Raw genomic sequence first — 121896 nt, 5'->3', positions numbered from 1 at the left:
AGATATATCATTTGCAAACATTTTCTCTCATTCTGTGGGTTGTCTCTTCACTTTGCTGATTGTATCCTTTCCTGTGTGGAAGCTTTTTAACTTGATGTGATCCCATTTGTCCATATTTGCTTTGGTTGCCTGTGCTTGTGGGATATTGCTCAAGAAATTTTTGCTCAGACCAATGTCCTGAACATTTTCCCCAATATTTTCTTGAGGTCTTAGATTTAAGTCTTTAATCCATTTTGATTTGATATTTGTATATGGTGAGAAATAGGGGTCTAGTTTCATTCTTCTGTGTCTTCAATTGGTAATTTGTTGTTGTTGTTGTAGTATCTTTTGATTCCTTACTTTTTTCATTTTTTGCATTTACTATAGGTTTCTGTTTTGCAGTTACCATGAAGCTTACTTAAAACATTCTGTAGTTATAACAAGCTATTTTTAGCTGATAACAACTTAAGTTCAGTTACATAAAAAAACTACACTTTCAAGCTCCTGCCCCTTCCATTTTATGTTTCAGATGTCACAATTTACATCTTTTATTTTTTATTGTGTATCCTTTAACAAATTATTGTAGCTGTTATTATTTTTAATAGTTTTGTCTTTAAACATTTATACTAAAGTTATGACTGGTTTATGCAAACATTACAGAATTAGACTATTCTGAATTTGACAAATGTACTTACTTTTACCTGTGAGTTTTATATTTTCATGTTTTTATGTTACTATTTAGTGTCATTTTTTCCAGCTTGGAGAGCTCTTCTTAGCATTTCTTTTAGGCAGCTCTGGGGATGCTTAACTCCATTATCTTTTACCTTTCTGGGAAAGTATTTATATCTTCTTCGTTCTAAAATATAGCTTTGCTGGTCACAATATTCTTAGTTGACAGTTTTTTTTTTTTAAATCACTTTGAGTATGTCATCCCACTCTCTCAGTCTGCAAATTTTCTGCTGTGAAGTGTGCTTGCTAACCTCATGGGAAATCAGTTAAATGTGATATGCTTCTTTTTCCTTGCTGCTTTCAGGATCCTCTCTTTATTGTTTTGTTTTATAATTTGATTTCATGCCTTGTGGTAGTCTTATTTGGATTGAATCTGATTAAAGATCTTGCATATTTATATCTTTTCCCAGATTTGGAAGTTTTAAGCTATTATTCTTTATATAACCTTTCTATCCCCTTCTCTTTCTCTACACATTATTTAAATTCTATAATGCAGATGAAAGCTATCATTATGTTGTCCTATAAATCCCATACACTTTCTTCATTTCTTTTCATTTCTTTTCTCCTCTGAGTGTATATTTTCAAATAACCTGTTCTCAATTTTACAGGTTTTTATGCTGTTTGATTAATTCTGTGATTGACACTATTTCATTTTTATTCCATTTACTGTATTCTCCATTGTATTTTTATTTCATTCATGTATTCTTCAGCTCTAGAATATCTTATTGTTTAGGATTTCAGTCTGTGGCTTTTTCATTTTCTATTTATTGTTTTCCTGATTTTGTCGAAAATTTTTTTCTCTGTCTTCTTTTGAACTTTGCTGGGATTCCTTAAATACAATTATTTTGAATTCTCTGGCAGTTCAGAAATTTCTATTTCTTTGGGGTCAGCTACTGGGAAATTATTATATTCTTTTTGTGATGATATGTTTCCCTTGTTTTTCATGTTTCTTGTGGCCTTCTGTTAATGCTTGAATTTGCTTGCAACCCAGACTATACACTCAAAGTTTTCAAGGCTGTGAAATAATCCTCTCTGTCTGTCTGATTTCTGGGATGCTTTTGGTGGGGAAGGATCTTCTTCTATGGGAACATGCAAAGGTGCTGGCTATGTAGGGTGCAGCAATTCTGACTCTGGTGAGGGTGCAGCAGCATAGTCTCTGTACAGCTATGTCAGCTGCAGTCAGCGCTGGTAAAATTTACAGGGCAGTGATCAATGATGTGAGTGCCTGCAGCTGCAGTCAGTGTTGGTAAAATTTACAGGGCAGTGATCAATGATGTGAGTGCCTGCAGCAGCAGCGAGGGCTTTTTGATGTGTTTGGTGTTTATGGCTGCTAAAATTTCTCCTGAGATCTTTTTCTTCCACTTGGGAAACCACGACCAAAGGGATGTCTTTTGCCACTGGATTTGACTCATGGGCCTGCTCACACTGGCAGCAATACTGGTATCTGATGAGCAGTACCTGTGGAGTAGCCAGTGAGCCAAGGCTTAGAGCACAGGCATGTGTGGAAAGACCATGGCTCTGAGGTATAGGGCAGCAAACGCACTGGTGCCCAGGGTGCAGGTACCCCTGCTGTTGTGTTGGTAATGATGTACAAGGCATGGGTGCTTATGAAGCAGGCAGGGAGCCATGGACCTGTGCAGAGCTATAGCAGATCCAGGCTCCAGGTCACGTGCTAGCTCTCTATGGTGGCTGGGCTGATATCTGGTGTGTGAAGACATGCAGACAGACCTTAATTCTGGGGTGCAGAGTGTAAACTAACTTGCTATGGTGTTGGCTCTGATATCTGAGGCATGGATAGATGTAGTACAGCCACAGAGCCAAGGTCTGGAATGCAGGCATTCATGGAGAAGCTGCAGTTCTGTGGTCAGGAACGTATGTCGGGTTGAGAGGAGTGGTGGCTCTGGTTCTGGAATGGCACAACGCTGGCTACTTCTTGAGGGTGTGTATGTGTGAAGCCAAGTCTTCCTCTCTGGGATTCCCTGGCAGGAATGGCTTTTGGTTACCTTAGTGACAAAAATGCCAAAGTTTTCTGCAGAGCAGGTCACTAGGGACCATAGTGTCTCCCTCAACGTGCCTGATACCAATGACCTTGGCTTTTATCTTTGTACCTAGCCATCTCTAGGTATTTCAGGTACACTGATCTCACGTCATCCTTTATGTGTGTACATTCCTCTTCTTCTTTTTATTCTTCTTCTTGCACCACTGTGTTGCTGTGGATTCTTAAATGAGCCCTTGAGCACTCTCTGGGTTATTTTGGTTTGTGTATTGCTGTCTATATTTGTTTTTTGGGTGGTGGGGTTGGGAGATAAAGGCTGGTATCTCCTATTTGGCCATATTGATTATGTCATAGCTGGGAAAGTCTTTTAAATCCTCTGAAACTTGGCTACCTCATCTGTGAAGTGGCCATGATTATAGTGTTACTATCAGATGATAATATTATATCATAGTATTATTCTATAATTAAAATATGTTTTAATTCTGGCACGTAAAAACTCTCAACAGATACAGCTATCATTGAGGGATTTTTCTGCCCCTTGAGGTCTAAGGAAATGTGACTCAATGTTCCCATTTCACAACATGCAGAAGTTCAACTTATTATGGAGAATTTTACACAGTTTTAGGAAGTTTATGTCCTTGTGGTCATCTGTGCCTCTGGGTTTCTGCTTTTAAGAATGAAAATAAAGTTCCACCTCACTGACCTAGACTCGTTTTTTTTTTTTTTTTTTAAAGAAAATAGTAAGTTGAAGAAATTTGTCTTTATGGACACATAGGTACCTTTAGGCAGGTAGGGTAGGGGTTAAGAGCCAAAAATATGATTTTCAGAACAAGTTTAAGTTCTCAGATCTGATGTTAAGAGTAGTTTGATATTCAACAAGTTATTTGTACTTTCTGATTCTCATTTATCACATCTGTTATATGGACATAATAAATTCGTACTTTCATAAAAAAGTTAGTAGAAAGTTAGTATGATAATGTATGTAAAGTGCTGCATTGGAGTGCCTTTTACAGCTCAATGCTCGGTGGCTGTTATTACATAGTGTAAAGATCAGTAGCATCCCTCTGCTGAACATTCAAGTAAGATTGAATTCAGGAACCTATCAATTGCCTGGTTGGTGGAAGTTTAAGTTCTTTGCCAATGTTTCTGCAAATCCCAGAGGCTCATAATCTTTTGTGATCAATGTCTGCAAGCTTTTGCTTCTGTTATTCTTCACATTGACCCAGATGTGCAACTGAGTCCTTCTCCAGTTACTTACATAAGGCAGTCCCCGTGTGGTGTATGGTTTACTAAGGATGTTTGGAGTATGTTTGGCTATTTTGGGGGGAGTTTATACTTGCATGAAGGGCATATTTGTAACTGTTGTAAATATCCTCTTGACAAACATGTCTCTGGGAAGTTTCCATGTTTAATTTATCACCATGTAATCTCCAATTCGCTCTAGCTGATTGACTCTTCTCTCCCATACATCCTCATTAGAGGGTATTGGAGAGGGTATTGGAGACAAGCTTCTTATCTTTTGTGTGATTCTCATGACCATGGCCTTCTTGTTTGAACTTAACGTGGAAGGGCATCAAAATGACATGTTCATGAATCTTGCATTTTCCCCTGAGTAGCCTTCCAGAGCCTGAATTACCTTCCAACTCTGTGGGGCCCAACTATGCTTTGGTTCTTATTCCTGTGTGAGATCTGGCTGTGCAGCTGAGATTTATGTCTTCTTTTTACCTCGTGAATTCTTACAGCAAATCCCTGTGCCAATGTTGAATTTTACCTGAGCCCTGTGCTCCTGGAAAACAGTGACAGTTAAAGAAATCCCTCCACTCTTTTGTGTTCTGGAAAAGAATGAACTTTGTCCCACCCTCAATCTGAGTTAACATATAACCCCTCCTTAATGACCCCTCTGGAACATCAACTGATAAAATACATTCGTTGATCAACTCTTCAGTCCTGCTACTGTTACTAGCTCATCCCACTTCTGCATATCTGTTTCTTTCTAGCCTCATTCATGTTCACTTCTCTTTATGAAAGAAAATTCCTTTTCTGTCTGACATTTGACACTTTTGTTGGTCTCACAATTGAGACATTCTCCCTAGTGTAATAGTCTCCCTTGCATTATTGCTGTAGACCATTTCCCTCCTTTTGCAGTAATATCTCTCCTTACCTAAGACCAGATTGGATTTTTATTTGACACCTGTTACTTAAAAGTATGTGTGTTTCTCTGTACCTTGCAAACCTTAAACAATCCAATTAACAGGAAATTGCCCTCCAAATACTTGTATGGCCTGTGTTATTTTGTTTCCTTAGACCCTGCTGATCTTTGGCCTTCAGATTATTGACTTAAATCATGTAGCATATTATCTTTGTTTTTAAGTCCAGTAGGCTGGTGCATGGTGTATCAGAAGTAGAAATTTGTTGAAAGAGCAAATGAATTCACAAATCTCTGAGTGGCAAGATAATTCACGGACTAGCAGTGACTAATTCTCAGAACTCACAAATGAGCAAAAGTGTTTCTTTCCTACCCAATTGGTTTTTCTGGTTAGAAGACTCTCTTAAGTCTGTTAAGGAAGACAACTGCCCCAGCAGTTGGAGGCATCTGCTACTAAGGTTACTGGGACCTAACACACACCTCCTGGGAAAACGGTGTGGTTGAGTTTGGGTCAATTGAAATTAATGAGAGATTTAAGGGACAGTCATCTTTGCCAGGTGGGAAGCAGGAAGAATACTGAGATGCCATACTCTTAGGAACCTGACCTGACACTGATTCACTAAGAATTATCTAGTGGGATGATTTTATTTGTTGAGACTATGACAACTATAGAAGCCAGGTTTTAATCTTTGAGGAAATGCAGAGGAAGGAGTCACAGTTCTGACATTTATAATGGGAGAAAGAGAGAGACCTCGTTATTGAGGAGCCCCTGGGCTAATACGATGAAGTGACACACACACACACACACACACACACACACACACACACACACACACACAGTAGCTCAAAGACATTCAAGCAGCTTTACATTACTATACAAGAAAACCCAGCTGCATGAATAGGGATACTCAGGAGATTACAGTGATCCAACTTAGTTTGTAGGCATTATATTCAGAAGTAGCTTCAATACATGCAATAAACATTCTTCTATAAGGAATGAAACACCATCATTGAAGGTACTATCCTTTCAGAATCTAATAATCATTTCAGAATTACATAGCCATTAATAACCTATAGTCCAGGGCAAGAGATCTGTGGTATTCTCTTAAGACTTTAGGTCTTTTACTGACATTTCATCCCGTGCATCAACTTTGCCAAACCCTGCTTCATGTCTTTGTTCCTCAGACTATAGATAAATGGATTTAGCATAGGAGTCAGTATGGTGTAGATAATTGTTGCTATTCGATCCTTGACAGTATAGTTGGAGAGGGGCTGAAAATAGACATAGCTAATGCTTCCATAAAACAGGGTCACCACTGTGAGATGAGAGCCACAGGTAGAAAATGCTTTACGCTTTCCAGCAGCTGAAGGAATCTTTAGAACAGTGATGAGGATTCTTAAATAAGAGATGACGATGCATGAAAACGAGGTCATTATGACAGCCAAGCCTTCTGTCATTACTGTGATTTCTTTGACAAAATGGGAGGAACAGGACAATTTTAGCACTGGTTGATCATCACAGAAAAAGTGATGGATGACATTGGAGGCACAGAAGATGAGTTGATTAGTCAGAAGAATGTGCAGGAGGGAGTGAAAATGTGGAATGCAGAAGGAGAGAACCAGAAGCAGGACACAGCATCTGTGACTCATAATGGTGATGTAGTGGAAGGGATTACATACGGCCACGTAGCGGTCAATGGCCATGGCTGCTAGCAGGTAACCGTCTGTGTTTCCAAAGGCTAAGAAAAAGTACATCTGGGTCAGACACTCACCATAAGAGATGGTCTTTGTCTCTGATAAGAAGTTCACCAGCATCTTAGGGATAATGACTGTCACATAGCAAATGTCAACAAAAGAAAGGATGCTTAGAAAGAAGTACATGGGTGTCTGGAGACGAGTGTCTGAGTGGATGGCCAGGATGACAAGCAGGTTTCCTATCACTGTGATAAGGTAGATGGGGAGAAACACAGCAAAGAGTGGCTTCTGATCCTCAGGTCGAGAGGAGAGTCCAAGGAGGATGAATTCAGAGGGTCTTGTTAGGTTATTTCTTCCCATAGTTGTGGGTTCACTTAAAGGAAAACTAACACTGTAACAGATTCTTCCAACATCTAATACAATCTGTCCAAAATTTCTCCTTTTATTCTTCTTATCAGCAATTAAAAAATTTAAAACATTACAGTTACCTGGATTGTGGTTTCTTTCCATTAATATGGGGTATTTAGAAATTAATACATATTTTAATCTCCTTTCAGTTGCCTGCTATAAAGAAAAAAATTACAGGGAAACAGAAATGGGAAAAGGAGAAAAAAAGAGATACAGGGCAAGAGGAAGGACTGAGTGCAAGAGAATTTCCCAGAAGGAGAGGAGGGGAATCCTGGATAAATTATTCTCTTCTTTTTCTATATATATTTATTGTATTCGGGGTTTTCAGTAATTAATTTATGACAGGTTAAAAAAAGTTTCATCTCTCAATTTCCAGCTGATTGAATAATGATTTCCCTTAGTTTGAATATTTCTGTCTGCATCAATTATTCTGGAGGCTGGCAATCATGTAAAAAGACATTGAAATATGAGATTACCCAACAGTTACTCCATTTCCCTCATTTTTTAGTGAAACCTTATTCGAGTAAAAGGATAGGTATGAAGAGGCAAAAGATAGACAGAAATAACAGGATAGTAAAAACATTTCTTTTCCTTTTTTTTTTTTTTTTTTGAGACAAGGTCTTGCTTTGTCGCCCAGGCTGGAGTGCAGTGGCACAATCTTAGCTCACTGCAACCTCTGCCTCCTGGGTTCAAGTGATTCTCCCACCTCAGCCTCCTGAGTAGCTGGGATTACAGGCTTGTGCCACCACGCCCAGCTAATTTTTGTATTTTTAGTAGAGACAGGTTTCTCCATGTTGGCCAGGCTGGTCACGAACTCCTGATCTCAAGTGATCCGCCCACCTTGGCCTTCCAAAGTGCGGGGATTACAGGCATTAGTCACTGCGCCCAGCCAACATTTCTTTTAATATAACATAAATCTCATTTTTGTTACCCAGCCCCTAAATGCTAAAATTGTCATTGTTGGTGCATGCTTGTCTGTTTTGGTGTAATTCTTTTCCCAATTCCAGTCTCAGTTATATATGTGCTTCCCCAAAAAACCACACAGAGAAGGCACCTGATTCTAGACAAGCTTTCAACCCTCATGAAGCTGAAGATTTTCCTCTCTTCCTCCTCTGGGCCTCCCACATGCTGAGGCGATTAAAGACACTCATAGACCCCACCGTCTCTGTCAAGGGAGCATCCTTTGAGATCATCAAGAAGTCCCTGGAGTTCAGATGGAGAAGACAGCAGAAAACAAGCCAAGAACTATTACGGTTTTGGAGTTTCTTCCCCAGGGAGCCTGGGGAGTGTCAGTGCCTTCTCTCTCTTTTGGAAATCACCCTCCTGACCTAACTGCTTTTGGTGAGAAAGACCCCACCTGTGTGAGGCTGGCTCAAGTGACAGACTTCCTGAGCCTCACGGCCGTGCTGCTTATATTGAAAGACAGCATGTGGGGTTGGATAACGTTTTCTCGGAATTCATTGGTCATCAAGCTAAAACAACTAGAACATCTTATGCCACCAGTCACTTTCCCATCTCCCAGTGTTAGAAGCAGTCCCTTGCTAGACACTGTTCTTAGAACTTTAAAATATAATAAGCAATAGGGTTAAGACTTTAGATCCCAGGCCTTGAAACTTTACTCTTCTGTCTGGAGCATCCTTAAGTCTACTTGTGTATGACCCTCGCTTCTCACTCAGGAAAGCCACCAGGGCATATATATATAGAGTTAGCTATTAATTTTCTTACAGTTGTAACACACAAACATTAAGCAAACCAGATCGATATTTTTATTGTTAAAGCAACTTTCTATTTTTATTTTTTATTTTATTATTATACTTTAGGTTTTAGGGTACATGTGCACAATGTGCAGGTTTGTTACATATGTATCCATGTGCCGTGTTGGTTTGCTGCACCCATTAACTCGTCATTTAGCATTTGGTATATCTCCTAATGCTGTCCCTCCCCCCTACCCCACACCCCACAACAGTCCCCGGAGTGTGATGTTCCCCTTCCTGTGTCCATGAGTTCTCACTGTTCAATTCCCACCTGTGAGTGAGAACATGTGGTGTTTGGTTTTTTGTCCTTGTGATAGTTTACTGAGAATGATGTTTTCCAGTTTCATCCATGTCCCTACAAAGGACATGAACTCATCATTTTTTATGGCTGCATAGTATTCCATGGTGTATATGTGCCACATTTTCTTAATCCAGTCTATTGTTGTTGGACATTTGGGTTGGTTCCACGTCTTTGCTATTGTGAATAGTGCCGCAATAAACATACCTGTGCATGTGTCTTTATAGCAGCATGATTTATAGTCCTTTGGGTATATACCCAGTAATAGGATGGCTGGGTCAAATGGTATTTCTAGTTCTAGATCCCTGAGGAATCACCACACTGATTTCCACAATGGTTGAACTAGTTTACAGTCCCACCAACAGTGTAAAATGGTTCCTATTTAGCCACATCCTCTCCAGCACCTGTTGTTTCCTGACTTTTTAATGATGGCCATTCTAATTGGTATGAGATGGTATCTCATTGTGGTTTTGATTTGCATTTCTCTGATGGCCAGTGATGATGAGCATTTTTTCATGTTTCTTTTGGCTGCATAAATGTCTTCTTTTGAGAAGTGTCTGTTCATGTCCTTTGCCCACTTTTTGATGGGGTTGTTTGTTTTTTTCTTGTAAATTTGTTTGAGTTTATTGTAGATTCTGAATATTAGCCCTTTGTCAGATGAGTAGATTGCAAAAATTTTCTCCTATTCTATAGGTTGCCTCTTCACTCTGATGGTAGTTTCTTTTGCTGCAGAAGCTCTTGAGTTTAATTAGATCCCATTTGTCAATTTTGGCTTTTGTTGCCATTGCTTTTGGTGTTTTAGACATGAAGTCCTTGCCCATGCCTATGTCCTGAATGGTAATGCCTAGGTTTTCTTCTAGGGTTTTTATGGTTTTAGGTCTAACATGTAAGTCTTTAATCCATCTTGAATTAATTTTCGTATAAGGTGTAAGGAAGGGATCCAGTTTCAGCTTTCTACATATGGCTAGCCAGTTTTCCCAGCACCATTTATTAAATAGGGAATCCTTTCCCCATTTCTTGTTTTTGTCAGGATTGTCAAAGATCAGATAGTTGTAGATATGCGGCATCATTTCTGAGGGCTCTGTTCTGTTCCATTGATCTATATCTTTGTTTTGGTACCAGTACCATGCTGTTTTGGTTACTGTAGCCTTGTAGTATAGTTTGAAGTCAGGTAGCATGATGCCTCCAGCTTTGTTCTTTTGGCTTAGGATTGACTTGACAATGTGGGCTCTTTTTTGGTTCCATATGAACTTTAAAGTAGTTTTTTCCAATTCTGTGAAGAAAGTCTTTGGTAGCTTGATGGGGATGGCATTGAATCTATAAATTACCTTGGGCAGTATGGCCATTTTCAGGATGTCGATTCTTCCTACCCATGAGCATGGAATTTTCTTCCATTTGTTTGTATCCTCTTTTATTTCATTGAGCAGTGGTTGTAGTTCTCCTTGAAGAGGTCCTTCACGTCTCTTGTAAGTTGGATTCCTAGGTATTTTATTCTCTTTGAAACAATTGTGAATGGGAGTTCACTCGTGATTTGGCTCTCTGTTTATCTGTTATTGGTGTATAAGAATGCTTGTGATTTTTGTACATTTATTTTGTATCCTGAGACTTTGCTGAAGTTGCTTATCAGCTTAAGGAGATTTTGGGCTGAGACAGTGGGGTTTTCTAGATATACAATCATGTCATCTGCAAACAGGGACTATTTGATTTCCTCTTTTCCTAATTGAATACCCTTTATTTCCTTCTCCTGCCTAATTGCCCTGGCCAGAACTTCCAACATTATGTTGAATAGGAGTGGTGAGAGAGGGCATCCCTGTCTTGTGCCAGTTTTCAAAGGGAATGCTTCCAGTTTTTGTCCATTCAGTATGATATTGGCTTTGGGTTTGTCATAGATAGCTCTTATTATTTTGAGATACGTCCCATCAATACCTAATTTATTGAGAGTTTTTAGCAAGAAGCGTTGTTGAATTTTGTCAAAGGCCCTTTCTGCATCTATTGAGATAATGATGTGGTTTTTGTCGTTGGTTCGGTTTATATGCTGGATTATGTTTATTGATTTGCATATGTTGAACCAGCCTTGCATCCCAGGGATGAAGCCTACTTGATCATGGTGGATAAGCTTTTTGATGTGCTGCTGGATTCGGTTTGCCAGTATTTTATTGAGGAGGTTCATCAGGGATATTGGTCTAAAATTCTCTTTTTTTGTCGTGTCTCTGCCAGGCTTTGGTATCAGGATGATGCTGGCCTCATAAAATGAGTTAGGGAGGATTCCCTCTATTTCTATTCATTGGAACAATTTCAGAAGGAATGGTACCAGATCCTCCTTATACCTCTGGTAGAATTTGGCTGTGAATCCATCTGGTCCTGAACTTTTTTTGGTTGGTAAGCTATTAATTCTTGCCTCAATTTCAGAGCCTGTTACTGGTCTATTCAGAGATTCAACTTCTTCCTGGTTTAGTCTTGGGAGGGTGTACGTGTCGAGGAATTTATCCAGTTCTTCTAGATTTTCTAGTTTATTTGCATAGAGGTGTTTATAGTATTCTCTGATGGTAGTTTGTATTTCTGTGGGATCAGTGGTGATATCCCCTTTATCATTTTGTATTGCGTCTATTTGATTCTTCTCTCTTTTCTTCTTTATTAGTCTTGCTAGTGGTCTATCAATTTTGTTGATCTTTTCAAAAAACCAGCTCCTGGATTCATTGATTTTTTGAAGGGTTTTTTGTGTCTCTATTTCCTTCAGTTCTGCTCCAATCTTAGTTATTTCTTGCCTTCTGCTAGCTTTTGAATGTGTTTGCTCTTGCTTGTCTAGTTCTTTTAATTGTGATGTTAGGGTGTCAATTTTAGATCTTTCCTGCTTTGTCTTGTGGGCATTTAGTGCTATAAATTTCCCTCTACGCACTGCTTTAAATGCGTCCCAGAGATTCTGGTATGTTGTGTCTTTGTTTTCGTTGGTTTCAAAGAACATCTTTATTTCTGCCTTCATTTCATTATGTACCCAGTAGTCATTCAGGAGCAGGTTGTTCAGTTTCCATGTAGTTGAGTGGTTTTGAGTGAGTTTCTTAATCCTGAGTTCTAATTTGGTTGCACTGTGGTCTGAGAGACAGTTTGTTATAATTTCTGTTCTTTTACATTTGCTGAGGAATGCTTTACTTCCAACTACGTGGTCACTTTTGGAATAGTTGTGGTGTGGTGCTGAAAAGAATGTATATTCTGTTGATTTGGGGTGGAGAGTTCTGTAGATGTCTATTAGGTCTGCTTGGTGCAGAGCTGAGTTCAATTCCTGCATATCCTTGTTGACTTTCTGTCTCATTGATCTGTCTAATGTTGACAGTGGGGTGTTAAAGTCTCCCATTATTATTGTGTGGGAGTCTAAGTCTCTTTGTAGGTCTTTAAGGCCTTGCTTTATGAATCTGGGTGCTCCTGTATTGGGTGCATATATACTTAGGATAGTTAGCTCTTCTTGTTGAAATGATCCCTTTACCATTATGTAATGGCCTTCTTTGTCTCTTTTGATCTGTGTTGGTTTAACGTCCATTTTATCAGAGACTAGGATTGCAACACCTGCCTTTTTGTGTTTTCCATTTGCTTGGTAGATCTTCCTCCATCCCTTTATTTTGAGCCTATGTGTGTCTCTGCACATGAGATGGGTTTCCTGAATACAGCACACTGATGGGTCTTGACTCTTTATCCAATTTGCCAGTCTGTGTCTTTTAATCGGAGCATTTAGCCCATTTACATTTAAGGTTAATATTGTTATGTGTGAATTTGATCCTGTCATTATGATGTTAGCTGGTTATTTTGCTCATTAGTTGATACATTTCTTCCTAGCCTCCATGGTCTTTACAATTTGGCATGTTTTTGCAGTGGCTGGTACCGGTTGTTCCTTTCCATGTTTAGTGCTTCCTTCAGGAGCTCTTTTAGGGCAGGCCTGGTGGTGACAAAATCTCTCAGCATTTGTTTGTCTGTAAAGTATTTTATTTCTCCTTCACTTATGAAGCTTAGTTTGGCTGGATGTGAAATTCTGGGTTGAAAATTCTTTTCTTCAAGAATGTTGCATATTGGCCCCCACTCTCTTCTGGCTTGTAGTGTTTCTGCCAAGAGATCAGCTGTTAGTCTGATGGGCTTCCCTTTGTGGGTAACCCAACCTTTCTCTCTGGCTGCCCTTAACATTTTTTCCTTCATTTCAACTTTGGTGAATCTGACAATTATGTGTCTTGGAGTTGCTCTTCTCGAGGAGTATCTTTGTGGCGTTCTCTGTATTTCCTGAATCTGAGTGTTGGCCTGCCTTGCTAGATTGGGAAAGTTCTCCTGGATAATATCCTGCAGAGTGTTTTCCAACTTGGTTCCATTATCCCCATCACTTGTCACTTTCAGGTACACCAATCAGACATAGATTTGGTCTTTTCACATAGTCCCATATTTCTTGGAGGTGTTATTCATTTCTTTTTATTCTTTTTTCTCTGAACTTCTCCTCTCACTTCATTTCATTCATTTGATCTTCCATCACTGATACCCTTTCTTCCACTTGATCAAATTGGCTACTGAGTCTTGTGCATTCATCACGTAGTTCTCATGCATGGTTTTCAGCTCCATCAGGTCCTTTAAGGACTCCTCTGCATTGGTTATTCTAGTTAGCCATTCGTCTAATCTTTTTTCAAGGTTTTTAACTTCTTTGCCATGGGTTCGAACTTCCTCCTTTAACTCGGAGTAGTTTGATCGTCTGAAGCCTTCTTCTCTCAACTCGTCAAAGTCATTCTCCGTCCAGCTTTGTTCCATTGCTTGTGAGGAGCTGCGTTCCTTTGGAGGAGGAGAGGCACTCTGATTTTTAGAATTTTCAGTTTTTCATCTCTGTTTTTCCCCATCTTTGTGGTTTTATCTACCTTTGGTTTTTGGTGATGGTGACATACAGATGGGGTTTTGGTGTGGGTGTCCTTTCTGTTTGTTAGTTTTCCTTGTAACAGTCAGGACCCTCAGTTGCAGGTCTATTGGAGTTTCCTGGAGGTCCACTCCAGACCCTGTTTGCCTGGGTATCAGCAGTGGAGGCTGCAGAACAGCGGATATTGGTGAACAGCAAATGTTGCTTCCTGATCATTCTTCTGGAAGTTTTGTCTGAGAGGAGTACCTGTCCATGTGAGGTGTCAGTCTGCCCCTACTGGGGGATGCCTCCCAGTTAGGCTACTCAGGGGTCAGGGGCCCACTTGAGGGGGCCGTCTGTCCATTCTCAGATCTCAAGCTGCATGCTGGGAGAACCACTATTCTCTTCAAAGCTGTCAGACAGGGACGTTTTAGTCTGCAGAGGTTTCTGCTGCCTTTTGTTTGGCTATGCCCTGTCCCCACAGGTGGAGTCTACTGAGGCAGGCAGGCCTCCTTGAGCTGTGGTGGGCTCCACCAAGTTCAAGGTTCCCGGCTGCTTTGTTTCCCTACTCAAGCCTCGGCAATGGTGGGCGCCCCTCCCCCAGCCTCACTGCTGCCTTGCAGTTTGATCTTAGACTGCTGTGCTAGCAATGAGTGAGGCTCCATGGGTGTAGGACCCTCTGAGCCAGGCACGGGATATAATCTGCTGGTGTGCCATTTGCTAAGACCATTGGAAAAGTGCAGTATTAGAGTGGGAGTGACCCAATTTTCCGGGTGCCATCTGTCACCCATTTCCTTGGCTAGGACAGGGAAGTCCCTGACCCCTTGTGCTTCCCGGGTGAGGTGATGCCTCGCCCTGCTTTGGCTCATGCTCAGTGCGCTGCACCCACTGTCCTGCACCCAGTGTCCAACAATCCCCAGTGAGATGAACCTGGTACCTCAGTTGGAAATGCAGTAATCATTCATCTTCTGCATTGCTCATGCTGGGAGCTGTAAACTGGAGCTGTTCCTATTCTGAAATTTTCTTTTTTTGTTGTGTCTCTGCCAGAATACAATACATTGATCCTTATTTTTTTTAAGGAATAATAGATATTTAATTAGCCTAGTACAGAGCTGGGGGAATGCATTAGCTAACTGATTGTGAAAACAAAGGACATAAGGAAGAAAAAAATGGATTTATTTCATACATATTTACTCTTGATATATAAACACTGTTGGAGAATGATAGGAAAAATAGAGCATTTCATTTTCTTAGGGAATTAGGGTTAATGAAATAAAGGTTGTCACCCACTGTCCGTTTATTCAGCCATTCTTTCTTGAGTGCTTGCTTTGGGCACCATGCTAGTCAGTGGGTACAGATGTGAATTTATCACAGCCTCTTCTCTCCTGTAGCACAGAATCAAATATGGGGATTGAGTTACACACAGTGCATCGTAGCAACAGCTGAAAAACCTGGATTCGCTTTGACTGTATGATATCTACAATTACTGTATCAGTAACAGTGGCAGCAACAAAAACAATTATTTGTTTCATTGATCTTTTGTATTATTTTCTTTATTTCAAGTTCATTTATTTCTGCTCTTATCTTTATTATTTATTTTCCTCTACTAATTTTGGGTTCAGTTTGCTCTTGCTTTTCTAGTTCTTTAAGATGCATCATTAGGTTATTTATTTAAAGTTTTTCCTCTTTTTTGATGTATGCACATATAGCCATAAAGTTCCCTCTTAGTAATGCTTTCACTATATTCCACAGGTTTTGGTATGTTTTGTTTCCATTATCATTGACCCACTGGTCATTCAGGAGCATATTGTTTAATTTCCATGTGTTTGTATAGTTTCCAAAATTCCTCTGGTTATTGATTTCTAGTTTTACTCCACTGTGGCCAGAGAAGATGCTTGATATTATTTCAATTTTTTGAATGTTTTAAGACTTGTTTTGCGACCTAACATATGGTCTACCCTTGAGAATGATCCATGTGCTGAAGAGAAGAATGTGTCTTCTGCAGCCATTGGATGAAATGTTTTGTAAATATCTATTAGGTCAATTAGTTTTATAGTGCAGATTAAGTCCAGTGTTTCTTTGTTAATTTTCTGTCTGGGAGATCTATCCAATAACCCATCATTTTAAACTTATGATAACCTAACACTGATTGCATAAACAAACAAACATGCAAAAAGAAAATGAATAAAAACTCTACACTTTAACTTTGTCCTCTTGCTTTTAACTTTTTGTTTGTCTCCTTATGTCTTATTGTGCTATGTCCTGAAAAGTTGTTGTAGTTATTATTTTTGATTGGTTCATCATTTAGTCTTTCTACTTAGGAGAAGTTTACACACCACAATTATAGCAGTGTGCTGAAAATAGAGTGTTGAATTCTCCAGCTGTTATTGCAGTGGAATCTCTCTCTTTAGCTCTAATAATATTTGCTTTATATATCTGGGTACTCCAGTTTTGGGTGCATATGTATTTATAATTGTTATATCCTCTTGCTGGATTGATCCTTTTATCATTATATAATGACATTCTTTGTCTCTTCTTACAGTTTTTGTCTTGAAGGCTATTTTGTCTGATGTAAGTACAGCTACTCCTGCTCTTTTTTTTTTTTGGTCTTCATTGACATGGAATATCTTTTTCCATCCCATTATCTTCAGCCTAGGTGTGTCTTTTAGGTGAAGTATACTTCTTATAGGCAGAAGATTATTGGGTCTTGTGTTTTTTTTCATCCATCCAGCCACTTTATGTCTTTTGATTGGAGAGTTTAATCCGTTTACATTCAGTGTTATTATTGATATGTGGGGACTTATTTCATTTTAAAATTTGTTTTCTGGTTGTTTTGTGGTCTTCTCTTTCTTTTTTCCTTCCTCTGTGTCTTCCTTTCAGTGAATGTGGTTTTCTCTGGTGGTATGCTTTTATTTTTTGCTCTTCATTTTTTGTATATCCATTGTATGTTTTTTTGATTTGAGGTTACCGTGAGGCTTGCAAATACTATCTTATAACCCATCATTTTAAACTGATGACAACTTAATGCTGATTGCACAAACACACAAAAAGAAAATGAATAAAAACTCTACACTTTAACTTTTCCCCTTGCTTTTTAACTTTTTGTTGTTTCTCTTTATGTCTTATTGTACTGCCTATTTCCTGAAAAGTTGTTGTTGTTATTATTTTTGATGGGTTCATCAGTCTTTCTACTTAAGAGAAGTTTACATACCACAGTTATAGTGTTATACTAATCTGTGTTTTTTCCTCGGTGCTTACTATTACCAGTGAGTTTTGTACCTTCAGATGATTCCTTCTCACTCACTAATATTCTTTTCTTTCAGATTGAAGAACTCCCTTTAGCACTTCTTGTAGGACAGGTCTAGTGTTGATGAAATCTCTCGGCTTTTGTTTGTCTGGGAATATCTTTATTTCTCCTTCATGCTTAATGGATATTTTCACTGGGTATACTATTCTGTACTATTCTAGGGTAAATTTTTTTCCTTCAGCACTTTAAAAATATCATGCCACTCTCTTCTGGCCTGTGAGGTTTCCACTGAAAAGTCTTCTGCCAGTTGCATTGGAGCTTCATTTTATGATTTTTTTTTCTCTTGTTGCTTTTAGGATCCTTTCTTTATCCTTGACCTTTGGAAGTTTGATTATTAAATGCCTTGGGGGTAGTCTTCTTTGGGTTAAATCTGCTTAGTGTTCTATAACCTTCTCGTACTTCGATGTTGATATTTTTCTCTAGGTTTGTGAAGTTCTCTGTTATTTTCCTTTTGAATAAACTTACTATCTCTTTCTGTCTTTCTACCTCCTCTTTAAGAGCAAAACTTTTAAACTGGCCCTCCTGAGGCTATTTTCTAGATCTTATAGTGCGCTTTATTCTGTTTTTTTTCTTTTATCTCCTCTGACTGTATTTTCAAATAGCATATCTTCAAGCTCACCAGTTCTTTCTTCTGCTTGATCAATTCTGCTATTAAGACACTCTGATACATTCTTCAGCATGTGAAGAAGCATTCTTCAACTCTAGAATTTCTAGAATCTTCAGCATTCTTCAACTCTAGAATTTCTGCTTGATTCTTTTAAATTATTTCAATCTCTTTGTGAAAATTATCTTACATGATTCTGAATTCCTTTTCTGTGTTTTCTTGAATTTCTTTGAGTTTCTTCAAAACAGCTATTTTGAATTCTTTGTCTGAAAGTTCATATATCTCTGTGTCTCTGTGATTGGTCCCTGGTGCCTTATTTATTTGGTGAGGTCATGCTTTCTTGGATGACGTTGATGCTTATAGATGTTCATTGGTGTCTGGGCACTGAAGAATCAGGTAGTCATTGTAGTTTTCACATTCTGGGCTTGCGTGTGTCTGTCCTTGGGAAAGCTCTCCAGGGAAGGGACTTGAGCCCTAAGGCCAATCATGGTATGGTTTTTACAGACTCATAAAGATATCACCTTGGTGGTCTTGGAAAATATCTGCAAGAATTCTCTGGATTACCAGGCAGAGACTCTTATTCTTTTCTCTTACTTTTCCCCAAACATATGGACTATCTCTCTTTCTTGCTGAGCCACTTGGAACTGGGGATGTGGTGATGCAAACACCACTGTGGTCGTCACCACTGGGACTATGCTGGCTCAGACCTGAAGCCAGCACAGCACTGGGCCTTGCCCAAGGGCCTTCCCTTCAGGGTGACAAGTTTACCCAGGCCCATGCATGTCTAGATATGCTATCTGGAAGCCAAGGATTAGAGTTCAAAAGCTTAGCAGTTTACCTAATGTTCTATTCTACTGTGGCTAAGCTGGCACTCAAACCACAATACAAAGTCCTTTCTGCCCCTTCCTCCCCTTATGGCAAGCAGAGGAATTTCTTCCTGTGGCCACCACTACCACTGGTCCATGGGGCCTCTGCCAGGCCACTGCCAAGTTTTGCTTAAAGCCCAAGGGCTCTTCTATCAGCTTGTGGTGAACGCTGCTAAGCCTGAGACTCACCATTCAAGGCTGTGAACTCCCCACTGGCCCAGAGCAGGTCCAGAAATGCTATCCAAGAACCTAGGCCTGGACTCAGTGACCCCAAGAGCCTGCTTATTCCTCTACCCCACTGTGGCCAAACTGGTACCTAGAGCGCAAGACAAAGGCCCATTTAGTTTTCCTCTCTGATTTTCTCAAACAGGTGGGGCCTTTTATCACAGCCACCACAGTTGGGAATGTGCTGGATCTCCTCTGAAGCCAGCATGTCTCAGACCCCAAGGCCCACAGTGTCCTCCCTGGGTATTGCTGGTGCTTATTCATGACCCAAGGGCTCTTTAGTCAGCAGATGATGAATCCTGCCAGGACTAGGTTCTTCCCGTCAAGACAGTGGGTTCCCTTTTGGCCAAGGGTATGTCATCCCGGAGCTAGGGCCTGGAATGGGGGCCTTACAATTCTGCCCAATGCCCTATCCTGCTGTGGCTGAGTTGGTATCCAAGATGCAAGACAAAGTCCTCTTTACTCTTCATTCTCCTCTCCGTAAGCAGAAGGAAGGAGTCACTCTCATTACTACAAACTGCACTGCCTGGGTTTGGAAGAGGTATGGCGCCAGCCTTCCCTTAGCTGTGCCAGCTAATCTCTCCCTGGGTCATGTGCCACCCTAGTTCATTGGCTTTAAGCCCAGGCTAGCACTAGGAATTGCCTAGGAATTACAGTCCTTGTGTCCTAAACTGCCTTTCAAGTTTACCTAGAACCCAAGAACACTTCAGCCCACAGTGGCGAGGCTTGCCGAGTAACTCAGGTTCTCACCACTGGGATGAGTGATTCCCCTCCAGCAAGGGCTGGTCCAAATACTCCATTCCTGTGCAGGTACTAGCTGAGTCCAGCATGGCTTTATTCTCTGCTGTGACAGGGCAGCACTGAGTTCAGTGTAAAGTCCCTCAGTTGCTGTGCTCTCCCTCCCCACAGTGCACTTATTCTCTCTCCTTGCAGCATGACCACTGCTGGGGGATCAGGGAGGGGTGGCATCAGGGATTCAAGACTGTCTCTCCTGCCCTTCTAAATAGCCTTCTGTGATATGGAGTTAAAACCAGGTACTGTGCTTACTCACCTGATTTTTGGTTCTTGTATCAGTGCTTTTCTCTGTGCAGATAGTTGTTAAAATTAGGTGTTCCAGTGAGGATGGTGGGGGAGGAACAAATGGTGGAGGCTTCTATTCTGCCATCTTGCCACACATCCCCATTCTTTTATCAACAAAAACAATTATTATCTGAGCCTTTTACTACATGCCAGGCACTATACCCACACTTCAGGTAAAATATTCTAGTCCTTACAAAAATCTTTTATAAAACATCAGATGTTGTTAGCACTTTACATATAAGTAGACTAGAGGTCAGAGATGTTAAGTAATTGCCAGATTCACAGAATGTATAAGTGTTATAGCCTAGAATTATATTCAATTTTGTTTGTCTTCAAAGCCCTGCTTTAGGCGATTACATCATGACTTACTTATTATATCATAGGAAGAAGATAAAGTGATGACTGTGTGAGTGATTAGGGTAATGATACACAAGCGTTTGTCATCTGGGGTACCTGGGCATTAAGTTGTCTTCTCTACCCCAATAGGATCAGTGGCATGGAGACATTGGCAGAGACTCGTGGTACTTTTAACCTTCCCTTGAGAGTATGGCAATGCTTGCCTGATCTATGAGGTGGCAGGCATTGTACCTGACCTCCACCCAGGTGGCTCTAGAGGAAAAATCTCTGGGGCCCCACAACTCCTAAATCTCACCTAGCCTCACCAGCCCTGATTTCCTGCTCTGTCTGCTGAGTATCTGTCCTTCAGCACCATGGCCAGATCTCTGAGGTTTAAGAGGAGGCTGGAGTCACACAATCCAGAGTCACAGAGTCCTTTCTTGCCAGGTGAATGTGTGGGTGGGGAACTAGCCTTCATTCTCCATCCTGTTTTTCCCTGACAAATTATTGTCTTTCTCTATCAATAACCTGTCTCTCACTCTGGATCTATTCCTGTTTAACACTATCTTTTCTCCTTTATGCCTTCATAGCCATTCCCTTCTCTCTCCTCACTCTACCCTCTCTTTTTCTATCCTTTCTTCTTTCTGTTCGCATTCTTGATGTTCTATTTTTCATACCTGCCTTCATTACTCTTTCCTTTACACCACTCCCAACCTTCTTTTCTGCTTTCCTTCTACTCTGTCCACATTCCTACCCTTCTCTCACTCATCATCTGTGCGCCCTTCTTCTTTTCCTGAAAATCTTTATTTCTGCTCATTATCTCTGCCCTAATCATTTTCTTTATTCTAATCCCCAATTATGCTCTTCTCTCTTCTCATTTCAAAGATCTTTCTTTTTTAAAAAATTATATTTTTCATTGACAATTACAATTTGTATAGATTTATAATATACAACATGATGTTGGAATTTGCATACATTGTGAAATGGCTAAATTGAGCTAATTAACATGTGTATTATCTCACGTACTTATTTTTTTGTGGTGAGACTACAAAATATACTGTCAGTGATTTTCAAGGATACATTGTTGCTAACTATAGTCACGATGTTCTATAAAAGGTCTCTAGAACTTATTCTTCTTATTTAAGTGAAATTTTGTATGTTTTGATGACCTCTTCCCAACCCCACCCCCTGGGAACCAGCATTCTATTCTTTGCTTCCATGGGTCCTTATGCTCTTTCAATTCTCACATTCAGTGTGCATTCTCCTTCCATCCTGCATTTCCATTCTTACTCTTTCTCCACCACTTTGACTTCTTTGTTCGCTACTGCGTTTGTTCTTTCCTCCATTGTGTCTTCATTTCTATGTCTGTAACCCTTGCCGTGACTTTCAGTTATCTCTTGAAGAAAGTCACAAAATTATTTTTGGAAACTTGGAACTTTAGAAAGGAAGGTTTAGGAGAAACACTCAATTAACAGTAAATTCTACCTTTCAATAATTATTTTTTGAAAATTTGTCACATATATAGAGCTTATTCACACATATACACATATATGCACACACACACACATTATGTCATATTCACCATTATTATCCAGAAAGCCAACTGTTTTTTGAGTAACATGGAGGGAGGTTTTGATATTGGCCCAAAGTGCTTTGATGTATTATACCCTGTTATGATTTTGTTACCTGCTGAGGAATATTTTCATGCCCTCATCCCAGCCCGGACCTCACCTAAGGCTGAAATGGGACCAACTCCAAATAAGATTCACAAGCCCCTTTGCTTATATTTATTATATCACTTATTGTTCTGTTTTGCATCTAATGTTTATTCTTCTTTCTCTCCATGCTACGACTTCTTTATGGCAGGGTCTTTGTATGATGTGTCTTAATGTCCCATCACAGGTAAGACATAAATATTAGTAGGACATATTAATCAATAAATGTATGGATAAATACATGAATTATCTTCTGGATCATGTGACTACCTAATGTACTTAATCTAGCCAAAATTAGTTTCTGGGAACCATAGGCAAATTCAGGTATTCAGAACAATTCTCTCCATGCCTTCTTTTCTCTCTTCTCTTGTCTATCCAGAGGCATAGATTCCTGTTGCCAAGCACTATTTAAAATAACAATTGTGCTTTGTGAGGAAATAGTTATTGGCAATTGCTCTTATAAATTGTTTGAAATCCACAATACGATTGATTCATGGTGACTAAATCTTCATTTCCCGCCCACTCCATACCCCTTCACCAACTTTCTTGCTTTTCCTCTGACTTTTCTTCTGTCTCCTTTTATTTTCCAGTCCCTGTTATTCTCTCTGGATCCTTCAACTATATTATTAGCCTTCCATTATTTACTTAGCTTCATTAGGTATTGTATTTTCAACAAGAACTGTAGAATAATCGGCATTAAGTTGATCAACGAGGATCTAGAACTGGACATGTTCTTCTGGTTGGCTCTTGGGGAGGCTTCATGGTGAAGGCAATGGGAGAGGAAGTAAGGAAAATATATAGAAGAGAGATAACCACTTGGAGGGAGGAGGATAAAATTAATAATTTTATAGTATTGTAGAGATTAGACAAAAGCAAATATCTAGAAGGTGGGGGATAGTGGGTAATAATAGTAAAGAAGGAAAATGAAGAAGGGTTGAGAGAAGTAGTGATCAAGATTTCCAATTCTTTGTGTTAAAATTCCAGTTCTGCCACTGACTAGTTCTACAATAGTAAGCAAGTTGCTTAATTTCTGTATGCTTCAGTTTCCCCATTTGTAAAATCAGAAATGGTACCTGCCTCACAGAACTGCAGGTTTCACGAAATCATGCACGTGGAGTGCTTCGTACAGTGTGTGGCACAGTAAAAGGGCTCAAAAAATGTTAGCTTCTTATTCTACTACTCCTGTTGTTATAGATCATTGTGTATGGGTGAAGACTGTTCATTTATAACCTTGGAAGCAAAAATATACTGAAACTGTACTGAATTTGTTGATAGATTACAAAGTATAAATTATAATTTTTAAACAATAATAGGCATTTTATTTAATTCTTCCAACAACTTTGTGAAAGTAGTTCCCATGTCCACTTTATGGTTGAGGAATCAGAGATTCAAAGACAAGTCAAAAAACGTACTCACATATGCAAGTTAGCAACTTAAAGCACAGAAACATACACTTATATAAGCTTAGACCCATGTTTTGTATAATGGAAATCAGTAAACAACCCAAATACATATCACAGAGAATGTATAAATACATTGTGATATGTTCATGCAGAGGGCTATTATATAGCAGTGAAAAATAAATGAACCAAAGCTATATCCAATAATATCAGTGAAGTAATATGATGCTGAGATCTAAAGACATGTCCACCTCAAGTTACTTAAAGCTTGTTATCCTTTAATGCATTTAAGATCATCTCAAACTTGACAATATTCTTTTTGGAATATCTATAGATGTATCAAAATAATAGATGTATATAATATATAAACATATTAAGAAGAGTAAGAGGATGATTAAATCAAGATTCTAGAGGTTGGTTACCTTAAGCAGGAGGTAACAGGGTGAGGTGATGAAAAAGGTCTATCTAAGTAGATATGAATTATCATCAATGTTCTTGTTTCTTTGTTGGACAATAAGTTGATGTGTGTTTGAAACCAAGTGAGTAAGCAGGCAAGCAGGTTATAATCGAACCAGTGTAGTGTAGCATAAACCAAAGCTTATGATTAGTTAAATTTTGGGCTTCTGAGGCTGGGGAAATAAAGTCAGTTATGAGCCTTCCATCTCTTAGTCTTGCTGAAGATTTCTCCCTTCTATTCCAGAGCTCTGTGTAAACTTTTCTCCTGCTCTAGATCCCTTCAATCAGCTCAAACTAAAAGCTGCCATGAGAAGCTCTCTGTAGAACTTGCTATAGTGAGACAAAGAACCAGAAATGATAATTGGAAATATGGGTCCTACCTGGGGTCAGGGAAAGACCATCTAGGGGAAAGTGCACAGGCCTGATGATTATAATTCACAAGTATTGTGACCTTTTCTTTTTTCATAAGGTCTTGGCAAATTGTTTTGGAGATAAATCTCTGATTATCTTAGTTCTCGGTTAGATATTACCTAATTCTGGGTTCTCCATAATGTACTAGCTTGAGTATCCTGGTGCTGAATGTGTGATGTGGATGTTATTTTGAGTTAGAAAGGTATGCTTAATCTTAGAAGGCATCGATAATAAAAACTACTAGAAAATAAAAGGTCTTATATCTTCATTGCTATCCTTGACTTTATTGTTTATATTTTTAATAGGAAAAGCTTCACAGTGTAGAAAAATGCATAGGAACCGAAACAATGAACTACATATACTAAACTCCCAACTTCAACAAAACTTAAATTTTGCCTTTTTTGTTTCAGCTCTCACCTTGAAAAAATTGACTGCTATAGATACAATTAAAGCCCAAACTTCTTCTCTTTCCTATTTTCCTAAAGAAACCTATATCCCAAATAAGCTATTCATTATTTTCATGCATGTTTCTAGAATTTCACTATATGTGTTTTATAAAAATGATGTAATTCTCTTGCATGTTTTACAACTTTATATCTGTTGTTATACTTTTCTATCATTTTGCAACTGGCCTTTCCCAGTTAACATTATGTCTTGGAGTTTTACACTCCGTGCATGTTGTTTTGATTTCAAATGCTGTATAGTGTGAATAAAACAGAAGTTAAAATATGTATGTACAGTTATAGCACAATATTTAACTGAATTACCTATTCTTCATCACTGAAGAATGCCATCACTGTTATATACCACAATTTCTATAAATTGTGAGTTTGTTTTTGGGATTGTCCATTTCTGTATCTGTATATCCATTTTTTAGCTACATATTAGGCCACAAAATGAATCTTAAAAAACTTCAAAGAACTAACCTCACAGAGATTAACTTCTCTGGCCAGAATGCTATTAAATATAGAAACTGGTAACAAAAAGATAGTTTAAGAAAACGTTTGCAAACTAAGAATGCAGTACAAAATATTACTTAAGGCCTTAAAGAAAGCTTGAGGGAAGGGCCAAGTGCAACTCCTGCCAGTTCATGGAGAAAGAGAAGACTGACTTTACCAAATTTGTTGGGAAAAAAATGTATGAGTTTTCCTTAGACTAACTTTCCTTGGACCCAAGGATATGGTACACGAGCTGTGTCATCTTGCAAATCATTCCACCTAAGAGAATTTCTTGCTAGAGTAAGGCAATCCTAGAAGAAGCTTAGAAGGGTGCAGTCAGATGTCCAATGTAAGGGAGGGGGCTCTAAGGGATCAGACAGGGTTCGAATTAGTCTTATCTGGGAAGAATGCAGTAATAGTTACCTATAGGTGGTCTCAAATGGGCCAATATGATGCTCCACAAGAGAAAAGAGTCAGTATTTGTAACTTCTACCAGCTCTATCATTCAAAGAGACCTTACCTTTCCGTTTCCCTTCTTCAAATCAACACTGCAATAGCCAGAGACAGAAAAGGATGTATAAGATGGTGCAATGATGAAGACAGTCACATCCCTCTTTCCCTAATGCAGGTTTCTGGATGAAAATATAAACCCTGCTGGGGAAGAAAGCACAGTTTAAATTGCTTGATAATTGAAGTTTTTATGTTCTAATGTGTTGGAATTTTAGTACCTAAAAATGAGACTTTTCAAAAAGCAGTCGTGTGAAAAAAGTTACCTCTTGCTTTGCCTCTGTTAAGTTCAGCTTCTTCCAAAAATACTCGCTTAACAGAAGATGTTCTCTTTTAATCTTCTCTACCTTATGAGAAATTTTGTCACTATTTGACAGATGAGAAAGCATAACTTGCTTAAGGTCACATAGTTAATAAATGGCAGATATGGAGTGAAGCTCCAGGTAAGTCTGACTCCAAAACCTTTGTATTAACTTCTAGACCACGGCCCTTTAGTAGAAAATCTCTTTTGTTTAGTTAACAAATGTTTAACGAGCACCCACTCATTCCCCAGCTCTGTGTTAGGTATTAGGAAGTCAGTGACGAATGTACATTGTTTGTTTGTTTATTTATTTATTTATTTATTTATTTATTTATTTTTGAGACAGAGTTTCATTCTTGTTGCCCAGGCTGGAGTGCAATGGCATGATCTCAGATCACTGCAACCTCTGCCTTCTGGGTTCAAGTAATTCTCTTGCCTCAGCCTCCCAAGTAGCTGGGATTACAGGCACCTGCCACCATGCTCGGCTAATTTTTTGTAGTTTTTGTAGAGACTGTGTTTCACCGTGTTGGCCAGGCGGGTCTTGAACTCCTGACCTCAGGTGATCCACCCGCCTTGGCCTCCCAAATTGTTGGGATTACAGGTGTGAACCACTGCTCCTGGCCAGTATATATGTGTACATATATATAGTGTGTGTATCTACATAGGTTCATATGTATATATGTGTGTGTATACACACATATTAACAGTGTACATTGGGAGATAGGCAAGTCAATATTTACGAAGTTACTCGAAAAGCGAAAAGTGCTCTACTAAAATGACTGTGCAGGGACTTGGTGAAGTCTCCAAGTAGAAATGAAGCCTGACTGAGACCTTCAACATGAGTAGCTTTTCACTTGTTGGCATGTGGCCCTAAGTTTGGGCCCTAAGAGGATGGGAGGATGTTCCATGAAAGAGAAAATAGCATGTGTAAAAATGTTTTTTATTTTTTCAATAGTTTAAAGGGATATAAAATTTGAGTTTGGTCATTATTTTCTCTCAGCACTTTGGAAATATTATTTCCTAATTTTCTGGAATCTCTTGTTGCTGATAAATCTTTTGTCAGTCTATTTGTCTTTCTTTCTTGTTGCTTTTAATATAACCTCTTTGAATTTTCTATTCACTGGTTTCCCTAACATAGTGTCTATGTATGGAATTTAAAAAATTTATTTTGTTTGGAAGTTACTGTGATTCTTCAATCTGAGGATTCATTTCCTTCATTAAGTCTGGCAAATTCTTAGTTTGTGTCTCTTCAATATTGCCTCTCCTCTATTTTCTCGTATACTTAATCTTGGACTTATTTTTTATTTTTATTTTTTTTATTTTTTTGAGACGGAGTCTTGCTCTGTCGCCCAGGCTGGGGTGCAGTGGCGCAATCTCGGCTCACTGCAAGCTCCGCCTCCTGGGTTCACGCCATTCTCCTGCCTCAGCCTCTCCCAGTAGCTGGGACTACAGGCGCCCGCCACCACGCCCGGCTAATTTTTTGTATTTTTAGTAGAGACGGGGTTTCACCGTGGTCTTGATCTGGACTTATCTTTTATTGTGTATATTTAATGTGTACAACATAATGTTTTAATGTACACATACATAGTGGAATGGTTACAACAGTCAAGCAAATTAACATATCCATTATCTCACATAGTTACCTATTTTTTTTGTGGTAAGAACACCTTAAATCTACTCTCGGCAAATTTCCATGATAGAAGTATACAGTGCAATATTATTAATATGTCCTCTTGCTGTACAGTATACCTCTAGACATCCATCCTACAAAACTGTAACTTTGTATCTTTTGACCTCTAACTATTCATTTTTTCCCCTCCCTGACTCCTGCTAATCACCCTTCTAGTCACTGTTTCTATGTATTTAGTTTTTAAAACGTAAGATTCTACATAAAAGTAAGATTATGCAGTATTTTTTTCTGTGCCTGGCTTATTTCACTTAACATAATATCCTCCAGGCTCATTTATGTTATCACAAAAAAGAGCAGAACCTCTTCCTTTTAAAAGGCTAAATAATATTCCACAATTTCTTTAGCCATTCATTCATTAAAAGACACTTAAGTTGTTTCCATATTTTAGCTATTGTGAATAATGCTGCAGTGAACATGGGAGTACAGATATCTCTATGAGGTGCTGATTTATTTTCCTTTGGGTATATACCCAGGAGGGGGATTGTTGGGTCGCCTGGTCGTTCTATTTTTAGGTTTTTAAAGACCCTCTGTACTGTTTTCCATAATGGATGCACCAATTTACATTCCTACTAACAATGTGCAAGTGTTCCCTTTCCTTCACTTCCTTGCCAACACTTGTTATTTCTTCTTGTTATTCCACATAATAACCATCCTAGCAGGTGTGAGGTGCTATCTCATTGTGATTTTGATTTTCATTTCCCTGATGATTAGTGATGTTAAGCACACTTTCATCTACCTATGGCCATTTGTATATCTTTGGAGGAATATTATTCAGGTTCTGGTATGGTTTGGCCCTGTGTCCCCACCCAAATCTCATCTCCAATTGTAATCACCACATTTCAAGGGAGGGACCTGGTGGGAGGTGATTGGATCATGGGGGTGGTTTCCCCCATGCTGTTCTCGTGATAGTACATTCTCACGAGATCTTATGGTTTTATAAGGGGCAGTTCCCCCTGCATTTTCTCTCTCCTGTTGCCTTGTGAAGAAGGTACTTGCTTCTCCTTTGCCCTCTGCCATGATTGCAAGCTTCCTGAGGGCTCCCCAGCTGTGTGGAACTGTGAGTCAATTAAACCTCTTTCCTTTATAAATTACCCAGTCTCAGGTATTTCTTTTCTCTCTTTTTTTTTTTTTTTTTTTTGAGATGGAGTTCACTCTTGTTGCCTAGGCTGGAGTGCAATGGCACGATCTCTGCTCACCACAACATCCGCATCCCGAGTTCAAGTGATTCTCCTGCCTCAGCCTCCTGAGTAACTGGTATTACAGGTATGTGCCACCACGCCTGGCTAATTTTGTACTTTTAGTAAGGACGGGGTTTCTCCATGTTGGTCAGTTTGGTCTCAAACTCCCGACTTGAGGTGATTCACCTGCCTCGGCCTCCCAGCTACTCTGGAGGCTGAGGCAGGAGAATGGCGTGAACTCAGAAGGCAGAGCTTGTAGTGAGCTGAGATTGCGCCACTGCACTCCAGCCTGGGTGACAGAGCGAGACTCTGTCTCAAAAAAAAAAAGTATGATTATTATATTTTCTCTAAATTTCTATCTGTGTTGAGTGGGTGTGTGTGGATGGTTGTATTAAGTACCTCATATTTCAGAAAGCCCAAATTCTCAAAATAATGGGAAGATGTACAGGGGTGTGAGAGCTTACCATGTTTGAGAATTAAGAAAAAATGTCTAGTTTAAAACATTGGGGCTGGGCACGGTGGCTCATGCCTGTAATCCCAGGACTTTGGGAGGCCAAGATGGTTGGATCACGAGGTCAGGAGTTCGAGACCAGCCTGGCCAACATGGTGAAACCCTGTCTCTCCTAAAAATACAAAAATGAGCCTAGTGTGGTGATGTATGCCTGCAGTCTCAGCTACTTGGGAGGCTGAGGCAGGAAAATCACTTGACCCCGGGAAGCGGAGGTTGCAGTGAGCCAAGATCAAGCCACTGCACTCCAGCCTGGGTGACAGAGTGAGACTCTGTCTAAAAAAAAACAAAAAAAAACAAACCAAAACACTGGATAGGTGACTCAGTATAATTTGAAGAGAAGTTAGGTACTAATAATGAAAGTTCCATACAAGACAGATTAAGCCATTTGGATTTTATTCTGAAGTCCCTGACTATTTAAACATGGAGTCACATATTGAAAGTTTTATTCCAGTATCAGTATGGAAGACCTATCAGGAGAGATAAGTAGAGAAACCATTAATGAGGTTGTAGAAATTAGTATTGGTTAGAGATGCTAAAACTTAAATAGTCATAGTGGACTAACAGCAAAGAATGGACATAAGGGAAAACATAGAAGTTAAGGAGTGATTGGATGTGGGAGATGATGCAGTAATTCCTTCAGTTTTTTGTTTGTGCATCAGGCAGATGGTAATGATAATGCCATTAACTAACACAGGGAATAAAGAGAAAGAACAAGTAATTTCATGACATTCTAAAGCAGTATCTCATCTAAGAGTTTATTGGTGGGGTTTTTAGGTTTTTCTAAATATAAGATCATGTTATCGGCAAACATGGATAATTTGGCTTCCTCTTTTCCAATTTGGGTGGCTTTTATTTCTTTCATTGTTCTAATTGCTCTGGCTAGAACTTCTATTACTATGTTGAAGAGGAGTAGTAAAAGTGGACATCTTTGTCTTGTTCCAGATCTTAGAGGAAATGTAAAAAAGTCACTATGTCGAAAGAATTGTTTCTTTGTATGTTGTGTGTTTTAATGGTATGTTATTTTCCATACAGGTTCAGAGAGAAGAAATCATGAGGATTGCAGTTGGGTGAGATGTGAATGGAAGGTAAGGAACTAGAGACAGTGAATATGGATAATTCTTTCATGAAGTTGGCCACTGGAGAAAGACAAGAATGAATGAGTTTTTCACTGTGGGAGGGACTTTAGTAGGGCTTGTGGATTAAATGGAACAAGTCACTAGGTGGGTGAAAAGGAAGAAATAAAGGAGAAAATAAATACATATTAAGGAAGCAAAATCCTAGACCTTAGGGAGGGAGTGTAGATGGTCAAAGTTGAATCTAGGTCTTTAACGATCTTCAGTAACGTATTAGAATTAAATAGAAATGTTATGTTCCCTGACATCAGACCCATGACTTTCTTTTTGACCTAAACTGTCTTTCAGGCAGGCTGACTGTCACTTATCATGAGCTGTGCCCCTAATGCTTCACACTCTCCGGTTTTCTTGCTCCTCGGGTTCTCGAGAGCCAGCATCTCCCACACTCTCCTCTTCTTCCTGTTCCTGGCTATTTACCTGACTACCATATTGGGGAATGTGACACTGGTGCTGCTCATCTCCTGGGACTCCAGACTCCACTCACCCATGTATTATCTGTTTCGTGGCCTCTCTGTGATAGACATGGGGCTATCCACAGTTACACTGCCCCAGTTGCTGGCCCATCTGGTCTCTGATTACCCAACCATTCCTGCTGCCCGCTGCTTGGCTCAGTTCTTTTTCTTCTATGCATTTGGGGTTACAGATAAACTTGTCATTGCTGTCATGGCTCTGGATCGCTATGTGGCCATCTGTGACCCCCTGCGCTATGCTTTGGTAATGAATCACCAACGTTGTGCCTGCTTACTAGCCTTGAGCTGAGTGGTGTCCATACTGCACACCATGTTGCACGTGGGACTCATCCTGCCTCTTTGCTGGACTGGGGATGCTGGGGGCAACGTTAACCTTCCTCACTTCTTTTGTGACCACTGGCCATTTCTGCAAGCCTCTTGTTCTGACACACATTCTAATGAGCTGGCCATATTCTTTGAGGGTGGCTTCCTTATGCTGGGCCCCTATGCCCTTATTGTACTCTCTTATGTCTGAATTGGGGCCACTGTTCTACGTTTGCCTTCAGCTGCTGGTCGCTGCCGAGCAGTCTCCACCTGTGGATCCCACCTCACCATGGTTGGTTTCCTCTACAGCACCATCATTTGGGTCTACTTCCAGCCTCCCTCCCAGAACTCTCGGCATCAGGACATGGTGGCTTCAGTAATGTATACTGCCATTACACCTTTGGCCAACCCATTTGTGTATAGCCTCCACAATAAGGATGTCAAGGGTGGACTCCGCAGGCTGCTTGAATGGGGGAAGGTAGACCCCTGATTAGCCTGCTGTGGGCCATATTGAATAGGTGAGAGAAGTCATGGGCATATTCTGAGCAGAGTTGGTTTTGGGGAGATCAGAGGGAGGGAGATCAGAGCTGGCGCGAGGGCCTAGATAAGGAACTCCAGATTTGGCTCTTGCCAATGTTGTGCTTTGATAGAGCCCTGAACATTCCAAGGCAAGGCAGCTTATTGGGTGAATCAAATGACCGATAAACGTCTTACCTGTGTTTCACAATATTGATTCTTCCTACGCATGAGCATGGAATGTTTTTCCATTTGTTTGTATCCTCTTTTATTTCATAACTTTGTAATAATTTTGGAAATAGGAAAGTGTAGGTTCTACAAATTTGTTCATTTTTTTTCCGGGTAGTTTTGGCTACTCATTGTTTCTGGCAATTTCATCTGAATTTCAGGATTGGCTCTTCCATTTCTACAAAATAGTCAATAAAAATTTTATAGGAATTGCATTGAATCTGTAGATCAATTTATGGATTATTGCCTTTTTAAGAATATTAAGTCTTCCAGTCCGTTATATGGATGTCTTTCTATTTATTTAGGTCTTTTAAATTTCTTTCAGCAATGTTTTGTAGTTTTCAGTGTACAAGTATTGCATATCCACGGCTAAATTTTTTCCTGTTTCATTCTTTTTGATACTATTATAAATTAAATTTTATCTCTTTTGAAGGTTATTCATTGCTAGTATATAGAAATACAGTTGATTATTGATGTTCATGTTGTATGCTGAAACTTTGCCGGTTTATTAGCTCTATTCATTTATTAATTGCAAGAGGTTATTTGTTTTATTTTGTGTGGGTGCATTTTTGAAGATTTCCATTTGGTTCCTTTTTATAATTTCTATCTCTTTATATATATTTTCTCTTTGATGAGACATTCTTTTTTGGTTTCCTTTTGTTGTTGTTTTTTTAAAATAATATAGACGTTTATTTACATTTAATGTTCAAAAAGTTTGCAATTGGTCAGTCCAGGGCCACAGAGGCACTCCATGGCATCAGGGATCCAGGCATCTTTAATCTTTTTTCTGTGTTTATGTTTGTTTTATTTTAAAAATTATTATTTTGATTGACACATAATAGTTGTACATATATATGGAGTATAGTGTGATATGTTGATACATGTATACAATATATAATGATCAAATCAGGATAAATAACATATTCATCATGACAAACATTCATCATTTCTTGGTGTTGGAGATATTCAAAATCCTCTCTTCCAGCTTTTGAATATATACAATAAAGAGCAGTGCTTCTCCCCGGGTGGTGTTCAAGCTCTGAGACCAGACAGACTGCCTCCTCAAGAGGGTCCCCGACCTCCATGTAGCCTGACTGGGAGACAGCTCATACAGGCCAGTGCCCCTCTGGGACAAAGGATCAGGCAGCAATATTTGCTGTTCTGCAGCTTCCAGTGGTGAGACCCAGGAAAACAGGGTCTGGAGTGCACCTCCAGCAAATTCCAACAGACCTGAAGCTGAGGGGTATGAGTGGTAGAAGGAAAACTAACAAACAGAAAATAATAGCATCAACATCAACAAAAAGGACATCACACCAAAACCCCATCTGTAGGTCACCAACATCAAAGACCAAAGGTAGAAGAAAACACAAAGATGGGGAGAAACCAGAGCAGAAAAGCTGAAAATTCCAAAAACCAGAGCACTTCTCCTCCTCCAAAGGATCACAGCTCCTCGCCAGCAAGAGAACAAAACTGAATGAGTTTGACATGTTGACAGAAGTAGGCTTCAGAAGGTTGGTAATAACAAACTTCTCCAAGCTAAAGGAGCATGTTCTAACCCATCAAAAGGAAGCTAAAAACCTTGAAAAAAGGTTAGGTGAATGGTTAACTAGAATAAACAGTGTAGAGAAGAGTAGAGAAGACCTTAAATGACCTGATGGAGCTGAAAACCATGGCACGAGAACTTCGTGATGCATGCACAAGCTTCAATAGCTGATTCGATCAAGTGGAAGAAAGGACATAAGTGATTGAAGATCAAATTAATGAAATAAAGTGAGAAGACAAGATTAGAGTAAAAAGAAATGAACAAAGCCTCCAAGAAATATGGGACTATGTGAAAAGACCAAATCTACATTGGATTGGTGTACCTAAAAGTGATGGGGAGAATGGATCCAAGTTGGAAAACACTCTTCAGGATATTATCCAGGAGAACTTCCCCAACCTAGCAAGGCAGGCCAACCTTCAAATTCAGGAAATACAGAGAATACCACAAAGATACTCCTCGAGAAGAGCAATCCCAAGACACATAATTGTCAAATTCACCAAGGTTGAAATGAAGGAAAAAATGTTAAGGGCGGCCAGAGAGAAAGCTCGAGTTACCCACAAAGGGAAGCCCATCAGACTAACAGTGGATCTCTCTGCAGAAACCCTACAAGCCAGAAGAGAGTGGGGGCCAATATTCAACATTCTTAAAGAAAAGAATTTTCAACATAGAATTCCATATCTAGCCAAACTAAGCTTCATAAATGAAGGGGAAATAAAATCCTTTATAGACATGCAAATGCTGAGAGATTTTATTACCACCAGGCCTGCCTTACAAGAGCTCCTGAAGGAAGCACTAAACATAGAAGGTAACAACCGGTACCAGCCACTGAAAAAACATGCCAAATTTTAAAGGTCATCGATGCATGAAGAAACTGCATCAATTAATGGGCAACATAACCAGCTAACATGTAGTTGTTTACTTCTGGGTTCTCTATTCTGTTCCATTGCTCTATGTGTCTGTTTTGGTACCAGTACCAAGCTGTTTTGGTTGCTGTAGCCTTGTAGTATAGTTTGAATTTGGATAGTGTGATGCTTCTGGCTTTGTCCCTGTTGCTTAGGATTGCTTTGGCTATTTGGGCTCTTTTTTGGTTCCATGTGGATTTTAGAATAGTTTTTTCTAATTATGTGACAAATGTCATTGGTAGTTTCATAGGAATAGCATTGAATCTATAAATTTCTTTGGGCAGTATGGTCTTTTAATAATATTGAAGAATCAACGTTTTAACAGACTCTTGATGCTTGAACCTGTTCTTCATGCCCAGTATTGATTGGTCAGAAGACAAATCGGTTTTCACCCACTATTAGACCAGTTCCACATACCAACTACAGAAGAGATCAGGAACATTCTAGGCAAAAGGAGTTTGATTTATCCCTGAGTAGTGCAGGTAAAGCAGGTTAAGAAAAATGCAAATTGGTAAGCATGACAGTGCTTCATTCTGGAGCATATATAACTTCTGACTCCAAACAGTAGACATTATCATTATGTTCCTCTTCTTATATTGGAGTAGTTACCCCATTTCACCTGACTTCTATAAACTTATAGAAAATAAAAGCATCAATATTGCTCTCCCAGTTTTCCTGGCAGCTAGGGGATGTGTTGGTGACCAAATTCTTGACCAGTCAGATGCACCACCTTATTTTGAATCTAGACATAGTAGTGAAAAGAATAAGAAGGGGACAATTCTTTCTGAAGTGGTAATAACCAGTTTATAGACCTCCAAGAACTATGCCCAGTGACTACTGCTGGTAGTATAGGAGGAGATACAAGCTGCAGTGAATAGAGTTTGGTGGCTACAATAGTGTCCTCATTAGATTAGTTCTTAGATATGATTTTCACTGCGGTTCTGATGATATGACCTTTATTATTCCTGTCCATTTGTCTTGAGTCTAGTTTCCTAGCCTTGGAAATGCATGAGCTCCACATATCTTTTCAAGAAACTCATTTCCTCCATGCATAAGCCAGAATCAGTTTCTATTGCCTATATCTAAGAACTCTGAGAGTTACAACCCTAGTGTTTAATTGCAGAGAACACTGTTAATTATAGTTAAAGAAATGCTAGTGTTTTACACTAAGTACATGGTGGTTCCTTTTTGTTTTATGTACTTTGGATTTAATAGATTTCTCTGTGCAATATCCAGTGAGAAAATACATGATATATAGCTAATTTAGATATTTCTGGAAAGTTCTAAAGAAAGCAGATCTGTGAGGCACAACATTATTTCTCCAGAATCATAGACAAACCTCTGAACTGTGTTTGGGTTTTTTTTTATTTTATTATTATTATACTTCAAGTTTTAGGGTACATGTGTGGTTTTATCTAAAGAAAAAAGTCTGCATTCTGCTCATCCATTTCATGAAGGCTCCTTTGACATCCCCATTCCTCAGGCTGTAGATGAAGGGGTTTAGCATGGGAGTCACCACTGCGTACACAACTGTTACAATGCGACCCTTGGTCACTGAATAGTTGGAAAGGGGCCGGAAGTAGACCCAACTGAGGGTGCCATAGAATATGGCCACCACAGTGAGGTGGGAGCCGCAGGTAGAAAAGGCTTCCCACCTGCCCTTGTCTGAGGGGATCCGGAGGACCACCAAGATGATGCAGGCATAGGAGGCAGTAATGAAGGCCAGAGCTCCACTGATTACAACAGCACCTTCTGTGTGAATCATAAGGGTGTTGAGGTAGGTGCTGGTGCAGGAGATCTTCATCAGAGCGTAGAGGTCACAGAAGAAGTGGGGGATTCTGTTATCTGCACAGAAGATTAGTTGGCCCATGAGAAAGGCATGCAGCAGGGCATGAAGGTGGGAGAGGGCATGGCACATGACCACCATCTTCACACACAGCATTCTAGTCACGATCATAGTGTAGTGGAAAGGGTGGCAGATGGCGATGTACCTGTCATAGGCCATCACAGCCAGGATGAAGTTTTCCATGACGGCGAAGCAAATGAAGAAATAAGTTTGGGCTAAACAGCCTGCATAGTAAATTACCTTTGTAGGGGAGAAAATAATCTGCAGCATCTTGGGGACTGTGGTGGAGGTGAAGCAGATGTCTGTCAAGGCCAAGTTACTGAGGAAGATGTACATGGGGATGCGGAGGCGTGGAGCAGAGAGAATCAGTATGATGATGGCCAAGTTGCCAGAAATGTTGATTGTGTACATGAGTGAAAAAACAAGGAAGAGTGGGATTCGCTCTTCTGGGTGGGTGGAAATGCCCAAGAGAACAAAATGGGACACACTGGTGCAGTTGCTATTGTCCATCTGTTGCCATAAGAACAAAAAGAATTAGTTCTATAGACTTGGACATATAGTCACTGTTGTGCCCCCGTGTAAACTACACACTGCTGATAAAGGGATTAAGTGCTTATGGCTTTTCCAAAATAATACGGATTTTTCATTAACATCATCATTATTAAAAGTACTGCTAAAAACTGCAATTACTTTTGCAGCAAACTAATAGCCCCATAGCTAACATTTACGGAACATTTACCTTAAACCGGGGACTTTTCTGTGTTATCACATTTAAATCAATAACTCTATGAGGCTATTACTACTACTACTACTATTATTATTATTATTATTTCGCTTTTACAAATTTGAAAACAGGCATGGAAAGTATAAGTTCATAAAGAGCAAAATATCAATTTAAGTCACATTTATCTGGTGCCAAAGATTATACTATTAGCCACTATATAACATGATTCCCCAGATTAAAACCAAGCCATCTTATTCATGGTAATAAGACCTGTTGATGAGCTATATAACCAAGGAATCTGCCTGCTGAAAGGGAGGTCAGAGGTCATTTGGTTCAGCAATTTTCACTTTGGGGGACACATACTCTTGCTGATCTCCAGAGACTTCTCAGTTCCTAGATAATGGTTTTAGGAAAATAATTGTCTAGATCCTCAATTTCCACATTTCTCTTTTCTAAACTCTTCTTATCTTTAAGATGTCACCTAGTGCATAATCTTGTTTCCCATGTAACATATGAAAACTAAATGGCAATATAATTGATGTTGATTTTGACTTACTTTAGTAATAAGTAATACTCATTTCTAGATATATGAACTAAAAAAAAGTCCTACAAGATGCCTTTAATTAAAATCTTATTATTTAGAAATAACAATTATTTTCAAAGTTTGTGATATATTACCATATGAAATTACCATTTTTGTAGATCAAAATAGGTGAATGTTGGCAACTTAATATAATTGAAGCTAACAATTACATAGTTTTGGTCAGTTGTTTAAACTAGTAATAATTGTGATAATAACTCAATGTAGATGATTTTTCATAATTATCTTAACACAAAATTTTGTGGTCATAAGAAATCAAAAAACTTTTTTATTGTGAAAAGTAATATAGGTAATTATAAGAGACTTTCCAGCATAAACATTTATTACAACAGGATAAAATTTGTATGGGAGAAGAATGGAAATACATGTTTAAATGGAGAAGGAATGATGTAAAACTTACACCTTTTCAGGATGACTTTGTTCTTGCATTTTAAAAATGAATGATGTGATTATCAAATCACTCTGTGTTTAGATGTCATTGGGTACATTTTAAGAACTAATGTAAAGTTTTGTTTTAAAAGTACAATACTCCATGTATTATATACTTATAGCTATTTAAACATCAAATGAATAATTTTATATGCCTCTTTTTAAAAGTGCATGAGTCTTAAAGCATATATGGGCAAAAACTATAAACTCATTGAAAACTATAAACTCATTGATTGAGAACTTGACCCAACTTCTCAATCAATGTTCTGTCTCTTTTTATAGGATCCTGGGGAAATAATCATCCTTTCTCCTTTTGAATGCTTTTAGTGGCAGGAAGCTCTAGTTGTCAGATTTTTTTTTACAGGAGAAGCTAAAGTATAATTGCCTCTCATTTCTGCCTCACAGAATGAGGTTGGTCCTCTGGGATCTCACACAACAAGCCTGTTATTCTTTACCATGACAGCCCTTGAGAAATCTAAGCGTGCAATGGTTAAAAGCCCAGCCTTCATTTTCTCATCTGTCAAATGGGGATTTTTATAGTTTATTACACTTAAAGTTGTTACAAGGATTAGACAAAAGTTCCTGGTTTCTGGAAACTATTCAGTAAATGCTGGTGATTTTTTCTTTCATTTTTTTCAGTCTTGTTAAACATAGCGTCTCCAGGATTTTCTGCCATCCAGGTCTCTCTACTGTGAAGCTGTTCACTTTGCCTCTGTCCTTAAAATGTCATTTCCAGAACTAAGCAATATTCTATGAGTCTGGTTTTTCATCACAGGCTAGTCATAATGATTTCATCTGGTCATAAATAATAAACCAAATAATCTTTTTGAGGTGGAGATCAGAGTTGGCAGTCCACAAATAAAATGTGTTTATGGCTATAAGAATTCTTAGACTGTGCAATTGGTTGTTGGGAGGAAAAAGTGCCAGCAGTTAAGAACTGTTCCTATGTAAGGCACTTTTACACATATCTCAGATAATCCTTACAGCAATCTCAGTATGTGTCTAGCTGAGTGTCCTAGCCACAATCACTTATTATCCTTATTTCACATATGAGAATACCAAGGCTTAGGGAGGTGAAGTGATTTGCTCAGTATAACTTAGTAGTAAGTGGTAACGACTTCACACTTATGTCTGGATACCTCTAGTGCTCATACGTGCCTGATGGCCCATTTCACTTATTTAGCTGCTTCTTCACAGAATAGAATTTATTTATCATTCCTGGTCTGTCTGCTTTCATGCCTCAAATTAAAGGATGCCACCATGGTACAGCTCAAGGGAACAAACAGTAGGTTTTTCAACTATAAAAGTGTGGCAATTCCTAATATGATATTGAATATCCTGAATTGATTTCAGTGTGGCATGATGATGAATGTGAAATAAAAGTGCACATTTACTGCGCACTTACTATATTCCAGGAATTGTTCTAAGAGCTGTATATATGTTTTTCATGTGATCACAGCAATTCTATGATATAGGTATCAGCTGCACTTTATCAATGAGGAAATTGGAGCTTGGAAGGGTCCTGTGACATGCTCAAGGTCACAGATTTAATAAGTGATAGAAATGAAATTTAGATTCAGCTCTGCCTGACCTCAAAGCCTATGCTTTCAACCATTGGGCTATGCTACTTCTCAAGTTTTCTCTCACTATTCTAGTTTCTATTTTCCTCTTTGTTTCCTTCTTTTCTACTGTGCTATCCTATGCATTGGACAATGATAAGTGCCTTTTTTTAGTTTAATCCTCATTATAAAACTAAGCATAGATATTATTATTCCCATACTGAGATCATGAAACCGAGGACCAGGGAGACGAATTAACTTTCTCAAGGTCAAAGAGAATAGAGTTGGATCCAGCTTGATCATCAATCTGTCTAACTGAGAAGCAATGCTCTTCCTCTCTGACCTCACCGATTTAACACCCACACTCCATTCCTTCCCTGTGCTGGTTTTCTCTTATCAATGTGGCATTGTAACTGGATTCTTCAAATGATTCACATCTCTAGCCTGCAGGGCTGGGCATCAGGTGGCCCTGGGTTTACGGTTTGGGAAACGTTAAGATTTATCCTTCTTTCCAGATCTTGGGAAAGGCCTATGAGTGCACTGAGCTCTACTTGACAGTCAGTAGCCTGTGCCCAGATGCTACCCGGGCAATATCTATGCAGCTCTTGTGACACAGCTACCCAAGAGGCTAGAGAGAGTCCCAGAAGTGGATGGCGGGGAGCTGCCTGGAAACTTAGAGTCCTCATTGTCTTCCTCATGGCTGGCAGAAATCATCCTGCCTGACCTATAGTGCAGCGTATCAGCCCCTTATGGCGGAGGGGAGGAGTGTGGTGTGGACAAGGAGGCAGGAGACTAAGAATAGGGAACTCCTAGAGGAGAGCATTACTTTATAAATGGATGTGGATTTAAAAATAAAACAGTAGTGTAGTGTGTAGGAATGGAGCTTGACCCAGGAAATTTCCATTTTCTATCTACGCTTTGGTCCTGGGTCTGCCATGAAAATGTTCTGAAACACTGGGAAAACCACTTCCTTTCTCGGGAGCCTCAGTTTCTTCATCTGAGGAATGGGAAGAATAATAACTGCTTTCAATGCAGAAGCTTGATACAAAAGAACATCAGAAGAGACTATAGACATGAAGGCCCTTTAAATGTCCCATGAAACAGTGAGAAGTTGTTTACTTTAAATTTCTGTGGGAACTTGGGTTTCCTATCCTTTGCTATCCCAGAATAGCTTTCTATAACTGCCAGCAATCGGATCCATAAACTGCCCTTTGTAAATAGAGGAGACACTGGGACAACACGACTTAATAAATTCTCTGGGTTTCTCTGATGCTTAATTCCCAGAAATGGGAAGAAAATCTGGGTCAGCTGAGAGAAGATGCAGTGAAAAACCATGTCCAGCAGATGATTTCTGGGTCACCTAACTGATTATTCTCAATACCTCCCTGACGAATTGGAAATCTCTGGAATCTATTAGCTATTTTCTCTGACTCAGGGAAAATTTTACTCTTCACTATGTATTAGTGAATAATTTCCAATTATTTCCATTGAAAATAATGGCAAAGACCACAATTACTCTTGCACCAACCTATAAATCGTTCATACTCTTTTGTGGATAGGTTTTGATAAGGGGAAATGGGAGAGTCCATAAAGACATAGAATGTCTGAGGATGGTGTGAGGAGGAGGCATGACGAAGGGGGGAAAAACACAAGAAGATTAGGAAGTCAAAGACAAACTTCGCAATACTCAATAGTATTGTACAAAGGATCAGTTTTGAGAAAGATGGTCCTCCCTCCAGAAATTACTGAAAGCTTACACAGGAATTGTCTGAGGTGTCCAGAAACTTCTGTGCTCTGGTGTGCAGGCTCCTAAGTGCAGATGTTTACCTTTCAGCTGTACTGGCCCTGGCTCTCCCAATCCACCTCAGGCAGCATCTGTCATTGTGTCTTGTTTTGACAGCAGCGTGGAGCTGACCACTCAGGGAAGACAGAGGAAATTTCCAAGCACAGAAGAAAGAAAAGCATCTGGGAGGGGCTGTAGGGGTAGAGCCGCCAGACTCCTGGTGGTGCTTCTGCTCTTCAGGGGCAGGAGGACCTGGCTGGGGAAGGTGCTGGGAGCTGATGTTTTATCACATGCTTCTGCATGGATTCCATGGTTCTCACTAGCATGGAGTCCCAAATGTGTCATTGTCCAACCTCACTGACTTCTCTGGGGAGTGAGGCCCATGAGACAGTGCTCCTGGTGTCAGTATTAGTGACCGTGGCTTGGCAGCTCAGCTGATCCCAGGAAAGCAGCCAGGGCCTGGGAGATCAGTCTGGACATGGGGTTGACTACATGTGCTCCAAAATCTGGCTTTGAGAAGGAAGCCCACAGAAACTTCGATATGGTCAAGGCAGGGAGGGACTGTCTCCCTGCCCTTAGTTCTTTCTTAGAGATGCAGCGTCTTACTTGCTTTTTTTAGTGGTACATACATTTTTTAAAAATTAGCAGTAAGACATATGTTGAATAAAAACTGAGAATGTTTCTCACCACTCCCTACCTGATTTCTCCCTAGGAGCAATTGCTATTATTGTGACATGTACCCATTTAGACAATTTCTATGTGCATATGAACATGCACACATAAAATTTTGTTTTTATAAAAATAGGATCATTTGTTCTGGAGCTTTCTTTGTTTCTCTCATCAATGTATCGTGGACCTCCTACAGCACTCTGGGACCTACATCATTATTTTTAAGGCATTTCAGAGGATATTAGATGTACCACAAGTTCTAAACATTTCCACGTTTCCCCCTCATGCCACTTACTGGAATTCCTTTATAACTTGAGCTAAATAAAAATTTAGACTTTTGTTTTCATTTTATATGCATACAAGTCCCCCACATGCAGACTTCTCTTAGGCATTTGGTAAAAACAACAATTCTGAGAGTGGATAATGAACTAGTCAGGGCATAAACATTTTGTCAGGATGATTAAAGATGACTGATATCACAGGTTCTCTCTTCATCTATTTCAAAATGTAAACATGGCAACAATGAAGTCTTGGGCTGAGAGACGCTACAGTGGTTGGGCTCTCAGGAGACTGATCCACTCTCAGCTCTGAGTCTTGGAGTCAGGAATCTAAGGTCTTGAGAAAGGGTGTTAGGATGTTTTTATTCCAAGCAGTTTTCCCAGTGCCCCCTTCATATCCCTGTTCCTCAGGCTGTAGATGAAGGGGTTCAACATGGGAGTCACCACGTGTACATGACCGAGAAGACTCTGTCCTTTCCATCTGAGTGGGATGATGGAGGACACAAATAGACACCGATGGCTGTGCTGTAGAACAGAGAGACCACAGAGAGGTGGGAAGTGCAGCTGGAGAAGGCCCTTTGCTTACCCCTTGGGGAATCAATTCTCAGGATGGCCAATGCAATGTAAAAGTAGGACATAAGGATGCAGACAAAGGGTGCAATCAGCAGTGTTCCTGCCACAAGGATGAGCACCAGATCATTGACATAAGTACTGGAGCAGGCCAGCTTCAGGAGTGGGACCAGATCACAGAAAAAGTGAGGGATAATATTTGGACCACAGAAGGAAAGCCTGGTCACTAGGAGGGTATGCACTAGGGCATGTAAAATAGTGATCACCCACGACACAGCCACCAACAGGACACAACATTGGGAGTTCATGGTTAGGGCATAATGGAGAGGATGGCTGATGGCCACATAGCGGTCAAGGGCCATCACAGCCAGGAGAAAGTTGTCCAGATCTGCAAATAGGCCAAAGAAATAGAGTTGTGTGAGATACTCCCCATAAGAAATCAGCTTAATTCCTGAGCTAATATGATCTAGCATCTCGGGAATTATTGTAGAGATAAAGCCAATATCCGAAAAGGACAGGTTGGCCAGGAAGAGGTACATAGGGGTGTGGAGGTGCAGGTCAGAGCCAATGGCCAGGATGATTAGCAGGTTCCCCAACACAGTGATCAAGTACATGACCAGGAAAAGCCCAAACAAAAGAGCCTGCTGCTCCAGGTGTTCAGAGAAGCCCACGAGAAGACATTCATAGATGCAGGTCTGGTTTCTTCTGTCCATGTCTCAAATTCTGTGTGAAATAAATTTTGTTATAAGTAGCAAAAGAGTAAAATAATGCTGTGTTAAAAGTACTTCAAACTCCTGTTTAAAAAAATTCTGTGGTTAAATAATTCTGTTTTGAGTAAGCTTGGATTATTATTGTGCAGTTAAAAAGTTTGGGTCAGACCATTTGTCAAGTTATCGATTGGTGTCAGTATTTGATAAGATATCTAAGGCTTCTTTGAACTATTTCAGCTGTCCGTATGATACATATCAGCCACGACGTAAAAGTGTGCCTTGGATTGTACATATCCTATCTGTTTACACTAGTACTTTTCTCTTAGTAATAATATAATTAAGTAAAAATGTAAAATACCAGAACTGTGTATATGCATAGTTCCACTTTAGTAAAAATGAAACAGAAATGTTTGCATATGAATAAGAACACAGTCTAAAAGAATACATGCAAAAGATGGATAATGTTTGCTTCTGGGGAGTGAGTGTGGGGGGAAGAATGGTGGGTGTCAACTTCTGTAGGACTCAAATTTTTTACTAGCATGCGTTATTTTTGAAAGTAAAAGATTTTTAAGTGTGATGGATGTGATGGGTTGAGTTAATTTAAATGGTGGTCCAGAAGCCCATATGGAGATTTTGGGGACCCAGAATTCTGACAAGTTAACCAGGGTGTCATCTCTAAAAAGCAGCTCTGGCAAGTAAGTAGAACAAAAATCAAATCATTTGACTTTGTGCAAAGAAAAATATTTGAAGTTACAGAGCAAGAATTTTTCATCATAGTCACGTCACTTAGAGTAATATTTCAGCTTTCCCTAAGAAAAGCTACAGGAAATGCATTGAATTCTGCTCCAGTATCCCCCAGCATGCCTGGGAATGACACATGCTTTCCCTAACACCTCTGATACACCTCACTCACAGGTGCTTCTCACTCATGAGATAGGTGCTCCTCACTCATGGGATAGGTGCTCCTCACAGGTGCTCCTCACTCACAGGTGCTCCTCACTCACAGGTGCTCCTCACTCATGGATAGGTGCTCCTCACAGGTGCTCCTTACTCAGAGCTGCTCATCACTCATAAGATAGGTGCTCCTCACTCATAGGATAGGTGCATCTCACTCACAGGTGCTTCTCATTCACAGATGCTCCTCACTCAGATGCTCCTCACTCATAGGACAGGTGCTCCTCACTCACAGGTGCTCCTCACTCACAGGTACTCCTCATAGGATAGGTGGTCCTCACTCATAGGACAGGTGCTCCTCACTCACAGGTGCTCCTCACTCACAGGTACTCCTCATAGGATAGGTGGTCCTCACTCATAGGTGCTCCTCACTCACAGGTGCTCCTCACAGGTTCTCCTCCCTCATAGGATAGGTGCTCCTCACTCACAGGTGCTCCTCACTCACAGGTGCTTCTCCACTCAGTTTGGCTTTTCTTCTGGCCCCTTGGATTTAAAAACCTAAACTTTAGATAGTCTATCCCAGCTCCTGAACCCTTCTTTGCCTTATTTCATTTATCTATGAGAGTTAGATTTATTTTAAATCTAAATAGAAGGTGTCAAATCCTTCACTTGCCCTCAAAGCCGCACCTTAATTTGTCTCTAGCGCTGCTCAGAGAAAATAATACCTTGATTTGGGACTTGAATTTCCTTTTTTCCCATAGGAGCCATAGTGAGGATATATCAGGATCTCTTAAATAGATAATACTGGACATTAATTTTATCCAATCCATAGCCCTGGTTCTGACACTGTGAAAAAAGTTGGAGTAATAATCATAGCTAATACTGGCTGAGCACTAGCCATTGCCTGGTTCTCAATTCACTGAAGTGATAGCCCTGTGCACCAGCACTGTGAATATCTTTATTTAAAAATGTAGAAACTGAAGTTCAGGGTGGCGATGCAATTGCTGAAGTCCACAGTACTAGGTATTGAAGTGAAGTCTGTCTGAGTCAAAAGCTTAAGTTCTAAACCACTGTGCTACACTGCCATTCAATATTCACCAAATCATTTTCTGACTCTAGTTCAGACTCATGCATATTTTCTATAAGAAGCGAATGCACCATCAGGGAATTTAAATATCCATTGAATTTGACAGTTGCAGTTCTCATAGCAAATGAAGATGTGGATATTTTTGGCTTATGCCTCAATCTTTTGTGAACGTGATTGACATGAGTTAGTCTACTTTGGTCCAATCCAATGTCTGGACAAGATCCAGTGTTTACAGTTGATTGGTACTCTGAGATGGAGCTATCCTGAATGCAACAGACTCCTTCCTTCCTGGTATCTCTAGCTCCTCTCCCCCTAATTGCAACCAAGTCCAGATTCAGAAGCTAAGCAGATAGCAGATGTACAGTGATAATTTTTGTCATATTCATTTATTTATATCATCTTTACAGTAAGAATTAGAAACAAGTAACATTTATTCCAGTTTACACTTTTTTTCCCAAGGGATATGCACTTTCAGGTTGCATGTTTTTATTAAATAATGAAATGCAAGTTTTTATTAAATAATGAATAAAGGAATTTCATTATTTAATAAAAACATGCAGCCCAATTACATTGACTCCAAATAAAATTTTATTAACATGAATTAATGTTCTCAGAATTATCCAGATATTCTAAGCAAGTAAACTAATAAAACTTAAAACAATTGACTTTGGGGAAAAGGTATGTCATTTGGTTTCAATTTTAACCCTTAACTTCCAACTATGTGGTCAATTTTGGAATAGGTGTGGTGTGGTGCTTAAAAAAATGTATATTCTGTTGATTTGGGGTGGAGAGTTCTGTAGATGTCTATTAGGTCTGCTTGGTGCAGAGCTGAGTTCAATTCCTGGGTATCTTTGTCAACTTTCTGTCTTGTTGATCTGTCTAATGTTGACAGTGGGGTGTTCAAATCTCCCATTATTATTGTGTGGGAGTTTAAGTCCCTTTGTAGGTCACTGAGGACTTGCTTTATGAATCTGGGTGCTCATGTATTGGGTGCATATATATTTAGGATAGTTAGCTCTTCTTGTTGAATTGATCCCTTTACCATTATGTAATGGCCCTCTTTGTCTCTTTTAATCTTTGTTGGTTTAAAGTCTGTTTTATCAGAGACTAGGATCATAACCCCTGCCTTTTTTTGTTTTCCATTTGCTTGATAGATCTTCCTCCATCCCTTTATTTTGAGTCTATATGTGTCTCTGCATGTGAGATGGGTTTCCTGAATACAGCACACTGATGGGTCTTGACTCCTTATCCAATTTGCCAGTCTGTGTCTTTTAATTGGAGCATTTAGCCCATTTACATTTAAAGTTAATATTGTTATGCGTGAATTTGATCTTGTCATTATGATGTTAGTTGGTTATTTTGCTCATTAGTTGATGCAGTTTCTTCCTAGCCTCGATGGTCTTTACAATTTGGCATGTTTTTGCAGTGGCTGGTCCCGGTTGTTCCTTTCCATGTTTAGTGCATCCTTCAGGAGCTCTTTTAGGGCAGGCGTGGTGGTGACAAAATAACTCAGCATTTGCTTGTCTGTAAAGTATTTTATTTCTCCTTCACTTGTGAAGCTTAGTTTGGCTGGATATGAAATTCTGGGTTGAAAATTCTTTTCTTTAAGAATGTTGAATATTGGCCTCACTCTCCTCTGGCTTGTAGAGTTTCTGCTGAGAGATCAGCTGTTAGTCTGATGGGCTTCCTTTTGTTGATAAAATCTGACCTTTCTCTCTGGCTGCCCTTAACATTTTTTCCTTCATTTCAACTTTGGTGAATCTGACAATTATGTGTCTTGGAGTTGCTCTTCTCGAGGAGTATCTTTGTGGCATTCTCTGTATTTCCTGAATCTGAATGTTGGCCTGCCTTGCTAGATTGGGGAAGTTCTCCTGGATAATATCTTGCAGAGTGTTTTCCAACTTGGTTCCATTTTCCCCGTCACTTTCAGGTACACCAATCAGACGTAGGTTTGGTCTTTTCACATAGTCCCATATTTCTTGGAGGCTTTGTTCGTTTCTTTTTATTCTTTTTTCTCTAAACTTCTCTTCTCACTTCATTTCATTCATTTCATCTTCCATCACTGATACCCTTTCTTCCAGTTGATCGCATCGGCTACCGAGGCTTCTGCAATCTTCACGTAGTTCTTGAAACTTGGCTTTCAGCTCCATCAGCTCCTTTAAGCATTTCTCTGCATTGGTTATCTTAGTTATACATTCATCTATTTTTTTTTTCAAAGTTTTTAACTTCTTTGCCATTGGTTTGTATTTCCTCCTGTAGCTTGGAGTAGTTTGATCGTCTGAAGCCTTCTTCTCTCAACTCATCAAAGTCATTCTCCATCCAGCTTTGTTCCATTGCTGGTGAGGAACTGCATTCCTTTGGAGGAGGAAAGGTGCTCTGCTTTTTAGAATTTCCAGTTTTTCTGCTCTGTTTTTTCCCCATCTTTGTGGTTTTATCTACTTTTGGTCTTTGATGATGGTGATGTACAGATGGGTTTTTGGTGTGGGTGTCCTTTCTGTTTGTTAGTTTTCCTTCTACCAGACAGGACCCTCAGCTGCAAATCTGTTGGAGTTTGCTAGAGGTCCACTCCAGATGCTGTTTTGCTGGGTGTCAGCAGCGGTGGCTGCAGAACAGCGTATTTTCATGGGCCACAAATTCAGCTGTCTGATTGTTCCTCTGGAAGTTTTGTCTCAGAGGAGTACCTGGCCGAGTGAGGTGTCAGTCTGTCCCTACTGGGGGGTGCCTCCCAGTTAGGCTGCTTGGGGGTCAGGGACCCACTTTAGGAGGCAGTCTGCCCATTCTTAGATCTCCAGCTGTGTGCTGGGAGAACCACTACTCTCTTCAAAGCTGTCAGACAGGGACATTTAAGACTGCAGAGGTTCCTGATGTCTTTTTGTTTGTCTGTGCCCTGCCCCCAGAGGTGGAGCCTACAGAGGCAGGCAGGCCTTCTTGAGTTGTGGTGGGCTCTACCCAGTTCGAGCTTCCCGGCTGCTTTGTTTACCTAAGCAAGCCTGGGCAATGGCGGGCGCCCCTTCCCCAGCCTCGCTGCCGCCTTGCAGTTTGATCTCAGACTGCTGTGCCAGCAATCAATGAGACTCCGTGGGCATAGGACCCTCTGAGCCAGGTGCGGGACACAATCTCCTGGTGTGCTGTTTTCCAAGCCCGTTGGAAAAGAACAGTATTAGGGTGGGAGTGACCCGATTTTCCAGGTGCCATCTGTTACCCCTTTCTTTGACTAGGAAAGGGAACTCCCTGACCCCTTGCACTTCCCGAGTGAGGCAATGCCTCGCCCTGCTTCGCCTCACGCACGGTGCACTGCACCGACTGTCCTGCACCCACTGTTTGGCACTCCCTAGTGAGATGAACCCAGTACCTCAGATGGAAATGCAGAAATCACCCGTCTTCTGTGTCGCTCACGCTGGGAGCTGTAGACCGGAGCTGTTCCTATTCAGCCATCTTGGCTCCACCCTCCAGAATTACTCTTGCCCTTTGTTGTTTTATGTGCTAGAGCTATGACAGAATTAGGTGCTTCCCCTTCTACCTCTACTTATTTCCAATCTACTACTAAGGAGAGTCTTAGTAATTGTGATAGTACACACAGCTGATGTTAATAATTGCCCCACTCATCCCCAGCAACATGGTCCTTGCTGCCATCTGTACAACAGGGAGTCCAATTTCAGAACCTTATACTGAAGATCTGTTTCTCTAAGGGCCAATTTGGTTATCCAGTGCCTTAGTTTGAGTTTCTTTAAAGTAGATATTAAGATAAAGAATTGGATACAGGTAGTTTCTTTCAGAGATGATTCCAGGAAACATAAATTAGAGAGTATACAAAATGAGACAGGGAAGGAAGAAAGCCTATGAAGGATGCAAACGTGTGGGTTATGTTCTGAGCAACTGTATACAGTCTTTCTAGAGATGCTCTGAGAAACCATACTGAATATAAAACTCACAGTAGCTCCACCAGAGGTCAGGATGTGGTGATATTTATACTGCAACTTCTACCAGCTCTCAGTTTTGTTTTTGCTACTTTCACACTGGTTTCCATGTGACTGTTTTTTATTAAATTTTATTTTAAGTTCATGGGTACATGGGCAGGTTTGTTAATATAGGTAAATTTGTGTCATGGAGGTTTGTTGTACTGATTATTTTGTCACCCAGATATTAAGCCTAAGTACTCATTGGTTATTTTTCCTGATCATCTCCCTCCTCCCAACCTCCACCCTCTGATAGGTTCCATTGTGTACTGTTCCCCTCTATGTGCCCATGTGTTCTCATCATTTGGCTCCCTCTTCTAAGTAAGAACATGCAGTATTTGGTTTTCTGTTCCTGCATTAGTTTGCTAAGGATAATGGCTTCCAGCTCCACCCATGTTCCTTAAAAGAACATGATCTCATTCCTTTTGGTAGCTGCATAGTATTCCATGGTGTATATGTACCACATTTTCTTTATCTAGTCTATCACTGAGGGGCATTTAGGTTGATTCCATGTCTTTGCTATTGTGAATAGTGCTGCAATGAACATACACGTGCATGTGTCTTTACAACAGAACGATTTATACTCCTTTGGGTATATACCCAGTAATGGGATTGCTGAGTCAAAGGGTATTTCTATCTTTAGGTCTTTGAGGAATCTCCACACTGTCTTTCACGATGGTTGAACTAATTTACACTCCCACCAACAGTGTATGAGCATTCCTTTTTCTTACCAGCATTTGTTATTTTTTGACTTTTATATAATAGCCATTCTGACTGGTGTGAGATGGTATCTCATTGTGGTTTTGATTTGCATTTCTCTAATGATTAGTGATGTTGAGCATTTTTTCATATGCTTATTGGCTGCCTGTATGTCTTCTTTTGAGAAGTGTCTGTACATGTCCTTTGCCCACTTTTTTTTTTTATTGCTCTTTTTTTATTATTATACTTTAGGTTTTAGGGTACATGTGCACAATGTGCAGGTTTGTTACATATGTATCCATGTGCCATATTGTTTTGCTGCACCCATTAACTCGTCATTTAGCATTAGGTATATCTCCTAATGCTGTCCCTCCCCCCTCCCCCCACCCCACAACAGTCCCTGGAGTGTGATGTTCCCCTTCCTGTGTCCATGAGTTCTCATTGTTCAATTCCCACCTATGAGTGAGAACATGTGGTGTTTGGTTTTTTGTCCTTGTGATAGTTTACTGAGAATGATGTTTTCCAGTTTCATCCATGTCCCTACAAAGGACATGAACTCATCATTTTTTATGGCTGCATAGTATTCCATGGTGTATATGTGCCACATTTTCATGGAGTTTGCTTGTTCCTTTGTTTAAGTTCCTTATAGATTCTGGATATTAGACTTTTGTCATATATATGGTTTGAAAATATTTTCTCCCATTTTGTGGGTTGTCTATTTACTCTGTTGATAGTGTCTTTGCTGTACAGAAACTTTTTAGTTTGATTAGGTCCTATTTGTCAATTTTTCTTTTTGTTGCAATTGCTTTTGGCATATCATAAAATCTTTGCCAGGGCCTATATCTAGAATGGTGTTTCCTAGGTTAACTCTTGAATCTATCTTGAGTTGATTTGTGTATGTGGTTTAAGGAAGAGGTCCATCCATTTTTCTGCATACGGCTAGCCAGTTTTTCCAGCACCATTTATTGCATAGGAAATTATTCCCCCATTGCTTGTTATTGTCGACTTGGTCAAAGATCAGATTGTTTTAGTTGTGTGTCTTTATTTCTGGGGTCTCTATTCTGTTCCATTGGTTTATGTGTCTGTTTTTGTACCAGTACCATGCTGTTTTGGTTACAGTAGTCTTGTAGTATTGCTGACTTCAGTGTAAGACTTACTTTTATTTTAAAAATTATTTTAAAAATCTGAGTTCAGCAGTGACCTCTCAGTAGACTGGCAATCATATAGGAAAAAATTGACAGACTGTGGTGCAAGTTTCCACCTTTCTCTTATGGGTTATTGAAAAATCCTCTGGAGGTTGTTAGAATATATCCTTAGCAGCATCTCTAGGGAAGATGAAATAATACAATGGATAGTTACGTTTTAAAAGACGTCTAAACATACGCTGTTAATATGTAGTTGAAGAATGGTTCAGTACAAGAAACTCAGTGGGAGCCCAGAATAACGTGGTTCAAGTACTCTTATCTCTGATCATGTGGCTTGACTCATAAGTCATTTCAGAATATCTAACTAGAAATTTATGCTGAAGCAGAGGACATTCTCCCTTGAGGCAGTATCAGAATATTTGAGGGGTTTTACACTTCTGTCCTCTAGCTTCTTATTTGCTTTGTCTCATCTTCAAATCATTTGTTAATATTGAGAGAAATCATTGATTAGAGTGATATATGTAAACAATGTGAGGGAAACAAGAAAGAAAACCAATAATTTATAAAAATACGTAGATTTCCTGTACACTTAGGCACACTGTAATCATTAAGAGTATGCACACTGGAATAGGTATCTGGGTTCCATCTCTGGCTCTGCCACCTACCAGCTGTGTAACTTTAGGCAACTAATTTAACCTCTCTGAGCCTTGGTTTTCTTTTCAGTATAATGAAAAAGATGAAAATATTTTGCCTCAAAGGAACATGTTGAATATTGCTGTGCATATTAAAGATCTAAGCATAAGACCTGGAGCAAGCACATTTACATGTATGTATCAAACCCCCTGCACAATAGATCTTTTTTAAGTAACCCTTTTATGAGTAAGGAAGTTGCAGCTCAATGAAGTTACTTAATTCACCCTAGGTTGGAAAGCTAGCAAATGGAAGATCTAGGATTTGAATTTGGATATCAAGATAACTCTACAAGTTGATTTCCCCTGAGTTCCCAAAATGATGTCTCTGGCCTCATGGAGACTGCAGTGCCCTCCTGCTCAGGAATCTCCACAAGGCACTCTTCATGTCTTTATTTCGCAAACTATAGATGAATGGGTTCAGCATGGGAGTCACAATAGCATACATCACTGCTGCAATCTTGTCCTTGCTGGCTGAATCAGCACTAGAGTTGGAGGGAATGAAGTATACTCCAATAGCAGACACATGGAACAAACAAACTGCTGAGAGGTGGGAGCCACAGGTGGAGAAGGCCTTCCACTTCCCACTTGCTGATGGGACTCTCACAATGGCAGCCATGATGCAAATATACAAAATGGTGATTAGCAGGGGGATCAAGATGGTTAATGCTCCTCCCCAGTACATCAGTACACACCGGTTGGCATGAGCATTGGAACAAGTGAGCTTCAACAGGGGGAGAAGTTCACAAAAGAAGTGGGGAAGGACATTGTCATCACAGAAAGATAACTGAGCTAGGAAAATGGTGTGGGTCAGAGAGTAGGCAAGAGCAAGGACTAGGGATGTGACCAGAAGCAGGATGCAGCATCTGGGACTCATGACCAAGGTGTAGTGAAGGGGATAGCATATAGCCACAAGCTGGTCATATGCCATCACCGCCAAGAGGAAAACATCTAGACCAATAAACCACAGGAAGAAATAGATCTGAGACACGCATCCAACATAGGGGATGGTATGCCTGTGAGTCTGGATGTTCACCAGCATCCTGGGGACGGTGGTAGATGATCAACACAGGTCAGTGAGGGAGAAGTTGGCTAGGAGGAAGTACCTGGAGGTGTGGAGGTGTGGATTAGAGCCAATGGCCAGGATGATGAGACTATCCCTCACCATGGTGACCAGATATATGCCCAGAAAGATGCCAAAGAGGAAAGGTTGCTGTTCCTGCTTCTCAGAGAGGCCCAGGAGGAGGAATTCAGAGACACTGGTGTGGTTTCTTGGTTTCATGTCACGGTGTAACTAAAGAATAAAATGAAGGATGACATTTCAAAAACTTTCCTTGCCCTAATATTGTCTCGAAGGAAACAAAGGCATGAAATAAAGATGGCAGCAGGGTCAGGTGCCCTGGCATGAGCCTGTAATCCCAGCCACTCGGGAGACTGTGACAGAAGGATTGTTTGAGCCCAGGAGTTTGAGACCAGCCTAGGCAACATAGCAAATCCCATCTCTAAAAACCCAAGCACCTATAGTACCAGCTACTTGGGAGGCTGAGGCAGGATGATCACTTGAGCCCAGGAGTTCAAGACTGCAGTGAGCTGTGATGAGGCCACTGCACTCCAGCCTGGTCAACAAAGACTCCATCTCAAAAGGAAAGATAGCAACAAAATATTAATAACTGTGCATCATCTAATTGAAACCTGAAAGGGCTTTATGAGGCTTATTGTTGTGCCCATTTGATTGATGAAGGAACTGTGTCTCCTAGAAAGAGGCAGAGGCAAATTATAATCTTGGCAATTCTGATATTAGAGTCTTTGATCTTAACCTGTCTATTAATCTGCTTCTGATAAGGCAAGTAGAACTAACTCATGTATCCACTCCAAGTCCATTGATTACTTACTTAGGTGCCAGAGAGATAGTGGCAAAGAACACAGCAAGGTTCCTTCCCTCATGTAGATAATATTTTTGTCAGAGGAGAGTTGTAATTAAAAAACACATTTAAAAAGTGCTAAAATGAAACCAAATATAGTGAGGCTAGCAGATTACTTTAAATTGAATGGTGAGCAAGTAACTCACTATGGAGGAATGGACAAAAAGGAGCTGGTCAAATAAAGCATTGGTTAGAAGAGTGTTTTGGAAGCAGGAACAGTAAGTGCAAGCATGGGAATGAACACGTGCATTTGGATGAGAAGGAACAAGGCAGATGTGATTGAAGAAAGGTAAGCAAAGGCTCATGGTGGGAGAGGAGTTTGAAGGAGTGGCAGGGAGCAGGTTGCATATGGCCATAGAGAGCAGATTCGTGTCTGGATTTTATTCTCAGGACAGTCAGAGCCCTGTGGGGATGTGTGGGTGGTTAAGCAGCAGATGGCCGTGGTGTGATTTATGACATGGAAAGATCGTTCTGCTGCTCTGTAGAGAAGGATGGTAGGAGCAAGACTGCAAACGGGGAAGCCAGCGAGGAAACACATCCAGGACCCAGGGTGGAAGGTGGGGAGACAAAGTGAAGTGGAGTGGTGTGGGCTATGTTTTAGAGAGGTTGGTAACTTGTTTAAGGAACCATATGGGTTAGATCTGGGCCCCAGAATACACTTCCCACTTCTCCAGCCGTACCCTCGGGGGTACAAATATTAAAATTCTCTGAAGTTATAGGAAAGGATTCAGGTGATTTCCTCCATCAGTGGGGGGACCTTTAAAAATTACATAGCTAAAAATATCTGAGAAATGATCTCTGGGATACTTCTCAAATGGCAGATTACCTGGAATGTCCTGGACACATAAAGACTGAGAGGAAAGATGTGAGAGATGTGGATAACTGACTTATTCCCAGAAGGGAAGACAAGGAAAAAGGCAAAGGCTTCAGGGGCAATTGGCAGGATCAGAGCTATAAAAATCATTATGATGTGTTTACTGTGCACCAATAATTTATATCACTTAATCCATATAACCTATATGCTACATATTTTTTCCTTACATTTTCAGACCAGGAAACAAAGAGCTCAGAGTGGCTAACTGACCAGCCTAAGATCACACATCCAATGAGGGGATAAGTCAACATTCAAATTAAGATCTTTCTTCTTGGAAGTTAGCCCATGATGCAATCCCACCTCTTGAGACAGGCTGACTCATTTTTCTGATGGGTACCACAGATATTTGTGAACTATTTTGGGAATGTAACCTTATGGAATAGATCTATTCTTTAAAATGTCTCCACAGTGGGTCTAGTGAGCTTTGTTGTAATTTGTCATCATCTGTTCAAATGTTTATTCATTGGCCACCTAATGCCAAGAATACTTGTGGGCACTGGATATTTAAGATTAATCAAAACAAGCACAGTTCCTATGCTTACAGGCTACTCGGTGAGACTGCAAGAAATTAAACAAGGAAATACATAGAAAGTTTGATTAGCACTGACAAGGAGGTACCATTAAGAAAGTATAATTAGATGGCCTTAATTAAAAAAAAATAGATGTTGGCATGGATGTGGTGAAAAGGGAACACTTCTACATTCCTGCTGCGAATGTAAACTAGTACAACCCCATGGAAAACAGTGTGGAGATCCCTTAAAGAACTAAAAGTCGATATACCATTGATCCAGCAATCCCACTACTGAGCATCTACCCATAGACAAAGAAGTCATTATATGAAAAGATACTTGCACACACGTGTTTATGGCAGCACAATTTGCAGTTGCAAAAATGTGTAACCAACCCAAATGCCCGTCAACAAACCAGTGGATAAAGAACCTGTGGATGGAATATACGATGGAATACTACTCAGCCATAAAAAGGAATGAATTAATGGCATTTGCAGCAACATGGCTGGGATTTGAGACAATTTTTCGAAGTGAAGTAACTCAGGAATGGAAAACCAAACAACACACATTCTCCCTCATAAGGGGGAGCCAACCTATGAGGATGCTAAGGCATAAGAATGACACAATGGACTTTGGGGACTCGGGGGGAAAGGATAGGAAAGGGGTGAGGGATAGGGGACTGCAAATTGAGTTCTGCGTATACTGCTCTGGTGATGTGTGCACCAAAATCTCACAAATCACAGCTAGAGAACTTACCCATGTAACCAAACACTACCTGTTCCCCAAAAACCTACGGAAATAATTTTTTTAAATTTTTTAAAAAAGAAAGTATAATTCTTTCACCTGGGCAGAAGAGCGAGACTCTGTCTCAAAAAAAAAAAAAAAGTATAATTGGATGGCCTAATTTAGATTAGAGTTCAAGGAAAACACCATTGAGAAAGTTAAATATAATTTGGGATCTGAAGTAGTAATTAGCTATATCAAGAGTAAAAGCAAGAAGACCAAGGCTACAAACTTTCCAGGCCACGTGAAGATCTCAAGGTAATACAGCGCCTGATCAGAATGGGAAGATCAGGGTGGCTGGAGAGTAGTGAGAAGATGATGAATTACATGCAGTATGACCCAGGCTGTCTGGCCACAGGTGAATGAACCATGGAATAAGCTGAATCAAAGTGAGTCAGTGGGTTTCTTTTCAAAACTTGCAATTACTGATTTAATTTAGCCAGTTAGTTTGAGCTGTGACGATATAAATTCATGCAGACTTGAGAAAAGAAGCAGCGTTCTGGCCACCACAGCCTTGCATAAACTTTTGAGATGTATCTGCAGAGAGAACACTGGAAAAAACTTGGAGCAGCCAAGAGGTCTGGCATCCCAGAAAGACACGGAATAGCTGCTTCTTGATTTTCCAGTTTAATTTCATTCTCTTGAGTCTTTTATTTCCCTATAAAAAGAGGTGGAATGACCCTGTGCCCAGGATTGTAGATTCTAGGGTAAGACAGACTTAGATGTAAATCCTGCCCCTGTCACTTATTACCTAAGTGGAAAATTACAAAACATCTCAATGATCACAACAGCAGCAGCAAGAAGAGTTAATAAGTATTGACTGTTAACATCCTGCCCAGGCACTCGGCCAAAGGTGCTTATCATCTCATTGGATATTCACTGTTTTATAAGATAAACCATTTTTTCAGATAAGAAAACAGGAATAAAGAGATAAGGTAATTTGTCCAAGGTGACTCAGCTAGTAGGTAGAAAACCCTAGACTTAAACTCTGGTCTATCTAATTCAGCACTTACCCAGCTGACATCAACCAGGCTCAGAGGTTATTCAGCTGTGGTTCTGCTGCCTCAACACGCTCCTCTTGGATAACGGCAAATTCACCTCACAGCCCCATCTGAGACTCAGCCTCTCCCTCTTACAGAATGGAAAAGAAATTCTGGGCTGTAGGTAACTGTGGATTAGGTTTCTGGAGTTACAATAAGTGGCAGTGGAAGGCCCTAAGGGGGCTCTGTGGGACTATTTACCAGATTTGGAGTTCCCAGAGTTCTTATTAGTGGGAACAGAGACTGTTTCTAAATCCCTCAAGAAAGGAGGGTGCACTAGTATTTTCCAATGGGATTTCTGTTTTACTTGTGGATTCTCAGAGATTGTTTCTCTTGTCCATCACCTAGGGCCACTGCTCTGGGCTTGCTACTGCCACCTTATTAACCTCAATTTGTGAATCAGATGGAAAAACTTGGGTAAATTGTCCAGATGGAGATAGTAGAGATAAGGCACCTATTTCTGCATCTGATTTTGACATTGCCTTAGTCCAAGCTTGTCCAACCTGCGGCCCAGGACAGCTTTGAATGCGACCCGACACAAATTTGTAAACTGTCTTAAAACATTATGAGATTTTTAAGTGATTTTTTTTTTTTTTTTTTTAGCTCATCAGCTATCATTAGTCTTAGTGTATTTTATGTGTGGCCCAAGACAATTTTTCTTCTTCCAATGTGGCCTGGGGAAGCCAAAAGATTGGACACCCCTGCCTTAGCCCAGTGTCTTGGCCAATATTCTCACCGTTCTGTGTAATTTTCTCCCTCTAACATGCAATTAGGGTGTCTTTTGTGAAACAGAAAATCTCAAATTTAATGTAAATCAATTTATCAGTTTTGTCTGATTTACTTTGCTGAACATTTTGTGAGATTCAACATTTAGTATATATTTATTTAGTGTCATTCTGTTTAGAATTCCATCATACAAATATGCCACCATTTTTAATGTATTATAATTCATATACATATGAACATGTGTATAGTCATGGGAAATACAATAGCAGATACCACCCAGTGGCATCCCAGAGGGTTTTTACCAACACATTCTCTTATTTGTAGCACAAGAAGGTTTTAGTTGCTGCAAATACTTATCAAGATAGGTTGTTAGTCTTCTAAATTTTAGTCACACTGATGGGTAAGTTATAGTATCTCATGGTGGTTTTAATTTGTATTTCTTTGCTATCAGCTGAATATGAACATCTTTTAATATGTCTATTGGTTATTTGGATATCTTCTTGTGTGAAGTAGCTATTCAAATCTTTTGCTTATTTTTCTTTTGCATTTTCTTTGTTCTTTGATTTGAAGAGTGCTTGTATATTCAGATTTGATTTCTTTGTTGAAGATAGGTAGATAGAATCTCCCACTCTGTGAATTGCCTTTTCACTATCTAAATGATATATTTTGATGAATAATAGTTCTTACATTTAATTTAGTACAGTTTGTCTATTTAGTCCTTTATGGTTAGTACTTTGTGTTTTGTTTTTACCTTGCCATATAAATATATAAAGATATTTTCCTATATTCCTTCCAAAAAGCATTTGCTTTTTTACCTTTTATATCTGCAATACTTCTGGATGTGATTTTTGTTTGTGGTGTGAGTCACAATTCATCTTCCTCCTATATTGATCGATACACCATCATCATTATTGAAAAAGCCATTCTTTCCTCACTGCATTGCAGTATCACTTTTGTTACATATGAGGCAATTGTACATATGTGGGTCTGTTCTGTTTTATTGGCTTGTCTATCCTTATATGACAATACTACACTGCTGTAATTACAATACACTTATGATAAAACTTAGCATCTAGTAGTGTAATTCCTCCTAATTTGTTCTTCTTAAGAGGGTATCTTGACTCTGTATTTTCTTTTTTTTTTTTTAGACGGAGTTTTGCTCCTGTTGCCCAGGCTGGAGTGCAATGGTGCAATCTCAGCTCACTGCAACCTCCGCCTCCTGGGTTCAAGCGATTCTCCTGCCTCAGCCTCTCGAGTAGCTGGTATTACGGGCTCCTGCCACCACGCAGGCTAATTTATTTTATTTTATTTTTTTAGTAGAGACAGGGTTTTGTCATGTTGGCCAGGCTGGTCTCGAACTCCTGATCACAGGTGATCCACCCGCCTTGGGCTCCCAAAGTGCTGGGATTACAGGCGTGAGCCACCACGCCTGGCCTGACTCTGTATTTTCATGAATATTTTTAAAGTAGTTTTGTCAGTTCTCTCTCTCTGACACACACATACACATACACACACACACACATGCCTGCATACGTGCACATGTGCATGCAGGTACACAGAGATACTGGCAGGATTTTACTTGGAATTGCTGGGCCAGTTGAATATCCATTTGGAAAACCTAAGTGTTTTTAAATAGATTTGATTTTAATTTCCAACTATATTGGGGTTTAATTAGGCAACAAGACAATGTAGCAGGTTTAATAATGTAATTAACATATTTGATCTAATGAAATATATCAAGAGCATTTCCTCCAAAATCATGGGAATATTCGCTCCCAGATTAAACAATTATGAAAATGGATGATATATTAGCTTATAAGAAAGATTCAAAGATTACATTAAGATCATACAGATCCCATTCTGTGGTCACAATGTAATTCAGTTAGAAATCAATCATAAAAGATAATCAAATTTCCATGTATTTTAAAATTAAAGTGGACACATAAAAAAGTCTTGGGCCAAATAATCATAAGACAAATATGAAAACATTTATACATAGATATATGAAAGATACATAAAAGGTATATAAAAATATACATCTCAAAACTTGAGAACTTCGTAAAGGCACAGAAAATTTGATAGTAAAATGATACGCCATGCAAATATTAACCAAAGGAAAGCTATTATAGCTATATCAAAGTGTGCTTTAAGATGTCATCGCCTTTGATAATTAGTCTATAGAGTTAGTCAAAATATGACTAATTGCATAGTTCTAAATTTTTAAGAATCCAGGCCATATTTTTAAAACAAAATTGCATTTATTTAAGGTTTACAATGTGATGTTTTGATATATATCTATATAGTAAAATAATTGCCACAGCCAAGAAAGTTAAATGTCCATCTTTATTTTAACTAGGGATTTTGGTTCTTTTGTATTTTACTTAATTGTTGATATATTCATATTTTAATATGTGAACTTTTTTGTTTTTTTCATTTTCCATGTTTCATTTATTTTCTACTTTGCTTTTTTTGGATTGATCAAATTTTCTCTTTTTTAATTTGTTTTCTTTTGGTAGGTTCAGCAGTTTTTGTAAAATAGGTAATTTAATTTTTGTTTACATGGAAGATTTATTACTCATATTTAACTTACATTTTAAGGTTAGTGAATACTTTAATCTTCTTTGTAAAAAAAAAAAATACAGTTATTTGCATGCTTTAACTATTCTCAATTCTTTCTTCTTGGACTATTCTCCCTTTACTGAAGCACTTCATTTAGAAGAGCCTGGTGTTGGTTTTCTCTTACACTTTTCTAATAATATTTTAATTTCACTCTTAACCTTAAACAAATTTCAGCCAGGTATGGTGGCTCACGCCTGTAATCCTAGCACTTTGGGAAGCTGAGGCAGGCAGATCACGAGGTCAAGAGATCAAGACCATCCTGGCCAACATTGTGAAACCCCGTCTCTACTAAAAATACAAAAATTAGCTGGGCATGTTTGGCACGCAGCTGTAGTCCCAACTACTCAGGAGGCTGAGGCAGGAGAATTGCTTGAACCCGGGAGCCAGAGGTTGCAGTGAGCTGAGATTGTGCCACTGCACTCCAGCCTGGCGACAGAGTAAGACTGGGTCTCAGAAAAACAACAAAAAAAGAATTTACAATTCTAAGTTGAAAATTATTTTCTCTCAGTCTTTGAAGATATTATTCACCTGTATTATTACTTCCATTGCTGGTGATTAGAAGATGTTTGCCAGTTTAATAATGATCCTTTGCATACAATTACTTTTCTCTTTTGCTGCTTTTAGTTTTTTATATATTCACTTTTCTCATTTGCATTATAATGTGTTTAGATGTAAATTTCCCTTATATAGGCTATTTGGGATCATTTGCTTGATGGATCTGAAAATTCGTCCTCTTCTCAGCTTTATTTGGGCATAATACATATGATAGAATCTACCATTTGAAGAGTAAAATCTGATGAGTTTTGATAAATATAAACACTTTCAGATCCACCAACGCAATCAGGATGTAAAACACCACCATCCCCAAAGCTCCCTCATGCTCCTTTGTAACCAATCCTCTCCCCTACTCAAGGCTCCTAATAATCATCTTTCTGTTGCTATAGTTTTGCCTTTTCCAGAATTTCATATTAATAGAATCATTCAGTATATTTTTTTACACCTGACTTCCTTCACTTTGCATACTAATTTTGAGATTTATCTATGCTGTTGTATGTATTCACAGTTTTTTCCCCTTTCATTGCTGGTTAGTATTCCACTGTGTAGACATAACACAGTTTATCTGTTCACTAGTTGATGGACATTTGGGTTGTTTTTAGTTTTTGTTTGTTATGATTAAAGTATCTATGCATATGAATCTTTATGTGAAGAGGATTTTATTTCTCTTGGGTAAATATACAGGACTGAAATTGCTTGGATCAAATGTATGTTTAACTTTATGAAAAACTGACACTGCTTTCCAAAATGGCTCTACATAATGCATTACTACAGCCAGTGATTGAGAGTTCTAATTTCTACATGTCCTTACTACCAACTAGGATTGTCAGTCATTTGAATTTTAGCCATTCTAATGGGTTTGTCATGGTATTTCATTGTGGTTTTCACTTCCATTTATCTAAATACAAAAGATGCTGAGTGTCTTTACAAATGCTGATGTACTATATATCTTCTTTGATGAAGTATCTGTTCAAATCTTTTGCACACAGTTTTTTAAATAATTGGATTGTTTTCCTTCTGTAGATACTATACATTCAATACTTCCTTAGAGATATGTTTTGCAAATATTTTCTGCCAGTCTGAGGCATGGCTTTTTATTTTATTAAGGGTCTTTTTTTTTTTTCCCAAGATGGAGTCTTGCTCTGTCACCCAGGCTGGAGTGCAATGGCATGATCTTGGCCCACTGCAACCTACACCTCCCAGGTTCAAGCAATTCTCCTGCCTCAGCCTCCTGAGTAGCTGGGATTACAGGTGTCCACCACCATGCCCAGCTAATTTTTGTATTTTTAGTAGAGATAGGGTTTCACTATGTTGGTCAGGCTGGTCTTGAACTCCTGACCTCAGGTGATCTGCCCGCCTCAGCCTCCCAAAGTGCTGGGATTACAGGTGTGAACCACTATGCCCAGCCTGAGTGTCTCTTGAAAAGCAAATGCATTTTATTTTTATGAAGTCTAAATTATAAATTTTTCTTTTGTAGTTCATGATTTTTGTGTCCTATTTAAGAAAATTTTTGCCTACCCCAAGTTTGCCAGGACTTTTTTTTCCAATGTCTTCTTCTAATAGTTCTATAGTTATAGTTCTTACATATTTGGCCCATTTCAAGTTTTTTTTTTTTTTTTTTTTTTTTTTTTTTTTTTTTTTGAGACGGAGTCTTTCTCTGTCCCCCAGGCTGGAGTGCAGTGGCGCAATCTCAGCTCACCGCAACCTCCACCTCCTGGGTTCACGCCATTCTCCTGCCTCAGCCTCCCGAGTAGCTGGGACTACAGGCGCCCGCCAACACGCCCGGCTAATTTTTTGTATTTTTAGTAGAGACAGGGTTTCACCGTGTTAGCCAGGATGGTCTCGATCTCCTGACCTCGTGATCCGCCCGCCTCGGCCTCCCAAAGTGCTGGGATTACAGGCTTGCAAGTTTTTTTTTTGTATATGGTACTGCATAAGAGACTATGTTCATTTGATTTAAGATATATTGATAGTGATTGTTCTAGCCTCGTTTGTTGAAAAACTATCATTTCCATATCGAATTGCCTTGGTGCATTTGTAAAATATTGACCATACACATATTGGTCTATTTTAAGATTTTCATTTATATATATGCCTATCCTTATGCAATTATCAAATTATCTTCATTGTTATGAATTTATAGGAAGTTTAAAATTATATAAAGTTCTCTGGTTTTGTTTTCCACTTTTAAGTTGTTTTTGCTCTTCTGGTTTCTTTTTATATCCATATAAAATAATCAGCTTCTAAAATAGCCTGCTATGATTTTGATTTAGATTGCATTGAATCTATAGATCAATCTGGGTAGAACTGACACCATGATATTGAGTAATCTAATCTCAATGCAAGGTATATCTCTTCATTTATTTGAATCTTCTTTAATGCTTTATAGTTTTTAATGTACAATATGGTTCACATATTGTTAAATTTATCCTTATGTATTTCTTAGTTTTTATACTGTTATAAATTTCATGTTAAAAATTTAAATTCTCGATTGTTCATTGCTAGGACATGGGAGTTCTATTGATTGAAACCAGACTCCTATCTCTCACTTTGTACAAAAATTAACTCAAGATGGATTAAAGACCTAAATGTAATACCTGAAACTGTAAAAATACTAGAAGAAAACCTAGGAAATTTTTTATGAATTTAAAAAATAACTTTATTAACATATAATTCACATACAATAAAATTTACTTTATAACAGCATAACACTTTAAAAAGTATTCCATTTAGTTGTTTTTAGTATAGTCACAGAATTGTGCAACCATCACAACTATTTAGCATTAGAATATTTTCATTACCATAAAAAGTAACCCTGCACCCATTAGTAGTCACTCCCATTTACCTTCCCCATGGTGCTAGAAACTATTAGAAGTAAATCAAAATGAATGTTCCACCCAGGCTTTTCTAGTGATACTTTCTTCTCCAGCCTCAGGTAGTTTATTCACACACATGTTCAGATCTAAACCCAGTCAAAAGCCCAAGAAAGCCCACCAGAAAATATCTGGTATTTCTCTCTGCGTAATTTCCTTCTTTTGGTATTGTCCCAAGAATTCTAGCTTTCTTGGCTTCCCTGGCCAACATGGTGAAACTCAGTCTCCACTAAAAATACAAAAATTAGCTGGGCGTGGTGGTGCACACCTGCAGTCCCAGCTACTTGGGAAGCTGAGGCTTCCCTGGTCTTCAAACATTGTCTCCTCAACTAAAAGAGTTTGCTGGAATATTTTTGATTTTTCCTTTCTCACTGAAGCCTGGAAATGCTCTCCTGATAGTAGGACTAAAAATAAGAAAGATCATCCCTGGGTTTCCAACCTTGTTGAGGATAACTGTTTTGCATAGCCTTTTAACAATAGCAGCTTTATTCATATAATTCCTATACCATAAAATTCAGTGTAATTTCAGTAAATTCAGTAAATTCAATTCAGAGTTGTAAAATTCTCCCAACTATCTGATTTTGAAACATTTTCATAACCCAAAATCTAGTACCCATTAGCAGTAAGTCATTATTCTACCTTGTCCCCAACCCCTAGAAACAACCCATCTACTTTCTTTCCCTATGGATTTGCCTCTCATAGACATGTCATGTAAATGGAATCACATAATGTGGCCCTTTCATACTAACTTCATTTTGCATAATGTTGTATATATATGTGTATATATATATACATATATGCACACACACATATATACACACACACACACATATATATATATATATAATTTTTTGAGACAGTCTTGCTCTGTCACCAAGGCTGTAGTGCAGTGGTGCAATCTTGGCTCACTGCAACCTCCACCTCTTGGGTTCAAGCAAGCAATTCTCATGCCTCAGCTTTCCTAGTAGCTGGAACTGCAGGTGTGCACCACCATGCCCAGCTAATTTTTGTATTTTTAGTAAAGATGGCGTTTCACCATGTTGGCCAGGCTGGTCTCGAGCTCCTGGCCTCAAGAGATCCAACCCCCTTGGCCTCCCAAAGTACTGGGATTACAGGCGTGAGCAACCATGCCCAGCCAATGTTTTCAAGGCCTGTCCATGTTGTAGCATGAATCAGTACCCTCACAGACAAATCAAGGAGCAATACTATGCATCCTTTAATCCAATCACATTGACACTCACTATTAACCATCACAGTTGACTAGAAGTGGCAAGTACTGTCATCTTTATCTAGTTCTTGATCTTAGGGGGAAAGCACTCAGTATTTCACCCTTGAGTATGATGTTAGCTGTGAGGTTTTCGTAGACACCTTTTATCAGGTTAAAAAAGTTTTCAAGTGTTCCCAGCTTGTTACGTGTTTTATCATGAAAGGGTGTTGAAGTTTGTTGGATGCTTTTTCTTCACCTATCAAAATGATCATATGGTTTTTTGCATTTTTATTCTCAATATGGTGTATTACATTGATTTCTATAATTTATGAATATATATTTTACTACCTAGTTTATTATAGATACATTTACATAGCTGATTTAAAGTCTTTGTTTAGTAATTCCAACATCTGGACTTCCTCAGAAACAGTTTCTATCTTTCTGGCTACATTTGCCAGGTATTTTTTTTTTTTTTTAACTAGCTATCGGGTCTCACTTTGTGGCCCAGGTTGGTCTCAAACTACAGGGCTCAAGTGAACCTCCCACCTCAGCCTCCTAGAGTGCTGGATTACATGCCAGTTTTTGTTGTTGCTTTTTTTAGGAACAGATTTTCTGAAGTCCTTACACTTCATTCTGAAAATTCTATCTCCCCACGCTGCCTTTTTCAATATCTAAAATCACTTGTTTTGTACATTTTGTCTGGCTTTCCTGATGTTTATTTATTTACTAACTAATGTTCACACTTTATTCCTAGTTCCTTACTTTTTCTTTTTTCCTTTTTTTAATGCAGAGTTTTGCTCTTGTCACCCAGGCTGGAGTGCAATGGCATGATCTCTGCTCACTGCAATCTCCATCTCCCAGGTTCAAGTGATTCTCCTGCCTCAGCCTCCCAAGTAGCTGAGATTACAAGCGCACACCACCATGGCCGGTTAATTTTTTGTATTTTTAGTAGAGATGGGGTTTCACCATGTTGGCTAGGCTGGTCTCAAACTCGTGACCTCAGGTGATCCACCAGCCTCCCAAAATTCTGGGATTACAGGTGTGAGCCACTGCGCTCGGCCTATTTCCTTACTTTTAAAATCTAATATGCTTTGTGTTCCAGGATCCCATCGAGGATATTATATTCAGTCATCCTGTCTCCTTCAGCTTCTCTTGACTGTGACAGTTTCTCATATTTTACTTTTTTTTTTTTTGATGACCCTGACAGTTTTAAGGAATACTGGTGAAGTATTTTATAGAATGTCTCTCAGTTGGGATTTGCCTGATTCTTTTGCAAAATCAGATTAGAGTGAATAGGGGCGTATCCATTTATTGTTTACTCCATGTTGTCTCAGATGGAAGTTTCCCTGAACATTGGTCTTTTGCCTCTTTTGGAAAGTATTTATAAATTTACACATCAAAACATACTGCTATTCCTGTTTATTGAGTCTCTCATGTTAATATAATAAAATAATCCCATTTCCTTATTCTTTTATATTATTTCTCTCTCTGCTATAATCTATATGATTTAGCTCTATTTTTATTTAATGAATTCTCTTTTGAGCTGTGTCTAAATTGCTGTTGAGCTGCTTTTAGTTTTCATTTTAATTACATTTTATTTCTAGAGATTTTTATTTTGTTCTCATATATATGTACTCCTGATTATTTTTAGATTGTGGCTACTAAGTTTTTAAAGTCTCATTCTGTTGTTATTTCTGCTAACTCTTACTCATTATGTCTTTTTTTCCTTTAACTTAAAAATTTTTGTTTTAAGAGACAGGGTCTCACTCTGTCAACCCAGCTGTAGTGCAATGGTATGTAGCTTACTGCAGCCTCGAACTCCTGGACTCAAGTGATCCTTCCATGTCAGCCTCCTGCATAGCTGGGACTACAGGTGTGTACCACTATGCCCAGCTAATTTTTTTTTTGTATGTGTGTAGAGATAAGGTCTCACTATGTTGCCCATGCTGGCCTCAAACTCCCAAACTCAAGTGATCCTCCTGCCTAGGCTTCCCAGAGTGCTGGGATTATAAGCGTGAGCCACTGCACCGAGCCTTGTTTGTATTTTTTAAACTCATAAATTTTAGAACTTTAGAAAGTCTTTGAAGTCTTGGCTTACACCATTTTCCAGAAAGGATTTTTGTTTACTTTTACCTAATTCCAATGTAAACCAAATTCTTCTTAGTTTATTATTTTTAAACCATGGATGCAGTTTGAGTGTATTCTCAATCTTTCATTAGATGTTGATATTTCTCAGAAGTTTAAAAATATTTACTTGTCAAAAACGCAACACTTCTCAGAAGTTTTAAAAAATATGGTTAAGTCAAAAATGCAGAAGAAGAAATTTGCTTTTTCTTGCTATCTATCTCCCAAAATAAATTAGACTTAAAAAATTAATTCTTATACTATGAGCTTAGTCCTTCAGTCGTCCTAGCTTTAGGTAAAGGTCTCCAATACCATGATCTCCTCCCCATGCTTTGACACTGTGCTTTGTCTCGTTTCTTGTGAAGCTTTAAAAAATAAAGTTCTGTCTTTATTTTATTTATTTATTCAGTTATTTATTTATTTTGAGATGGAGTCTCACTCTATTGCCCAGACTGGAGTGCGGTGGCATGATCTCGGCTCACTGCAACCTCCATCTTTTGGGTTCAAGTGATTGATGTGCACCACCACATCCTGCTGATTTTTCTAGTTTTAGTAGAGACAGGGTTTCACCATGTTGGCCACGCTGGTCTCAAACTCCTGACCTCAGGTGATCTACCCGCCTCAGCTTCCCAAAGTGCTGGGATTACAGACGTGAGCCACTGTGCCCGGCCTCTGTCTTTATTTTTAAAGAAGATTGGCGCTCACTTACCTCTGTGAATTCACATTTTCTTGGTATTTCTAGACTTCTAAATTTTATTTTTCTTACTAGGAAGTATATATATCTAGGAGTTTTGAAATGAAAATGTGTTCTATGCATTTAGTTTGTCTAATTGCTAGAAACAGGAGTCCTACAAAGAGTTTTGAAATTTTTTTGGAAGTCTAGTTATAATGACCTACCTCTTTTGACTTAACTGTAATTGCTTTGACTGACGATCATAATATAATATTTGTCACTATTTTTTTTTTTCAGACGGAGTCTTGCTCTGTTGCCAGGCTGGAGTGCAGTGGCGCCATCTTAGCTCACTGCAACCTCTGCCTCCTGGGTTCAAGAGATTCTTGTGCCTCAGCCTCCCGAGTAGCTGGATTACAGGTACATGTCACTATACCCAGCTAATTTTTGTATTTTTAGTAGAGACGGGGTTTCACTGTGTTGGCTAGGATGGTCTCGATCTCCTGACCTCGTGATTTGCCTACCTCAACCTCCCAAAGTGCAGGGATTACAGGTGTGAGCCACTGTGCCCAGCTTATATTTGTCACTATTATGAAATAAATATAAACCATTATATTTAATATTCAATCGAATTCTTTTTAGAGCCAGCCTTAGAGAGACACTGAGTATTGCTTAATATTATAAAAAAGGCCTATTGCTCATTCTAGGACCTTATTTTATTGTAGCTGTGCTGTGGTGTGTTCTTATTACTAAAAGAAAGCAAATTAGCATTATAGCAGTTACTTGGGACACTTTAGTAGTTTTATTGATCCACAGTGTAGTAGCTTCAGCCTAGAACAAAAGTATATTTTTTAACAACCCCAAAACAAAAAACAAATACAACACAAACAAACCCTGACACCAGCACAGTCTTATTACACTTTTAACTCCCTCATAATACAATACAACAACCATTCTTTTATTAATGGAGGATGGGGTAGGGAGTATGTTATCAGTAGACTTAGAAAAAATTAGCTTAGTCATTGAAACCTTTGCTCTTTTTCTAGGAATTCCTTTCTCATATTCTTGTGTTTTCTTGGCATTGTATGATCTTCAGCATCAGTCATATGCCCTGAAAAATGCGGACTGTACTATATATCTTAGCACTGGTGTTCCTCTGCTTTGACCATATGGAAACTTAAATTATTATGGATCAGACCTATCAACTAAGGGAAACAGAAAGGTTATTATTCAATGGTTTTATTCGTAAATGATCGCTGGCACTCGGCATTCATTCTGACCTTATTCTAGTGTGCCATCCTGTACATCAAAGGCTAGAAATAAAAAAAATACATTTCTCAGAATTCTTTACAGTTAGAGTTCTCAATATGAATTAGTTGGGTGCACTTATATGAAATTTAGAATATTAAAATGACATGGAAGGTGTCCTATGTTTTTGCTTTTTCTACTGTCAGAAATATTCTTGGAACATTCTTTTTTTCTGCAGAGTTTCATTGTCCAGTTACTAGGTATATTATTGCTGACAGGCATTTGCTTTAGGAGTGGCAGCTGGAGTCCACTTTTTGTGACCAATTACCCAGCTAGTGAGAGACAGGAAGTAGTTTTGATGCTGATTCCTGATACTTGGGCTGCAGTTGCATCGATAAGCTCTTGAATTCAATAGTTTCAATGGCAACCTTCTGATTCCCCTCCTTCCTAATTGGGTAAGTGAAGTACTCTAGGTAGGTCAGATTATTATTGCGCTTAAGTTTTATTCCTAGAGATTCATCCTACAGCCTGTGATTCTATAACATTTCCAATGACTTTGTAAGCACTCAATTCCCTGGATTAACTTCATTTCTGCTTAAAACATCAATGACAATTTTTTCTTCCCTACACAAATCTTGACTAATACAATAGATAATAAAATGTAGGCTTAATCCTGAAATAATTATGACACCATACCCCTTATGCTCATGTATATAGATAGAAAACTCCTTCAGTCTCAAATGTAAACATCATAACTAATATCTAATAAAAAAGAAAAAATTCTGTTTTTGAAGTACTTAATTTTCTCCAAGAAGCCCTTAATTGTACCCTTTGTAACAGAATGTATAAGAATCTCATCCAGCAGCTATTAGTTAACAACCTGAAATTTTCTAGCTGCCTTTTGCTCTAGTACAAGGAAATGACTTCAATTCTCCCTTAAAGGAGAGAAAGAGCCACTTTATCTCCAAAGCAATCCCAGACAATTAAAGGATAGGTATTGCCTTAAAAAGTTAGTGCAAAATTTTTTAATGTATTCAATTTTTTAAATGCAATTACAATGTATTCAAATTTAAATATAATTCAATTAAAATGTATTCAAATTTATAATATTAAAATGTAAATTTATAATTATTAAATTATTCTGTATTCAAAATATGCTATCAAATAATTGGAAAGTCCACACAATAGTCCATTATATCAACATATTATAATTTAATTAACCAAGCCCCACTGACTAAAACTTGGATGATTTCTGTTTCTCTTAATTGTACTATCCTTGTACATATATTCTTGGCAGTATTTTTCTTTTTTATTTTTTAATGACTTTCTATTTTTTTTTATTTCAGTAGGTTTTTGGGGAACAGGTGGTGTTTGGTGACATGAATCAGTTCTGTAGTGGTAATTTCTGAGATTTTTTAAGAATTTTTTTTAATTTTAGGTTTTTGGGTAACAGGTGGTGTTTGGTTACATGTTTAAGTTCGTCAGTGGTGATTTCTGACATTTTGGTTCACCTGAGCAGTATACACTGTACCCAGTGTGTAGTCTTTTATTTTTCACCTTCTCCTACCCTTTCCCCTGAGTCCCCAAAGTTCATTGTATCATTCTTATGCCTTTTGTTCTCATAGCTCAGCTCCTACTATGAGTAAGAACATACGATGTTTGGTTTTCCATTCCTGAGTTACTTTACTTAGAAAAATTGTCTCCAATTCCATCCAGGTTGCCGTGAATGCCATTATTTTGTTCCTTTTTATGGCCGAATAGTATTCCATGGTATATATATATATATATCACGATTTCTTTATCCACTCATTGATTGAGGGGCACTTGGGCTGGTTCCATATTTTTGCAATTGTGAATTGTGGTGCTATAAACATGCGTGTGCAAGTATCTTTTTTGTATAATGACGTCTTTTTTTTTTTTTTTTGAGATGGAGTCTCGCACTGTCGCCCAGGCTGGAGTGCAGTGGCATGATCTCAACTCACTGCAATCTCCGCCTCCCAGGTTCAAGCTATTCTCCTGCCTCAGCCTCCCGAGTATCTGGGATTACAGGTGACTGCCACCACAACCAGCTAATTTTTGTATTTTTAGTAGACACAGGGTTTCACCATGTAGGCCAGGCTGGTCTCAAACTCCTGACCTCGTGATTCACCTGCCTCAGCCTCCTAAAGTGCTGGGATTACAGGCATAAGCCACCACACTCAGCCTCATATAATGACTTCCTTTCCTCTGAGTGGATATCCAGTAGTGGGATTGCTGGATCAAATGGTATATCTACTTTTAGTTCTTTAATGAATCTCCACACTGTTTTCCATAGTGGTTGTACTAATTTACATTCTCACCAGCAGTGTAAAAGTGTTTTCCTTTTCACCACATCCACACTTGGCAATATTTTTAGTATTTATATGATCAGATTCCTGAAAGTGAAAGACTAGGTCATAGACAATATAAATAATTAATTAACCACATATTGAATTTCTATGCCAAACACTATATTTGGTACTGATGATATGAAGGTGAGGGGGAACAAAAACAAGAATGTATATGGCTTAATGTAATTATGAACATTTTTCTTCAGATATGTTTGTACCACTTTCAACTGTTTCCTTTGGACTTGGATAAATTTCTTAAAGTGAAAAATATTTAAATAAATACTGTCAAATTCTCTACAGAGTTATTGTGATACTTTACATTTCCACCTGCACTCTCAGTGTTAATACTAGGTATTATGGTTCTTTTCAATCTTTGATAGATAATATGATTGGTGAAAAAATTGTATCGCTGTTATTTTATCATTTTATCCAGTATTTCATTATTGCTAGTTTCATTAATTACTTGTTCACATGCTTACTGAACCCTTGTATTCTTTTGTGAATTGCCTGTTCATGTCCATTGCACTTTTTTCTTATTGAGGTGTCTGCCTTCTTTTATAATTCTGTTTTTAAATTTAAACACAGACTATCACAACGGTTTTTGTATGTGGAGGTCATAGGTGTAAAACTGCTGAAAACTTTTGGCTAAGTAAAGTTATTGTAAGCCCTTAAATTTGAAGTCTGTCTACAATAGTAGTATCAACCCAATTTGGAGACTTTTCTAAATTGCTTGACACTGTCTGTGTCTATACGGGCTTATACCGAAAGATTAAATTTAAGGCACCAACGTATGAATAGATTAAATCTTCTTTAGAGGTTAAAAAAAAAAGACTAGGTCATAGAAACAAATATTTGTAATGTTTATAACACATGCTGTCAATTTATTTCCTAGAAGCATATGCCACTTCGTATTCACGCTACTAGCAGCAGTTGAAAGTATCTCCTTTTCCTGCCTCCACCCAGAACCAATTATTGTCATTTAAAAACCCAATTATACATCAGAGTTACTTCCAGTTTCTGGTCCAACATGTATGGATCTTGGAGGTTGTTACTCCTTCTGTAAGAGTTAAAGGCCTAACAAACTGAAAAATCAACATTCTTTTTAGATCCATCAGAGAAGTGAGGTCACATGGCAACCCACTGCCCCCCAAATTGGAGAGACAGACAAGAAAAAACAAAGAATCACAGCTTACTGGAGCAGAAACCCACAAACAGAAGCCTCTGCAGGAATCAGTGCTAAGGTAGGAAAACCTGAACTGTAATTGATGAATTGCTGGAGGCTCAGTGTAGACAAGTCTGAGAGTTAAAATCTCTAGGGGGACCCAGTCATAGAAAGGCCCACACACTGTTGTGAGTTTTACCTCCCAGAGTTCTACCTGGTTCTCACAGTGAAGATATATACAGTATTCATAAGGGCCAAGATATGGAAACAACCTAACTGCCCAACAATGAGTGAATATAAAGAAAATGTTGGCTGGGTGTGGTGGCTCATGCCTGTAATCCCAGCACTTTGGGAGGCCAAGGCGGGTGGATCATCTGAGGTCAGGAGTTCAAGACCAGCCTGGCCAACGTAGCAAAACCCCATCTCTACTAAAAAATACAAAAAAAAAAAGTTAGCTAGGCATGGTGGCTCACACCTGTAATCCCAGCTACTCTGGAGGCTGAGCCAGGAGAATCACTTGAACCCAGGAGGCGGAGGTTGCAGTGGGTCGAGCTCATGCCACTGCACTCCAGTCTGGGTGACAGAGCAAGACTCTGTCTTAAAAAATAAGTAAAAAAGAAAAAGTTACATGTAGACATACATACATATATATGTATACACTTTCTGTACTCTTATAAGTCAATAGCAAACAAATGAATTATCTGTTCTTAAAAGGAGCAATGTATATTTATTCAGCCTTACAATATTATTAAGCCTTAAAAAAGAAGTAGATCTTTCCATTTGCCACAACACAGATATACCTGAAGAACATTATGGTAACTGAAATAAACCAGACACAGAAATAAAAATATTGCACTCTCTCATGTATATGTGAAATAGAAAGAAATATACAGGGATAGAGAATGAAACAGTAGTTACTACAGGTAGGGGGAGGGATAAAATTGGGAGATGTAGATCAAAGGATATAGACATGAAGCATGAACAAGTCTAGAGATCTAATGTACAACATGAGAACCAGTTAATAATATTGTATTGTACTAGGGATTTTTGTTAAATAAGTAGATTTTCGCTGCTCTTATCACAAAAAAGTAACTGTGAGATTGTAGATATGTTAATCTGCTTCATAATAATAACCATTTTACTCTCTATATGTATCTCACAGCATCATGCTGTAAACCTGAAATATAAGCAATAAAATTTATTTTTTAAAAATTGATAAGCTTCTAACCATGCTGACTATGAAAACAAGACAGAGGACACAAATTATTAATGTCAGAAATAAATAAGGGAACATCACTACAGATCTCATGGACATTAAAAGAATAATAAAGAAATACTATGAACAACTCTGTACCCACAAATTTGATAACCTAAATGAATGGACAAATTCTTTGAAAGACACAGTATGTCAAAATGCACACAAAAAGAAATAGATGAAATTGATAGACCTGTATCTATAAAAGAAATTGACTCAATAATTAATAAACTCCCAAAGCAGACAGCACCAGGCCCAGATGGGTTCACTGGTGAATTCTACTAAACATTTAAAGAAGAATTTATGTTAATTATCTATAATCTCTTCCAGACAATAGAAGCAGAGGAAATACTTTCTATTTCATTCTTTGAAGCCAATAATATCCTAATAACAAAACCAGACATTATAAGAAAACTATAAACCTGTATCTCTCATAAACATACATGTATAACTCTAAACAAAATGTTTGCAAATTGAATCCAACAATGTATAAAAAGATTTATACATCATAACCAAGTTTAATTTATCCTAGGTATGCAAGCCTGGTTCAACATTCCAAAATCAGTTATTGTAATGCATCACATCAATAAACTAACAAAGAAAAGCCACATGAATACATAAATAGATGCAGAAAAATCATTTGAGAAACTCCAACACCCATCTATGATTCTAAAAACTCTCAGTAAACTAGGAATAGAAGGAAAATTCCTCAACTTGATAAGAAAAAACTACCCCCAAAAAAATCCTACAACTAACATTATACATGATGGCGAGAAACTAGGAGCTTTCCCATTACATTCAGGAACAAGATAAGAATACCCCCTCTCACCATGGCTTTTCAATATCATACTGGAAATCCTACCTAATGCAATAAGACAAGAATAGTAATAAAAGATATACAGATTTGAAGAAAAGAAATGAAACTATCTTTGTTCACAGATGATTTCATTGTCTATATAGAAAATCCAAAAGAATTGACAAAAAAAATCCTGGAACTAATAAGCAATTACAGCAAGAGTGCAAAATGCAAGATTAATATACAAAAGCCAATTGTTCTCCTAAATATTAGCAACAAACAAGTGGAATTTGAAATTAAGAACACAATATCATTTACATTAGCACCCCCCAAAATAAAATGGTGGCATAAATCTAACAAAATAAGTACAATTTGAACACAAGGGTAACTACAAAACCATGATGAAAGATAAAAGAACTAAATAGTAATTCCATGTTCATGAATAAGAAGGCTCAATATTATCGAGGTCAATTCTTCTGAATTTGATGTATAAATTCCATGCAATACCGATCAAAATCCCAAGTTATTTTGCACATATCAGAAAACTAATTCTAAAGTTTCTATGTAGAGGCAAAAGACCCAGAGTAGCCAAGTCAATATTAAAGGAGAAAAACAAACTGGAGGACTGACACTACCTGACTTCAAAGCTACACTAATCAAGATAATATATATTGGCAAAAGAATAGGCAAATAGATCAATGGTACAGAACAGAGAACCAAGAAATAGACCCACACAACTGATCTTTGACAAACAGCAAAGACATATAAAGGAGCAAAGATGATAGTTTTTTCAACAAATGGTGCTAAATTATCTGGACGTCCACATACCAAAAAGAAAAATAAATTCACCCTTTATAAACATTAACTCAATGGATCATGGTCCTAAATGTAAGATGCAAAACTGTGAAACTCATAGAGGATAACATAAGAGAAAATCTAGATGATCTAGGGTTTAGAGGTGACTTTTTAGATACAACACCAAAGGCATGATTCATAAAAGAGAATTCATAATCCAGACTTCATTAAAATTAAACTTTTCTGTTATGCAAAAGTCACTGTCAAGAGAATAAAAAAATAAGCCACATACTGGGAGAAAATATTTGCACAAAACATATCTGATAAAGGACTGTAATTCAAAATACACAAATAACTCTTAAAACTCAACAATAAGAAAATATACAACCCAATTAAAAATGGGCCAAAGGTCTTAACAGACACTCCGCAAAGAAGATACACAGATGGAAAAACAGGTATGTGAAAAGATGCTCCATCTCATGTCATCGGGGAAATTCAAATTAAAACAATGACATACCACTGTATACCCATTAGAATGGCCAAACATAAACACTCCTAAACATAAAAACATTCATTCACGTAAATATTTATCCACTCTTGATAACCATTACTTGAGGAAAGAGAAGCATTCCCTTGGGATATTGCTCTGAGTTTAGCCCCAACATCTAAATGGGAAGCCTCAGGGGTCCCTGTCTCCTTGGAGTCAGCTCTGCTGTTAGATCCATTCTGCCTTCTTTGATGAGGGAGATCACAGGACAAACTCCCCTGAGGGGTCAGCACACCACAGCTATACCAGCCTAACAAGGATCCCATAGGCCAGGAGGGCAGAACTCAAACCCATGGAAAGCTCACTGGGCTTCCACAATCAAAAGAGTCCTTGCCACTTGACTCAGGGCATCCCTGCCTTCTGAGATGTGCAGCTGAGAAAGGCAGCATTATGTTAGGAACCACAGATTAGGAAAGCAACAGGGAGTTAAGGTCAGAAAAGGGAAATGTGGTATTCCTTTAGAGTAGTGTTTCAGTTCTTCCCTCCTTGCTAATCAGTCCAGAAGTTCAGAGGAGAGACATGAGGAAGCTGAGCTTTGGCTAAGAAGCAGAGTTGGAAATCACAGATGTGCAGAAGATCCACTTCTGGAGACACATCGAAGCAAAGAAAAACCCCCGGATACAGAGGTGAGCTTCAATGAGCTAGCCACCTACTTAGCCAACCCAGTTTGGCACTTTCTCTTTCCTTTCTGATAGTTTCAAATATTTCATGAATTAAGAAGTCATAACCTCCATCTGACTCATTTAGACTCATTGAGCTTGACCTTGAGGCCCTCTATACCACAAGTTTTGAGAGAAGAAAAACCTTATCAGTAGAAAAAAACCAAACCCAAAACCAAAAAAAACAAAACTGATTGCATTCCCAGCCCCATACACTCACCCTGTGCTTTAGAACCATTCTCCCTGATTTTCATATCCTAAACCTTCTTCCTTTTTCCTAGTGATAAGCATGGGTGATCCTCATGTCTACAGTCTGGAGCATCCAAACCCACTTAACCCAAATCTCCACTATTTTTTAAATTCTGTATTCCCAAGGCAGCCTTTTCATGAATGACTGCTTTTTGAATAATGATCTGTGTTTCACAAACTGCTTTTCAGACATGGTATCTCACTTGCTATTTGATATGGTTTGGATCTGTGACCCCACCCAAATCTCATGTGGGATTTTAATCTCCAGCGTTGAAGGTGGGCCCTAGTGGGAGGTGATCATGGTGATGGATCCTTAATGGCTTAGCACTGTCACTGGTGCTATTATCATGATAGTGACTGAGTTTTCACAAGATCTGGTTGTTTAAAAAGTGTCTGGCGCCTCCCCCCACCTCTGTCCTGTTCCTGCCATGTAAGATGCCTGCTCCGGCTTTGCCTTCCACCGTGAAAACAAGTTTCCTGAGGCCTCCCCAGAATCAGAAACTGCAAGGCTTCCTGTACACTCCGCAGAACTGCAAGGCAATTGAACCTCTTTACTTTAAAAATGACCCAGTCTGGAGTATTTCTTTATAGCAGTGTAAGAACAGACTAATACACCTTTCATAAAACATCAGGAATCAGCCTATGAGCGGGTGATAGAGGACAAATCCAGCCTGCATCTTCTGCCTCAAGTCCAAGGCCCTGTCCACTGCACCACCACAACCCTACACACCAGACCCACCTCCACTATGCATGGTCAATTTTTTTTTTTTTTTTGAGATGGAGTCTTGCTGTCACCAGGCTGGAGTGCAGTGTGCGATATCAGCTCACTGCAACCTCTACCTCCCGGATTCAAGCAATTCTTCTGCCTCAGCCTCCCGAGTAGCTGGGACTACAGGTGCGCCCCACCATACCCAGCTAATTTTTTTTCTTTTTTGAGACACAGTCTGGCTCTGTCGGCCAGGCTGGAGTGCAGTGGCAAAATCTCAGCTCACTGCAACCTCCATCTCCTGGGCTCAAGCAATTCTCCTGCATCAGCGTACCGAGTAGCTGGGATTACAGGTCCCCACCACCATGCCCAGCTAATTTTTGTATTTTTAGTAGAGACGGAGTTTCACCATGTTGGCCAGTATGCTCTTGATCTCCTGACCTTGTGATCTGCCTGCCTCAGCCTCCCAAAGTGCTGGGATTACAGGTGTGAGCCACCGGGCCTGGCGTGCCCGGCCAATTTTACCCACCTGATTGTGGCCAGTCCTGCACGAGTGTTCAAGCTTTCAAATCCCACCATCTGTACCACACAGAAAGATTGGTCATCACCCTTACAGCTGCAAGAGTGGATTCTGAACATGCGACAAGAAAGTTGGTCAGTTGTGTATTTGTGTGGCAAGTGGGTAATTCTGTAGAAATTTGTCAGAGTGAGGAAAACATAGCACAATGCATGACTGTAAGATATGTATAGCTTTACCAAAACATGAAGAGGCTTAAGGTTCAAATTCTTACTACTGTTCACTTCCTTACTGATCTTGAACAGATCACTTCACCTCTGTAAGCCTCCTGTATGTAAAAATGGCAACAGTAATAACATATGCCTCTTAATTCCTTATTATGGAATTTAGTGAGATGCTTACCATGTACCTAATACTAATAAATTTTCAATAAATATTTGTTAATATTATTGACTTTAATTACTGATTCACTCAATATATCAGCAAATATTCCTTCTATAAAATCTTGCAATATTATGAAATTAATCTGAGATACAGTGAGAGATATGATATTTTAAGCGTGTGTGATAATTAGTTTTGAGAACATGCAGGAATATCACATAAGGGATGATGACACTGAGGTGGCTGGGGAACAGCTCGTCCTGAATGTTTTTACAATACCCTTGTCCCTCTTTTAAGTCTTTCAAATGCCTTATCTCAAATCCTCATGACAATATGGATATTTGTGTTTGATTTTATACGTGAAAAACCTGAGATTTAAAGGCATTTAATAACTTACAACAAAAATGTAAGCATTTAATTTTTAATACATCAATATATAAATAGCCAACATTTAAAAATATGTGAAAATTCTGGTGTATTAAGGTCCATTCACAATGTGTAAAAGAATATACTGCTCTAAAGAAGTTGTTTTAAACATCTTGGTGTTGCAAATATGTTCATTGTAGAGATTTTATGGTAGCCAAAAATGTATAAATAACCAATATCTAAAAATGCTTGAAAATCTCTATGTACTATGCCTATTCACAAGGTATGAGTGAATATGCTTACACAAAAACTTTAATTACAAAAAAATTGTGACAACATTTTGCTGATACAAAAATTCTCATTGCAGAGATTTTTTTTTATAGTAGCAAGAAATGGAGGCCACTTTGATATCCATTGGTAGGTAACTGGATCGGGATGAAAAATATATATACCAAAAAATTAACACGTTTCTCATAGATATTTTTAAATAAACATGTAAAAGATAAATTAAAAACAGATTTTACACATAACAATGGGTGCTTATTCTGTACAAATGTGACTTAGGACAGAGAATTAAAGAAGGGAAAAACAATTTACAAAAAAAGGGAGATGTGCAAACTAATGATGATAGCATGTCATGAGCTAGGGAGGATGCACCTTTCATTCTGTCAGCAGAGCAGAAAAAAATCACTCTATTGACTGGGTTCAACATTCATCTTAGATTTGCCCTGTTGGCTGTTGTGAAAAACCATTAATTTTTTTAAGACAATGCAAATATAAACTTCAGCATGACACAACTGAGTATGCTTTGACAGGGAAAGAGGGTCCTGAAACCTCCCCATCTAAAATACCCCCAGTCTGACTCCCCATCAACCTCCATCTTCTAATACTGTTTTATTTTGTTCACAAAATATATCCCTAACTGATGCTATACTACATATTTTATAGTATAATGATCTACCTTCCCAACTAGAAAGTAAGCTCCACATAAGCAGGAATCTGTCTGCTCTATTGCTATGTCCTAGGCAGGTGAACAGTGCTTTTCACAGAATAGGAAATACTGAGTCTGAATTAGAGAAGTCCACTTCTGAAAGTTTCTAAAGGAAAACTCTCCCTCTGTCCCTCCAGATTTCAATATAATGTCCTTATGGAGCCCATAGAGTTGGGAAGGGAGGACCCCATCAAGGACCATGAGGTTAACAAGCCATCCCACAATTAGCACAGTAGCTAATTGTGACCAAACAGAAGAAACAAAGACTTGTAGGTTCTCACGATTGGTGTTATGAAATCAGAGCATGTTAAGTAACAAAACTTCTTGTTTATAACTGAGCCCAAGTCAATGGAAAGAATCAACCGCACCAGCAGTGTCTCTGAGTTTATCCTCCTGGGACTCTCCTCCCGGCCTGAGGACCAAAAGCCACTCTTTGTTCTCTTCCTCATCGTGTACCTGGTCACCATAACAGGGAACCTGCTCATCATCCTGGCCATTCGCTTCAACCCCCATCTTCAGACCCCTATGTATTTCTTCTTGAGTTTTCTGTCTCTTACTGATATTTGCTTTACAACAAATGTTGTCCCCAAGATGCTGATGAACTTCCTGTCAGAAAAGAAGACCATCTCCTATGCTGGGTGTCTGACACAGATGTATTTTCTCTATGCCCTGGGCAACAGTGACAGCTGCCTTCTGGCAGTCATGGCCTTTGACCGCTATGTGGCCATCTGTGACCCCTTCCACTATGTCACCACCATGAGCCACCACCGCTGTGTCCTCCTGGTGGTCTTCTCCTGCTCATTTCCTCACCTCCACTCACTCCTGCACACACTTCTGCTGAATCGTCTCACCTTCTGTGACTCCAATGTTATCCACCACTTTCTCTGTGACCTCAGCCCTGTGCTGAAATTGTCCTGCTCTTCCATATTTGTCAATGAAATTGTGCAGATGACAGAAGCACCTATGGTTTTGGTGACTCCTTTTCTATGCATTGCTTTCTCTTATATACGAATCCTCATTACGGTTCTCAAGATTCCCTCTACTTCTGGGAAACGCAAAGCCTTCTCCACCTGTGGTTCTCACCTCACCGTGGTGACACTCTTTTATGGAAGCATCTTCTATGTCTACTTACAGCCCCCATCCACCTACACTGTCAAGGACCACATGGCAACAATTGTCTACACAGTTTTGTCATCCACGCTCAATCCTTTTATCTATAGCCTGAGAAACAAAGACCTGAAACAGGGCCTGAGGAAGCTTATGAGCAAGAGATCTTAGGAAGCACCCTCTTGAAAAACTCGTAAGTGGAATCTGCTCAACTTAGACCTGTTTTCTACTGGTTTCTGGTGAACGGTCAAGCTGTTGGAAGCTAGCACTTCTGACCCTTGTGAGACAAGGCTATTGTGGGCACTTACATCCATTGATGATGACCCACCAATTCGGCCTGTATCTCTTAAGTCACAATCGTTTTCTGTCTATGGCTCCTCTTTCTTGGAAAGATTTATTTTTTCCACTTTCTCATTTTCCAAAAATTGCTTTAATCTAATCCTTTCCGCACGAATATTTCCTAAACAAATGTCTCTCTTTTTATTAAGGCAGATGCTCCAAAATTCTTCACATTTCAGTATATTGCTGAAAAATGCATACTTTGTAGCCATTGAATGTTTTTGCAAAAAAAAAATTGAAAAGAGAAAGAATGAAGGAAGAGGAGGATATACATTTTAGCTAATTTTCTCTTCTTGAGGATTTTTATAACTTTTTATTTTTCTCCTTCTAAAAATGTTTTATTGCTTAAATCTTAAGCTTTTACTTTTATCTATCCTTCCTTTATTATATTGCTATAGTTTTATTTACTTTTAATTTCCTCTTATATTTTATCATACAATTTAAAAATGCTAATGGTCAGAAAGAACAAAAACCTCAAGTGGTAACATGGAAATTATCCATTTCACACAGGGGAGGTTGAAACGTTTCTTCTGGTTCACCTTCCCATAAACTATGTGTTTAAAATGTGTGATTTAATACTTCATCTAGAAACTTTCATTTCTAGGACTCTAGCCTATAGAAATATTACTATAAATTTGTATTGAGTAATATTATTGTCAATGTGTATTGAATAGCATGAGATATATGTATATATAATCTCCAAAGATGTTCAGGGAAATCTCAGTTTGTAATAGATAAAAATGGCAACAACCTAAAACCTTTTCAATAGTGAAATGGAGAAACATGCTATGATTAATTCCATAAAGTGTAACTATATGCAGCATGTTCAAAGAATCAAAAATATCTTTACTGCTTCCTTGAAAAGCCATTAAGTGGGAAAATTAAGATGTGGAACAAACGTAAAAGTATGAATCCATTATATTAAAAAGTTATACGAATATGAATGTACATGTGTGTGTAGCCACTGGGTTAAGAATGGAAGAGCAGGGGGAAACATGGAGGGAGAGTATTTCCTCTTCTTTATACACAGTTGTAATGTCTGAATTTCTTCAAATAAACATTTATTGCCAATGGAATTGAAAACTATTAATAAATAAGATGACCTATGCAATGGTGAAAGACTTCATAAATTACCAATTGAAGAAAAACTTTCTGAGTGCATGCATATCTACAAACACGATTTTGGCACCTTTACTTTAGTAGACAATTTGATAATTTGATAGGATATAGCATTCTAGGTCCAAAGCTTTTCTTTCAGATCTTTTAAAGATACATCTATATCATTCCAATGCCTTGGGTGTTTTCAGTGATAAATGAGAGGTCACCCTAATTTGTGTTCCTTTGTAATGATTTCCTTCGCATTGGATCATACTCCATAGATCCCTGACACCGAACATGGCTATGCTGCCACTGCTTAGGCCTTGGAAGACCAGACACTGATTCCACCTCCTTTACTCCAAGCCTGAGTTTAGGAGCCCAGTCATTGTTCTTGACTGTGTGTTTTCTCATAGGTGTCAACATGTAACAAAAAGGTAAAAAATAAAATACTAGGCAAACAGTTCTTTTTTTTTGAGACGGAGTGTCGCTGTGTCGCCCAGGCTGGAGTGCAGTGGCGCGATCTCGGCTCACTGCAAGCTCCGCCTCCCGGGTTCATGCCATTCTGCCTCAGCCTCCCGAGTAGCTGGGACTACAGGCGCCCGCCACCACACCCGGCTAATTTTTTGTATTTTTAGTAGAGACGGGGTTTCACCGTGGTCTCGATCTCTTGACCTCGTGAGCCGCCCGCCTCGGCCTCCCAAAGTGCTGGGATTACAAGCGTGAGCCACCGTGCCCGGCTGCAAACAGTTCTTAGAGTTGAAATCAAAAGCAAAGAGCATGATCCATAAAAGGAAAAATTTAAAAGTTGAACTTCATAAAATTAAACTACTAGAAGGTGAAGGTGGGGAGAAGGTAAGTTAAAAACTACCTGTCGGGTATTATGCTCACTATCTGGGTGACGGGATCCATACTTCAAACCTCAGAATCACACAATATTCCCGTGTAACAAATCTGCACATGTACCCCTGTATTTAAAATAAAAGTTGAAATTTAAAAATTAAAAACTTGTTCTGTAAAGGATACTGTTAAGAGAATGAAAAGACAGGTTGAAGAGTGGGAGAAAATATTTGCAAACCATATATTCAATAAAGGACTAGTACCTAGAATGTATAGAAAGCTCTCAAAACTCAATAGCAAAAAAGTAAACAATCCAATTGGAACTTTAAAAAAAAGATATGAAGAGACATTTCATCAAAGGAGATACACAGATGGCAAGTAAGAACAGAAAAAGATATAGAATATCATTAGTCATTTGAGAAATGAAAATTAAAATGACAATGAGATTTGACTACATACATATCAGAATGGCTAAAATATAAAATATTGACAACATCAAATGTTCATAAGGATGCAGAGAAACTGAACCACTTATACTTTGCCTGTTGAAACTACAAAATGATATAGCCACTCAGAAAACAGTTTGGAAGTCTATTTAAAAACTAAACATGCAATTACCATACAATCCAGAAATTGCATTAATTCCAAAGATATGAAAACTTATGTTCCCAAAAAAATGTGCACAAATATGTACATTTTTTGCAACTTGATTTGTAACAGCCCAAAACTGGAAAGAAAAGCCCAGGTCCTTCAACAAATGAATGGTTAGACTATGGCAATCCATACCATAGGATATTACTCAGCAATTTAAAAAATGAACTACTGATACACGCAACAATGTAACAGGTAATTATGTTGTGTGAAAATATTCAATCCCCAAAAAGGCTACATAATGTGTGATTCTATTTATGTAATGTTCTTTAAATGGCAAATTTTTAAAAACCATAATCATATCAAGTATTTTTTCTGATCACAATGGAATAAAACTAGAAATCAATAACAGGAGGAACTGTGGAACCCATACAAATACATGGGAATTAAACAACATGCTCCTGGAAAACCAACGAATTTATGAAGAAATTAAAAAAAGATTAGAAAAATTTTTGAGATGAATAAAAGTGGAAACACAACACACCAAAACCTATGGGATACAGCAAAAGCAGTTCTAAGGGAGAGTTTATGCCAATAAATACATAAAAAAGCAGAAAGCTCTCAAATAAAAAAACCTAAGGTTGTACCTCAAAGACCTAGGAAAATGAGAAAAAAACTACACTTGATTTTAGCCAAAAGGTCAAGAAATGATAACAAGAACAAACTAAATTCAAAATTAGTAAAAGAAAGGAACTAAAGATCACATTAGAAATAGGGACCAGATAATGCAAAATGCCAACAAAATGAAGAATTGGTTTTTGAAAAGATAAACAAAATCAATGGCCTTTTCAGCTAGACTAACTAAAAAACATAGAGGAGTCAAATAAACAAAATCAGACAAAAAAGGAAAATTGCCAGTGATACTACAGAAATAAAAAGAATAATAAGAGACTATTATGAACAACTGTTTGACAACAAATTGGAAAACTTAGAAGAAATGGATAAATTCTTGGGTACGTGCAACTTACCAAGATTGAATCATGAAGAAATAGAAAACCTAAACAGGTAGTAAAATATTGAGTAGAGTAAAAATATTGAATCAGCAATAAGACATCTAACATCAAAGAAAAGCCCAGGACCTGATGGCATCGCTGCTGGATTTTATCAAACATTTAAAGAAGAATTAATACCAATTTGTCACAAATTATTTCAAAAAATTGAAAAAGAGAAAATTCTTCCAAACTCATTATTTGAGGCCAGCATTACCCTGATGCCAAAACCAGACAAAAACACACAGACACACACACGCATTTGTGGGCCAATATCCCTGATGAACATGGACACCAAAATCCTGAACAAAATATTAGCAAATTGAATTCAAGATCACATAAAAAAGATAATTTACTGTAATCAAGTGGGATTCATCCCAGGGATGCAAGAATGTTTGAACATACACAAATAAATAAACCTGATATTTCACATTAATACAATTGTATTAGTCAGGGTTCTCTGGAAGGTCAGAACAAATAGGATATATGTAATAGAAAACTTAGGGGAAATTGGCTCACATGATCACAAAGGTTAAGTCCCACAATAGGCCATCTGCAAATTGGAGGACCAGAGAAGCCAGTAGTGTGGTTTCCAGAGAGATCGGTAGCATGGTGCCCAGAGAAGCTGGTAGCATGTCTCAGTCCAAATCCTAGAGCCTCAGAACTAGAGAGGCTGACAGCATAGACTGGTCTGGAGCCAAAGACCCGAAAACCTCAGGAGGAGGCTGATGCAATTCTCAGAGTCCAAAAGCCAAAGAACCTGAAGTCTGGTGCAAGAGCAAGAGGAATAAAATACATCTGATCTAAAAGGAAGAGAGAGAGGAGGCAAGAGTAAGCTGAGCAGAAACTCTTTACTGTAATTAGATCCCATTTGTCAATTTTTGCTTTCCTTGTCATTGCTTTTGGTGTCTTCATTATGAAATATTTGCCTGTTCCTATGTCCAGAATGGTATTGCCTAGGTTGTCTTCCAAGGTTTTTATACTTTTGGAGTTTACATTTAAGTCTTAAATCCATCTTGAGTTAATTTTTGTATATGGTGTAAGGAAGGGGTACAGTTTCAATCTTCTGCATATGGCTAGCCAGTTATCCCAGAACCATTTATTGAGTAGGCAGTCCTTTCCCCATTGCTTTTTTTTTTCAGCTTCTGCATAGCAAAAGAAACTATCAACAGAGTAAACAGACAACCTACAGACTGACAGAAAATTTTTGCAAACTCCATGTGACAAAAATCTAATATCCAGCATCTGTAAGAAACTTAAACAAATTTACAAGAAAAAACCCAAACAACCCCATTAAAAAGTGAGCAAAGGACATGAACACTTTTCAAAAGAATACATACGTGCAGCCAACAAGCATATGAAAAAAAGCTCAACATCACTGATCATTAGAGAAATGCAAATCAAAATCATAATGAGACACCATCTCACACCAGTCAAAATGGCTATTATTTGAAAGTCAAAAAATAACAGATGCTGGTGAGGCTGTAGAGAAGAAGGAAAGCTTATACACTGTTGGTGGGAATGTAAATTAGTTCAACCACTGTGGAAAACAGTGTGGTGATTCCTCGAAGACCTAAAAACAGAAATACCATTTGACCCAGCAATCCCATTACTGGGTATATACCCAAAGGAATGTAAATCATTCTCTTACAAAAAAACATGCATGCATATGTTCATTGCAGCACAATTCACTATAGCAAAGACATGGAATCAACCTAAATGCCCATAAATGGTAGACTGGATAAAGAAAATGTGGTACATATACATCATGGAATACTATGCAGCCATAAAAAAGAATGAGATTATGTTCTTTTAAGGAACAAGGATTGAGCTGGAGGCTATTATCCTTAGCAAACTAACACAGGAACAGAAAACCAAATACCACATGTTCTCACTTGTAAGTGGGAGCTAAATGATGAGAACACATAGACACATACAGAGGAACACAGACACTGGGGCCTATTGGAGGGTGGTGGGTGGGAGGACGGAGAGCATCAGGAAAAATAATGGGTACTAGGCTTAGTACCTGGGTGACAAAATAATCTGTACAACAAATCCCTGTTATACAAGTTTACCTGTGTAACAAACCTGCACATGTATCCCTGAACTTAAAATAAAAGTTAAATTAAAAAAAAAAGAGTAAGCTGAATATCCCCCTTATTCCAATTGCTTTATCCTAGCTGTTTCCCCAGCTGATTGGATGGTGTCCACCCATATTGAGGATGAGTCTTCCTCTTTCAGTTTACTGTTTCATATGTTAATCTCCTCTGGAAACAACCTCACAGACACACCCAGAAAAAAAATGCTTCACTGGCTTTCTAGGTGTATTAGCCTGTTCTCATGCTGTTAATAAAGACATACCTGAGACTGGGTAATTTATAAGGGAAAGAGATTTAATTGACTCACAATTCAGCATGGCTGGGGAGGCCTCAGGAAACTTACAATCGTGGCAGAAGGAGAAGCAAATACATCCTTCTTCATCGCGGCAGCAAAGAGAAGTGCAGAGTAAAGGTGGCGAACAGCCCCTTATAAAATCATCAGATCTTGTGAGAAATCATGCACTATCATGAGAACAGCATGGAGGTAACCACCCCCATGATTCAATTACCTCCCATCAGGTCCCTCCCACAACACGTGGGGATTATGGGAACTACAATTCAAGATGAGATTTGGGTGGGGACACAGCCAAACCATATCACTAGGCATCCCTCATTCCAGTGAAGTTGACATATAATATTAACCACCAAAAGTCCACCCTTGTCACCTTGGCAAGATTGCCTCTCCTTAAACCATATTTAATCTCCAAATAAAAACAATAACAAGGTCATGATTCCACCTAATGTAATACAGCTATTTTATATACAACCAAAAGCACACTAATCTCATTCCCCAAAAAGGTAGAATTCTTGAGTGGTATTTACTTTTCTTCTGGTATCTCTTAAATACTGAGATGTAAAATTAGCAATACTTAAATACTGATAGGAAGTCAATAAAGCCTATGTTGTGTGACAAAGGAATAAAAGAGAAAACAAAGATATTTGCTTAATATATGTGTATCTACGAACTATTCTTAGCAAAATAGGGAATACTCATAACAATTACAGTCCTCGTTTCTGTAACTGGCCACATGGTCACAGCTTGTATTTATAACTACCTTCTTCTACTATCCATTCAGTATTCCCCTTGTCTTACAGCAAGCACAGTAGCTGGGGATGGTTCTTTACCTGGCAGAGTGACCCAAACGATTATTTCTGAAGAGTCGAGGCCATTCATAGTCCTACCTGGATTGACTTGTTATAGTTTCCTATTGACCTTAATCACTGGACAGGTAATAGTAAGAGACAGTCTAAGTGGTCTCCTGTATTCCAGACATACTGTTCCTTACCTTCATTGTTCAGTAGTGGTCCAATTTCCCCTTGGTAATCCAAATCAATCACCCCAACCACACCATAACTCCCTTCCTACCATGTTGACTTAGAGACATGAGGAACCCAAAGTGGCTGGGTGGCAGTCTTAATATCCAGTTCAATGGAATTATTGTGTCTTCTGGTAGAAGCACTCCTCCTTCTTTAAGTAAGTCCAGCAGGACATAATATTGTAGGAACAGGAAGCGAAAATGTTGCTAGTGGATCACTACTGGTGATGGTCAGTGGTGCCACTACTATTTCCACCCCCTTGATTTCTGGACCCATGAATCTTGGCTATGGGAAAAACAGTACCATATATTGGACGCTGATTCAAAACATATACAGCCTTCTGAAGAACTTTGCCCCATCCCTGCAAAGTATTGTCACCTAGCTGGCACTGTAGCTGTGATTTCAAAAGGACATTCCACCATTATATCAAGCCAGCTGCTTCAGGATAATGGGGAACATGGTAGGACCAGTGAATTCCATGAGCATGAGCCCATTGCTGTACTTCTCTGGCTGCAAAGTGAGTTCCTTGTAGAAGCAATGCTGTATGGAATATAATGAAGGTGAATAAGGCATTCCACAAGTCCACATATGGTAGTTTTGGCAGAAGCATTGCATTCAGGGATGGCAAATCCATATCCAGAGTAAGTGCCTAGTCCAATAAAGACGAAGTGGTGTTTCTTCTACGATAGAAGCAGACTAATGTAATCAACATACCACCAAGTAATTGGCTAATCACCCTTGGGAATGGTGCCATTGGGGGGCTCAGCATTGGTCTCTGCTGCTGGCAGACTAGGCACTCAAAGGTGGCAGTGGCCAGGTCAGCCCTGGTCAGTGGGAGTACATGCTGCTGAACCCATACATAACCTCCATCCCTGCCCCCATGGCCATTTTGTTCATGAGCCCATTGGGCGATGACAGTGGTGGCTGGGGAAAGAGACTCACTGGTACCCACAAAATGGGTCATCCTATCCACTTATTAAAACCTCCCCTTCTGAGGTCATGCTTTGGTGAGTATTCACATGGGACACAGATAATCTTCATATCTTTGCCCATTCATAGAGGTCTATTTACATTCCTCTTCCCCAAGTATCTTTGTCATCAATTTTCCAATCATGTTGCTTCCAAATCCCTGATCACCCAGAATGTGTTTCCTCCAAAATCCAAATAGATGCACCAGGCATAGTGCCTCTCTCTTGGGTGTAAGAGGGGCCAGACACCTATCCTTCACCTTAAAAGGGCTATCTGGACAGGTCTCACACCACTGGACCTCTATAAATTTCACTGAGGAAGTATAAGTCCCTTGAATTTTAGCCAGATTTATTTGTACTTTTTGACACACAAATGTCCTACCAATGAGTTCAGACTCACTTACTAGGTCTAATTGGCACAATGTTACCAATATAATGGACCAGCGTGGCATCTTGTGGAAGGACAAGTGATCGAGAATTCTGTGAACTTGATTATGACATGGGGCTGCAGAATTGATATACTCCTGAGGTATGACAGTTAAGATGCACTGCTGGCCCTGCCAGCTGAAAGCAAGCTGCTTCTGGTGGGCATCATAGACAGGGATGGAGAAAAAGTCATTTGCCAGATCAATAGCTACACACCAGGTACCAGGAAATGTTAATTTGCTCAAGCAGTGAAACCACATCTGGTACAGCAGCTGCAACTGGAGTCACTGCTTGGTGAAGCTTATGATAATCCACTGTCATTCTCCAGGATCCATCTATCTTCTGCACAGGCCAAATAGGAAAGTTGAGCAGGGATGTGGTGGGATCACCACCCCTGCATCTTTTAAGTCCTTGATGGTGGCACGAATCTCTGCAATTTCTCCAGTGATACAACACTACTTTTCATTTACTATTTCCCTAGGTAGAGGCAGCTCTTAATGGCTTCCATTTGGCCTTTCCCATCATAATACCCCCAACTCCACAAGTTAGGAAACAAATGTAGGGATTCTACCAGGTGCTAAGTATGTCTATTCTAATTATGCATATTAGAATTGGAGAAATAACCACAGTTGCAATGGGGACATAACCACGGTTAGAATTGAGGAAATAACCACAAGATGGGTTTTGGGATCTAGTGGACACAACGTAAGTTGGATCTGAGCTAAAATTTCATTAATCACATGACCCCCATAATTGCCTACTCTCACTGGAGGGCAACAGTGATGCTTCAGGTCTCCTGGAATTGACATCAGTTGAGAGCCAGTGTCCAGTAGTCCCCAAAAGATCAGATCGTTTCCTTTTCCCCAATGCACAGTTACCTTGGGAAATGACAGGAGGCATCACACTACTTGACTTCAAAACATACTATAAAGCTATAGTAACTGAAACAGCATGGTCATAAATACAGACATATGGATAATGAAACAGAATAGACAACCCAAAAATAAATCATGTGTCTATAGCCAACTGATTTTTGACAAAGGTGTGAAGAATACACATTGGGAAAAGCACAGTTTCTTCAATATATGATGTTAGAAAAACTGAATATGTGTACGCAAAAGAATAACTAGATCTCTATCTCTTACCACATATAAAACTCAGCTCAAAAGAAATTAACAGCTTGACTGTAAGACCTGAAACTATGAAAGTACTAGACAAAGCCATAGGGGAAATGCTTCATGACATTGATCTGGCTAAAGATTAATTGGATAAGACCTTAAAAGCATAGACAACAAAAGCAAAAATAGACAAATGGATTTACATAAAACTAAACTGCATCTGCACAGCAGAGGAAACAATCAACAGTGCAAAGAGACAACCTGCAGGACGGGAGAAAATATTTGCAAACTATGCATCTGTCAAGAGGTTAATATGTAGAATATATAAGAAACTCAAATGTCTCAATAACAACAACAAAAAAACAAATAAATGATTTTTAAAAATGGAGAAAAGACCTAAATAGATATTTCTTAAAAGAAGACATCTATATGGTTAACAAATATAGGGAAAAATGCTCAATATCACTAATCATTAGGGAAATGCAAATCAAAATCACAATGAAATATATAATAAATTATTGGTTTTTTTATTTCTAGCATTTTACTTTGATTCTTTTTATTATTATTATTATACTTTAAGTTTTAGGGTACATGTGCACAACGTGCAGGTTTGTTACATATGTATACATGTGCCATGTTGGTGTGCTGCACCCATTAACTCGTCATTTAGCATTAGGTATATCTCCTAAAGCTTTCCCTCCCGCCTCCCACCACCCCACAACAGTCCCCGGTGTGTGATGTTCCCCTTCCTGTGTCCATGTGTTCTCATTGTTCAATTCCCACCTATGAGTGAGAACATGCGTGTTAACTATACTATGATGTATCCATAAAATTTAAAAATAAAAACAAACCTTTTAAAACCACAATGAGATAACACCTCATCCCAGTTAGAATGGCTATTATCAAAGAGACAAAAAAAAAAAAATGCTAGTGAGGATGTGGAGAAAGGGGAGCACTTATACACTGCTGGTGAGAATATAAATTAGTACATCCATTATGGTCAACTGTGTCAAGATTCCTCAAAAAATTAAAATATAACTACCATATGATCCAGCAGTCCCAACCACTGGATATATATCCAAAGGAAAAGAAATAAGTACGTCAAAGAGTCATCTGCACCCTCAAGTTTATTACAGCACTATTCAGAACAGCCAAGATACGGAATCAACCAAAATGTCCATCAGTGGATACATGGAATTTTTAAAGTGCTCTATGTGCACAATGGAACACCATGCAGCCATAAAAAAAATAAAATCATTTTTATTCTTTTGTGGCAGCATGGATGAACCTAGTCGACTTTATGTTAAATAAAATAAGCTAGACACAGAAGGACCAATACCCATATTCTCCCTTATTTGTGGAATTTTTAAAAAGTTGAATTCAGAAAACAACCAAAACAGCATGCAAACCCTGCACCGGCAACCAAGGTATCCAGGTGCTGTCACCAGGACTGACTAGGCAGTTGGTATGACCCACAGAGAGGAAGGAAGAGCAGTGTGGTGTGGCAGCCCACCTGAGAGCCACACAGGGCAGGGGAGCCCCCACCCGCCAGCCAAGGGATGCGGTGAGTGAGCGTGCTACCCAGCCTGGGAAACTATGCTTTTTCCGCAGAACTGTGCAACCCACGGATCAGAAGATCCCACTCGAGAGCCCCTGCCACCAGGGCCTAGGGTCCCAACCACGGAGCTACGCAGATTCTCAATAGCCACTCAGGTTGAATCTGCGTAAGCCTGCTGACTTCCTGGGAGGAGGTGCAGCCATCACCACAGCTGCGACTGCCTGCTGCCTAAGCTGTCTGAGCTCCTTGTGGGAGGGGCAGCAGCCAACAATGGGACTGCTAGCTGCCTAACACACTAAGCTCCCATGGCGGGGGAAGGGCGGCAGCCATGTCTATAGCTCCAGGTCACTGGTTTCCCCTGCTGAGCCAGGGAGGCTCGGTGGCAAGAAATATTCCCCACAGCCAAACACACCGGCTGTGGCAGACTGCCGCCAGAGTGTCTCTTCAGGCGAGACCCTGACCCATCCCTCCTCACTGGGAGGGCCTCCCTGCGGGAACTCCAACAACTCCTGCCAGGGGCTCAGGGACAGAACTCTGATCTCCCTAGGCCTGAGCAGCTAGTGGAAGGGGTGGCCATAGTCTCCACAGACGAGCGGACTTAGTCTTTCCTCCTGCTAGTTCTGAGGAATCTGAGCAGCCCAGACGACTGAGTTTCCCTCCAGCACAGCATACCCCCTCCACCAAGGGACAGCCAAAGTGCTTCATTAAATGGGTCCTGCTCCCAGTGCCACCAACTGAGTGAGACCCTGCAACAGGAGTTGTCAGACACTTTATACAGGAGCATTCCTGCTGGCATTAAGTCGGTGCCCCTCAAGGTCAGAGATCCTAGTGGAAGGAGCAGGCACCCATCTTTACTGTTCTCCAGCCTCCTCCAGTGACATCTTCAGGTGCAGGAGCAAGCCAGATGAATAAGGCCTGAAGTGAACCCCCAGCAAACCACAGCAGCCCTACAGAAGAGGGACCTGACCACTGAAAGAAAAACAAACAGAAAACAACAACAGCACCAACAAAAAAAGTCCCCACGAAAACCTCATCCAAGCGTCAGCAGCCTCAAAGATGGAAACTAGACAAACTCATGAAGATGAGAAAGAATCAATGAAGAAATGCTGAAAATCCAAAAGGCCAGAGTGCCTTTTCTCCTCCAAATGATCGCAACACCTCTCCAGCAAGGGTGCAGAACTGGATGGAGAACGAAACAGATGAACTGACAGAAGCAGACTTCAGAAGGTGGATAATAACAAACTCTGCTGAGCTAAAGGGGCATGTTCTAACCCAATGCAAAGAAGTTAAGGACCTTGATAAAAGGTTACAGGAGCTGCTAACTAGAACAACCAGTTTAGAGGGGAACATAAATGATGTGATGGAGCTGAAAAATGCAGCACAAGAACTTCAAGAAGCATACGCAAGTATCGATAGCTAAATCGATCAAACAGAAGAAAGAATATCAGAGTTTGAAGATCATGATGCTGAAATAAGGCAGGCAGGCAAGATTAAAGGAAAAAGAATGAAAAGGGGTGAACAAAACCTCTGAGAAATATGGGACCATGTAAAAAGGCAGAACCTATGATTGATAGGAGTACCTGAAAGAGATGGGAAGAATGGAACCAAGATGGAAAACACACTTCAGGATATTATCTAGGAGAATTCCCCAACCTAGCAAGAGAGACCAACATTCAAATTCAGGAAATACAGAGAACCCCACTAAGATACTCCATGAGAAGGTCAACCCCAAGACACATAATCATCAAATTCTCCAAGGTCGAAATGAAGGAAAAAATGTTAAGGGCAGCCAGACAGAAAGGCCTGGTCACCTACAAAGGGAAGCCCATCAGACTAAGAGAGGATCTCTCAGCAGAAACCCTACAAGCCAGAAGAGAGTGGGGGTCAATATTCAAAAATCTTAAAGAAAAGAATTTTCAACCCGGAATTTCACATCCAGCCAAACTAAGCTTCATAAGTAAAGGAGAAATAAAATCCTTTCCAGACAAACAAATGCTGATGGATTTTTGTCACCACCAGGCCTGCCTTGCAAGAGCTCCTGAAGGAAGCACTAAATATGAAAAGGAAAAACCGGTACCAGCCACTGCAAAAACACCAAAATATAAAGACCAATGATACTATGAAGAAATTGCAGCAACTAGTGTGCAAAATAACCAGCTAGCATCATGATGACAGGATCAAATTCACACATAACTATTAACCTTAGATGTAAATGGGCTAAATGCCTCAATTAAAAGGCACAGACTGGCAAACTGGTTAAAGAGTCAAGACCTATCAGTGTGCTTATTCAGGAGATCCATCTCACATGCAAAGAAACAAATAGGCTCAAAATAAAAGGACAGGAGAAAAATTACCAAGCAAATAGAAGCAAAAAAAGGAGGGGTTGTGATCCTAGTCTCTGACAAAACAGACTTTAAACCAACAAAAATTTAAAAAAGACAAACAAGGGCATTATATAATGGTAAAGTGAACAATGTAACAAGAAGAGCTATCTATCTTAAATATATATGCACCCAATACAGGAGCACCAAGACTCATAAAGCAAGTTCTTAGATACCTACAAAGAGACTTAGACACCCACACAATAATAGTGGGAGACTTTAAAACCCCACTGTCAATATTAGACTGATCAATGAGACAGAAAATTAACAAGGATATTCAGGACTTGAACTCAGCTCTGGATCAAGTAGACCTAATAGACATCGACAGAACTCTCCACCCCAAATCAACAGAATATACATTCTTCTCAGTGCCACATGGCACTTATTCTAAAATTGACCACATCGTTGGAAGTAAAAAACTCCTCAGCAAATGCAAAAGAACTGAAATAATAACAAACGGTCTCTCAGACCACAGTGAAATCAAATTAGAATTCAAGATTAAGAAACCCACTCAAAACCACACAACTACATGGAAACTGAACAACCTACTCCTGAATGACTACTGGGTAAATAATGAAATTAAGGCAGAAATCAAGAAGTTCTTTGAATCCAATTAAAACAAAGAGACGAAGTACCAGAATCTCTGGGACACAGCTAAAATAGTGTTAAGAGGGAAATTTATAGCACTAAATGCTATAAAGAAAGCTAGAAAGATTTCAAATTGAGACTCTAAAATCACAATTAAAAAAGCTAGAGAGGCAAAAGCAAACTAATCCAAAAGCTAGCAGAAGACAAGAAATAACTAAAATCAGAGCAGAATTGAAGGAGATAAAAATATGAAAAACCCTCCAAAAAATAAATAAATCCAGAAGCTGTTTTTTTTAAATTAACAAAATAGACTGCTAGCTAGACTAATAAAGAAGAAAAGAGAAAAGAATCAAATAGACACAATAAAAAATGATAAATGGGATATCACCACTGACCCCACAGGAATACAAACTACCATCAGAGGATACTATAAACACCTCTAGCCAATAAACTAGAAAATCTAAAAGAAATGGATAAATTCCTGGACACATACACCCTCCCAGGATGAAACCAGGAAGAAGTTAAAGCCCTGAATAGACCAATAACAAATTCTGAAATTAAGGTAATAATTTATAGACTACCAACCAAAAAACCCCAGCACCAGACAGATTCACAGCTGAATTCTACCAGAGGTACAAAGAGGAGCTGGTACCATTCCCTCTGAAACTATTCCAAACAATTGAAAAGTACGGACTCCTCCCTAATTCATTTTATGAGGCCAGCATCATCCTGATACCAAAACCTGGCAGAGACACGATTTAAAAAAAGAACACTTCAGGCCAATATCCCTGATGAACATCAATACAAAAATCCTCAATAAAATACTGGCAAACCGAATCCAGCAGCACATCAAAAACCTTATCCACCATGATCAAGTTGGCTTCATCCCTGGGATGCAAGTCTGGTTCCACATACACAAATCAATAAATGTAGTCCACCACATAAACAGAGTCAATGACAAAAGCCACATTATTATCTCAATAGATGCAGAAAAGGCTTTTGATAAAATTCAACATCCCTTCATGTTAAAAATACTCAATCAACTAGTTATTCATGGAACATACCTCAAAATAATAAGTTATTTATGACAAACCCACAGCCAATATCATACAGAATGGGAAAAAGCTGGAAGCATTATCTTTGAAAACTGGCATAAACAAGGATACTCTCTCTAACCACTCCTATTCAACATACTATTGGAAGTTCTGGCCACAGCAATCAGGTAAGGGAAAGAAATAAACCGTATTCAAATAAGAATACACGAAGTCAAATTGTCTGTGTGCAGGCAATATGATTCTATATTCAGAAAACCCCATCGTCTCACCCCAAAAACTCCTTAAGCTGATAAGCAACTTCAGGAAAATCTTAGGATACAAAATCAATGTGCAAAAATCACAAGCATTCCTATACACCAACAATGGACAAGCAGAGAGCCAAATCATGAATGAACTCCCATTCACAATTGCTACAAAGAGGATAAAATACCTAGGAATACAGCTAAAAAGGGACATGAAGGACTTCTTCAAAGAGAACTACAAACCACTGCCCAAGGAAATAAGCGAGGCCATGAACAAATGGAAAAACATTACATCCTCATGGATAGGAAGAATCAATATTGTGAAAATGGCCATACTGCCCAAGGTAATTTATAGATTCAATGCTATTCCCATCAAACTGCCATTGACACTCTTCACAGAATTAGAAAAAAAATTACTTTAAATTTCATATGGAACCAAAAAAGAGCCCATATAGCCAAGACAATCCTAAGCAAAAAGAACAAAGCTGGAGGCATCATGTTACCTGACTTCAAACTATACTACAAGGCCACAGTAACCAAAACAGCATGGTACTGGTACCAAAACAGACATTTAGACCAATAGAATAGAACAGAGGCCTCAGAAATAACACCAGACATCTACAACCATCTGGTCTTCAACAAACCTTACAAAAACAAGCAATTGGAAAAGGATTCCCTATTTAATAAATGATGCTGGGAAAACTGACTAGCCATATGCAGAAAACTGAAACTGGACCCTTTCCTTACACCTTATATAAAAATTACCTCAAGATGGATTTAAGACTTAAATGTAAAACCCAAAACCATAAAAACTCTAGAAAGAAAAGCTAGGCAATTCCATTCAGGACATAGGCATGGGCAAAAATTTCATGATGAAAATGCCAAAAGCAATTGCAACAAAAGCTGAAATTAACAAATGGGGTCTAATTAAACTAAAGAGCTTCTGCATAGCAAAAGAAACTATCATCAGAGTGAACAGGCAACCTACAGAATGGAAGAAAATTTTTGCAATCTACCCATCTGACAAAGGTCTAATATCCAGAATCTACAAGGAACTTAAACAAATTTACAAGAAAAAAACAACCCCATCAAAAAGTGAGCAAAGGATATGAACAGATATTTCTCAAAAGAAGACATTTGGCCGGGCGCGGTGGCTCATGCCTGTAATCCCAGCACTTTGAGAGGCTGAGGCGGGCGGATCACGATGTCAGGAGATCAAGACCATCCTGGCTAACACGGTGAAACCCCGTCTCTACTAAAAATACAAAAAATTAGCTGTGCATGGTGGCGGGCGCCTGTAATCCCAGCTACTTGGGAGGCTGAGGCAGAAGAATGGCGTGAACCCGGGAGGTGGAGCTTGCGGTGAGCCGAGATTGCGCCACTGCACTCCAGCCTGGGCAACAGAGCGAGACTCTGTTTCAAAAAAAAAAAAAAAAGAAGACATTTATGCGACTAACAAACATATGAAGAAAATCTCAATATCACTGATCATTAGAGAAATTCAAATCTAAACCACAATGAGATACCATCTCACGCCAGTCAGAATGGTGATTATTAAATAGTCAAGAAACAATAGATGCAAGGCTGTGGAGAAATAGGAACACTTTTACACTGTTGGTGGGAATATAAATTAGTTCAACCATTGTGGAAGACAGTGTGGTGATTCCTCAAGCATCTAGAACCAGAAATACCATTTGACCCACCATTCCCATTAGTGGGTATATACCCAAAGAATATAAATCATTCTACTATAAAAACGTGCACATGTATGTTTATTGCAGCACTATTTACAATAGCAAAGACATGGAACCAACCCAAATGCCCATCAGTGATAAACTGGATGAAGAAAACATGGTACATATATACCATTGAATACTATGCTGCTATAAAAAGGAATTAGCTGGGCATGGTGGTGCACACACCTGTGGTGCCAGCTACTAGGGAAGCTGAGGTAGGAGGATCACTTGAGACCAGGAAGTTGAGGCTACAGTGAGCTGTGTTTGCATCACTGCACTCCGGCCTTGGTGACAGAGTGAGACCCTGTCTCAAAAAAATTGTTTTAAATCATGTCTTTTGTAGATTCTGGATATTAGACTTTCATCAGCTGAGTAGATTGCAAAAATTTTCTCCCATTTTGTAGGTTGCTTATTCACTCTGATGATAGTTTCTTTTGCTGTGCAGAAGTTCTTTAGTTTAATTACATCCCATTTGTCTATTTTGGCTTTCATTGTGATTGCTTTTGGTGTTTTAGTGCCCATATCAATGATATACTGGATAAAGAAAATGTGGCACATATACACCATGGAATACTATGCAGCCATGAAAAAGAATGAGTTCATGTCCTTTGCAGGGACAAGGATGAAGCTGGAAGCCATCATTCTCAGCAAAATAACACAGGAACAGAAAACCAAACACTGCATGTTCTCACTCATAAATGGGAGTTGAACAATGAGAACACATGGACACAGGGAAGAGAACATCACACACAGTGGCCTGTCGGGTGGGGGGCAAGGGGAGGGAGAGCATTAGGACAAATACCTAATGTATGCAGGACTTAAAACCTAGATGACCAATTGATAGTTGCAACAAACCACTATGGCACACGTATACCTGTGTAACAAACTTGCACATTCTGCACATGTATCCTAGAACTTAAAGTAAAATAAAAAAAAAATATTACATATAGAAAAAACAACAACAACAAAAAGTTGATTTCATAGAAGTAGAGAGTAAAACAGTGGTTACTAGAAGCTGAAGATTTAGGAGGAGTGGGGAACAGGAACAGGTTAGTCAACAGATCTATGTTATACTTAGGATTAACAAGCTCTGGTGTTCTATTGTGCAAAAGCATAAATATAGTTAACAATAATGTATTGTAATTTCAACATAGCCAGAAGAGAGGATTGTGAATATTCTCACCTCAAAGAAATGACAGATGTTGAGATGACGGATATGCTAATTATCCTGGTTTGATTATTACACAATGTATACAGGTATCAAAATACCACCCTATACCTTATAAATATGTATGATCATTGTGTCAATTAAGGATAAAACTTTTAAAAAGATATGAAACTTTCACATTATAAGGGAAAGAATGAAACAAAGACAAGAAGAGAAAATTAAAAGAAAAAATTTTAAAAGCATGATATATAGGAACAAAGAAAAAGGAAATGGAACATCAAAATCAACTACAAATATATTAATAATTACATGAATCTTAAAGGACAAATTTGTATGAAAAAAGCCCAGGGATTCTTAGAGTGTATATATATATATATATATCCATCTATTATAAACTTTTTGGTAATGGCAAACCTAATAATTTGGACCAAACTTCCCAATAGGAAAACTAATAAAACTCAGATGAAATGTTTTAAATATGTTCTTGAAGGCATCACAAACATAAAATAATAAGAAATTAATTAGAAAAGTTCTAATTGCAGAAAGTATGAATTCAAATAGACAGGTTGAGCACTCAAAGCCACTTTAGCCCAGAAAGCATTTGTTAAACCTTTAAACAAACAAACAAACAAACAAAAGGAACTGAGCTATGCTTTACAGAGAAGTAAATACCCTCAAACTATCCAAAAGGTGAGAGATAAAACACCACTTGAATTAAAATCCAAAATAAATAACCTAAGCTTCCCCCCTAGGAAACTAAATCCAAAGTAAGCACAAGAAAAAAAAATAATAAAAATGAAAACAGAAACCAATGAAACTGAAAATAGGACATTATTAAAGAAAATCAATAAAACCCAAAGCTAGTTCTTTGAAAAGATCAATAAAATTGATATACCATTAATAAGTCTAACTAAGGAAAATGAAAGAAGACACAAGTTACTAATATCAGAAACGAATAAGAAAACATCACTACAAATCCCATGAACATTGAAAGGAGAATAAAGGAACAAATCTATGCCCACAAACATGATAACTTAAATGAAATGGACCAATTCTTGGAAAGCCACAATCCACTAAAACCCATACAAGAAGAAACGAACATTAATAGGCCTATTTCTATTAAAGAAATTAACTCAATAGTTAATAACCTTCCCAAACAGAAAGTACCAGGCCTATATGGGATCACTGGTGAATTCTATCAAACATTTAAGGAAGAACGTGTGCCAATTCTCTGCAATCTCTTCCAGAAGATGGAAATAGAGTAAAAAAGAACTTTTAGCTCATTCTACGAGGCCAGCAATACTCTAATACCAAAAGTGGATAAGGTAATTACAAGAAAAGAAAACTACATACCAATATCTCTCATGAATATGGATGTAAAAATCCTTAACAAAGTACTTAGCAAATAGAATCCAAGAATGTACAAAAAGAATTATACACCATATCCAAGTGGGATTTATCTTAGGAATGCAAGGCTACTCTAGCACTTGAAAATCAATTAATTTGGGTGTGGAGCCAAGATGGCCGAATAGGAACAGCTCCAGTCTACAGTTCCCAGCGTGAGCGACGCAGAAGATGGGTGATTTCTGCATTTCTATCTGAGGTACTAGGTTCATCTCACTAGGGAGTGCCAAACAGTGGGTGCAGGACAGTCGGTTTAGCACACCGTGTACCAGCAGAGTCGAAGCAGGGTGAGGCATTGTCTCACTCAGGAAGCGCAAGGGGTCAGGGAGTTCCCTTTCCTAGTCAAAGAAAGGGGTGACAGATGGCACCTGGAAAATCGGGTCACTCCCACCCTAATACTGCGCTTTTCCAATGGGCTTGGAAAACGGCACACCAGGAGACTGTGTCCCACGCCTGGCTCGGAGGGTCCTACACTCATGGAGTCTCGCTGATTGCTAGCACAGCAGTCTGAGATCAAACTGCAAGGTGGCAGCGAGGCTGGGGAAGGGGCGCCCGCCATTGCCCAGGCTTGCTTAGGTAAACCAAGCAGCCAGGAAGCTGCTGGGTGGAGCCCACCACAGCTCAAGGAGGCCGGCCTGCCTGCCTCTGTAGGCTCCACCTCTGGGGGCAGTGCACAGACAAACAAAAAGTCAGCAGTAACCTCTGCAGACTTAAATGTCCCTGTCTGACAGCTTTGAAGAGAGTAGTGGTTCTCCCAGCACACAACTGGAGATCTGAGAACGGGCAGACTGCCTCCTAAAGTGGGTCCCTCACCCCTGAGCAGCCTAACTGGGAGGCACGCCCCAGTAGGGACAGACTGACACCTCACTCGGCCAGGTACTCCTCTGAGACAAAACTTCCAGAGGAACTATCAGACAGCTGAATTTGCGGTTTATGAAAATCCGCTGTTCTGCAGCCACCGCTGCTGACACCCAGGCAAACAGGGTCTGGAGTGGACCTCTGGCAAACTCCAACAGACCCGCAGGTGAGGATCCTTTCTGTTAGAAGGAAAACTAACAAACAGAAAGGACATCCACACCAAAAACCCATCTGTACATCACCATCATCACAGACCAAAAGTAGAAAAAACTACAAAGATGGGGAGAAAACAGCAAAAAAACTGGAAACTCTAAAAAGCAGAGCGCCTCTCCTCCAAAGGAATGCAGTTCCTCACCAGCAATGGAACAAAGCTGGATGGAGAATGACTTTGATGAGTTGAGAGAAGAAGGCTTCAGACGATCAAACTACTCCAAGCTACAGGAGGAAATACAAACCAATGGCAAAGAAGTTAAAAACTTTGAAAAAAAAATTAGACGAATGTATAACTAAAATGACCAATGCAGAGAAGTGCTTAAAGGAGCTGATAGAGCTGAAAGCCAAGTTTCGAGAACTACGGGAAGAATACAGAAGCCTCAGTAGCCGATGCGATCAACTGGAAGAAAGGGTATCAGTGATGGAAGATGAAATGAATGAAATGAAGTGAGAAGGGAAGTTTACAGAAAAAAGAATAAAAAGAAACGAACAAGGCCTCCAAGAAATATGGGACTATGTGAAAAGACCAAACTTGGTGTACGTCTGATTGATGTACCTGAAAGTGACCGGGAAAATGGAACCAAATTGGAAAACACTCTGCAAGATATTATCCAGGAGAACTTCCCCAATCTAGCAAGGCAGGCCAACATTCAGATTCAGGAAATACAGAGAACGCCACAAAGATACTACTTGAGAAGAGCAACCCCAAGACACATAATTGTCAAATTCACCAAAGTTGAAATGAAGGAAAAAATGTTAAGGGCAGCCAGAGAGAAAGGTTGGTTTACCCACAAGGGGAAGCCCATCAGACTAACAGCTGATCTCTTGGCAGAAACTCTACAAGCCAGAAGAGAGTGGGGGCCGATACTCAACATTCTTAAAGAAAAGAATTTTCAACCCAGAATTTCATATCTAGCCAAACTAAGCTTCACAAGTGAAGGAGAAATAAAATACTTTACAGACAAGCAAATGCTGAGAGATTTTGTCACCACCACGCCTGCCCTAAAAGAGCTCCTGAAGGAAGCACTAAACATGGAAAGGAACAACCGGGACCAGCCACTGCAAAAACATGCCAAATTGTAAAGACCATCAAGGCTAGGAAGAAACTGCATCAACTAACGAGCAAAATAACCAACTAACATCATAAAGACAAGATCAAATTCACACATAACAATATTCACTTTAAATGTAAATGGGCTGAATGCTCCAATTAAAAGACACAGGCTGGCAAATTGGATAAGGAGTCAAGACCCATCAGTGTGCTGTATTCAGGAAACCCATCTCACGTGCAGAGACACACATAGACTCAAAATAAAGGGATGGAGGAAGATCTATCAAGCAAATGGAAAACAAAAAAAGGCAGGGGTTGCAATCCTAGTCTTTGATAAAACAGACTTTAAACCAACAAAGATCAAAAGAGACAAAGAAGGCCATTACATAATGGTAAAGGGATCAATTCAACAAGAAGAGCTAACTATCCTAAATATATATGCACCCAACACAGGAGCACCCAGATTCATAAAGCAAGTGCTGAGTGACCTACAAAAGGACTTAAACTCTCACACAATAATAATGGGAGATTTTAACACCCCACTGTCAACATTAGACAGATCAATGAGACAGAAAGTTAACAAGGATATCCAGGAATTGAACTCAACTCTGCACAAAGTGGACCTAATAGACATCTACGGAACTCTCCACCCCAAACCAACAGAATATACATTTTTTTCAGCACCACACCATACCTATTCCAAAATTGACCACATAGTTGGAAGTAAAGCTCTCCTCAGCAAATGTAAAAGAACAGAAATTATAACAAACTGTCTCTCAGACCACAGTGCAATCAAACCAGAACTCAGGATTAAGAAACTCACTCAAAACCGTTCAACTACATGGAAACTGAACAACCTGCTCCTGAATGACTAGTGGGTACATAACAAAATAAAGGCAGAAATAAAGATGTTCTTTGAAACCAAGGAGAACAAAGACACAACATACCAGAATCTCTGGGACACATTCAAAGCAGAGTGTAGAGGGAAATTTATAGCACTAAATGCCCACAAGAGAAAGCAGGAAAGATCCAAAATTGACACCCTAACATCACAATTAAAAGAACTAGAAAAGCAAGAGCAAACACATTCAAAAGCTAGCAGAAGGCAAGACATAACTAAAATCAGAACAGAACTGAAGGAAATAGAGACACAAAAAACTCTTCAAAAAATTAGTGAATCCAGGAGCTGGTGTTCTGAAAAGATCAACAAGATTGATAGACCGCTAGCAAGACTAATAAAGAAGAGAGAAGAATCAAATAGATGCAATAAAAAAATGATAAAGGGGATATCACCACCGATCCCACAGAAATACAATCTAACATCAGAGAATACTACAAACACCTCTACGCAGATAAACTAGAAAATCTAGAAGAAATGGATAAATTTCTCGACAAATACACCCTCCCAAGGCTAAACCAGGAAGAAGTTCAATCTCTGAATAGACCAATAACAGGCTCTGAAATTGTGGCAATAATCAATAGCTTACCAACCAAAAAGAGTCCAGGACCTGATGGATTCACAGCCGAATTCTACCAGGGGTACAAGGAGGAACTGGTACCATTCCTTCTGAAACTATTCCAATCAATAGAAAAAGAGGGAATCCTCCCTAACACATTTTATGAGGCCAGCATCATTCTGATACCAAAGACTGGCAGAGACACAACCAAAAAAGAGAATTTCAGACCAATATCCTTGATGAACATTGATGCAAAAATCCTCAATAAAATACTGGCAAACCGAATCCAGCAGCACATCAAAAAGCTTATCCACCATGATCAAGTGGGCTTCATCCCTGGGATGCCAGGCTGGTTCAACATATGCAAATCAATAAATGTAATCCAGCATATAAACAGAACCAAAGACAAAAACCACATGATTATCTCAATAGATGCAGAAAAAGCCTTCGACAAAATTCAACAACACTTCATGCTAAAAACTCTCAATAAATTAGGTATTGATGGGATGTATCTCCAAATAATAAGAGCTATCTATGCAAATCCCACAGCCAATATCATACTGAATGGGCAAAAACTGGAAGCATTCCCTTTGAAAACAGGCCAAGACAGGGATGCCCTCTCTCACCACTCCTATTCAACATAGTGCTGGAAGTTCTGGCCAGGGCAATCAGGCAGGAGAAGGAAATAAAGGGTATTCAATTAGGAAAAGAGGAAGTCAAATTGTCCCTGTTTGCAGATGACATGATTGTATATCTAGAAAATCCCATTGTCTCAGCCCAAAATCTCCTTAAGCTGATTAGCAACTTCAGCAAAGTCTCAGGATACAAAATCAATGTACAAAAATCACAAGCATTCTTGTACACCAATAACAGACAAACAGAGAGCCAAATCATGAGTGAACTCCCATTCACAATTGCTTCAAAGAGAATAAAATACCTAGGAATCCAACTTACAAGGGATGTGAAGGACCTCTTCAAGGAGCACTACAAACCACTGCTCAATGAAATAAAAGAGGATACAAACAAACGGAAGAACATTCCATGCTCATGGGTTGGAAGAATCAATATTGTGAAAATAGCCATACTGCCCAAGGTAATTTACAGATTCAATGCCATCCCCATCAAGCTACCAATGACTTTATTCACAGAATTGGAAAAAACTACTTTAAAGTTCATATGGAACCAAAAAAGAGCCTGCATCACCAAGTCAATCCTAAGCCAAAAGAACAAAGCTGGAGGCATCATGCTACCTGACTTCAAACTACACTACAAGGCTACAGTAACCAAAACAGCATGGTACTGGTACCAAAACAGAGATATAAACTAACGGAACAGAACAGAGCCCTCAGAAATGATGCCGCGTATCTACAACTATCTGATCTTTGACCAACCTGACAAAAACATGCAATGGGATAAGGATTCCCTATTTAATAAATGGTGCTGGGAAAACTGGCTAGCCATGTGTTGAAAGCTGAAACTGGATCCCTTCCTTACACCTTACACAAAAATTAATTCAAGATGGATTAAAGACACATGTTAGACCTAAAACCATAAAAACCCTAGAAGAAAACCTAGGCAATACCATTCAGGACATAGGCATGGGCAAGGACTTCATGTCAAAAACACCAAAAGCAATGGCAACAAAAGCCAAAATTCACAAATGGGATCTAATTAAACTCAAGAGCTTCTGCACAGCAAAAGAAACTACCATCAGAGTGAACAGGTGACCTACAGAATGGGAGAAAATTTTCGCAACCTACTCATCTGACAAAGGGCTAATATCCAGAATCTACAAGGAACTCAAACAAATTTACAGGAAAAAACAAACAACCCCATCAAAAAGTGGGCAAAGGACATGAACAGACACTTCTCAAAAGAAGACATTTATGCAGCCAGAAAACACATGCAAAAATGCTTATCATCACTGGCCATCAGAGAAATGCAAATCAAAACCACAATGAGATACCATCTCATACCAGTTAGAATGGCAATCATTAAAAAGTCAGGAAACAACAGGTGCTGCAGAGGATGTGGAGAAATAGGAACACTTTTACACTGTTGGTGGGACTGTAAACTAGTTCAATCATTGTGGAAGTCAGTGTGGCGATTCCTCAGGGATCTAGAACTAGAAATACCATTTGACCCAGCCATCCCATTACTGGGTATATACCCAAAGGACTATAAATCATGCTGCTATAAAGACACATGCACATGTATGTTTACTGCGGCACTATTCACAATAGCAAAGACTTGGAACCAACCCAAATGTCCAACAACGATAGACTGGATTAAGAAAATGTGGCACATATACACCATGGAATACTATGCAGCCATAAAAAATGATGAGTTCATGCCCTTTGTGGGGACATGGATGAAACTAGAAACCATCATTCTCAGTAAACTATCGCAAGGACAAAAAACCAAACACTGCATGTTCTCACTCATAGGTGGGAATTGAACAATGAGAACACATGGACAAGGAAGGGGAACATCACTCTCTGGGGACTGTTGTGGTGTGGGGGGAGGGGTGAGGGACAGCATTAGGAGATATACCTAATGCTAAATGACGAGTTAATAGGTACAGCACACCAACATGGCACATGGATACATATGTAACAAACCTGCACATTGTGCACATGTACCCTAAAACTTGAGTATAATAATAATAAAAAAAAGAAAAAAAAGAAAATGGATTAATTTAGTTGATCACATCAATACACTAAAGAACAACAACATAATAATATAAATAGATGCAGAAAAAGCACTTGACAAAAATCCAACACTCATTTATGATTAAAAACTCTGAGAAAACAGGGGTGGAGCCAAGATGGCCGAATAGGAACAGCTCCGGTCTCCAGCTCCCAGCCTGAGCGACACAGAAGACAGGTGATTTCTGCGTTTCTGTTTGAGGTACCGGTTTCATCTCACTGGGGAGTGCCAAACAGTGGGTGCAGGACAGTCAGTGAAGCGCACTGTGCACGAGCCTAAGCAGGGCGAGGCATTGCCTCACTCGGGAAGTGCAAGGGGTCAGGGAGTTCCCTTTCCTAGTCAAAGAAAGGGGTAACAGACGGCACCTGGAATATCGGGTCAGTCCCACCCCAATACTGCGCTTTTCCAAGGGGCCTGGAAAATGGCACACTAGGAGATTGTGTCCCGCACCTGGCTCGGAGGGTCCTATGCCCACGGAGTCTCGCTGATTGCTAGCACAGCAGTCTGAGATCAAGCTGCAAGGCGGCAGCGAGGCTGGGGGAGGGGTGCCCGCCATTGCCCAGGCTTGCTTAGGTAAACAAAGCAGCTAGGAAGCTCGAACTGGGTGGAGCCCACCACAGCTCAAGGAGGCCTGCCTGCCTCTGTAGGCTCCACCTCTGGGGGCAGGGCACAGACAAACAAAAAGTCAGCAGGAACCTCCTCAGAATTAAATGTCCCTGTCTGACTGACAGCTTTGAAGAGAGTAGTGGTTCTCCCAGCATGCAGCTGGAGATCTGAGAACAGACAGACTGCCTCCTAAAGTGGGTCCCTCACCCCTGAGCAGCCTAACTGGGAGGCACACCCCAGTAGGGACAGACTGACACCTCACTCGGCCAGGTACTCCTCTGAGACAAAACTTCCAGAGGAACTATCAGACAGCTGAATTTGTGGTCTCACGAAAATCTGCTGTTCTGCAGCCACCGCTGCTGACACCCAGCCAAACAGGGTCTGGAGTGCACCTCTAGTAAACTCCAACAGACCTGCAGCTGAGGGTCCTGTCTGGTAGAAGGAAAACTAACAAACAGAAAGGACATCTACACCAAAAACCCATCTGTGCATCACCATCATCAAAGACCAAAAGTGGATAAAACCACAAAGATGGGGAAAAAACAGAGCAGAAAAGCTGGAAACTCTAAAAAGCAGAGCACCGCTCCTCCTCCAAAGGAAGGCAGTTCCTCACCAGCAACGGAACAAAGCTGGATGGAGGATGACTTTGACGAGTTGAGAGAAGAAGTCTTCAGACGATCAAACTACTGTGAGCTACGGGAGGAAATTCAAAACAATAGCAAAGAAGTTAAAAAGTTTGAAAAAAAATTAGAAGAATGGATAACTAGAATAACCAATGGAGAGAAAGGCTTAAAGGAGCTGATGGAGCTGAAAGCCAAGTTTCGAGAACTACGCAAAGATTGCAGAAGCCTCAGTAGCAGATGCGATCAACTGGAAGAAAGGGTATTGCTGATGGAAGATGAAATGAATGAAATGAAGTGAGAAGGGAAGTTTAGAGAAAAAAGAATAAAAAGAAATGAACAAAGCCTCCAAGAAATTTGGGACTATGTGAAAAGACCAAACCTACATCTGATTGGTGTACCTGAAAATGACGGGGAGAATGGAACCAAGTTGGAAAACACTCTGCAAGATATTATCCAGGAGAACTTCCCCAATCTAGCAAGGCAGGCCAACATTCAGATTCAGGAAATACAGAGAATGCCACAGAGATACTCCTCGAGAAGAGCAACTCCAAGACACATAATTGTCAGATTCACCAAAGTTGAAATGAAGAAAAAAAAATGTTAAGGGCAGCCAGAGAGAAAGGTTGGGTTACCCACAAAGGGAAGCCCATCAGACTAACAGCTGATCTCTCGGCAGAAACTCTACAAGCCAGAAGAGAGTGGGGGCTGATATTCAACATTCTTAAAGAAAAGAATTTTCTACCCAGAATTTCATATCTAGCCAAACTAAGCTTCATAAGTGAAGGAGAAATAAAATACTTTACAGACAAGCAAATGCTGAGTGATTTTGTCACCACCATGCCTGCCCTAAAAGAGCTCCTGAAGGAAGCACTAAACATGGAAAGGAACAACCAGGACCAGCCACTGCAAGAACATGCCAAATTGTAAAGACCATCAAGGCTAGGAAGAAACTGCATCAACTAACGAGCAAAATAACCAACTAACATCATAATGACAGGATCAGATTCACACATAACAATAATAACGTTAAATGTAAATGGGCTAAATGCTCCAATTAAAAGACACAGACTGGCAAACTGGATAAGGAGTCAGGACCCATCAGTGTGCTGTATTCAGGAAACCCATCTCACGTGCAGAGACACACATAGACTCAAAATAAAGGGATGGAGGAAGATCTATCAAGCAAATGGAAAACAAAAAAAGGCAGGGGTTGCAATCCTAGTCTTTGATAAAACAGACTTTAAACCAACAAAGATCAAAAGAGACAAAGAAGGCCATTACATAATGGTAAAGGGATCAATTCAACAAAAAGAGCTAACTATCCTAAATATATATGCACCCAACACAGGAGCACCCAGATTCATAAAGCAAGTCCTGAGTGACCTACAAAGAGACTTAAAATCCCACACAATAATAATGGGAGATTTTAACACCCCACTGTCAACACTAGACAGATCAACGAGACAGAAAGTTAACAAGGATATCCAGGAATTGAACTCAACTCTGCACAAAGTGGACCTAATAGACATTTACAGAACTCTCCACCCCAAATCAACAGAATATACATTTTTTTCAGCACCACACCACACCTATTCCAAAATTGACCACATAGTTGGAAGTAAAGCTCTCCTCAGCAAATGTAAAAGAACAGAAATTATAACAAACTGTCTCTCAGACCACAGTGCAATCAAACTAGAACTCAGGATTAAGAAACTCACTCAAAACCGTTCAACTACATGGAAACTGAACAACCTGCTCCTGAATGACTATTGGGTACATAATGAAATGAACGCAGAAATAAAGATGTTCTTTGAAACCAACGAGAACAAAGACACAACATACCAGAATCTCTGGGACACATTCAAAGCAGTGTGTAGAGGGAAATTTATAGCACTAAATGCCCACAAGAGAAAGCAGGAAAGATCCAAAATTGACACCCTAACATCACAATTAAAAGAACTAGAAAAGCAAGAGCAAACACATTCAAAAGCTAGCAGAAGGCTAGAAATAACTAAAATCAGAGCAGAACTGAAGGAAATAGAGACACAAAAAACCCTTCAAAAAATTAATGAATCCAGGAGGTGTTTTTTTGAAAAGATCAACAAAATTGATAGACCGCTGGCAAGACTAATAAAGAAGAAAAGAGAGAAGAATCAAATAGACGCAATAAAAAATGAAAAAGGGGATATCACCACTGATCCCACAGAAATACAATCTACCATCAGAGAATACTACAAACACCTCTACGCAAATAAACTAGAAAATCTAGAAGAAATGGATAAATTCCTCGACAAATACACCCTCCCAAGACTAAATCAGGAAGAAGTTGAATCTCTGAATAGACCAATAACAGGTTCTCAAATTGTGGCAATAATCAATAGCTTACCAACCAAAAAGAGTCCAGGACCTGATGGATTCACAGCCGAATTCTACCAGAGGTACAAGGAGGAACTGGTACCATTCCTTCTGAAACTATTCCAATCAATAGAAAAAGAAGGAATCCTCCCTAACACATTTTATGAAGCCAGCATCGTCCTGATACCAAAGCCTGGCAGAGACATAACCAAAAAAGAGAATTTCAGACCAATATCCTTGATGAACATTGATGCAAAAATCCTCAATAAAATACTGGCAAACCGAATCCAGCAGCATATCAAAAAGCTTCTCCACCATGATCAAGTGGGCTTCATCCCTGGGATGCAAGGCTGGTTCAACATACGCAAATCAATAAATGTAATCCAGCATATAAACAGAACCAAAGACAAAAACCACATGATTATCTCAATAGATGCAGAAAAGGCCTTTGACAAAATTCAACAACCCTTCATGCTAAAAACTCTCAATAAATTAGGTATTGATGGGACGTATCTCAAAATAATAAGAGCTATCTATGACAAACCCACAGCCAATATCATACTGAATGGGCAAAAACTGGAAGCATTCCCTTTGATAACTGGCACAAGACAGGGATGCCCTCTCTCACCGCTCCTATTCAACATAGTGCTGGAAGTTCTGGCCAGGGCAATCAGGCAGGAGAAGGAAATAAAGGGTATTCAATTAAGAAAAGAGGAAGTCAAATTGTCCCTGTTTGCAGATGACATGATTGTATATCTAGAAAACCCCATTGTCTCAGCCCAAAATCTCCTTAAGCTGATTAGCAACTTCAGCGAAGTCTCAGGATACAAAATCAGTGTACAAAAATCACAAGCATTCTTGTACACCAATAACAAACAAACAGAGAGCCAAATAATGAGTGAACTCCCATTCACAATTGCTTCAAAGAGAATAAAATACCTAGGAATCCAACTTACAAGGGATGTGAAGGACCTCTTCAAGGAGAACTACAAACCACTGCTCAATGAAATAAAAGAGGATACAAACAAATGGAAGAACATTCCATGCTCATGGGTAGGAAGAATCAATATCGTGAAAATGGCCATACTGCCCAAGGTAATTTATAGATTCAATGCCATCCCCATCAAGCTACCAATGAGTTTCTTCACAGAATTGGAAAAAACTACTTTAAAGTTCATATGGAACCAAAAAAGAGCTCGCATCGCCAAGTCAATCCTAAGCCAAAAGAACAAAGCTGGAGGCATCACCCTACCTGACTTCAAACTATACTACAAGGCTACAGTAACCAAAACAGCATGGTACTGGTACCACAACAGAGACATAGATCAATGGAACAGAACAGAGCCCTCAGAAATGATGCCGCATATCTACAACTATCTGATCTTTGACAAACCTGACAAAAACAAGAAATGGGGAAAGGATTCCCTATTTAATAAATGGTGCTGGGAAAACTGGCTAGCCATATGGAGAAAGCTGAAACTGGATCCCTTCCTTACACCTTATACAAAAATTAATTCAAGATGGATTAAAGACTTAAATGTTAGACCTAAAACCATTAAAATCCTACAAGAAAACCTAGGTAATACCATTCAGGACATAGGCGTGGGCAAGGACTTCATGTCTAAAACACCAAAAGCAATAGCAACAAAAGCCAAAATTGACAAATGGGATCTAATTAAACTAAAGAGCTTCTGCACAGCAAAAGAAACTACCATCAGAGTGAACAGGCGACCTACAGTATGGGAGAAAATTTTTGCAACCTACTCATCTGACAAATGGCTAATATCCAGAATCTACAATAAACTCAAACATATTTACAAGAAAAAAACAAACAACCCCATCAAAAAGTGGGCAAAGGACATGAACAGACACTTCTCAAAAGAAGATATTTATGCAGCCAAAAAAACACATGAAGAAATGCTCATCATCACTGGCCATCAGAGAAATGCAAATCAAAACCACAGTGAGATACCATCTCACACCAGTTAGAATGGCCGTCATTAAAAAATCAGGAAACAACAGGTGCTGGAGAGGATATGGAGAAATAGGAACACTTTTACACTGTTGGTGGGACTGTAAACTAGTTCAACCACTGTGGAAGTCAGTGTGGTGATTCCTCAGGGATCTAGAACTAGAAATACCATTTGACCCAGCCATCCCATTACTGGGTATATACCCAAAGGACTATAAATCATGCTGCTATAAAGACACATGCACATGTATGTTTACTGCGGCACTATTCACAATAGCAAAGACTTGGAACCAACCCAAATGTCCAACAACGATAGACTGGATTAAGAAAATGTGGCACATATACACCATGGAATACTATGCAGCCATAAAAAATGATGAGTTCATGCCCTTTGTGGGGACATGGATGAAACTAGAAACCATCATTCTCAGTAAACTATTGCAAGGACAAAAAACCGAACACTGCATGTTCTCACTCATAGGTGGGAATTGAACAATGAGAACACATGGACAAGGAAGGGGAACATCACTCTCTGGGGACTGTTGTGGTGTGGGAGGAGGGGGGAGGGACAGCATTAGGAGATATACCTAATGCTAAATGATGAGTTAATGGGTACAGCACACCAATATGGCACATGGATACATATGTAACAAACCTGCACATTGTGCACATGTACCCTAAAACTTGAGTATAATAATAAAAAAAGAAAAAAAGAAAATGGATTAATTTAGTTGATCACATCAATACACTAAAGAACAACTACATAATAATATAAATAGATGCAGAAAAAGCACTTGACAAAAATCCAACACTCATTTATGATTAAAAACTCTGAGAAAACTAGGAATAGAGAGATAAAGGATATCTATTTTAAAAACTACGGTTAACATCATACTTAATGATGAAAAACTAAAAGCTCTGCACTAAGATCAGGAACAAGGCAAAAAAATGTCCCCTCTCATTACTGCTTTTGAACATCATACGGAAAGTCCTAGTAATGCATAAGACAAGAAAATGAAAAGTGTACAGATTCAGAAGGAATAAATAAAATTCTTTATTTTCAGATGACATGATTTTTACAGAAAATCCAAAATATCCAAAAATCTCTCCTGGAACTAGTAAGGAATTACAGCAAGGTTTCAGGATACAGGATTAATATACAAAAGCCAATTGCTCTCTTATATAGCAGCAATGAACAAATGGAATTTGAAATTAAAAACAAAATACCATTTACACTAGCAGCCCCCAATTTGTTAGATATAAATCGGTATACAAGATTAATATGAGAAAAACTGCAGAACTCTGATAGCAGAAATCAAATAAGAATTAAATAAATGGAGATATATTCCCTGTTCATGCACAGGAAAACTCCGTGTTATCATGGTGTCATTCTTCCCAATTTGATTAATAGATTCAACATAGCCTTAATCAAAACCTCAGCAAGTTACTTTGTGGATATCAAGAAAATGCAGAGAGGCAAAAGACTCAGAATAGCTAACACATTATAGAAGAAGAGGTTTGGAGGACTGACACTACTCGCTTTTTTTAAGTTCTGGCATACATGTGCAGAATGTGTAGGTTTGTTACATAGGTATACATGTGCCATGGTGGTTTGCTGCACCTTTCAATCTGTCATCTAGGTTTTAAACCCCGCATGCATTAGTTATTTGTTCTAATGCTCTCCCTCCCCTTGCCCCCTACCCCCCAACAGGCCCCGGTAGACACTACTTACTGCAAGTCTGCAGTAATTAAGATAGTGTGGCATTGACAAAAGAACAGAAAAATAGATCAATATAACACAATAAAGAGCCCAGAAATAGACCCACATAAGTAGAGTCAACTGATTTTTGACAAAGGATTAAAGACAATGCAATGCAGAAAACATAGTCTCTTCAACAAATAGTGCTGAAACAACTAGACATCCACATGAAAAAAAAAAGAATCTAGACACAGACATTACACCTTTCCCTAAACATTGCATACAATGAAATATTACTCAGTCTCAGAAAGAAATGAACTATCAAGCTATGAAAAGACATGGAGAAATCTTAAACACATTGTGAGTGGAAGAAGCCAATCTAAAAAGGCAATATACTGTATGATTCCAACTACATAACATTCCGGGAAAAGGTAAAACTATGGAGACAGTAAAAAGATCAGTGGTTACCACAGGGTTATGGGGAGAGGGGAATAACTACATGAAGCACAGAGGATTTTTAGGGCAGTGAAACTATTCTGTATGATACTATAATGATGAATACATGCCATTAAGCATTTGTCAAAACCCACAGAATGTACAACACCAAGAATGAACTCCAGTGTAAACTGTGGAATTTGGGTGATGATGTGTCAATGGAGGATAATGGATTGTAATAAATGTACCACTCTGGTGAGGATTAGTTCGGGAGATTGTGCATGTGTTGGGGCAGAAGGTATATGGGAACTTTCTGCTCAATTTTTCTATAAACCAAAAACAGCTCTAAAAGAGTAAAGTCTATATATTAAAAAAAGATTGCAATGTTCATGCCTACCTGAGTTTCCAGCCTGCCCTACAAATTTCAAACTTGCTACCCTCTACAATTGCATGAGCCAATTCCTTGAAGTAGATATCTTCATATATAATTAGACTGTAAATGGCATGGTGTAGCTGGGTGACTGGAGGGCAAAGGTGGGGATATTAGAGGTCAGAAATTAGTTCCCAAAAAGGAGAGATACTATTCACAAACACAAAACTTGCCTTTTCCAACCTTTGCCTTGGTACTAGAAATTGCAGCAGTAGATTGCTGTGGTCAGGGCCAAGTCACCTAATTCAAGGCTAAGATGGTCTTGTCTGGTTTCCCTAGTTGTCTCATTATTCCTCTCTTCTATCCAAAGAGAAGGGACAGAAGGAGAGAGGTAGAATGACCAAAGAGCAATGCGTGCTGGTGCCTGATCTTCCTTAAAGGAAGATCCTTAAGCAATATTTATTGTACAACACCAAAAGGGCATACGTTCCTTTTTAAAAATCTTGGCCCAGGATGAACATGATCTCAGAGATCTGTTTCAGTGCTTCTTTTTCTCTGTGAGTTATCACTGAAACTTTTTTTGTGCCAACCCTCAAATTTCATTTCCTTTTTTGAAAAATATCTACATGTTTTAAAACATGTAGCTATAAAGAAGAAATTGATAACCTAGAATTTCATTGCAAAGAGAAAACCATTGTTAAGCTTTGTGACTTCCCATAATATCAGTTCCCACCAGATTGCTTTGCATCAAATTATTGCCCTAAAAATTTCCAGCATGCTTGATTTATCATTTTTTATTCTAGAATATTTTTATGAAAGAATTCAGAGAATGATTGTGTGGTTAGTACAAATCTGGCACTAGTAGGTGTACAACAAATATTGATTACTTTTAATCTATTTACTACAACAGAAGAGTGCTTTTAAGAATACCATATTAATTTAATTCTTTTTCTCCTATTGTTATCATTCAATATTAATCTTAGATGTGCACTCACACATTCCTTGTCATGATCCTCACAAAGTGGTAAAATAGAAAGGGAGTCGATATCGGGATAAATTGACTTGTTAAGTTATGTAGCATCCTAATTCACAGTTTTCACAATTCTACCTAAAATAACTGATGTAAGGAATAATGAGGAACATTGTGGATAGTCAATAAATGTTTGTATTCTCATTCCTTCACCTCATCCCACGCCTGCCTTGCTGGGATAGAATTGCTCAGCTCCAGAGCCTCATAACAAATGCCTTGTTCACTATGGCTAATATGCTGGTTTTAGAGATGTGAGGAGGAATAGTAGTTTTGCTGTTAGTAATGGTTGCCTCACTGGGGTCAGGAAAGAGGCTGAGACAGAACATCTCATTCCACAGCCTAATAAAAGAATGAAACACTTTTTTTTTTTACATCCCTAACTCAGAGTCAACGGATAACCTTTCCCTAATATCAACATGACAGTAGTAGAATTACTGAAGTGATGAAAGACAGGAAGGGATTGATCAAGATTAGACATCACTGTCTAGATGTCTAATCATAAAAAGAATGTTTTCCCACTGCCAAAAAGTTTATCCAAAGCCTCCTTCATGTCTCTGTTCCTCAAGCTATAAATGAATGGGTTTAGCATGGGAATAATCACCATGTAGAGAACAGCAGCCCTACTTTCCCTCTCTGTAGAGTAAGTTGATGGAGGAAGTAAATACACACCCATAAGAGACCCATAGAAGAGCAGAACCACTGTGAGATGAGAACCACAGGTAGAGAAGGCCTTCCATCTCCCTCCAGGAGATGAGATGCCAAACACAGCCCAGAAAATGCAGACATAGGAGAAGACGATCAGCAGGAGGGGAACAGTGAGGAACAGCAAGCCCATGGTGATGATCATTAGCTCGTTTACATGGGTATCTGAGCAGGCAAGCTTCAGGAGAGCACTGGGATCACAGTAGAAATGGGGGATGGCTTTCTGGGCACAGAAAGCCACGCGGGTCAGCAACAGTGTGTGCATCAGGGCAGGACAGTTGGTTAGCACCCAGCACACACCCAGCATTAGTGCACAGAGCTGGGGACTCATAGATGTGCTGTAATGGAGTGGCTGGCAGATGGCCACATAGCGGTCATATGCCATCACAGCCAGCAGGCTGTTGTCAAGGCCACCAAACATAACGAGGAAATATAGCTGTGCAAGACACCCAGAATAGGAGATGGTCTGACTCTGGGTATGAATGTTGGCCAGCATTTTGGGGATCGAGGCAGAAGTGAAACAGGCATCAGTTAATGACAGGTTGGCCAGAAACAAGTACATAGGAGTATGGAGGTGTGGGTTAGAGCTGATGGCCAGGATGATGAGCAGGTTCCCCACCATGGTGACCAGGTACATGCCGAGGAAGATGCCAAACAGAAGAGGCTGCTCCTCTGGCCACTCAGAGAGTCCTAGAAGGAGGAAGTCACAGTGGTTTGGTTCACTCTGCCTGCTTTTCCCATCCCTGGTAGTTCGTGTTACCTGCACAGATAAAAACCTTCCATGTGTCAGTATTTATTTATTAGATCAATTTACAGATATGCATCTGTGTGGCCAGAACTGTGCTGGGAGAAAAAAGAAAAATAAATGGTCTTTGCCAATAAGAATCTCTGAATCTCATTGGGAATGCAAGGAAATACCCAAGAGACATTTAGAGAACAGTTAAGATAATATCCATTCAAATCTCAATTGTGCTTTCTACGCTATAGCAGAATCCAAAGAAAAGAGATTTGTTTGACCAGAGAAATTGGCATGGGCTATTTAGAGGAAGTGAGAATTGAGACTAGCTTGATGGCAAGATTAGAAAAGCCATTTGTTATTGTCAATTGGAAAGAAGGTGCATGATCTCTATCAAACTCCTACCCCTCCTCCAACACACACATACACATACACACACACACACACACACACACACACTCAAGCCCTCTTTGTGGGGGCTGAAATTGACTTTTAAGAGAAGATAACTTCCTCCCCACTTGCCTTTTGGTCCCTAGAATTTGACCTCACCCATTCAAACCAGTCCTGTACTCTTTCCTAACTAGCGGCAAAGGATATGTGAGTTGAGGGCAGTAGATGTCTGCTGTCGTACTCCCCCATCCACTGTTAGGATGTTCCCTCCCACACACACACACAAATAGGACAGGGAGCCACTCTCTCCCTTCCATCACTTCCTCTCCTTTATCCCTGTCCTCTTCCCTTTTTTGCTGCTATGCATCTCTATCTGCTCTGGGAACTGATATTTTAGTCCACCTGTGCCTTCACCCCTACATTTGTACTACATTTGTCTAGTATTTACTTTTAACCAGAGGGAGGGGAGGTGAAAGGTATCGCCCTGACTTTTTGGCTTGAAAATAACCAGTCTGTTTTTCTGTTGCCCTGGTGAGCTGGTAGGAGAAACCATTTCATATTGATCTTGTGGAAGTTTGGCCTTAGAAGCTTTTGTAACTATTTTAGTCCTCCGTTTGTTCTTTGGTTCATAGAGAAGCTTCTGACTCAGCACTTTCCCAGGAATCTTTTGCCTGGTCACCTGGTCATCGGACTGGGAAGGAAGGTGTGTGTGTGTGTCTGTGTGTGTGTGTGTGTGTGTGTGTGCACGTTCTACCCCTTCCAAATCCTCACCTGTCAGATTATGGATCAGTTGTAGGCATCTTCAAATTCTCCACTTCTCTTCCTTGGATGGATAACTCATAATAAAAAACTCTCTGAGACCTTTCTGACTCAGAGGCAATAAAGTCGGGGTCTGTTGAGTCCAGAGCTTATTAGAAATACCTGAAGTGTATGGCTCAATTTCAGCTTCCCCAGGCATAAGAAGACGGGATATCTCTTAAAGTTATAAAGGCTCCTAGAACACCATCTCCCAATGTGCTCATTAAGGCCGACCTCAGTGTCATTGTGCAGCTTTTTCTCCAGCCAACTCTGGCTGGATCCTAGGGGAGCTGAGGACCTCTCTTTCCCAGGGGTTAAACTCTCAAATGTGGGTCTCGGGAATGTGATTCTGAAGCCTCTTGCTGGCAATGCAGTGCACTTCAGCCTGACTAGCAGGTCACCTGGGAACTCCTGCCTATATGCATTAGGCAATTCAGCACTTGTCCCATGCCCAAGGTAAAACTGCACTGAAGAAGCAATCAGGAGTATAAACTATAACATGACTATTTCTGCTGGTGATTTCCTTAAAGAGAATAATCCTAATGGAAACAATACCCTCAAAAACTCCAAAACTCAATTAATGATGCAACCTAAATAAAGCACACCAGCCACAGTGCCTCATACAAAGCAGCTGCTCAAAAAAAGCTACTCATATCTACTGTATTTTAATTAATTCTATTAAATGGAGAGGGTGGAATTCCCACCTAGGTGTGTAATGACTCTGGAGTACATGCTATTATCCACTATGCTTTGTTCCAGTATCATTGTTGGTTTTAATCATAAGCAATTTCACAGGTCTAAAATAATCAAAATTTTTGTAGCTATTGTAAATGGGATTGAGGTCTTGATTTGGTTCTCCGCTTGATTGTTATTAGTGTGTAGGAATGCTACTGATTTTTGTCCATTAATTTTGCATCATGAAACTTTACTCAATTCATTTATCAAATCTAGGAGTCTTTTGGAGGAATCTTTAAGATATTCTAGGTATTAGATCATATCATCAGCAAACAAAGATATTTTGGCTTCCCTTTTCCAATTTGGATGGCTTTTTTTTCTTTTCCTGATTGTTCTGGTTAAGGACTTCCAGTTAAGACTTCCAGTACCATGTTGAATAGGAGTGATGAAAGTGGTCATCCTCCAGATGGATTCACAGCCGAATTCTACCAGAGGTACAAAGAGGAGCTGGTACCATTCCTTCTGAAACTACTCCAATCAACAGAAAAAAAGGGAATCCTCCCTAACTCATTTTATGAAGCCAGCATCACACTGATACTGAAGCCTGGCAGAGACACACAAAAAAAATAGAATTTTAGACCAATATCCTTGATGAACATCGATGCAAAAATCCTCAATAAAATACTGGCAAACCGAATCTAGCAGCACATCAAAAAGCTTATCCACCATCATCAAGTGGGCTTCATCCCTGGGATGCAAGGCTGGTTCAACATACGCAAATCAATAAATGTAATCCAACATATAAACAGAACCAAAGACAAAAACCACATGATTATCTCAATAGATGCAGAAAAGGCCTTTGACAAAATTCAACAACCCTTCATGCTAAAAACTCTCAATAAACTAGGTATTGACATATCTCAAAATAATAAGAGCTATCTATGACAAACCCACAGCCAATATCATACTGAACGGGCAAAAACTGGAAGCATTCCCTTTGAAAACGGGCACAAGACAAGGATTCCCTCTCTCACCACTCCTATTCAACATAGTGTTGGAAGTTCTGGCCAGGGCAATTAGGCAGGAGAAGGAAATAAAGGGTATTCAATTAGGAAAAGAGGAAGTCAAATTGTCCCTGTTTGCAGATGACATGATTGTATATCTAGAAAACCCCATTGTCTCAGCCCAAAATCTCCTCAAGCTGATAAGCAACTTCAGCAAAGTCTCAGGATACAAAATCAATGTGCAAAAATCACAAGCGTTCTTATACACCAATAACAGACAAACAGAGAGCCAAATCATGAGTGAACTCCCATTCACAATTGCTTCAAAGAGAATAAAATACCTAGGAATCCAACTTACAAGGGATGTGAAGGACCTCTTCAGGGAGAACTACAAACCACTGCTCAATGAAATAAAAGAGGATACAAACAAATGGAAGAACATTCCATGCTCATGGGTAGGAAGAATCAATATCATGAAAATGGCCATACTGCCCAAGGTAATTTATAGATTCAATGCCATCCCCATCAAGCTACCAAGGACTTTCTTCAAAGAATTGGAAAAAACTACTTTAAAGTTCATATGGAACCAAAAAAGAGCCCGCATTGCCAAGTCAGTCCTAAACCAAAAGAACAAAGCTGGAGGCATCACCCTACCTGACTTCAAACTATACTACAAGGCTACAGTAACCAAAACAGCATGGTACTGGTACCAAAACAGAGATAGAGACCAATGGAACAGAATAGAGCCCTCAGAAATAATGCCGCTTATCTACAACTATCAGATCTTTGACAAACCTGACAAAAAGAAGAAGTAGGGAAAGGATTCCCTATCTAATAAATGGTGCTGGGAAAACTGGCTAGCCATATGTAGAAAGCTGAAACTGGATCCCTTCCTTACACCTTATACAAAAATTAATTCAAGATGGATTAAAGACTTACATGTGAGACCTAAAACCATAAAAACCCTAGAAGAAAACCTATGCAATACCATTCAGGACATAGGCATGGGCAAGGACTTCATGTCTAAAACACCAAAAGCAATGGCAACAAAAGCCAAAATTGACAAATGGGAT

The 121896-nt window shown here is 39.2% G+C and overlaps 6 protein-coding genes and 1 pseudogene across 6 annotated transcripts; 2 read left to right on the top strand and 5 right to left on the bottom strand.

Annotated features, from left to right (window-relative positions):
* Positions 1-5972: 5972 nt before the first annotated feature.
* Positions 5973-7055, bottom strand: LOC100587834 (olfactory receptor 1L1). Its single transcript, XM_003264099.2, has one exon. It carries the CDS (start codon positions 7053-7055, stop codon positions 5973-5975), a length of 1083 nt encoding a protein of 360 aa, XP_003264147.2.
* A 23734-nt stretch (positions 7056-30789) lies between these two features.
* Positions 30790-31778, top strand: LOC100587500 (olfactory receptor 1B1). Its single transcript, XM_030816470.1, is given in 1 exon segment — positions 30790-31778. A coding segment is annotated over 1 exon segment (954 nt). The 5' UTR covers positions 30790-30824.
* Positions 31779-35888: 4110 nt separating this feature from the next.
* On the bottom strand, positions 35889-36833 carry LOC100593326 (olfactory receptor 1Q1). The gene has a single exon (XM_003263957.2). It carries the CDS (start codon positions 36831-36833, stop codon positions 35889-35891), a length of 945 nt encoding a protein of 314 aa, XP_003264005.2.
* Positions 36834-42717: 5884 nt separating this feature from the next.
* LOC100592990 (olfactory receptor 1361-like) lies at positions 42718-43649 on the bottom strand. The gene is given in 2 exon segments (XM_012508865.2): positions 42718-42812; positions 42815-43649. Coding segments are annotated over 2 exon segments (930 nt in total).
* An 8801-nt stretch (positions 43650-52450) lies between these two features.
* On the bottom strand, positions 52451-53398 carry LOC115836417 (annotated as a pseudogene).
* A 26929-nt stretch (positions 53399-80327) lies between these two features.
* LOC100587151 (olfactory receptor 1L8) lies at positions 80328-81379 on the top strand. Its single transcript, XM_003264097.3, has one exon. It carries the CDS (start codon positions 80408-80410, stop codon positions 81335-81337), a length of 930 nt encoding a protein of 309 aa, XP_003264145.1. The 5' UTR covers positions 80328-80407; the 3' UTR covers positions 81338-81379.
* A 35635-nt stretch (positions 81380-117014) lies between these two features.
* LOC100586819 (olfactory receptor 1N2) lies at positions 117015-118003 on the bottom strand. Its single transcript, XM_012508864.2, is given in 2 exon segments — positions 117015-117928; positions 117931-118003. Coding segments are annotated over 2 exon segments (945 nt in total). The 5' UTR covers positions 117962-118003.
* Positions 118004-121896: the final 3893 nt, after the last annotated feature.

Source organism: Nomascus leucogenys, chromosome 8, assembly GCF_006542625.1.
Source record: "Nomascus leucogenys isolate Asia chromosome 8, Asia_NLE_v1, whole genome shotgun sequence".
Taxonomy (NCBI): Eukaryota; Metazoa; Chordata; class Mammalia; order Primates; family Hylobatidae; genus Nomascus; species Nomascus leucogenys.
Note: the sequence above shows the minus strand (reverse complement) of the source record. Positions and strands in the feature narration are given on the sequence as shown.

Coding starts and splice junctions, on each gene's coding strand:
- LOC100587151 (XM_003264097.3), top strand. CDS start 80,408: ATGGAAAGAATCAACCGCACCAGCAGTGTCTCTGAGTTTATCCTCCTG.
- LOC100587834 (XM_003264099.2), bottom strand. CDS start 7,055: ATGGAAAGAAACCACAATCCAGGTAACTGTAATGTTTTAAATTTTTTA.
- LOC100593326 (XM_003263957.2), bottom strand. CDS start 36,833: ATGGACAATAGCAACTGCACCAGTGTGTCCCATTTTGTTCTCTTGGGC.